Source organism: Camelus dromedarius, chromosome 31 (genome assembly GCF_036321535.1).
Source record: "Camelus dromedarius isolate mCamDro1 chromosome 31, mCamDro1.pat, whole genome shotgun sequence".
Classification (NCBI taxonomy): Eukaryota; Metazoa; Chordata; class Mammalia; order Artiodactyla; family Camelidae; genus Camelus; species Camelus dromedarius.
The window spans coordinates 5,609,686-5,751,000 of record NC_087466.1 but is presented as its reverse complement, the minus strand read 5'-3'; the positions used below and the strand labels follow the sequence as shown (position 1 = coordinate 5,751,000).

The window sequence follows — 141,315 nt, the reverse complement described above, 5'->3', positions numbered from 1 at the left end:
CGCCGCGCAGGCGCAAGCGCAGGCTGAAGCGCGCGACGCCCTCAAGTGCGACGTGACGTCGGCACTGCGCGAGATCCGCGCGCAGCTTGAAGGCCACACGGTGCAGAGCACGCTACAGTCCGAGGAGTGGTTCCGAGGTTCGCTGGAGCGCGGGGTTAGGGAGGGTGGGGCGCCCCTGCTGGTCGAACAACGAGAGGCAGGGTGGTGTGAACTAGGGTGGTGGTGGGCGCTGCATAGAGGTGGCTGGGTTGAATGGTGTCCTGCTCAGCTTCCCCTTGCAAGATGCATGCCCCTTAACAGTTTCACTCTGAGTTGTAGGATACCCAGCCCCCGGCCTTATCCACAACTCTGGGTTCTCCTTTTGCCTCCTCCAGGGTCCCTTTATCTGTCCTTCAACTACGGGTCCGCTCTGCTCCTTCTCCCAAGGTTAGGTAACCCCACTCTGAGGCCCCTCTCCATCAGGTTCTCTCTACAGCTTCAAAGCAGTGCCGTCTTCTAGTCACAGGCACTGGAAGCTCTTTGCCCTTCAAAGTAACATGCCTTCCCTGTCCGACGCTGCCCATCCCCCTTTCCTGCACACTGCAGGGGGCCCATTCACCTGACACCTATTAGGCTCCTCCCCACGACAGTCCGGGAGGGGTGGGTCACCCTCACATTCTTTCTCCCCAGGGGGACCATCGCCACAACCAATTGGTGCCTGAGGCTGAGGTGGCCAGTGGGCCCTTTAATGTCCCCTCTTCCCAGAAGAAAAGCTGGGAGCCTCCCAAATCCGCCGCTCCCCCAACTCCAAGCCACCCTGAGTCAGCTAGATTGAGCTGTCGCAGCTCTGAGCCCAGCTCCTATAGGGTGACTTTGACCAACACTTGCCCTCTCTGGTTTTCATTTCCTTTGGGATTGAAAGAGTGGTGGACTAACTGGGCTTCTTACTCTGGGAAGCTCCATGATTATTTCCAAAAGTGGCTGTAAAACTTCTGCATTGTTCTTGGGAGAGGGGATGGAGGCTTCAGTGATTTTCATACAGGTTTGTGATCCACAGTGGGTAAGAATCCTCACCCACTTGGATGGTGTCCAAGTCTTGGCTAGCATTAGCAGAGAAAACCAGAAAAGCTAGGATTTGGATACATGGCTTTTCCAGTTCCTTCCTCTCCTCTGCAGTGGCAGAACCATCTCCTCCCCCATTTCTGCAGCAAGGCTTATCCCATAGCAAACCTCTCTGCTGTCTTGGGCTTTGCCCTTCACACAGGCATCCGGGGACTTCCGGACCACCTAGCTGGCATCTCTTCTTCCCACCTTCCCAAGACTTAGGTCCTGAATGTCATTATCTCAGGATTCAGGATGTTCACTTTCAGGAGATTCAGACTAGTTTCCAGACCCCTACTGGCCCCCGGAAAATCTTCTAGAAACTAGCTACCCGTTGCTCACAGGGGCTGGGGTGTGGCTGCCATTGGTGCAGGGGCTCCTGTGCTAGAGAATGCGCAGCTTGGTGGAGGAAGGGACAGAGGAGCTGGCACACAGGTCAGAAGTGACCTTGGGCTCTGCACAGCAGAAACCTACAAGGAAGGGGCTATGGCTACACGGTGGCTCATAGCGCCCTCGATGCCTCTAAAGGTCACAGGCTCATTAACTTGTTCAACCACAAGCTCACAGTTAAGCTCCGTGGGCCGAGTTTCTCATTTGAACCCCCAGCAGTGCCAGCCTTTGCTGGGGAGCTGAACCAGGATGCCCAGAAACGGGGGCTTCCTTTGCTCTGCAGAGTTTCCAGATTCTGAGTCTGGGGAGACAGAGTGTGATCTTTGGAGCCAGATAGACACTAAATTTGAAGCCCAGCTCTGCTGCTTGAACTGGTCTACTGGCCTTGGACAGTAGTCATTTGCCTGTCACAAAGGATAGGGTGAGTTAAGCATCCAAGATGGCACCCTGCATTCAATAGGTCCTCAACCCATGTGTGTCACCTTCCACATCTGGGCACTAGAATCCAAATCCAGTTGTGTCTAACCCTGTGTCCTGTCCTCTTCTCTCCCAGTGAGGCTGGACCGACTGTCAGAAGCAGCCAAGATGAACACAGACGCCATGCGCTCAGCACAGGAGGAGATAACTGAGTACCGGCGCCAGCTGCAGGCCAGGACCACAGAGCTGGAGACGCTCAAAAGCACCAAGGACTCGCTGGAGAGGCAGCGCTCTGAGCTGGAGGACCGTCATCAGGCTGACATCGCATCCTACCAGGTGAGCAGGGGTGGAGCAGAGAGAGCCAGAGACTGCCTCATCTGGCTGGGTGACCCTGGACAAGTCACTGCCCCTTTTTGAGTCAGACATACCAGAGAAATCAAGATGTCTTTCTAGCTGTGTGACCCCAGGAAAGTGTTCTGCTTCTCTGAATATGAATTCCCTCAATGTAATGAAAAAAAAAAAAGCCTCCTTTTCAGAGCTGTGAAGGTTCAAGAGAGATGAACTTTTCATGAGATGAGTGAGCATGCTCAGCAGGGCCTTGGTCATAGTGGGCCTTCAGTGAACAATAAGCAGTGTCCGTGACTGAGGGTAGCCTGGGGAAAACCTTGGCAGGTACCTCCCAATAAAGACAACAGCTGAAAGAAAATGGCACTTTTAAAGACCTTCTTATACAAGTAGTATGTGTTGACTGTAGATAAAGGAGGCAATAAAAATCTGCCATAATGGTTCACCTTAAGCAGTGGCTAAGTGGGCTTGGGGTTGGGGAGATGTTTCAGCTTGTATTTAACGTGCTTCTGTGCACTGTTTCAGTCCTCATCACCAGATGCCTCCCGAGCCTTTACTAGGTGGCAGGCACTTTGGAGCACTGGGGAAACAATCAGGAGCCAAAGCAGACAAGGCCCTGTTCCCACTGAGCCCTTTCTAAGCTTCAGATCTGTGAAAACTCACCCCTCGTCCCACTTACCTATGATAACCATTGTTGGTGTCGGGTGTGTTTCATCCCAGACCACTCCCCAGGCTGAGGTTATACACACAGCAGGACTTTTGTTCCTGGTGGTTTCCGTGCCCGTGGATGAGGCCCCGTAGCTTTCACAGGAAGGGGGTTGGCCTGGCTGGACAGGACTGCCTTGGGTTAGTCCAGCCCACCCCAACTTCTCCGGGGCTGAGGGCCAGGTGCGGACTGACGTGTGACGTGTGTGATTTCTCCTCCCCAGGAAGCCATCCAGCAGCTGGATGCTGAGCTGAGGAACACCAAGTGGGAGATGGCAGCCCAGCTCCGAGAGTACCAGGACCTGCTCAATGTCAAGATGGCTCTGGATATCGAGATTGCTGCTTACAGGTGAGGGGCCAGGGGGGTGGAGCGCCTTTGTGTTCTTAGGAGGAGAAGCCTTGGATTTCCAGCTCTCCAGTGAGGCAGCCTGCTCATAAAACTTACCATTTAACCATTTTTAAGTGTACAGTTTAGTGGCATTTAAACTGCTTGCATTGTTATACAGTCATCACCATCATCTATCTCCAGAACTTTTTCATCTTCCAGACTGAAATTCAGTGCTTACTAAATGGTAACTCCCCCCTCCCTCCCCCCACCAGCCCTGGCAATGACCATTCTACCTTCTGAGGGACAAGTATCTTGAGAGTGACTTAGTTTCATTCTGACAATGATTTAGAGGGTAAAAGCTCCTCACCCTCTTCCCAAATCCGCCAACCAGAGGCCTGCTTTGCAAGGATAGGAGGTAATTGTGTTGTCAGGGACCTTTACAACTCGGCCTCATAGAGTTTCTTAGCTCTCTAAGCATTAGTTTCCTGGGGAAGTAAAATGGGGGTTATAATAACAGTACCCACATCTCATGGGGTTGTTAGGATGAGGTGCTAATCTTGTTCCTGAGCTAATCCAGATGACGCAGGTGCCACTGGGCTGCCGCAGAGAAAGCCCTCAGTAAATGCAGCCATCAGAAAGCCACGAGACCTGGCTTGGCAGTGTCCTGCTCAGGAACAGGGCTGACCCCCTGAGGACCTGTCCCACTTGCTGGCTGGTCCCACCCTTCACTTCCCCTGTCTTGGCCCTGATCTCTAATCTTGCTTCTCAAAGCATTGGCCACAAACCAGCACAATCAACATTATCTGAAAGCTGGTCAGAAAGCCAGACTCTCGGGCCCCACCCTAGGCGTGCTGAATCATAATCTGCATTTTAATCAGACCCCTGGGTGATTTGTATGCTGTTACATTTGCAAAGCACTGGTCTGTATGGGTAACACCTACGTTTACTCTGAGGCAGGTATTGCCAGGTTCTTTTTATTCATTATTTCATTGAAACAACCCTCTGAAGTAGGGACTCCTTATGACCCTGCTTTTACTAGTGAGGAAACTGAGGCTTAAAGAGTTTGAGTGGCTTAGCTAAGGTCACACATCTAGTGAGTAAGAAAGAGTGGAAACTCTGCCACCATCTTATTCCTAAAATCCAGAGGATGAGAATATAAGATATCAAGAGACCTTTGAAATTCAAATGGGAACATTCTAAGACCTCTTAAACCCAGATTTATTAATGTGGAATTCTTTGCTCATACTCCCACCTTTCTCTTGAATAATGTTTTAGTTGAGGGACAGTAAGTGTAATTTTTATTAATAGAGGTGCTCTCTCAAGGGCCCTTTTTCAGGAACAAAAGGTTTTGTAAGCTGCAGCCTTAGCTGCATTAAACAAGAGCAGTGCCATCGGGGCACAGATTCTGGTGGTCCCTGGGATGATCTGCTAAGTGACCATTTCCTGTCTCAAAGCGCCCACCATTCACACTCCTTCCTCCACCAGAGTACTTATCGTTGGATGCTGTGACCCTTCAGAGTAACTCAGGAAGCCCGCAACTCATCAGCCTGCTTTGAGTTAATAGTAACATGTTCCATTTTCCATTCTGCAGAAAACTCCTGGAGGGCGAAGAGTGTCGGATTGGCTTTGGCCCAACTCCTTTCTCCCTTCCAGAAGTACTCCCCAAAATCGCCCCCATGACCACTCACATAAAGGTCAAAAGCGAAGAGAAAATCAAGGTGGTAGAAAAGTCAGAGAAGGAAACTGTGATTCTGGAGGAACAGACAGAGGAGGTCCGAGTGACCGAAGAAGTGACTGAAGAAGAGGAGAAAGAGGTGAAAGAGGAGGAAGCTAAGGAGGAGGAAGGAAGAGAAGAAGCAAAGTCTCCCCCAGCAGAAGAGGCCAAGTCCCCTGCCAAGGCCAAGTCCCCAGAAAAGGCTGAGTCCCCAGTGGAAGTGAAGTCACCAGAGAAGGCTAAATCTCCTGTGAAGGAAGAGGTCAAATCCCCAGAGAAACCCAAGTCCCCAGTGAAGGAAGAGGCCAAATCCCCAGAGAAGGCCAAATCCCCAGTGGAGGCCAAGTCCCCAGAGAAGGCCAAGTCCCCAGTGAAGGAAGAGGCCAAATCCCCAGAGAAGGCCAAATCCCCAGTGGAGGCCAAATCTCCAGAGAAGGCCAAGTCCCCAGTGAAGGAAGAGGCCAAATCTCCAGAGAAGGCCAAGTCCCCAGAGAAGGAAGAGGTCAAGTCCCCAGAGAAGGCCAAGTCCCCAGAGAAGGAAGAGGTCAAGTCCCCAGAGAAGGCCAAGTCCCCTGTGAAGGAAGAGGCCAAATCTCCAGAGAAGGCCAAGTCCCCCGTGAAGGAAGAGGCCAAATCTCCAGAGAAGGCCAAATCCCCAGAGAAGGCCAAGTCCCCTGTGAAGGAAGAGGCCAAATCTCCAGAGAAGGCCAAGTCCCCAGAGAAGGCCAAGTCCCCTGTGAAGGAAGAGGCCAAATCTCCAGAGAAGGCCAAGTCCCCTGTGAAGGAAGAGGCCAAATCTCCAGAGAAGGCCAAGTCCCCAGAGAAGGCCAAGTCCCCTGTGAAGGAAGAGGCCAAATCTCCAGAGAAGGCCAAGTCCCCAGAGAAGGCCAAGTCCCCTGTGAAGGAAGAGGCCAAATCTCCAGAGAAGGCCAAGTCCCCCGTGAAGGAAGAGGCCAAATCCCCAGAGAAAGCCAAATCCCCAGTGGAGGTCAAGTCCCCAGAGAAGGCCAAGTCCCCTGTGAAGGAAGAGGCCAAATCCCCAGAGAAGGCCAAGTCCCCTGTGAAGGAAGAGGCCAAATCTCCAGAGAAGGCCAAGTCCCCAGAGAAGGCCAAGTCCCCCGTGAAGGAAGAGGCCAAATCCCCAGAGAAGGCCAAGTCCCCTGTGAAGGAAGAGGCCAAGTCCCCAGAGAAGGCCAAGTCCCCTGAGAAGGCCAAGTCCCCCGTGAAGGAAGAGGCCAAGTCCCCAGAGAAGGCCAAGTCCCCTGTGAAGGAAGAGGCCAAATCCCCAGAGAAGGCCAAGTCTCCTGTGAAGGAGGACGCCAAGGCTCCTGAGAAGGAGGTCCCCAAGAAGGAAGAGGCAAAGTCCCCTGTGAAGGAGGAAGAGAAACCGCAGGAGGTAAAAGCCAAAGAGCCCCCAAAGAAGGTGGAGGAGAAAGCTCCAGCCACACCAAAAACTGAGAAGGACAGCAAGAAAGATGAGGTGCCCAAGAAAGAGGCTCCAAAGCCCGAGGTGCCGGAGAAGAAGGAGCCTGCTGTGGAGAAGCCCAAAGAACCCAAAGCTGAAACCAAGAAGGAAGAGGCTGAAGATAAGAAAAAAGCAACAACTCCAGAGAAGGAGGCTCCTGCCAAGGGGAAGGAAGAGGCCAAACCCAAAGAGAAGGCTGAGGTGGCCAAGAAGGAACCAGATGATGCCAAGGCCAAAGAACCCAGCAAAGCAGCAGAGAAGGAGCCAGAAAAGCCAAAGAAGGAAGAGACGCCAGCAGCACCTGAGAAAAAAGACGCCAAGGAGGGGAAGGCCACAGAGGCCAAGAAGCCTGAGGAGCCCAGCAAGGAGGCCTCCACACCCAGCAAAGCCAAGACGGAAAAGGCCGAGAAGTCCTCTAGCACAGACCAGAAAGATAGCAAGCCTCCAGAGAAGGCCACAGAAGAGAAGGCCACCAAGGGGGAGAAGTAAGGTAGGAAGAAAGGAACATCCAGAGCAGCCAAAGAAACTCAGGAGGGTCTGGGAACTCGAGGATCGGCATAACCAATTTTCACTTTTCCTCTCTTTTCTTTAAGAACAAACTCTGCTTAGACGATGGGCCCTCCTTCACCAAACAGGAATTTCTATTAGCAATATGTTAGCAAGAGAGGGCACTCCAAACCCCTGGTCCCACACCCCAAACCCTCCATAGGTGATGGACACTTATGTTATGATAGCTTATGTAGCCGAATGTGCTCTATGCCGAATGCCACACGTAAACACTTGACTATAAAAACTGCCCCCTCCTCTCCAAATAAGTGCATTTATTTCCTGTATGTGCAATTGACAGATGACCGCAATAATGAATGAGCAGTTAGAAACATATTATGCTTGAGATGTCTTAACCTATTCCTGAATGCCTTCTATTTTCCAAAGGAGTGGTCAAACCCTTGCCTCAAGCTCTCTATCCTGGAAGAGCTGGAGCAGGTGGGGCTGGGCACTGGCCACTGAACTATGCCGGGGCACACTTTTCCACTGGAGTCCACTTTCAATTGCTTCTGTGCAATAAAACCAAGTGCTTATAAAATGAAAATGCTGCTGTTGTTATTTATTCTTTCCCCCGGGGCAGGCTGGGGGATGGGCAGGGGAGGTCTTGATCTCACACTTAAGACTGCATAGTACTGAGGGGGACTCAGGTTTTGTGCAGGTCTGGGACCAACAGGGTCTCTGTTGGGATATTTCCTGGGCACAAACCATATGCCAGGCAACATGCTAGGTGCTTTATCTTTAAAACCTTGTAGGCAGGTGGCCCGGTGCATGGTTTCTCAGCAAGGTCCATGGACCACTTCCATTAGCATCATCTGGGAGCCATATGAAAATGCAGACTCCTTGATTCCACCCTAGACCACTGAAACAATCTGAGGCACAGGTCTGCTGAAGTGCGTGCTTCACCAACTCCCACCTGATCCTAATGCACACTGAAGCCTGGGAACAGGTGACGTCCTAAGGACATTGAGCAATCTATTCACAGAACCCTGCATATGTCCTCTTTTGTAAGGAGGGATGAGCTTTTGAATGAGGGGCCATACATGGCTAATTCATCTGTAGTGAAAACCGCAGTCAATATTTTTGGGAACAATTTGTCAACAGTCACTTAAATGGATTCCAACCTGCTTCTCTGAACACGATTTTGAAAGCTGTGGTGCTCCTGTGGATTTATGTGGGGTCTCTACTGTAAAATTCTTACGCGATTTCCAGCTTTAGGACTGTCATGACACCTTGTGGTGTTTGATTAGTGCCTCTGGTGGGAACTGCTTCTTTCCCAACCAGATGGTTCTCAGAGCCACTGTATTTTCTAACTTCCCTAAAACCACTGGTCATTGGTGACTGACTGGTCCAGTGATGGCCATCTGATCCCAGGTGAGCCAATCAGAGCTTTTCCCTGGGATTTTAAACTTGGGACAAGTGAGACTGGCTGGTAGTCTTATGGCTGTAGAAGGTGGGAGGATGAGGGAATCAGTAGCTATGGATGGCCATTTCCCCAGCCTTGTGGAAAAGCTAGTCTGTGAGAAAGGATGAGATAGATGGACAGAGAAGAGATACCTGGAGAGTCATAGACTTCAGGTCCCTGATTCTGATGTTCCTTTCTATGGCCTATTGGCCATTCTTTGAACCAATAAAGTCTTTTTGCCAAAGCTCATTTGGGATATGGCCCTGTCATTTCCAACTGGAAGAGCTCTGAATAATAATGAGTGACTAATAGAGCTGCTCAGAAAATTAATGCTCAGGTTTTCATATAGTCCTTGGACATGCTTGATACCTTGAAGAGCCAATCAAAACCATTTCTAAAATGGCATTTAAAGATCCCTTTGTTTAAATGTGACCTACCCCATCCCACCCTACTGTCTTGGCACTCTTTTGTGTTGTCGAAAATAGTTGTCGAAGGTGAGATGTGGACCCTGGGTTGAGGAGTTGACCTCGGGCAGAACTTTGAGGAGGCACTTGCTCATTCCCTAAGAGATCTTCATTTGGTTTCTAGCATAGAAACGTTGTGACCTGCTCTAAGGAGAAGCCCAAATAGCAAGGAACTGAAGGAGGCCAACAGCCAGTGAGGAACTGTGGTCCTCAGTACACATGGTTGAGCATGGAGGCAGATCCTCTCTAGCTGAGTCTTCAGATGAGACTGCAGCCCCAGACAACACTGACTGCAGCCTTGTGTGAGAACTTAAGGAAGAAGCACCCAGCTAAACTGCACCTGGATGATAGATGCTTGTTGTCTTAAGCCACTAAGTTTTGGGGTAATATGTTACACAGAAATGGATAACTAATATAGCTTCTCTCTCAGGAAGGGCTTCTTTTCATGGAGATCCTAAGTAGCTATGGGCTTGTACCCTTCCAGGTACAAATCAGGGAGAGAGACACTGTGTCTCTATCAGTTCAACCAAAGTCTGAGAATTGAGTCTCATTAGATGGTCGGGTAATGCGCCCATCTTGAGATTAATGGAACACACTAACTGGACCTGCTGGGTCACACACCAAACTCCAGATCCAGGGTGGAGCCAGCCATCTGAGTTACATAAACTGGACCTGACATTTCAGAACCCAGGGATAGAGAGGATTCTAAAATCTTCCAGAGGGAGAAAACAAAAACAAAAAACCAGGATCAGGAACAAGAGCGGCCCTAAACTTCTCAGCAGCAATGATGGAAAATGCCTAGAAGTCTATACTGACAAATTAGGTGTGAGGGTGGAAAGGGGGCAATTTAAAGCAATATAAAGTCTCAAAAAATTACTTCCCATAAATCCTTTCTCTGAAAATCATTAGGGGACATGCTCTAACAAAAGGAGACTATAAACCAAAAAACAGAAGATCTAAGAATACAGACAATAGGGACTATAACAAAGCAGAGACGAGAAGGGGATCCCCAGGATGATGACCACAAGTTGTTGAAGGACAACAGCTGTACAGCCCGATCCAGACTGCAGTGGGCCTGGGGGGAGAGGGGGACTGCCAAGAAAAAATTAAACTGATAAATTATTTGACACGATCCACCATGTATAGAATTGAAAGTCTTTTACTGAACTACAGGAGAGTGTGGGAAGATTTAGTCGATCAAAGAAAACAAAATAACTTCAAGAGAAACAAAATTATGTACAAGAGGAAGTATAATTATGACACTCTAGTCAATTCAACAGGCAACAATATTCGTATAAAAATAACAGATAACAAACTTTAAAAATAGAACCACCATATGATCCAGCAATCCCACTCCTGGGCATATATCTGGAAAAGATGAAAACTCTAATTCAAAAAGATACATGCACCCCCATTGTTCATAGCAGCACTATTTACAATAGCCAAGACATAGAAGCCACCTAAGTGTCCATCAATAAATGAGTGGATAGAGAAGACGTGATATATATACATATACACATATATACACACACACAAAGAAATATTACTCAGCCATAAAAAAGAATGAAATAATGCCATTTGCAGCAACATGGATGAATCTAGAGATTATCATATTAAGTGAAATAAGTCAGACAGAGAAGACAAATATTATATATCACTTACATATGGAATCTAAAAAAAAATGATACAAATGAAGTTATTTATAAAACAGAAATAGACTCACCAACATAGAAAGCAAACTTAAGGTTACCAAAAGGGAAAGGGGGGGATAAATTAGGAATTTGGGATTAACAGATACACACTACTATATATAAAATAGGTAAACAATAAAGACCTACTGTAGAGCACAGGGAACTATATTAAATATCTTATAATAACCTATAATGGAAAAGAATCTGAAAAAGAATATATATTATATATGTAAAACTGAATCACTTTGCTGTACACCCAAAACTAAGACAATATTGTAAATCAAACTATACTCAATAATAATAAAAGAAAACCCAGCATCTAGTCCAATTCCATTATACAGATGAGGAAACTGAGGCCAGAGAGGCAGGAACATGCCTAAGGCCCAACAGCCAGTTGGTAGCAGAGCTCTATTTTCCTGTTTGTTTTATAGAGAAAACATGAATTACATGGATATTAATTTTCTTAAGAATCTGATTTTTAGTAAGTTTCCCTCAGTGATCTGTACTTAGAAAATCTGTATTTACTCAGTTTTGAAATCACAGGGAAGATATGATCAGTATTAGAACTACAGGGACCCTTATGAATCATTGTCTCAGCCAATGCCCATGGAAAACAAGAAGGGACTTGTTCAGACTAGAATCCAGGTCATCAGTTTTGGCACTTCCATGGTTGCCACTTACTGAGCATCTCCCAAGGACTGGACCCTGGGCTACACGTTTTATGTCCACAGTAAACGGCTCAATGAAGTAAGCACTGTTGAACCTGCATTTCTCAGTTGAGAAAACTGAGGTTCAGAGAAGCAGACCTTGCCCAAAGTCCCAGAGCCAGGAAGAGGTGGAGTGTGGATTTAAATTTTGGCCTGTCTGACCACTGAGACCAGGCTTGTCCTTACTCTGCCTTCCAGCCTCTGCCCTCTCCAGAGACAAATCAAATGGCCACCCCTAAGCCAGATGCGGAAGGGATTTGGAATGCCAAAAGCCCCAGTCCTCCTTGCTGGTATCGTTGTCATGGTGGCCCCAAGTGGCACAGGCAGGGCAGAAGGATCTGACCAGGGTACCCCTCCTCTTTTGCCCTAAGTGGACATGCTCCCAGTGCTGTAGGCAGGATTAGCTGGCCAGATACCAACCAGACTGACTTTAACCATCTGCCAAACAAAATCATCCTCCCTCTGGAAAGATAACAAACCTTAGGAAAAACCAAGAGTCAATTTGCTACGGAATTGCTTGTCAGATGTCAGAAGCCTGGGGGACATGGATGAAACGTGGAAGGAGCTGACTGCTTTAGGATGTGCCTGTCCTGCTGGCTAGCTGTTGGCTCTGCAGATACAGCTGGGCTGATGAAAAACATCCTTCATTTTTCCCCATGGGGACTGTTTCAAAAAGGATAGGTTAGGTTCTGTCTGTAATAATAAAGAGCTACATCTCAGTGGCTTAACGCAAAAAAATCATCTTTTTCACTCATGCTATACATCTAGTGTGGGCTGGCAGAGGTCTCTGTTCTGAATGGTCACTCAAGGACCAAGCTAACAAGGGATCCATCTAGATCCAGGCTTCCAAGTTTACTGAGGCAGGGAAGAGAGAATGTGGCAAACCACGCACAGGTTCTTAAGGCTTCCACCTGGAAGTGATACAGGTTTCTTCTGGTAACATTTCATTGGCCAAAGCAATCTACGCAGTTATACCTAACAGCAGAGGGGATGCGCAGAGGTAGTCCTACCACGTGCCTGGAGGGAGGAGAGTGGGAGCTCTTAGGAGGCAGCACTGATAACTCCACGGCAATGTTCCAGAGAATTCTGACCTGGCAGCTCCTGAGGGGGACTCTATGGAGGTTTCCATGTTTGTCAGCATTATTTCTGTTGCAAGTGATCAAAACAGAATCAAACTAGTTTAAGTAAAATACTTGCTACTCTATTGATAATTAATAATAATAGACATAACATATTAGCTTACATAACCAAGGAGTTCAAGGAGGTTGATTTGCTTCAGACATAGCTAGATCCAGGGGAATTCTCAAATGATGCTCCCCAAGGTGCTGTCACTCATTTCTCCATCCCTTGGCTGTTTTTTTGTGTAGGCTTCATTCTCAGGCAGGACCTCTCTACACAGTCTCTAGAAGCTTCAGGCTTACGTCCCACAGTTTAGTAAACTCAGAGAGAAAAATGAACTCTTGTTCAATTTTCCAGGAAAAGTCCAGGGGTTGGTTTTCATTGGGCTGGTAAGGTCACCTGCTCCTCCCTCAGCCAATCCCTGTGGCTGGGGATGCCTGGGACACTGAAGAGCGGGGCAGTGGTCACGAGCCTATGCCTGGAGCTGGGGGAATACGTCAGGCCTCCCACAAACTGAAACTGAGAGTTTGGGAGGTGTGGTTCCCAAAGCACATTAGCAGACAGTTACTAGAAGAAAAAGGAGTGGACACTGGGCAGCAACAATGATAAATGTCCACAGTGGCTTGAGTGCCTGGAGCAGAAGATACAAACAAGCAATAATACCCAGTGTTTGTGGGTGTGCAGAGAAACCTGAACTTTGTGGAACTAATGGTTGGAATGAAAACTGACAAAACCTTCCTGGAAGGCAACCTAATGGGATATAGCAAAAGCCTTAAAAACTTAGATATTCTAACCAAATTATGCCACTTTCAGAAATGTATCCTAATAAATTATCAGGTCTGTATAGAAATATTCAAATACGAAATATGTTCACTTTGTTTATATTTTGGAAAAATGGAAAATACCTTGAATATATAATAATAGGAGACTGGCTAAATAAATTAAATTACCTCTATATTAGTAAACCTGTTGCAGTGAAAAAGAAAACAAGTTTTTAATTTTAAAAGTAATTTATAGCAATGAGACTTAACAGACATCTACAGAATGCTCCAAGCAGCAAGAGTAGAATACATACTTCTTCTTCAATGCACACGGAACATTCTCCAGGACAGATGATCTCTTAGGCCATAAACAAGCCTCAATCAATTTTAAAGAGCTGAAAATGGACAAAGTATGTTTTCCAATGACAGTGAAGTGAAACTAGAAATTAATAACAGAAATTGGGAAAGTCACAAATATGTGGAAATTAAACAACATACTCCTAAATAACCAAAGAAGAAACCACCAGGGAAATTAGAAAATACCTTGAGATGAATGAAAATGAAGACATAACGTATAGAAACTTATGGGATACAGCAAAGCAATGCTTAGAGGGAAACTTAAAGTTGTAAATGCCTACATCTAAAGAGAAGATCTCAAATCAATAACCTAATTTTCTACCTTCAGACAATGGAAAAAGAAGAGCAAGCTACTAAAACTGACTCAAGAAGACATAGAAAATCTGAATAGATCTACCCTACAAATAGAGATTAAATTAGTAAACTATAAAACTACTGACAGAGTAGTTTAGGCCCAGATGGCTTCACTGGGCCATTCTACCAAACACTTAGAGAAGAATTAACATCAATCCTTGTCAAACTTCCAAAATAGAAAAGCAGAGGGAACATTTTCTCAGTTATTCTTGGAGGTCTGCATTACCCTAATGCCAAAACCAGACAAAGAACCACAACAAAACCACAGACCAATATCCTCTATGAAAACCCATGCAAAAATTGTCAACAAAATACTCTGCAAATCCAACAGCATATTAAAAAGATAATACACCATGATCAACATAAGATCAATGTAATACATCACCCTAACAGAATGAAGGAAAAAGGCCACATGATCATCTCAACAGACACAGAGAAGCACTGACAAAATACAATACTTTTTCATGATAGAAACACTTAGAATACCAGGAATAGAAGAGAATTCCCTCAATGTGATAAAGAATAGTTACGAAAAACCAACAGCTAGCATCATACCCAATGTTGAAAAACTGAAAACTTTCCCCTTGAGATCGGGAACAAGACAAAGATGCCTGATTTCACCACTGCTACTCAACATAAAATACTGACAGTTCTAACCAGAGCAACTGAGTAAGAAAAGAAATAAAAGGCATATAAATTGGAATGGAAGAAGTAAAACTATTTCTATTTGCAGATGACATCCTCTTATATATAGAGTATCTCAAAGAATCCTCAAAATTTTTTTAAATTACTAGAGATAATAAACGAATTCAGCAAAGCTTCAGGATGCAAGATCAATACACAAAGAACAGTTGTGTTTCTGGTCACCAGGAAAAGGAAATTAAGGAAACAATTTTACTTATAATAGCATCAAAAAGAATAAAATACCTAGGAATAAACCAAGGAGGCAAAAGATTCACACATTAAAAACTACAAAATATCATTGAAAGAAGTTAAAGAAGACATAGACATACTGAAAGGCATCCTGTGTTCACAGACTGGAAGACTTAATATAGTTAAGATGGCAACACTACCCAAGGTGACTTACAGATTCAATGCACTCCCTATCGAAACTTAAATAACATTTTTCACAGAAATGAAAAAGCTAATCCTCAAGTTTATGTGGAATTGTCAGGGGCCCCAAATCACCAAAACAATATAAGAAAAGAAGAACAAAGTTGGAGGGCTCACATTTCCTGATTTAAGACTTACCACAAAGCTACAGTAATCAAAATAGTGTGGTACTGGCACATGGCTAAACACAGAATAGTGGAATAGAATTGAGATTCCAAAAATAAACCATACGTCTATGGTTAATTAATTTTCAGTAAGAGTGCCAAGACCATGCAATGGGGGAAAGGATAGTCTCTTCAACAAATGGTGCTGAGGCAACTGGATAGCCACATGAATAAAATCAAGCTGGATCCCTACTTCACACAACATACAAAAATTAACTCAAAATGGATCAACAACCTAAATATAAGAACTCAAACTCTTATAAGAAAACATGGGGTTAAAGTCTCATGATCTTGGATTTAGCAATGGATTCTTAGATATGGTACCAAAAGCACAAGCAACAGAAAAACATCAGTAAATTGGACTTCATGAAAATTAAAAACTTTGTGCACCAAAAGATACTGTCAATAAAGTGAAAAGACAATCTGTAAAATGGGAGAAGATATTTACTAATCATACATCTAATAAGGGTCAGGTGTCCAGAATATTTAAGAACTCCTGCAAATCAACAACAAAAAGACAAATAGCCCAACTTAAAAATGGGCAAAGACCTGAATAGACATTTCTGCCAGAAGATAAACCAACAGCCAACAAACACATGAAAAACTTGACTTTAGCCCAGTGAAACTGATTTTGTACTTCTGGCCTCCAAAATTGTAAGAGAATAAATTTGTGTTGTTTTAAGCATTTGTTTAAAAATTTGTTAAAAAAACTTGTTACAGCAGCCATAGAAACCTAATATAGGCCATGTGGTTTGAGTGACCCCATGTACCCAGGACCCAGAGATGCACACATGTTCCAGGCAATGCTGATCATATGCTACCCCCCACCCTTGGCCTCTGTGATTAGGTTGGAGACTCACATGTAATACAGGTTTATCCAACGAAAGCCAATTCTGATACCACTGTGGGAGCTGTTGCAGAGAATTTGATCCTATGGAATAAGAGAAGGAATAGCGTAATTTCAGAGTGTCTGCTGGCTCTCAGCATCACCAGGACAAGCACTTTAAATAGTTGCTCATCAAAACTATCACATATTTTAAATTTAACTCAGGATGTTGTTACATCCCAGCACACAGGCGAGTGGTTGGTTTTAGGTCCTTCATGTCGAACTCTACATTTCAATTTATTAGATTGGATTTATCTTTGAAATATTTCGGGACCCCCCCATCCATGAACTCATTCTGCAAATGTACTCTGAGGGTCCTTCTCCACCAGCCCTACTGTGGAGTGCTGGGGTTTCCTTTCCCATCTTAGGTCATCTGTGGAGGTGGAGGGGAAAAACAAATTAGAACAGGATGTATCGAGAGTCCAGGAAGTTAAGGTGACTCTCTGGTGGGGACCAGGACACAGGCTCACAGACAGGAGGGAACAGATGTGTGACTAGCGGGCTGGGGCTGACCTAATGTGAGTGATGGATACTGAGAACCAGGCTACAGCTGAGGGCAGAGCCCAGCTTAGCCAATGACTGGTGGACATGCTACTGGTAAGGAGGGACAGAGCCAGAGAGGGTAAGGCTTTTAGAGCCTGGGAGCCCTCGGCAGGAGAAAGGCCATCAGGCAGGGAAGGCCTTCCTCACTCAAGAGGTCCTTACCAGGTTGAAACCTGGGGGACAGGGACAAGACTCTCTCCTTGTGCTGAGCAGTGCAAGGTGTCAGGTCACGGTGCTGAGGGTTGATTCATCATCCCCACAGCCACCCAGTGAGAAAGGGGGACTGTCACTCCCACTTGCAGATGAGGACCTCTCGAGTGATGTACGCAGCCTGCCCAGGGTCACATGGCTGCTCAGGGGTGGGACAGGACCCTAAGCTGTAACTCTGGGCCACAGTAGTACTCCTGGTGTACCTGTGTTGCTGAAGTGAATAAATGGCCCAGCAAGAGCACTGGCCTGAAGCAACTCTTGTGGAAAGGAAAGCCTTGGAAGTAGACAGGCCCCACTGGGCTCGCACCCTGGGTGGGCAGCTCAAAATCCCTGTGAGCAACGGGGAAGTCATTTAACCCTCTGAGCCTCAGTTTCCTCAGCTATAAACAATGAAGGGAACATATACACTTGGTGGCCTGTTGTAATTAAAGAGGACAGTGAATGTTAAATCCTGACGAGCCCAGGGCCTGATCCAGAGTAGTTGCTTGACAACAGTTCTCAGCAGAAAGGCTGCTGAACACCACGGAAAGGACAGAGTCGGGGCTACACAGACAGGGAGAAAGTTCCTTTGGAAGCCTGGCAGCTCTGCTCCATCCCAAGGATAGGCCTTTTAGCTTTGTTTCCCTAGAGTGATCAGCAGGAATGCCCTTAAAATAAAAGGGGTCTTTGGATTAATTCGTAGAGAAAACAGGAGAGGGCAAGCTGGGAAAATGAGAAAGAGACTAGGAGATACAGAGAAATCAGGAATATGGATAGTAGCTTTAAAAAGGCAAGGAACTGGGGCTGAGTGCCTGGTGTGGGAGGCTGTGGTCTGGGATGTGCCCCAAGGAAGGCCAAGGCCAATTCTGCCCGAGGAGGAGCTTTGAGGTCCTCCCAAGCCAGGCCCCTTCCCCCTATTCAGCCCACTGGAGGCACAAATGGTCAGGTAAGTAGCTCAAAGGGGCTGGATTGTCTTGGGCTTCTCACTAGTTTTAAAACCCTGCTCCTTAAGGCCAAAGGATTCTTTTGTTCAGTTTGCTCCTTTGAAGAGGGAAAATCTCTTCTGGAGGGTGACAGGCTCTCACACCCTCTGCCCAGGAAGCAGAGCCTCCTCCCAGCCCTCACAAGCTGTCTTTGCAACCTTGTCCCAGCTCTCCGAGGCGAGCTATCGTGCTGAGTCAGTTTGGCCGCCTTCCAGGCAAGAACAGAGTGGAGGCTGCAATGCAGGGGCCATTTATGGAACTATTTTTAGTCTCCATTTCAATCTTATTCAGCACAGGCGGTGAGACTCAAGGCTTGAAGGTGGCCAGAGCAAGGGGCTGCCGGCAGAGACTGAGTCCCAGACAAGTAGGTCAGGGAAAAGACGAAGAAATCTCACAATGGGGGGAGAAGGAAGTGCCCACAGGTAGCACAAGACAGAAGAGGGGAGCTTTTCACAGAGAATTAGGCCCTCCTGCATTATTTGAGGAGTCACCAAGAAAAATGAGGAAAGAAAGTACAACAGCTTCCAAAAAGAGACTAGGGCAACGTGCACCTGGGGAGCTCGTTAAAAATACACTTCCCTGGCCTGTCTTAGGTCAGCTGAGTCCAAACATGAGCGTGGGGCGTGGGAACGTATTTCTGCTCTGCCCCCAGGATGGGTGACTCGCACACAATAAAGTTCAAGGACCTCTGGGCTGGAGAGTATCAACCTCTGGAATTCAAAGGAACAGTGTAGATGGAAAGGGAGAGGCACAGGTGGTGGTTATGTAAGAGCCGGGAGGTGGGGTGGGGACATTCTCCTTCCTCGGGTGGGGACATTCTCCTTCCTCGCTGGGCTCCGGCTTCCATCTAGAAAGGAAGTCTCCGAGCTCCGCCTCAGAAAATCCTTGTCACTGTGATGCTCAGTGATCAGCTGGGAGGACAGGAGGAAAGAGCTTTTATGTTATCTAAAAGTTAACACATGTATATTGGGAACCAAACTTCAAAGTGTTACGTGGGAGAGAAAAACCGATTGGGACTATCATAAAAAATTAAATTTATGTATGTTGAGAGAAGACCTTAAAAGTGCTTACCACCCCCGCCCCACACACGCCCCACCAAAAAGTATCTACGTGAGGTGATGGATGCGTTAACTAACTTCATTGTGGTAATCATTTCACAATGTATAGTATACCAAACCATCCTGCTGTAATGCCTTAAACTTACACAATGTTACATGTTAATTATATCTCAGTAAAGTTGAAACAATAAAACTGATTTCACTTTCAGTTAGCAAACTTTAGGTTTTGCTTGCAACCACGTAATAATTCTTCAATATTTTTACATCTTATTTCTTAAAATGAATCATGAGTTGAGTATTGGTTTTTCTGTGGGGCAGGGATGGGAGGGACAGAGTATAACTTTTCTAACAAAACTGTCCAAGAACACTTTACGCCATCCTCCATTTTGTTTGACTTTTACAGAATTTTAAAGGAGGTAATTCTGCAAACATTTTAGAGAGTGTTATCTATTTCCACAGGACTTCTCTTAATCCTTTGAGAGTCACACCATTGTTTTTTGAGGTACCTATCATGCCATCACCATGAAGAGTCTCCTCAGGTGTCAACTGGTCTCATTCTGCCAGAACATCACTAGACAGTAGTTCTGTGTGTGATTCTCCAACATCACTCTCATCACCTTCATGAAATCCTGCAAGATTTACAATTGTTCTTTGTGATATAAGATTTACAATTATTCTTTGTGATGGATTTGTTTTTGTTACATGGCCAGATGTTTATAACATTTACTAGTCAGAATTTTGGCCATGAGAGACACTGACAAGGTCTAGTGGAAAGAGTGAGGGGAAGGGGGAAAAAAAGAGCTTTTGCTTTTTGTGCTGTGCTGACTTTGGCTTCCCTTATTGCCTGCTAACAGCAGGGACTTAGGATAACAAATACCAAAAGAATGAAGACCTGCCAAAGTCAGGTGAGTGTAAACAAAAGGGCAGCATCTGCCTGCAGAAGCAGAATGTTTTCACCCTGCTTTTCTTGGCCCCAAAGGAAAGCGTATCCACAAATGTTCTTTCACACTGTGCCGTGGCTCCCACCTGCCCTTTCAGACTGCAAAGTCGCTCCCTCTTCCCCAAGGAGCCACAGACAAAGGTCACTTCGTCAGGTGACACTTTAATAGGCTAGAAATAGAAAACCTGTCTTTGGAGACTATCAAGAGCCACACGTGTGCCAGAGTAGGAAGCAGAGGCGCAGCACTTGGAGTCCGGGGGGAACAACAGCCTGAGTGGGAGGTCAGCGATGGCTGAAGAATCCTTGAGGATGGTTATATTTAAACGGCTTCATCCTGCTGGGACCCCTAGAGAAACAGGAGAAAGATCAGTTAATACCATATCCTTCGGACTGATAAATTACTATTCATCCACACAAGGGACTACTACGTAGCTGTTAAAAGAAAAAAAAAAGGAATGTTGTAAGAAAAGCAGACTGCAGAACGATACGAAAGGTGGGAGAGCATTTCTGAAAAAACACCTTTACGTGCTTGCAAAGGCATGAACACAAACCTGTAAGGGTCGCTGACAATGGGCAGCTTAGGGGCCAGGGCTTGGGCATCCTCATTTTGTAGTGTTTTTACACAACTTCATTGTTGTTTGTATGTTTAACAACAAACGTGTTTAATTTCCATGATTAAAAAAAAATTTTTTTTAAATCCTCTTTTGCAGGGAGATTCCCATGCAAGGAAGGAGCCTGGGTGTGAAGAGAAACTGCACTAAACGCCAGCTGAGGGCCGCGTGCTTTATACTCACTACTTCTTAGATGCTATTTCTGTCTCTGTATAGATTTTACACATGAAGGAACAGGCTCAGGAAGGTAAAGCGTCTGCCCAACATCATATGGTCAGAAAGCAGCACAGCCCAAATTCAAAACCAGGGCTGATGCCAAAGCCTGCTGGCCACAGGCAGCTGACAGTCACGGCCAAACCTGGGCCCCCGAAGCTGAGGTGCTTCAGCTGTAATCCTGGACCCCGAGCAAAACTTCACACAGGGTTGTCTTCCATACAAGTCCACAGAGAATGATGTCCAGCTAAGGGCCTCTTGGTTTGTCTGCCTATGACTGACATTCAATGGTAACAAGAAGGTGACAGCTTGGATCCTGGACTCAGGGAGGGAGGGAGGGAGGGAGGGAGGGAGGGAGGGAGTGTGTGTGTGTGTGTGTGTGTGTGTGTGTGTGTGTGTGTGTGTGTGTGTGTGTGTGTGTGTGTGTGTGTCTGTGTGTGTGTGTGTGTCTGTGTCTTGCACTGTGCTTGGCACTTTACATGCTCCACCAGGTTTAATTTCACCCTCCCAACAGCATCTGAGGTGGATGCTGTTCTACAGATGAGGAATCTGAAGCTCAGGGGTCTAAGTACAGACCCGAATCACACAGGTAGAAGCTGTGATTTGAACATATGCCTTTCTGGCCCTAAAGCCTTGGCTCACAACCATGATGCCATGTACCTCCCAACATCAGAAGGGTGCAGACTCATCCGGCTAAGTCTAGGGAGGCATACAGCTGATGGAGAACCCACAGCCTGAAGGTACCCAGCCACGGGCAGAGCCAGAGCCGATGTTTCCTGCTGCCTAGGCCAGCATTTGCAGCCTAGCCCCTGGCCTGATCCCAGTGGTCAGCTGGACTCCAAGCCAAGAACCTCATGTCCCACATCTCACCAGCCATGGAGTTAATTGGATCTGAGGAGCCAAAGGAGCACCTCCCCAAAATGCCCTGACAGAGGAGCTGAGCCTGGGCGACACACAAAGCACTTCAGGAAGGAGGTCCTTCGGGAACCATTAGGTAACAAAATAAACACTGGCTGTGTGAGAACTCCCACTTTGGAGATGTGCTGCAGCAGGCTTGGAGGGTGGGGAGGGCTGAGGTCTCACACAGACCCACCAGGGAGAGCGAGTCCTAGAAGGTACCAACATCCAGCCACCAGCTCTGCCCTCAGCAGCCACTGCGGGGCTGGAGGTGGTTATTATCAGACAGCAGGACAAACTAGGCCGGTGGAGGTGCCAGACAGAGACGGGAGGATGCCGGGACAGCTTCCAGAGGCTGGGCCCAGGTGTGTGAGGAGGTGAGGGGCACCTAAGGCACCTTTTGGACTGACAGGGAACATTCGCCCTGATTAGATAGATTACAGCCTTTCCCAGACACCAACCAAACCCAAGTCCTTGCCCGAAAGGGAAGCGATGCCTGAGCAGTGCGGACTGTTCTGAAACTGACTCTTTAAGAACAAGAACATGAGTTAAGGAATGAAAGAGAAAGAAAGGACTTGACACCAAGTGAAAGGAAAAGCAGCTCGAAGTGCTGTGCTCGCAGACACGCTGACTACCAAGCTGTCGGGACCTGCTGGTGTGTTCTGAGTCCCTGACTGTGCCAGGATCCTTTACATAAACCATCTCTAATTCATCACCAGTTAAACGTAACACTTCCATTTCAGCCTTTAGGAAAGGCTCAGCTGAGCTGGAGTGACTCTTCCAAAGTCACACAGCTGGTGAGCAGGGAAGCAGAGACCTGCACTTGTGTTCATGTTACTTCAGAGCTGGTTCCTTCTGGGACGCCCAACTGCCTGCAACTGCGATCTTCCCGGACGTGTGTGCCCCAGAAAGTAGAGCAGAGGCTGGGGACTGGGGGTGGTGTGTGTTGTTAGAAAAGCTTATTTGGACAATAAAATGAAAACCTATTGCTTTCTGTAGGAAGTAGAGAAAGAAAGTTCAGCCAAATCCTCTTGGTTCCTAGTCCAGTGCTGCCCACTCACTGGGCAGCCCACCGTGGGGGTGTTCATGAAGAATTGGACCAGGCCGGCAGGACGGGGGCCACAGGGGAAGTTTCAGGGAGAAGGGAGCAAGTTCTCCGCAGGAGCTCTGGCAGCAGGATTTTCATCTCCACTGTGAAAGGAGACAAGTGCACCCGGGAACATGTGTGCCCTCCATGCCAGGCTCACCTCTGCTCCAGGCCCTGTGAGAAGCAGGGCTGGAGGGCCCAGGCCCTGGTGCTCCCGACCCCCTCACCTAAAAAGCCGCAGACACATCTTTTCCTGGGGAAATTCCTTGGGCCCCTCCACACTGTCGTCGTGGCTCTCGGTCTCCAGGTAGACGTCCAGCAGCACGCACAGGCGCTGCAGCTGGTTGGTCAAGAGCTGGTGGCTGGGCCGGGGGCCGCACAGCTCCTTGTAGCACACGTTGACCTCGCTCTCCATGGCCTGCAGGGTGGGGAAGCCCAAAATTCAGCACCACCTTCAGACCAGCTGGCCTGGATGGTTTCACAAGAACTGCTCCTGGGCCTCTGCAGGAGTTGGGTCTCTGCAGATGGAGTCGGACTCGCTTGCCCTGAGGCTCTCTCTATCCTCAAGACAACAGGGTCTTCCGGATTCCGACCCAGAACTTTCCCTGCCCTGCATGCCCAAGCCAAAAGACGAAGAGAAGGAATCTTAAGATCCAAGTCAGGTGTTACGGTTAAAAACAAGGTTCCATGGCCACAAGGCAGCTTTGGAATCAAATCCACAGGCATGACGATACTTAACAGGAGCAATGAGCTCACACATCATCTCACTCCAGCACTTTCTGTGCATCTGAACTTATTCACATTTCCACAGAAGCCCAAGACAACCACCTTTCGAGGTAGGTTATTTATATTATTCTCAGTTTATAAATGGGGTGAACCTGTGGACCCCAAGCTAGGTGAGGGGTTGAGAAGATGAGTCTGGGCTCTTTCCTCCTCTACATCACGAAGCCTCCAGCAAATCCTACAGATTCCAGCAGGCCCCTCTGTCCCAGGAGTTGTGCCAGCGCCCAAGCCTTCAGCTGCAGCAGGCTCTGCCACTGTCCCCTCCCCAGGGAGGTTCTCCCTGCTCCTCCCATCACCCCCAGCAGGGCCTTACCCGAATGTTGTCATCATTGTTGTTGGTTTTCTCCCCTTTCCAGTTCAGACAGAGCTGGAAAATGGGTGGGATGGAGGAGTAGCCAGGGTTCAGCACCACAGCAGCCTGAAGTTTAGCTGGGAAGGGAGCGGAGAGGAGGAACACTCAGCTCTGAGACGCAGCCCGCCGGCCCGCGCCCCGCCACTGAACCTGAGCTCAGCTCTCATGTCTCATGTTAGTCCGAGGGCCGTACGGCACATTCCAGTACCGACTTTTACTTCTGTTCTAGAATCTCCAAAGTGGAATCACCCAGTTGCAGAACGTAAGGTCCTGTGACTCTGGTCCTCCAAGGACACAGAGGTATGTGGACTCCCCAGGGTCTGGTCCACTTTGGGTTTCCTAAGAGTTCTCTTTACTCCTCCAAACAGAAGTTTGTTTTAATTGGCACTTCTCTATTTGCCAGTAAGTTAAAAAGATTTTTTTCCATGTGAAGCCTTACTACCTATTTTTCCTCTTCAACAATATTGTGTATTAGCCGTTTCATCAGTCAAATACATTTCCTCCATTCTGTTCTTTACTTGTATGTTATGTGAAGCTTTTAAAGAGCCAACATTTATTGAGTACTTACTGTATTCCAAGCACTGTGTTAAGCCCTTTACATACATTTTATTTCGCCCTAATAATGATTCTGAGGGGGGATTGCATATTTTGCACCCTTTCAAAACAGTAAGTCTAACACATTATTATATATAAAATAGATAAACAAGGACCTATGGTATAGCACAGGGAGCTATATTCAGTTTTTTGTGATAACACATAATGGAAAAAGAATCTGAAAAGAAAAAATATATATGTATGTATGTGTATAACTGAATCACTTTGTTGTGTGCCTGAAACTAACATTGTAAACCAACTACACTTCAATTAAAAAAAACAAAAAACAGTGTGTCAATGTGGTTTAGGGATGAGATAGAAGTACTTTTTAAAGAGGGAGAGGATGGGAAGCAAATGCAAAATCCCAAACAGCAGTCACCTATCACGAGGGTGAGAATGAAGTGGGATCCAGGAGCCTCAAGTGTATCCTCAGAATACTTCTAAAAACACATGAAGAAAAAGAGAAGGGAAGACATCGAGGCAGAGAAACTCGAACATCAAAGAGTGCAACCTTCCCCAATGTGCCTCTCACTGTCTTAGAACCAGACAACTCCCTCTGTTCTGTGGCCTCAGCCTGAGCCCCTGGGCTGAGAGCCTGGGGTGGCGCCAGGCCTGCACAGCTGCACAGGCTGGGGCCCGACAATAGCGCCACGGGTGGCACTGGGGTGGCTCCAGCAGGAAGCCCCAGCCAATCAGATGCCAGGACAGCCGGGAGGAATCACCGCTTTCCAGGTCTCCCAAGTGAGGGCAGGAACTGCAGAGAGGGAGGAAGGTCCTGCACCCTGCACTTCACACCCCGAGAGCAAAAGCCCTTCTGTGATGAGGGGGAAGAGCAGGCGTCTAATTCTCCACAGAAGTAGAGCACAGGGGCTAAGAGCTCAGGCTCAGAGGGCAGACTGGGTTTGTGACTAAGCCCTAGCCTCCTCTCCACAAAATGGGACTGTCGCCACCTCCAGGGCTGCGGTGAGGACCAAATGAGATACAGCGGATATGACGGTGCTGCAGAGCAAGTCCTCACTGAGCGGTGCCTCTCACAACCGTGGCATTTGCTAAGTCCCCCGTGGCAGGATTCCAGGATCTTTTGCTTCCTTTGGGCAACTCCCAGGACTGTTTTACTCCCAGCGGCCCCCCTTCCCTAGAACCACTGTGATCAGCAGAGCAACTACCTGTGCCCCTTTCCACGAGTGCCATGTAGTAGAGGTTGGTGTCCCCAGCCAGTCCCGTCTCCACGATGTCTTTGGTGAAATGCAGCTCCTAGAAGTCGCCACAGACAAGGTGAACTTCTGGCTCCTCTGGTCACACCCACCACCCTTCTGGTGGAGGAGCAGGAGCTGAAAGGTGAGGTAGGCCAGCAGTCTGCAGGATAGCACCTGTGGCCTCTCACACCTCTACCTACCATGTAATCCTCATGGGCAATTGTCACCCACTTCACCAGGCGAGAGACCACCTTTGCAGGGAAGAGGTACTGGCAATCGCTGGTAACTGGCACAATGCCATGTTCTAGAAGAGAGCAGGACAGGTGGTGTCACAGGGAGAAATCAGGTGCCACAGCTGGGGAACTAGTATTCTCTGGAGGGCTCAGATGGCCCTGCCGGCTGTCCAGGGACACTTGGTACTCAGCAGGTGCCCAGGTCAACAGTGCCAGGAGTTAAGGCACACCAACCTGACCTTCACCCAGTGCTACATGCTTGTGGCCAGACGCAGCACGAGCATTCACAGTGCTTCATTCTTAATGCAAATGATGGCCAGAAAAACAAAAAACCCTTGCAGCCAAAACCTGTGATGGTGTCTCTGCAGCAGTGACTGTTAATTAGATCAAATAGCCGAGGGGGCTGTTCTCACAGCCGACCTTGATGCAGGAAAGACTGAGGTGTTCTGTGTCAGTTCCTCTAAGAGAGCCGAGCAGGAGGACTGCTCTGGGGTAAATTCCTGCTGGCATTTCAATAAGCAAATATGCCAACACAGTAAACACTGTCATCCAACCTTGAGACAAAACAAGCTCAAGAAAGCTGATGGGAAGCAAGCAGCGCTGCCCTGGAGAAACCAGGGTCCACCTGGAGCACAGGAACTGGCCCACAGGGGCGGGGCCTCCAGGTGGGTCCTGGGAACCCAAAGCCTTTCCTGTCAGTGACTCTTTTTAGGTCAGAAAGGTCTAAACCCTTACTCCCCACAAGCGCCTTGTACATGGTAGATGGTGAAAAGCATGTACTGAATGAATAAATGAAAAGAAGCCCCATATAGCCACCACCTTGGTCAAGGGCTCATGAGAATCACCTGGGAGCTTATGGCAAACACAGGGGCCCAGCCTCAGGGGAGGGATGTGGGGTGGATCCCCGGACAGCTGTACTCAGGTAAGCTGAGGGTACACTCCACAAAAGCAGGGCTCTGTTGTGCTCATGGCTCTTACCCCAGGACATACCGGCTGCCTGGCAAGAATTAGGCTCCTGTTAAATATCTGTCAAATGCACATCAAAGCCTGACCTGCACTGACTTAGGGTGAGTGCTCCTGGCCAATCTGCTAACCTGTGCCCCCAAAAGGCTTTGGGCCTCCTCTGGGCTGGGACAGCCCTGATGGCTCTGAGGGGAGCTCAGACCTCTGTTTGGAGGCCTGCAGTCTCCCCAGTGGCCCAGGTAACACCCCAGCTCAGCACGAGCCAGGAAGCCAGCCTGCTCTGATTTGTCATCAGGATTCAAGGACTCAGTGCAGGGCCCTGTTGTCTTTGCCCCGTGTTGTCTCAGCGGCTCTCAGCTCTAACGACACCAGCTTACCCAGGGAGGCAAACTGCTTGTGGAGGGCCAGGCGGGACTGCACCCTGGTCTTCAGCAGTTTCATGGTAGTCTCCATGTGGCTGGCACTCAGTGAGTGGTCAGCAATCACAGTGTGCTGTGGATGACAGCAAGCGGCACACAGGTGAATGCTCCCCATCCATTCCTCCCAGTACCTCCTCTTTCCAAGGACCTGCCTACCTGTGGCAGACTGAACCACCCAGGCCCTAAGATGGATGCCTTGTCCGAATGGCAGGGTTTCCCTGCTGTGACAGGCCAGAGGTTAAGTCCCAGTAGGAAAGATATAAGCTGCTGGGTTCTTAGGAGGCTGTGGAAAAGGCAGGCTTCTGCTGAGGTGCCAGATCCTCGGGGGTTCATTTCTGGTACCTTCGTACATAAGACTGGGGGGTAGCAGCACACGGAGCTGTGCTGTACACAGAGCAAGAGTCCAGGTTACTTTGATCTAGAGTGCTACCAGGCTCAGGGCAAAGGTTAAGAGGTACCTAAACACTTGTAGGCCTTGGACATCTTAGTATCCTGAGTGGAGGGAGGATGGATCATAGCCTAGAGGGATAGCATTCTGCTAATTTAAAGTCCCAAAGGCCATCAGAAGCCCTTCTGGATTCTGTAGAGGAGAGGAATAGAGCTCCTTAGCCAAGGGGACCAGATCAGCGTCCACACCTGGGGCTGCTCTTTGGGGAAGTGGAGGCCACCAAGCTTCTGCACCCACAGATAGGGGTGACCGAGGTCAAGTACATAGTCTCTCAAAGTCAGGATGCTGCAGAAAAGAACACAGAATGAAATGATTTTGTAAGTCCTTTCTGCAGTGGTCCCGGGATATGTCCCCCTCCCATCTCATCTCAACAGAGAGGTCTCACCGGCTCAGACTTGCTCACAGCCAGGCTGCCAGCAAAGCCTGTTAACTTCATCAATTCCCTACTGTGAATTTCATCTCTCCCATACTTTCTTTTCTCTTCTTTCCCTGGCAGCCTTCAACTCTTTAGTAAATCTCAGTAAAAAAGCAGTATATTTGATCTCTTCATCAGTTTACCCATTTGTAAAATATTTTTAAAATTTTAATCATCAGAACATTAAAATGTTAAACACTTCTATTATCAAGTTCCCAGAGTTCTGATCCTTCCACCCTTCCCCAGCCTCCACAGCCTTGTAAGCAGGAAAAGGCGTGCTCCCTTCTGGAAACAGAGCATTCCCTCCCGCCCTGCAGTCTCCCCTGCCCCCTGGAAGGCCTCTGGCCCTAACACGCCTCCAGCTTCGGGTTTGAGCCATTGGAGAAACTCAGAAGCAAAGGCTGGGAGAAAAGGAAATGCTGCTGACTCACCCAACTTTATCAAACTGATACTGATTGGCTGGATTTGGAGTTTTCTTTCCGTGATCCCCAGGATACAAACAGCTCAGTACTGAGTCAGGAGACAGCAAGTCACTGCAAGAGGGAAGAGACTGCAGTGAGAAGGTCGGCCAACCCCTTGTCTTGATGCAGACATGGGCATTTGGGAATGGTAACGCTGCCTCTCACTGATGATCAAAGCCACCATTTACTGAATGCTTCCTGTGGGCAACGCTTTATGTGCCTGAGGTCATCAGATCCTCACAACCCTACAAGGTTGGGAGAACTACCATTTCCATTCGACGGAGGGAAAATTCCAGGCTCTGAAAGATGCGGCTTGTCCAAGATCATGTTGCTAGTAAGCACTGGAGCCAGGATTTACACTGTACGATCAAAGACAGCAGTACTCTTAAACAACAGTTTTTTTTAGAAACCTATCCCTTCAAGAGTCATACGGTGACCAGAGCCTTTCCTCAGAGGGGCAAAGCCCTGTGACACCAGAAATAGGGAAAACCAGAGTTTTCATAGAAGCAAAACAGACTCCCTTCTTCCCTAGAGAGAACCACTATGCAGCTTTGATGCTGTGTCCATCTTACATTTTACCAAATCTCATGCTCTCACAGAAACAGGCCCCTTTAATATTCCTAGAAAAAGATATATCACACAGACTGGAGACAAGGTGACCTAGTGCTATAAGTAGAGTGAGACAGTGATGCCACCGCCACCCACTCGGAACACTTAGGCACAGCCTGTAATTCAATGTGACAATCAGAGAAGAGACAGGCAGGGGGAGAATGGAGTAATTTAATCACAATGAGGCCCATTCCTTCCTTTTACCAGCGGGGGCTCTGCTTCACCTTCAGGGAGAGCATCAGGCGGAGGCCGATCCCACTGCTCTGAGCCCCGCAGGCCTCCAGGGACTGAGCCCCAGGAGAGTGGCAGCTTCTGGCTCTTCCCTGTCCCCTGTCTTGCCCAGAGTGTCTCCCCCAACACGCTCCCCCCACCACCGGTCTCTGTCCCCTTCACTGCCTCACAGACAACTGGCTGGAAAATGAATAAGAACTGTCAGTCTTTAAGCCAATGTTTAGTGACTGTTACTAATACACTGAATCAACCAAATTAAAACAGGACAGCTAAACCTGCACAAGATTAACATTTTAAACGGACAAAATCTGAGAGCTGAATCAAATCTTCTTGACAAATTTACATCTGCAATATGTGGCTCAGGGCAACTGAATTTGGTTAAAAAAAAAAAAGGACATTGAAGAGGAGGCTATATATAATCATAAAAATGTAACTACTCAAAAAACTATTCAGTCAAATCTTATAAAATTTTAAAAGAGATTTTAAAAAATCTAAGTAAAATAAAAATAGGAAATAATTAAAAATAACTTCATACCTTAATGAAAAATTGATTAATGAATTAAAATGGCAGAATGGAAATCATCCTGGAAAACAATTTCTTGAGAAAAATTCAGCAAGGTTGATATAATTCTGACTAAAATGTTTATAATAAAAATATGAATTTCCTAATGAATTAGAGATCCTGGCAGCAGCTGTCAGTGCTGCTAACATCTCAAAAACAAGAGTCAGCCTGCGCGCCCTGATGAAAGCACGCAACATCTATGACACAGTCCTGCACACCCTTCCTCCCCGACAAAACCTGGAATCTGATCAAGCCTCTAACCCCAACTCCAATTTACAGGAAATACAGGGAGCAGGAATAACACGTTAAACAGTACAGCACGGACGCAATCATCAAAATCCAGCCTAGGGGAAACCTACACAGCAAACCACCTACTTTCCTCAACAAATAGAAAGACAGTGGAACATTCAGATGGAAAGCTACTTGAGAGGAGCCTCCTCTGACCGCAACATGTGGACCTTATAAAGACCCAGATTCCAACCCAAACCGTAACAGCAAAACAAAACTAACAAAAAACACTCATGAGAAAATCAAGGAAATCTGAGCTCCGACTGGATATTGGATGATCTTAAGGAATCAGTGTGATACTCTGATTATATTAAAAAGTTTTTAAAAAAGATCCCTATGTCTGAGTAGATAAGTAAATAAAACCATATACCAGGCTGGTGTCTCCATGGGGCCAAAGCAGCCTGTACTTAGGCAAAGGCTTCTGGGCTGGGAGTCTGAAGTCTAGGCCCAGGGCTTCAATAACTGGACATTTGCCCCTGAACCTCAGTTTCTCCATCTGTAAAATAGGAGGATGAGCTAGACAACACCTGGAGGCCCTTGAAGAGCTAATCCTGGCTTGAGGGTGGTGTTTCCTTTTGGGCCTCCTCCCTCTTTGGGGCACAGGGTGATGACAGTAGTGTAGTACGGTGGTACCCAGGCCTGGCCAGTTTCTAATCATCACTCTCCACTCACTATCTGTGACCTTGGGGCACTCCTTAATTCTGTAGAGCTTCGGTTTCCTCACCTTGTAGAGCTACTGTCAGTTAGATAATTTGATGATGACAAACACGGCTGTCATTTACCAAGTACCTCACTTATACTAAGCATTTGACCTGACTCCCACAGGCACCCTGGGAGGGGATATTATAACTAATGCCCATCCTGCAGTCCTGCCCCCATCACTGCATGTGCAGAGCCTAGCAAGGAGCTGGACTTCAGTATGCAATGAAGCCAGCCTGCAGCCCTGTGATTTAGCAGGGAGGACAGCTGGGAAGTGAGCAGGCAGAATGCTCACGACGAGGAGCTCCACTGTGGTCAGGGCCCTCACTGGGCCCTTGAGCGGCTCACTGGCCCAGGAGTGCTGGCTGAGCAGTGCAACTGGGTGCTCTGAAGAAGCAAGCCCCGAGCTCCCTCTGCTGGGGTGAGGTGGAAACAGGGTCAATTTCAACCAGAGTGCTCGGGGTGGTCCAGCAACACTCAAGCACAGGGACCAAGGATGCAGCCTGAATGGGGCATGGACTATTAGTGCAGGGTCGAAACTCAGGGAACACACCATCAGGCAGCCATGGGAGGAGCCCCACCCCACCAGGCACCAGCCCTGTGCCTCCCTCACTGGTCTTCCTACAGCTGACGTGAGGACTCAGTTGAAGCAGGTGGGGCAGGGCTGGGAGAGGTGCCAGGCCAGGTGACCCTATCTCACCCCTCGGCCCTCCTCCTTTCTTCCCACACTGGCTGTGGAACAAGTGGCCACAGTCAGGTCTTTCTGGGGAAGCTCCGCCCGTGGCTGTCATTACTGTGCCTCTACTCACCCTCCTCAAGCCCCCCACAGGGACCCACCAGTCCTCCTCCCACAGCCCAAGTGAGGACAACCCTGGACTGAGCTGAGCTGCAGAGAAACCCCAGCACCTTAAGACAGAAACAGAAAAAAGTGGCCTAAGTTTGTCAACCTGATAAGGCCTGCCAAATCTCACTCTCACACTCTTTCCACTGGTGTAGAACGCTGGTGCTCTGCTCTGCCCCGCCCACTCAATTTCCAGTAGGCCGCAGTCACTTCTATCATCTACTGTGTAGTAAGAGGACTTCACCAATTCAAGTCAGTGAGTGCCTTTTAAATACCCGAGATGTACAAGGCTGTGTGGACATGACAACAAAGGTCATGTGGCTGTGAATCTTCTTAGAGCCAGATGAGGGAGAAACCAAGAGCAGCTCAGCCCTGAGGCTCTCACTCCCGCCCCAAGTCCCACCCCCGCAGCACCTGCCCAGTACCCTGCACTGATGGGGGTGATCAGCTCCGTGGCGGTTGTCACTTTGGCTTTTACTGTCATGATGTTGAGGTTCATGAGGTAGTAGAAAGTCAGGTGCAGTACACTGTCATCTGGAGGAAAGGAGGAAAAGGAGACTTCATGTATGAGTGAAACATTAGAAGAGAGTCAACAGAATTATAGAAAGGGAAGTCAACAAGACTTTTAAGATCTTCTACTATGAAAGCAATTCAATGGCAATTTAATGTTGATTAAAAAAAGCAAAGAGTCACTACAATTTCTTTGCTACTCCTTCCTCCAAGAGGTGGAGCTTCATTTCCCTCCCAGAGTGTGGACTGGATTTAGAGACTCTGCTTCTAATTAATGCAACACAGTGAGGAAGCCATCAAGTGATGACCAAGTGGTCCAGGTTAACATCACCAGTAATAAGACACAGCAATACCACGGACCCCAGATAAGACTTGATGGTGAACACCACCATCTGTTGTACTCTTTCCCCCAAATTCATAACCTCAGTCCAAGCAGGAGAAAACATCACACAAGCCCAAACTGAGAGTCTTTCTACATAATACATAAACCTCATCTTCCAAAGTGTCTAGGTCATGAAAGACAAGCAAAGACTGGAGGAGACTGAGGGGCATGATGACTAACTGCAACGTGAGATCCTGGGTTTGGATCCTGGAACAGAAAAAGGACACTAGTGGAAAAACCAGGGAAATCTGAATAAGCTCTGTAGTTAATAGTATTGTACCAATGAAATTAACATTGCTTTTGATAACTGTACTGTGATTAAGTAAGATGTTGGCATCAGGGGTGAAGAGCATGTGAGAATTCTCTGTATCATCACTGAAACTCTTCTGAGCCTAAAATGATCTCACAACTAAAAAAATCTTTTATAAAAAGGCAAAAAGAGGACCAGACTGTAGACTGTTTCCATTTGTGTAAAAAATAAAAGGGGAAGGGGATAAGTACACATTTGTATAAAAGCATCTAATTGTATAGGACTATTTCTTAAAAATACGTAAGAAACCATCAGAGTGGCTGTCCTTGGAGGTTAAGACCCAGGACCTGGGTCTGGGAGTCTGGGGTAAGAAGGAAACTTGTATCTGACTGTTACCTCTTATCCTGGTGGAATACTTTACTATGTGCTCCTTTACCCATACAAAGCCAGTTTTAAAATCTATATTCTTTGCAAAATACAAAGTTCTACTTATATTTATTAAATTAAGCAGGTTGGTCATATTACTGAACACCTGCATACGCTTGTTAACTTGTTCTGTGTATCTGACTTGTCAAATTCAAAAAGAGGTGTAGTTTTATCAAGCATTGCTTGCATGTCTAGTGTTGTTGCTATGCTGTTAGGGTTGTGACTGGAGGTGGTGGGGAATCAAACAAACTCCATGTAGAACAATGAAGAAAAACAGAAATATGAACCCAGAATCTTTGGCTTAGAAAGGGAGGCCTCAGCTTGCTGGGCTGCATGCAGCTGCAGCGGGCTGCACTCTTTGGGTGCTACGAGACCCCCAGCCCAAGGGGAGCCAGACCTTTGCACTTCAGGTCCAGCATGACGGATAGCGGGTGCCTCTTCAGCATCTCCTTGCGCTTGTCGTCCAGCTGAACTCCCAGTGTGGGTCGCCGGCGCTTCTAGACAAAAGAGAGAGTCAAGCCAGTGAGCACCGGTCACAGGCATCTCCCTCTTCCCTCCCCTTGCTGGCCAGGGCCTCTGCCCTGGGACTCGTGCCTCAGCACTCCGGCTGCCAGGATCCCAGCCGCCCCTTCTTTCAAACCTTTCTTCTGCTTCTAGGGAGGAGGGCATCTGCCTACTGGAAGGCCCCAGGGCAGCTGCTTGGCACCCCCATGGGAGGAAGTAGTGCTCACCGTGGTCTGCTCCTCCTCAGCATCCGAGTCGCTCTCGTCATCTGCAGCAACAGAGAGAAGGCGGCCAGATGTGAGGGACTCCCAAGGCTCCCTGGAGCACCTCGACCCAGGGGGCATAGAAGGGCCCAGACTTTTGTAAATGGGTTTCTTTAGAATAAATAATAAATTAATTTGCTGCTTCTTATTCAGTGTAGAAAACACCATGAAAAAAAAAAAGTGACCTACAACCCCATCACCCCTGTTTTTTTTACAGCACATTTTACTGTCATCCACAAGCTCCTGCAGTGGTGGTGGTGGTGGTGGTAACAACAGTAACATCAACAACAGCAGCAGCAGCAGCTCATACAATCTGAGGGGTCGCTACGTGCTGAGGACGATGCTCTGCATGCAGGACCTCATTTAATCCACATAATAACTCTACAGGAGGTATTACTCTCTTGTGACAGGTGAGTAAACTAAGGCTCCAACATGTTAAAAGCTCCCCCAGGATCAGTGAGCTAGGGAGTGGCAGGGCTGAAACCGAATGGCAGTACTTTCTACTGGCTACCCCAAGCACTGAGACAGTAAAGCCAAGCTCCCTGCTACATGGAACCAGTACAGCTAATTTCCAAAGCACCAGCACTGCCCTGGGTTGTGACTGGAGGTGGTGGGGATGTCCTTTGAACTAGCTATAGAAGACGTGGGGGAGAATCCTGACCACCACGTTACCTTGGGAGTCCTCGGGAGGCTTGAACAGAGCCTTGGCTTCATCCACACTGCCTTCGATTGCCACAGACAACGTCTTATCTGGGAGCAAGAAAGAGCTTCCTGTGAAAGCTGCTGAGGGAAGGAGCTAAGCTACATAAGCCCTGGGGCTGCATTTCCTCCGCTTCTGTCATAGCTCATTACTGACCAAGGCTGGAGGGCACAAGCCCTTTCTCCAGATGACAAGGAGCAAGGTAGGAAACCTAAGTCTTCTACAGTTTGTACCTGCTAATCCCAATCTCCCAACTTATCCCTCCCCATCACCTTTCCCCTTCGTAACCAGTTTGTTTTCTATGTCTGTGAGTCTCCTTCTGTTTTGTAAGTAAGTTCATTTGTGTCATTTCTTTTAAGATACCACACATAAGTGACATCATGTAGTATTTGTCTTTGTCTGATTTACTTCACTTAGTATGATAATTTCTAGGTCCATCTATGTTGCTGCAAACAGCATTATTTCACTCTTTTTATGGCTGAGTAGTATTCCATTGTGTATAAATACCACAACTTCTTTATCCAGTCATCTGTCGATGGACTTTTAGGTTGCTTCCATGTCTTGGCTATTGTAATGAACATTCTATTCGAATTAGAGTTTCCTCTGGATATATGCCCAGGGGTGGGATCGCTGAGTAAGTCTACTTTCAGTTTTTTAAGGAATCTCCATACTGTTTTCCATAATGGCTGTACCAAACTACATTCCTACCAAGAGTGTAGGAGGGTTCCTTTTTCTCTTGTTTGTGGACTTTTTGATGATGGCCAGTCTGATCGGTGTGAGATGATACCTCATCGTACTTTTGATTTGCATTTCTCTGATAAAATTAGCGATATTGAACATCTTTTCACGTGCCTATTAGCCATCTGTATGTCTTCACTGGAGAAATGTCTGTTTAGGTCTTCCACCCATTTTTTGATTGGGTTGTTTGTTTTTAACCTAAGTCTTTTTTCCATCATTTACTGAGAATAGAAAACCCAAAGTGCAGATTCCTGGCCAAGCATCACTTAAGACTAGTGCTGAAAGCCTCTCTTTTCAGGTTTACACCAAAGAACAGAAACCAAAACCGATGGCCTAAAGCTACATGGCACAATTCTGCCAACTGTCTTAAAGGTTCTCATCCAGAAGCCTGTAACTGTCCACACCCTAGAAACGATAGCTCTCCCCTCAGTTTTCTCTATTCTGCACTATACCAAGCACCTGGCACCTGGCTGGCACTGTCACATTTAACTGGGAGGCAGTAGGACAGTGGGTAGGAACCTGGAAACTGCAGTCCAGTCCCAGACCTGAGTTCCTGCCCAAGCAACTCCCAAACTCACAACCTGGAAAGTTATGTTACTGCTCTGAGCCTCAGTTTCTGCATCTATGAAATGGGGACTTGACAAATGGCAGCTGCCTGGTTGGGAGATGAGGACTGAATGAGCTAATGCTTATCATTTTAATTATAAAATTACTTTTAAAAATTAATTTCAATCCTCACAATAACGCTATAGAAGTAATACTATTACTCTAGCCATTTATAGATGAAAAAATTAAGGCTTAAAGAAGTTAGATACAACACCTAAGAAGTTGATAAGCTAGGATTCAAGACCAAGTCTACTCAACTTGAACTGAGAGTCTCAAGCACAAAGCTAAGTGGCCTGTTCTCTGCACCAGGCCTGACACCTCACTAAGTGATGCCTGGGCCAGAATTTGTGCAACTCCATGGGTCTAGTGCTGGGAAGTCAGACAGGCCATCAACCTTCCTGCTCCATTCAAAAGGGCATACAGACACGCAGACAGTCACAGAAGCCTGAGTCTGCCCAGGTGCATAAAGAAGGATGGTGAACTTCCCCCAGTGGCAGGCCACTGCTGATCTCTCACAAGCCTGCATGAACCATCATACCTCAGCCCAAACAAGCTGACCACCCCCAACAGACACTGGCAAATGCCAGCCTGTTTTTTGACTAGTTTAATCCTCAAATTCTACAGTAAAATGGAAATGAGAACAGGCTGAAACACAAAAGAAAAGAAAATTACTCACCCTGTCTAGGGGGCTGGGAGGATTTCATATGAGCTGATGATGAAAACAGGAGGGAGAACAAAGTGGAGGGAGAGGACCAAAAGGACCAGGAAGACACAAGAAGAGAGACAGTAATGTGTCGGTGCCCACGGCTGGGAGGAGAGCATGCACTGGTGCGTTATGTGTCTGTCTGAGGCGCTGGGTGAAAGCTGCAGTAGGGTAAGAGGTAGGGTCTCCAAAAACTTCTCAAAATCCTAGTGCAGTCACAGGCTGCCTTCAAGCTTAATGAGGACGCCTCACCCTCAGTAATTCACTGTAACCACATGCAGCCTGTTCCAGGGTGTGGGGAAGCCTGGGAGAGCTGGCTGGGACCTATTTCACCAAGACCTCTCTCTGAAGCGAGCAAGAGGCACCGATCCACCTGCCAAGCGTGCCTTAATGGGGTGAGTGCTTGGGAGCCCAGACAGACTGCCTGGGCACTGAACCCCACAGCCGACCAGCCAGGCTCGTCAAAGATTCAAAGCCATCAGGTTAGTCCAGGTTAGACCAGGCCAGCTGGTCAAAGCAGCCATGCTGGGTGGTGCAGAGGGGAGGCAGCGTCTGTCACCTGAGGGCTTCTGAGCAGGGCCAGGGAGCTTTCCTCAGCAGGTGGTGCTTCCAAATGACTCAACTGGCCTCGGCTGCTGCTCCCAGAGCCCCTCTTCCTTGCCCGGCCCCCATACTCACCACAGGCCTGCCCATATGCAGTGGCCTGGACAAAGAGGACATAGAGGGGAGGTGGCAGGTGTCTGGCTGTCTCATATTGCTTGTGAGCCTGGTCGAAGGGCATAAACAGGTACTCCTGCACCGGGAGAGAAGCCTGAAAGCAACAGAAGAAGGGTTTTAGTTTCTGCTTTATCGGCAGCCCACATAGGGGCATGTGGGTGCTCAGTTACTGTATACAGGTTTTATTTATGAAAGTGATACAGGATAAGCTAACAGAATCAACTGGTGGATAAAAGGGCAACATGAAAAACAATAATACTTTACACCAGCAACAAACAGGAAGAAAATGAGCTTTAAAAAGAGATACCATTTCTTCTAATATCACAGAAACATCAAATATCTAAATGCCAAGTGTGTAAGCCTCAACGAAAACACCTGAGAAATGAAAGATCTAAATGAATGGAGATAATATGCCATGTTAATGGCCTACAAGGCTCAACATGGCCCAGATGTCAATTCTCCCCAAAGTGATCTATGGATTCTATGCAACCCAATCTAAATCCCAGCAGGTGAAAACAGATCAGCTAATTCTAAAACTCATATGTAAATACAAAAGGCCAAGAATAACAAAGACAACCCTGAAAATTAAGTTGGAGGACTTACATTACTGAGCATCAAGACTTCTGATAAAGCTGAATAAAGTAGTCAGTGTGACACTGTGCAGATAGACAAATGGATCACACACCTACACCCACACACACACACAGACCCACACATACACAGATGACAAAAATGACACTGGAGAACAGTGAGAAAAGAATGGTTGTCTCAATAAATGAGTCAGCTGAAAACCTATGCCAAAAAAAAAAAAGGGAATCTGATCTTTACCTCATGTTATATACAAAAGTCATGTCCAGGAAGACTATAGATCTGAATGTGAAAGGTAGACAATAGAGCTTCCATAAGAAAACAAGAGAATATCTCCATGTTCTTGGGACAGAGAAAGAAGAAGACTGATAACTAGATCATATTAAAATTAAGAACATCTACTCATTAAAAGATACTATTATGAAAGTGAAAAGGAAAGTCACGAATGAGAAAAATATCTGCAAAAGACACATGTCCTGAAAATATAAAGAATTCCAGGCAACTTAACAGAAAAATGAGCAGAATGCTTTAATGGGCCCTTCACAAAAGAGGTAATCCAAAAGCCAATAAGCATAAAAAAGGTGCTGTGCTCAATGTCACTGGTCCCCAGGGAAACGGAAATTAAAACCATGAGATACCTCCAGAATAGCTAAAATCAAGAAAAATGACAACATCAAGTGTTAGCGAGGATGTGGAGCATTAGAACTTTCACAAGGTCCTGGGAGGAATATCATAAATCAGGACAGTCACTTTAGAAAACTGTTTCAGTGAATACCAAAGCTAAATACAAGCACAGCATACTCTATGACCCAACGATTCCACTCCTGGGTATATATTCAAAAGAAATGTGTACACATGACCACCAAAGGACATATATAAGGCTCCTAGAAGCATTATTCACAGTATCTCCAAACTGAAAACATCCAAAAATCAAATACGAAACCATCAATGAAAATGAATGATCTCCTGGTACTCACAACAACATAGATGACTCTCATAAATGCACTGTTGAGCAAAAGCAGCCAGACATAGAACAGTAGATACTATATAATTCCATTTGTGTAAGTTTAAAAACAGCCCAAGCTAACCTATGACATTAGAAGTGAAGACAATGGTTACCGGGGGGTGGGAAAAGACAGTGACTGGGAGGGGAATAAAGTAACTTCTGGAAAACTGGTAATGTTCTTCTTGATTTGGGTGCTGATTACACGGATGCGTTCACAGAGATGTGCCCACAGGTGTGTAGGTACACTGAGCTCTATGTATACTTATGAGTTGTATTCTTCTTTTTATGTAAAATTTATGTACATAAAATTATGTACATTGCTTTAAAAAGTTGTATTCAAGTTTATAAGGCAAAACTCCCCAGTTCCCAATCACCAAAAGTAACAATGATTTGGTAAATGCAGGTTTTTCTAAGCATATATATGACTTACACATACACAAGTCCATTCAGATACTTTGTAAATTAAGGTACACAAATGGGACTACATTTTGTGTTCTACAACTTGCTTCTGTTTAACAACAGATCTTTCTGTCCACTCAGTAACGGAATGAGCCACACTTCATCGTAGCTGTAAGGCTGTACCAAACAAGAATTTATTTAACCTCTACCCTGTTTAGGAGCATTTAGAGTGCTTCCAATTAACAGGAAAAATTAAGTACAATCAAAACTTTTAGTTTCTGATTTCTTTTTATCCTATAGGAAGTGCTACTGGGCCTATTTGTTAACTCTAATTCTATGCCTCCAGGCATACATTTGGCAAGAAATGTAGATCTCGTCAAATCCGACAAAAGTGAATTTATAATGTCTCTAGGGTTCTTTTACAAAGTTCCTCCATATTAACCATTTACTCTGCTTTATAAAACTGTAAGGATTTAGATCAAATCCGGCTTCACAAAGCAAACAAAAATCAGGTCACCTATATAGAGAGACATCACATTTTACAAGTAAAGTGGGGCCTTTTCCTCCTAAGGTACCTAATGGCTTTCAAATGACTGCAGTTCTTTTCAGAGCAAGCAGATCCGCTGAGCAGTTGGCCCCTGAGGTGCAGTCAGGGGATCTAACAGATATCCCCGGAACCATGCTCAGGTACCTGGAGACTGCGAGCTGGTAAAAATCATGCAGGGAGTAAACTAAACTTATAGTCTGTGAAAGAGTTTTAGCCAGAAGCAGCTCTAGGTAAAGAGAAAACGCCCGGGGTGAATGTGTGTGTGTTCCTGAGCCCACCCTGCCAGCACTCCTTCCACACAGGACACGACCTCACCGCACCCGCTGCAGGACTTGCGCTGTGCTCTAACAATGATTAGGGTAACAGAGCCAACAAAACCCACAGTGCAATGTGGCTTCTGGTGGCCTCAGGTCAGCCATGTGTCACTGGGTGGTGAAGGCAAAGCAAAAGCCTAGGAGGAGGTGGGTGGGGAGACCCTCACCTGCATGATGCTGTTGAGACGAGGCTGGAGGCTGCTCAGGTACTCCTTCTTCACCTCGATCTCCTTGAGGATCTTCTCCTTGTTGGACAGGCTCTCTCGGTATTTCTCTGCCAGCCTGTTGGGGGAGGACAGAGCATATGATGCTCCCAAGGGGCACCTCAACCCACCTGTTCACCCTTAGAATCTACCTAATGACAGCAGGCATGATTAACAGCTAATGATTACCCAGCACTCACTATGTGCACAGGCACTTTGGAGAACTCTTTCCAGGCATTATGGCGTTTAACCCCTATAGAAACCCTGGAAGACAGGGACTTTTCTTATCCCCAAAGGAGGAAACGAAGGCCCAGGCAGGTAGGTAACTTGCCCGAGGTCATCCAGCTAAGAGCAAGCACAGAGCTGGCCTCTGATCCACGCCAGTCTGCTTCAGAGGCCACGCCCAGGGCCACTAGGGATTACCCCGGTGTCACCTCCTGCTCTGTTTCCTGCCTCAGAGGCTAGACCCAGAACTTTCACAAACACATGGACTCAGCAGCTATGGGATCCAAACGAGGCCCAGAGACTGCCCTGATTGGCGCAGGGTGGGGATGGATTCCAGACCAGAGCCATAGGACTGGAACACTCATGGCTTAGCCAAGGGCAAATGGTGAACTGGACAGGGGTGTGACAGCCCAGCCGATCTGCTAAAAAACTGATACCAATTCTGTAAGAATCAGACTCAGTACTTATTAAATTTATAATGTTGACCAAAGGCACAAAATACACTCAGTAACAGAAAAAGGTGAGGGATTAAAAACAGTGGCTTCTCGGACAGAAAATGAAAGTAAATGTGCCAATCAAAAGCCCTAGAATTCATGCACAAACATGAAAGGAAAAAAAAGTCACCATGATGGTAAGGATGCAATCATAAAAAGTCCAGAATGAAAAAAACAAAACAAAACAAAACCCCCCACCATATTCTAAGAAAGATCTAGATTATACAGTAGACATTCTATTTACAGTTAATAAATAAAACCTCTTTATCAGTACAGAAAGTTTTATACGTAAAGGTGTGCCTTAAAGAATTACTGTTGTTAGCAAAAAGTGCGAACAACCTAAAAGTCCAATTCAATATGGGAACAATTATGTGACTTACAGTTTACACTGGAATGTTGTACAACCTTCTAAAATAATGTTTGCAAAGCTCTGTAATACCACAGGAATATGCTGATAGGTGGGGGGAAAGATTAAAAAAATAGATTTATGGTATAAAAGGTATGTAGATCGTAGGTATTAAAATTTTAAAGGAAAGGTTACTCCAACTTTCTTAGCAGCCTCAAGCAATTCCAACTCCACTTATGATGCAGTAGGTCAAGCCTGAATCACTAAGTGTCAATTAATCACAAAATGGGATTTGGTCTTAGAAGACTATTCTGCTGGTTCTACAGGGCTTTGGCTTTGCTGTCTGATCCTGGGTCATGACAAAGCACTGTCCCTCAAGGATAAAGGTCCATGTCTGCACAAGTTAACAAGGTTAGGAAGGAGGAAACACTACCTTTTCCGCTGCTCCAGCTCCCAGTCCAGACGTGCAAGGGTTTGCTGGTGAGGGTCTCCCATGGTGACTTCCGCCTTGCTGATATCTGGAGGAGCCTCCTTATAAAACTCCTCCAAGCTGACCAGATCAATTTCTTCGTGCTTTGACCTGCCGGCAAAAACTAGATGTCAAGGTCTGTCTCCGAAACCCAAACCATGGCGCAAGCAGACCCACAATGCTCCCTGTGTACGTCCACTTAGCCCTAGTCTACAGCCACTGGAAACCTGAAATCCAGTCTTCTCAGCAAACGCTCATTAGTAGAAGTTTCAGTGTGAAAAGTGCCGGTGGCAACATGTCACAGGATCCTTATCCCTGCTGCCCAAACTTCTCATCCACGACTTAGTGAAAAGACCTAGAAAGTATGCTTATCAAATGTACAGACCTCTCCACACTGTGCAAGAGAGCTAAGAACTTAAAAGAGGCAAAAACACTGTCGTCTAGACCTAGACTGTCAGATTGAAACCAAGAAATGCCCTTTAACAGGAATAAACCTAAGAGTCTATGCTGAAGTTCAAAATGTTAACTGTCTAACCATAGCATGGGGGAAGGTCCAACATGGTATGACCCGGTGGGCAAAGATCTAGCAGCTTTAACTGTTGCACGTATAGCGACACACGTGCAGGAAAGGAAAGAAATCCAATATTCTTTGCCGCATTAACACAGCAGTGCCAGGTGGTAGACAGATGAAAGTAGTAATAGGAGCTGCCATGTATTAAGCACCCAGTATGCCATTCTCACCTCACTTAATTCTTACAATAACTTTATGAGATGGGGACTTTTATCTCCATTTTTCAAATGAGACAGAGGCTTCCATCTGTAAGCAGGCTGCCCAAGGCGACACAGTCAGGAGGTGGCAGAGCTGGAATATGAACCCAGGCCATGTGATTTCAGGGCCCAGGATCCTTCCACGTGGTCCCCTGCCTCCGCACAGGCCCAAGTTCTGCTGTATTCTGCGACTGTTGGCTTTCATCTGAACAATGGTTACAGGTGTGGCATCATATTCTTACGTTTTTATACCTTTAAAAATTTTTAAATAGTGCTATTTTTGAAACTTCTTTTGAGTTGTACACTGAAGTTTATTTCTTCCGTGTACCTTTCTCCCAGGTTCCCCTAATGATAATATCTTCTGTAACCACTAATACATTACCAAACCGAGAAAAGTGACAATTGTACAATACTATTAACTCAGGTACTTGATGTGAATTTCACCTCCATTACTATGTAGCTATCATTACATGGATGAATTTGTGGAGCAGATACACATCCCTCAAAAATCACTGTCATTATTATTAAAAATACACCAGATACTATGTCTAATATGGCTCCTCTTATCCCAAGTTTATTACGAAAAAAAAAAAAAAACCGACTCCCTTCAGTTTGCACAAATAGGTCTGATCAAGCAAGAACACATTCTCTTCTCTTGTTCTGTCTACTCCTCTTTCACATCTCTCAGCTTGGATTTGCCGAGAGGCATCACAGCTGAAGGACACCGACAAACTATATAGTTTGTTCACCTAAATGCAGTCACTTAGCAAGAAGTTCAGGTTTCAAAGAATGAAATCCATCTGCAAAAATGAACTGTTAGAACTTCAGACAGGAAAGCTGGGCCAAGAGGTTAAAAGGATGTAATGAGAAGTGAGCTGGCCCCATACAAAGTGCTTGGGAATCAAACCAGTAATGCAAAGGCTCTCCCTGCTGGCGAGAGATGACTACTTTTCACCAGATTCAGAGCTCAAAACTCAAAAGGGTCAGACAGACTTCTGAGATTCTTTGTGCAGCCTGAAACTACTGCTTCCAATTCTCCCACTCCAAGTGATCCAGTCACCCTTCTCCCAGGTCCTGTGGTCTCCAAGCTCATCTGACTTCTTTTTAAAGAGACTGGCTCACAGTGAGCTATGCAGGAAAAAGCAATTACCAACAGACCATCTTGCCAAAGCCCATAGCTCCAAAACTCACTTAAACTCCAGACATTTGGTGATCTCCTTCTGCAGGTGCATCACCTCATACAGCAGGTTCTGGAGCTGCAGATGATAGGCGTCCACTTTCTGCTTGGCCTGAAGGGAGGACAAGGTCAGAGGTGAGTGGGGCACGTCAGGGTGGGGTGGGGCAAAGCAGAGCAGCAGCAAACTCAGATAAGGGGTAAAGGGGATCAGGGAGGGGGTGGGGAGGAGGAAGGAGAAGGGCTAAACCTCTCATCTCCTACCTCATGGGTCTGATCTCTTCCTTTCTTCAACCTGATGTGGGCTAAGCGGTTAAGCTTCTTTAGAGTCATAAAATGCACACAGCTCCGGATCCTCCGTTCTTCAATCTCAACTGCCTGCAGGCAAAGAAAACTGATAAAGACCTTGACAACAGGTGCTGGCTCAGCTTCCTTCAGCCCTTCACTGCTGACCCAGCCTTATCCAGGGTCAAAAACAAACACTGGAAGGAGCTCAGAACCATAAGAAGTGTCAGAGGGAAATGGAAGGATGATGGTATTAGGGAAATGCTTAGGGTTCCCAGGCAAAAAAAAAAAAACAATTTCTGCCTGGACCAAAGTAACAGGAATTCAAGATAGAGCAAGTGCAGCCAATACACAATTAATAGCTGTCCTTACACATCTCACACAAAGATCCAAATGATAGCAACGTCACGCCATACAATTTGACCCCTGTAAATAACATTACAGAACAAATGAAAATAGAATTATAGCTGTAAAGCCTGACTGCAGTAAACTAGATAGGATGTAATAATCTTAACAATATTTCCCAGTATAAGCACAAACAAGTGAGATTCCTGGAAAAATATGGATTATTTTGCTTTGAACTTATCCATCTAGTTTTCAGTCACACTGTTTCGTTTCTTTGCCCTGAAGCCTCATTTATTTATTTATTTAATATTAACAATTTAGCTTTTGGTTTCTATGGTTTACTTGTACATATCTATCTTTGTACAGTAAGGGTGACTGACATGGACTATTATCTCTCCATACCCAGTAAAATGCCCAGCACTTAACAAATATTATTTGGGTGAATTATCAAATTACAGTTGTGAAAAAAATTCATTATCCTGTACTTTCATGACTGTAATTGGTGATTGGGTGGAGATGTTATAATAAATTAATAGGCAGGTGTCTGGAGCCCCTAGACTTCAGCCACCTGATCATGGCAGGACATAAGACTGATATCAGGAAAGGCTCTGATAGGTGTGAAACAGGTCCCTCCATGCAGACTCACCAGGTCCATGTCCACCTGGTCCCACTCCTTACCGCATCCTTGCCTCCCCTGCTCTTCAGGTCCTGGATCTCAGCCATGAGCCTCTGCAACTCCTGGCACGTGTACTTGTACAGCTCGTAGTCTCTGCTGGGGTCCCGCAGGTCCACCTCAGCCTCCTCGCTGTAGTATTTACCTTCCTGTGGAGGCAAGGATTCAGGCCTTGGGTGGGGGGTAAAAGTCTCCCTGTTGGAACCAGGGACTCTTGGCTGAGATCAGTAACAATGAAGCCTCAAATCAGGTCTCTAAAGAATCTGGTCCTCAAATCAAATGTTCTTCTTCTTTTCAAAATGAAAAATAATTCCTCTTTTCCTCTTTCTGATTATAAAGCAATATGTGCTTGGTGTCAGAGATTCAGAACATAGTGAGGAGTGTCAAAAACAAAATGAAAAATTGCCTATAATCTCACCTCCCAGCCTGAAATAAATTCATTATTAATACAGCAGATAAATACGAATTTTATTTTTAAATAAAATGGTATCACATTGTTCATGCTATTTAGTGTAATTTCCCATCCCAATACAGATCTCCATCAAAATGGTTACATATAGATGAACCAGAATTCATCAGATGTAGATGGTCAAATCAAGCTTTTGTAGAAACTAAATATCCTTTTGTAGAAACTACTAAAACATCCTAACTGGTCTCCCAGCCTTTGGAGTAAACAGAACACATCTCTTTAAGAGAGAGTCAGTTACAGTTAGTAATACTGTACTGTATATTTGAAAGTTGCTAAGAGAGTAGATCTTAAAGTTTTCATCACAAGAAAAAAAATTCTGTAACTATGTAATGTAACGGATGTTAACTACGGTGATCACAAAATAAATATCAATGATTATGTTGTACGCCTGAAATTAATATAATGTTATATGTCAATTATACCTCAATTTAACAACAAAAAAGAGAGTGAATCAGAATCAATGGTCCCCCAAAGGATAAGGTTCTTTATTAATCTTAATTTCCTAAATCTGAGGAAAGCATTCTCTTCTATTTAAATTTAAGCTGGTGTGTTGCTCTATTCTCATTTAAAAAACAAACAAAAAATATAACCAACCAATCAATCAAACTGTTACATCATAAATTAGCTTGACAAATTCCAGGACAGAGAAACAACAAAAGGAAAAGAACCTGCTGACCACGAACACTCAGGCCATACAAGAGGTTCTCTGGGTACATGGTTCTGGTACTGTCTCAGCAGCATCCCAGGGATGCCACATCCCCAGAGCTCTAGTGGCATGCTGCAGATGGACTGCATTTTTCTGACCATCAGGAGAACTAGAGACACACATTATACTAGAAGACATTCTTTGTTCAGGCACTAATCATGCCTAATATAGGCTTGGTGCTTCTTGGGATGCTGCAGCTAAATGTAACATGGATACTCAGGTTTCAAACAGGCAAGGGAATTCCAGGCATCTGGTCAAGCAGAGGCCACCTGGGAGGTTGTGAATGTGACCCTCAGCTACTGCAAACCCACAGTCAGGTACTCGGCCATGAGCGGCAATTTCTCAGTAGCACGGCAGCCCTGGCTGATCTCACCTGTTCAGTTTCAGAACGATTACGCTTCCCTTCAGATGGAGCTCCATCACTTCGGATCACTTTGGGCTTCCGTTTTTTGCTCGATTCTGATGACATGGCTGTTTGGTGAATTCAGGAGGAAACAGCAGAGACCTGTTCGAAGGAGAAAACATCTGAGCTTTTCCAGAGTTGGAACTGAAGATTTCCCTGGAGTCAGGATAACTGAAGTCTAACTAGCAGTTCTGGCCGCTTATACTCTCAGCAACTCAAGAAAAGTCACTCAATCTTTCAAAGCCTGTTTAATCCTCTGGAAAAAGGGGGATCATCTCTCAGCCTGTCCAAAATGAACTCATCTTCTCCAACTCCATCTCCTTTAAGGGCACCAATACCACCCCAGTGACCAAACTTCTCAGTCAGGCATGTAAGCCGCAATACTACTGATTGATCGTTGTGTGCTGGACCTCGATTTAAGCACTTCATGGGTATATTCTCATTTGGTCCTTATAACAGGGATGCTCTCAGATACAAACAAGTACCATTTTACAGATGAGAACACTGAGGGTCAGGAAGGTGAATGACTTGCCCAAGGTCACATGGCTAGTACGCTAAAGCCATGCCACATCAGTGCTCTTGACAACTACATTACTGTGTCTTATGGTTTTGCCACCATGTTATCTGGTGATGCCATCAACTCCCTGGTTGACCCCAAAATTTAAAAGAACAGAACCTAATTTCATGGGGCTCTAGGGTCACAAAGCAGCCTCCATCTGTCACTTCTACTGATTGTGACCAGAGGCCCCAGAAGTGGGCAGCACTCTCCCCCTCTCCTAGTGAATGTCACCAACACTTACTGAGGGAGTCAGGACCTCATCAGAGTAGACTCAGAGAAGCCCTGTCTTGGAGTCTCTGCCCCTTGAGCCCTGGGACAAGTCCCTTCACTTTTCTCTGGGTCTGTTTCCTCACAGATCAGAACAGCCATCTCTACCAGGGGTTGTTGTGGACATGAACACAGGAGGCACTCCACTGGGGAAGGTGAGGAAGAGGACGTGGGAGTGGGGCTTTTAATGACACATGGGTGACTGACATTGCTCAACACCTAAGGAGAAAGTCAGTCCCTTTCCATTGTTTTTAGAAACTTCTGATTGTCTCAAGAACGTCTCATTTATCGAATCTGCCTTTAACATCTACGAATGCCAATGCTCCTTTGTTAACAAAAGGACTGTCTCAGAGCCTTTGACAATGAAATCTAGCCACAATTATTAACAAGGACCTGTTTTCATATTAAATACATTAAAATTTTATCATTACCTTCGGAATAGAACAAGTGAAAGAAGCTTTCCATTTATGGTAAAGACTTAAACTTTTCTTTTAAATCAATTTAAATTTAAAAAGTGACTCGGTTAAAAACCTTTAGTAAACAGCCGTACGCGGTAAGTTGCTTTCGCAAAACCCATAAAGATGGGACCAGAAAGGCGTGAAGTGTGGGAAAACCTGACTTAAGCATCACAGTAAATAGTGCCTGGCGCACATACACGCACAGTAAACGTGAGCTGCTATCGCCACTGTCACCGTCGTCGAGGTCATTTAGAGGCTGCACTGTGGGGCCTGACGAGGCTGCAGCCAACATTTTCCACAGGACGAAACTGAGAGCGCGGCGGTGAGCAGCCAGGGTCCTCGCGGAATGAGGACGGAGAATTGGGTCGGACTCCAGCCCGGCGACGCCCTCAGGGGGTCCGCACCTCAGTCCCGGCGCGCCCCTCCCTGTCCCGCCCCGCTCTGCAGCGCGGCCCCGCCACCCCGGCCCCCTCCTACCTCACGGCTCCTAGAACCTGTCCCGGGGAACGAGCCGCTTCCGGCGTCACGGACTCTGCAGCCCGCGCACCATAGAGAAGCGGAAGGAAGGAGCGGCCGACCGGAAGTGGGGCGCGGAGGCCGGAAGCAACCGCGGAGGGTCCCAACCCACCGGCAAGGGGTGCAGGCAGCGGCTGGGCGGCCGAGGGGAAAGGGGGAGGTCAGTACGTGGATTGTCAGGCCGTTTCCCAGCCGGCCAGTAGCCTCACGCTGCGCTCTGAAACCCAGGAATCAAGGCTGGAGGGGCGAAGATTCTTATGTGCCTCGCTCATTCTTTCTTCAACTAGTAGACCCTCAGCCAAGTACTTGTTGAATGAGTTTGTCGCACGCCCAGGACAACACAGGAGCGTGGTAGTGACAAGATTTGGACCCCTGTGGATTTGCTTCCATAACCTGGATTCTAAACCGTCATTTCCACCCTAACATCCCACACTAGTGAGGGCAGCAAGTCAGGGAGAGCATTAATTCCACCTTACACTTATTTTTATCCCCACAGGTGCATTAGTGATGTCCCCCTTTGGGGCCTGATTTATTCAAGGCAGAGTCACAACTCTAATAGTGTTTTCTGCCCCTGGTATGAATAGTACACGAAAGGTTCAGGGCTTTTGGTGTAAACCCTACTTACCTGGAGGTAGAAAAACAGATGCCCTGAATCCCTGGTTATGCAGTGCATTTCCTTCTGCCATAGCGGGAGGCCCTCCCTGCCAGCTCAGGAAACACGAACCCTCCAGTGGGGCAGACCAGCCAGGTGGGCCTGGGAAACTGGCCCTGCCTCAGGCACCTGCCAAATTTCCTTGCAAATGAAGAAAAGACACCGTGCTTTATAGTAAATATTTAATTGGTTCCATCAGCGACTCCAGCACAAATTTTCCTGAAAGGGAGGCAGAATCAAGCTACCCAGAGGTTCATGAGGTGTGAGGGTCACTGAAGAAGCTCCCCTACAAAGTCATTGACCCCACTCCACATATCCTATGGCCCAGGAGAATGAGGGTTGGGCTGATAAAATGTGAAGAGGGAGTAAAGGAATGCGGTGTGAGGGAAATACAGGACATAGCCCATAGCTTTGCCTGCAGGAAGGAAGTAGGGAGGGCCGGACACACTCCCTGCACAAAAGGGCTGGAATGACTCAAGTTCTCAACCTCATTACATGGGGAGAAAGAGATGGGCCTCTCTACAAGTATCTTGTATTAGGAATTCCTTCCCAAGTGGTCTTTTGTCACCCCTATTCTATCTTCCCAATTCTGTTGTCCAGATTCTACAGTTGAAACCCAAGTTCTGAGTTCTAAGTTCTACATTCTTGGTTCTTGTTCTGTTTCCCTCCCCAGATCCTTCCCAGCTCCCATTCCTTTTCCCAGCCTTTCTGGGTGGAATATATAGAGGTCCTGATGACTTTGCTAACTTGACAGTTTTCCCTTTTGTTTCTTGAGGCAGTTCTAGGCTTTTCTCCAGCTGGAGGGTCTTGGCTCAGACTGTCCAGCAAGTGCGTAGCCCAGTGGAGACCAGGGAATTCCTGAGAGCCTGGCCTGGTCTGATCTCCTCCCTTCCCACCCCACCTCTAGCCACTGGACACACAACCCTTTGTGCAATTAAAGCTAAACTGAGGATTTCCAGGATGATGACAGTAGACTGGTGGCCTTAAGATGAAGAATCTTAGGGGGGAATGTGAAAAGATATAAAAGGTTACTATTCTTCATTCAGAGAAATTAAAAACTGCTTCTAAAACAACAACAACAACAACAAAAAGCAACAACAACAACAACAAAAACCCTGCTTCTAGCACAGGGGAAGGGGTGGGCGGGGAAGATGGGCAGGGTCTGGGCAGACTGCAAGTCCTCAGAAACCCATTATCCTTCAGCTCCCTCTTGTCCGAGCTGAGCACTACCCCCCAGAGTCCACAGGATCCGAGAGAAAACCGAAACAGCAGGACCGGGAACTCCTCTGTCTGTGGCTACCCTGAGGGAGGGGAGAGAAGGAGGTGGAGGCAGGAGCAGCATCACTGGAGAGGCGAGATCTTCAAAGGGATCATGATCCGAGACTCCATGTGTCGCACCAGGGGGACTGCAGAGAGAGAGGCAGAGGTCAAGGAGGGGGCTGAGGTGAGCCAACACCCCAAACTGGCCTTTGAAGGAGGAGGCCTGGGATGCTGAGACAGGGAGAATCCCACTGCTCTCCCAGAATGACCCATGGAGAGCACCAGGTCTCCCAAATCGTGGGCTATGAGGGGTCTTAGGTTGTGATGAAATGTGACTTAAAATTTGTTCATAATTATACATTTGTTTCCCTGTGTATGTGAAAAAATAACTAGCATAGTTAAGAAGTGATTTCACATGTATTACTGCGTAAGACAAAGCTAAGTGAAGATCAAAGTAGGGAGATTCAAAGAAAAATATCTGGAAAATAATTGTAGCAGAAGTAAACTGGAAGGGTGTCCTTAAGGGGCTAAGGTTTGAAAAACACCAATTTAGTTGAACTGACTCATTTTACAGATGGGGACGCTGCAGTCCAGAGGGGGTCAGCCCAAGGTCACCAAGTAGGTCAGACCCCCCCCCCCCCCCCCTGCTCAGAGCTGTTAAACTTTACCATGTTTACAAATTACCTACAGTCCCTGTTCAAGTGCAGATTTTGATTTACTGGGATGAGTGAGGGGGTTGAGATTCGGCATCTCTAACAAGCTCCCAGGGGATGCTGACACTGTCACCATGCTTTGAAGAGCGAGGCTCCTGCTGGCTCCTTCAGGAGACGCATTCTCCCGCACACCAGTTGGTAAGTGTGGAAACTCAGCTATAAGTTCCTTAAGGGCGGGGATAGGTTCCTGTTCATCCTTCACATCCCAACCCCACCACCCATGACTGTCCCCGGCACACACTGAGGGCTCTATCAGCACCTACTGACTCCAGGTGGTTCTCAGGGATCCCAGCAAAGCGGTGAACACTAAGCAAAAAACTTGCTTGAAAAAAACCCATTGTGTGCTTTCTCTGGGCCAGAGTCTGAGCAAAGCACTTGTCATCAATTAGCTCCTGGAACCCTCCCTCCAGCCCTCTGTGGAGCACCATCACCACCACCATCTTACAGATGGAAAACAGCATCAGTGAGGCTAAGAACCACGCCCAAGGTGACACTGTGTGCTCAAGGATGACACTTCTGAGGCAGGGACTGCCTGGCTGTGTTACTGACCCTGAGAGCTCACCTAGGATGGCCTGCATCATGTGGAATATGCCACCAAGATAGGAACCTAGTAACTCATTGTCTTGAAAGTGAGTTCCCCATCACTGGAGGTAGTCAAGGGAGGCTAGATCTCCTTGCAGAGGGGATTCCATCCTCAGATGGGGCTCCTGGCAGATGACCTCCAAGAACCCAGCTGACCTCACCTGTGTAGTAGACATTTTCATCCCAGCCCCTCTTCCTCCAGGCAGCGTTTCTGGTCTCCTCCCGGGACTGCAGGTCTTTATAGGCTGTGGGGAAGGCATAGACTCATTCCTTGGGCACAGAGGATCTGATCCTGTACCCAGCACGAGGCCCTCCTTCCACTGCTCCGAACACTGCCCTGCAGTCTCTTCCTCCCCGGATACCTCCAGATGTTAGCAAACACTGCCTGCTTTGACAATTTCATCCAATTAGTACACTTGTTGACAACTCCCAAATGTCTATTTCCAGCCCAGAACTCTTCCTTGGGCTCTAGACTCGTATATCTGATGTCCACTTGGCATATCCACTCAGATGTGTCAGCGTCTCAAATATAACACTTCCAAGGACCAAAATTATACTCCTGACCTCTCCAACCTGCTCCTTCAAGGGTCTCAGCACGCGATACACAGCTGCTCAAGCAGGATCCTGTCTGGGAGTTCTGGAGTCCTCGCTCCCTCCCTCGCCCCACACAGATAATTCACTCACCAGTCCCACTGGTTCCACCTCCAGACCAATGAATCTGTGGGTTTCTTGGCATCCTCACAGCCACCACCTTAGGCCAGGCCACCATCCTCTCCCACCTGAACTAGTATAACCATCTCCTGATGCCCCACTCCCTCTCTTGCTCCCCTACAAAGTGCTCTCAACAAAGCAAACAGCAGCCAGAGGAATCATATTAGGACACAAATCAGGTCACGTCATGCTGCTTAAAAGGCTGCAGCAGTCTCTTGTTGCCTTTAGAATAAATCTCAACTCAACCCAATGGCCTTCAAGGCCCAGCCTAATCTAGCCCACCCCTACCTCCCCACCCTCTTCTCTACCCTCTCCACACCAGCCTCCTTAGCACTCCTCAAAACCCTGAAGGCCCTTCCCTACCACAGGGCCTTTGCACATGTTGTTCCTGCTACTTGGAACACCCTTCGCTGGCAACTCACATCGGACTCCTCATCCTTTAGCTGGGTTTACATTTTACCTCCTAAGAGAGGGCTTCTTCGTCTATCCAAGCCAATGAAGGTACCCATGTTTTTCTTCATTATTTCTCCCTGTCTCTTCAGTATTTGTAACAATCTGAAATTATCATTTTTGTTAGTTTATGTTGGAGGTAGTGTCTCCCTCTCCTAGGACATAAACTCCATAAGAGCACTGATGTATTCACTGTCGATGTAGAGTGACAGTGGAGAAAGGGGACCACAGAGGGCTCCTGGAGGGTCCCCCACCTACCCCAGAGATGGTGCACCACGTAGAGCTCTCCTATCTGCGAGAAGAAGCCGCCCACTGCCTCCTGGTTCTCCTGTCGGTACTTGATGGCCCGAGCCCTAGGGATGGCAGAAGAGTGTGGGGCAGAGGCCAGGGCCAGTGCAGAGGGCCCTGTGAGGTGTCCCCAGGCTGGTTTCTCAGTTGCACATCAAGGGAGAAGCCTGAGGTTGGGCCCTCAGCTCTCAGCAGTGATTGGGTAACAGGGGGATGGAGGTGCAGCCACTGCCTAGGTGTGCAACCACCATCCTCTAGAGGGTCCCCACCCCCTGGCTGGACCATCACCTTCTCCTGGATCCATGAGGCGCAGAGAATGCCAGGTTCCCTGCCAGAGTACCCTGGGGAAGGTGACCCACCAGGGGCCTTGGAGGGACAGGTGGGCAGGGTCCCCCACCCCCACTCCTGGCACTGCCACTCACCAGTTATTCCCCCACTCGATCATGGTTCCTGGCTGAAAGAGAACCAGAGGAGAAGGTGGGAATGAGCCCCACCTGGGATTTCAAGCATCACTATTGGGTGAAGATGGGAAACTGTCACGTCTCCCCAGCCCCAGGGGCTGCTTTGCCTCATTCAGGGGCCCTGACTCGCACCCAGGTGCACATGTATGCACACACCTGTGTTCTGAGCCCGGAAGGAGGGATAGGCCAGAAGCCCCAGTCTAGGTGCTGGGGCACAAGGCCTGCTCACCTCCAGGTACCTGGAAAGCAGCACTGCTGCAAGGAAGGTGGGAGGCAGGTGGGGACCTGGAGGGGGAGGCACCTTGAGCTTGTACGTCCTCAGCTCATAGATGTTTGGGCCGGCTCTAGGCTGTGGCTCGTTCCAGAAGCTGAACTCAAGGAGCAACTGGTTTCTCCTGGACAGCAGCATCTGGCTCCGCTCCTTTCGGAACTCCAGGTACTCCTGTGGGCACAGCGGTTTGGGTACAGCGGCTGGGAAGTGCCCCAACCCTGGAAGTGTGTCCCACGCGGTGGCGGAGGCAGCCCCTAGCACAGGGCTGAGCCAGAACCGGTACCCAGAGAGGTTTGCCGCATGGGTGCCGACGTACCTTGTTGTTTTTGAGCTTGTTCATGCAGTCCATGAGGGCTGGGTAGCCGCCTGAGAACCGCCACAAGTGCACTGTTAAGGGTGGGAGGAAGGTACGGGTCAGGGGGCTGCGGGACCCTGCCCTGCTTACCCCAAAGCTGGCTAGGTGTGTATGTAACGGGGGGAAGTCTGCGGCCTGGAACTGAGGCCTGGGCATCGCGGGCAGGAGGAAGGCTTACTTTTCATGGAAGACTGTTTGTACCATTCACATTTTTTATCACAGCCTCTGTACTGGGTTAAAGAGTGTCCCCACCCCACCCCCAAGTACATACCTGCCCCAAACCTCAGAATGTGACTTTATTTGGAAGTAGGGTCTTTGCAGATATAATCGAGCTAAGGCGAGGTCACATTGGGTGGGCCCTAATGACTGATGTCCTTACAAGAAGCGGGAGATTGGGACCCAGACACAGAGGGCAACACCATGTGAAGACAGACACCCAGGGAGAACACCATGTGACTAAGGAGGCAGAGATTGGAGCAATGCATCCATGAGCCAAGGAATGCCATGGATTTCCAGCAACCACCAGAAGCTGGAAGAGGGAAGAAAAGATTCTCCCTTAGAGCCCGAGGGAGCATGGCGCTGCCAACACCTTGATTTCAGACTTCTGGGCTCTAGAACATGAGAGAATAGAGTTCTGTTGCTTTAAGCCCCCTGGTAACTGGTACTTTGTTATGGCAGTGCTAGGAAAGCCCTAATACACCTTCCAATAATAAAGAAACCTCGTTAGTGTGGAAGAGAAGAAAGAAACAGTCTTGTGCTTGGGAGCCAAGGGAGGAAGGTCCCCAAAGGGTCAGGCAGGCAGGCCCAATCCCAGCCCCTAGACAAATACGAAGGATCTGAGCTATTGAAGGGTGAGACAGGTTGGCTTATGAGGGAGTGAGCTCCTGGCTTCTGGGAGTGTTCAAGAGACGCGTAGAGGACCCCCTATCCAGGCTGCTCCAGAGGACCTCCCTCTGCTGTGTGCAGTCTAATCAGCACTGTCCAAAGTGACTTTCTACTATGGTGGTAATGTTCCACAGCTAAGCAGTCCAAGATGGCAGCCACGAGCCTCCTGTTTCTTTTAGTGGGCACTTGAAATGTGGCTGGTGTGACTGAGGAACTGAACTTTTCATTTTATTTAACTTTACCCAATTTAAATTTAAATAGCTATATATTTGACTACTGGCATATGTAACTACTGGCTAGCTTCCTGGACCGTGCAGATCAAAATGCCAAGGTCCATCTGAGTGGCTGGGATGCTGTGAGTGATCCAGTTCATGTGTGGGTCCTCACAGCTGGTGCCAGCTGAAGTGGACATGTTGGGGTGGGATGGGGCGTGCTGGGGGCAGCCCTGGGAAGCTGTAAGGAGCCAGCTCACACCAGAATCCCTGTTTATTCCACAAATATGTGCTGCACAGTGGGGATTCAGGGGTGAAGAAAGACAGGTAGGGGCCCCACCCTCCTAGAACTTACCACCTACATGGGGAGACTGACAGAACAGGACACATGATCAGGGCTGTGAAGAGGCAAGTCCTGGGGACTGTGGGGCAAGAACAGGTGCCTCACCCAGCGTGGGTGGAGGAAATCAGAGGAAGCCTCCAGGAGGAGGTGATGTCTATACCAGAATAAAAGATGAGTAGTGGAGTGAGCCAGGAAAAGCAGGCAAGGCAGAAAGAATGCTTCAGGCTAACGAAGACGGCATGAACAGCCTGGAACCAGATGGAAAAAGCTGTCCTTCTAGAAAACGGAAAGTTCCAGGTGGGATGGCTCGGCCAGCAGGAGGACCTGGTGAGATGAGGCCAGAGGCCGGGCAAGGAAGAACTCAAGAGCCTCGTGGGCCACCCCGAGGTCAGAGACCCCCAGACGGCTGAGCAGGGCAGTGAAGACTGCATTTAGGAAGACCTCTCTGGGAGCCACTGTGCAGAGAGAGAGGGTGGCAGTGGCGCTGGGGAGGTGGGCAGCTCACCTGCCTGGTCCTGCTCCCCGTACCATGTGTTCCAGTTGCCCACGAGCGAGCAGGGGTAGTCCTCATCCAGGTGCAGCTTGGGCAGCACAGCCTCCCTGAGAGGGGAGGAGGGCACAGAGATGCAGCAGGCTCACACCCGCCACCAGACCCCTGAGATAAAGCTTCCAACTCAGGCTCTCTGGGCTGGGCCTCAGGCTCCCCATGTCTAAGCAGCAGAGGCCGCACAAGATGTCCTTAGGACTTATGGCTCTGCAATCTCCGCCCCTTGGATCTCTGCAAGGACAACAGGGCTGGGCTAGAGTCCCCCACCCGAGCAGGGGCTGGGGCTGGAGGATGCTCACGTCAGGCTGTTGTAGTCGTCCAGACACTCGGGCTTCACACTGTGAACTGCAACAGAGGATAGAGAGCGGGAGGTGAAGTGGGGAGGGGGATGGGGGAGCCACACAGGGCCTGGGCTCCTAGAGGCCCCAGGATGGTGGGCTAGCCAGCTCAGCAGCCACTCACACTGGATCTTGTAGAGGTTGCTGGTCTCCTTCTTGGACAGCAGGGTGGAGTGGGCATCCTTCCGGGGATCCACCTTGTGGACGAAGAGGGAGCGGAACCAGCTACCTTCATTGTCCTTGGAATAGAAGCTGCAGGACAGAGGAGTTCAGGGGGACATGCTTCCATCTGCTGAGGCGCTTGATCCCCCAGGCTGGTGACCCACATTTCTGGGAATGGGGCCACAGAATCTCATGGCAGCTCCAGAAGATTCCATGTCATTGGAGCCAGCTGAGCAGACCTGGTTCCTTCTACAGAGATCCTGGCTGCCCAGTTCGCTTCTTGAAGCTCTGCAGAGCCTGAGGAGGCCAGGAGAGGCAGCCCCACCTCCCACCTCTCTCTCCAGCCTCCCTGCCTCCACTTCACCCCTTTCCAAGGGGTCCTCCACTTAGACCACACAACTGCAGCTCCTTGCCAAGAGGATCAACCCCAATCCCCTCCCTGCTTGATGTCCAAGGCCCTTGATGGCTCAACCTACCTTGTCAGCCTCCCCTCCCCTCCTGTCCCCCCGGACCTGTGTATCCCGCGCTCCAGGTATGCCTCTCCCGGAACACACCAGGCTCTTTCACTCCGTGCTTCCTTTGCAATTTCTGTCCCTTCTGACGAGAAGGCTGCACTCACCGTCCTCCCCAGCGTTCACACTACACCTGGCCTGGGACCGATCCCAGCTCCCGCAAATGGAGAGCCCAAGACAAATATGCTTTGTCCTTGAGGAGGTCACAAAAGAAGTGGACCTTGGAACACAGTCACAGCCAGAGGTCTCTGGGAGAGCCCAGCTGAGTGAGCCTGAACTTGACCCCTGGAAGTCTGGGCAGGCTCTACCGAGGAGGAGATCTGGCCAGTCTCCAAATCTCCAGGGCAAATGTGGCAGATAAAGGCAGATAGAAGGGGGGAGGGTACAGCTCAGTGGTAGAGCGCATGCTTACCATGCACGAGGTCTTAGGTTCAATGCCCAGTATAGCTGCCCTGTGTACCTCAGCTAGGTTGTTGTGAGAATGAATGAATGAATGATGTGCCTTGTTCAGAGCAGGGGGACCAACCACCAGGTCCTGTCAGATCATAACTGCCCTACCCAAACAAAGCCCCAGCAGGAGTAGGGATTATTTTCAGGCTGACAGAGGTAGTAAATCTTCTTCTTCTTTTTTTTTTCTTTAATGGAGGTACTAGGGATTGAACCCAGGACCCTGTGCACGCTAAGCATGCAGTCTACCACTGAGCTATACACCTCCAGCCCTGAAGGAGGTGTTTTTAACAAAGTCACTGGCAGAGGGACCTGACCTTTGGTTTGAATGCAGAGAGGCGGCTTCCCCCGGGAAGGGTGGTGACAGGGAGTGCAGCAACTCCTACTATTTGTCCACCAAGACCTTTGCTCCAGGACTGGGTTTTGAGTAATTTATTAACATCAAAACTGACCAAGATAAATAGCCTGAAGAGAGAGCATGGGACCTGGGGAGCTGGGGAGTGAGCTGGGGTCCAGGAGCTCCGAGGGGCTCCCGTGTCTTCGCACCACTCTCTAATCTCTCCCGCCTACGGGTCTCAGCTTTTCCAGGTGTCAAAAGAGCAGCCTATCTCTAAAGATCTTTTCTACAAGTCCCAGGAAGATCCCACAGCAGGCTCTGAACTTGAAGCTAACATCCGTACGTTCACCTTTTCCAGAGTTCCAATTGCACTTTCTCAGTGAGATTACATCATTCTGTCCATGAACTCCCCAACCCTTCTCAGCCTGCACTCTCTTTTCTCATAGCTCCTTCTAACACATGATAGAATTTTTTGTTTATTATGTGCCTTGTTTATGGTCCCCCACTGGAAACAGCCCCAGGAGGACAGGGGTCTAGCCTGGCCTGTGTATCCCTGCTGTATCCCAGAGCCTGGAACAGATGAAATCTGGGAGGTGGTAAGAAAGGAAAGAAAAGGTAGGCCTTGGCTCAGAGTGTGGACTCAGGACTCAGGGGCCCTTTCCATCCTCACCACTACCAGGAGAATTAGTGCTTACAAGCAAAGACAAATCCAGGACTAATCCCAGCTCAGCTTCATCTCTCTGAGCCTCATTTTCCTTACCTGTAAAATACGGGCATTAGGATAGGCCTGTTAGAGAGAGGCGTGGCTAATACCACTGTTCCTACCTAACTTCCTAATAGATTCCTAATGGATCTCCTGGCTCCCACTCTCTCACTCTTTTTCCTAACCTGCCCATCAGTTTTGTAAAGCATCACTTTTGTGATGCTATTCCTCCACTCAAAAGTCTTCTATGGCTCCCTATTGCCTATAAAACCAGGGCTGGATGTCTCCACTTGGGAATAGAGCTCTAATCTGTTTTGCCAAGCTTTCCAGGGGCAATTCTCTTTTAAATCTGGTGACCGTAGAGCCAAGATTCTCTAGCGTTAGCATCACCTGAGAATTTGTTAGAACATCTCAGGTCCCATCCCAGACACACTGCAACAGAACCTCTGGGGGTAGGCCTGGAAATCTGGGTTTTGACAAGCTCACCAAGGGATTTGGAGGCATACTCAAGTTTGAGAGTCACTGCTCTAAAACAGTCCCAATTTCTTTTTCTTTTTTTAAAAATGTAATCTCAGTAAATCATCTGAGAAACACCAAACATTCTGGTATTTAAACTATATTAAGAATGCCTCTTAGGCCTAGGAAAACCAGTTCATCTCCTTCCATAAAAACTCCTCTCCTATTTCCCCCTCAGTTTCTTCATCATTTTCATGTGAATGTGTCTTGTCTCTCCAGCCACATGGGAAGCCATGTCCTTCCATCCCCCAGGGTACCTAGCACAAAGCTCTTGGTATAGACGTTGCTCAATAAATATTTGTCCCAGACAAGAACTTTAGAGACACATTTGCACTGCCATAAGGGATCAGCAGACTGGTGCCTCCCTACACGAAACTGATTCAGAATGTTCTAGATTTATGCACTAAGAAGCTTGGCTCCATGCACGTTCGGAAACACTCCACTGAATTTAGTTGGCTGACTTTAGAAAAGGGGCCACGTTTCTGCTTACTGTTCTAGAACTGTGTCTTCAGAAGAAACACAAGAACTACAAAGTTCTGTTAACAACAGGGTTACTGATGAAGCAGTAACAGCTGCTGTCTGTTGAGCACTAGCTACGTGCTAAGAACTAATCCTCACAATATGTTTTTGAGAAAAATGAGGCTCAGAGATGCCTCATTCCAGGGCAATCATCAATGGCCATGAAGATTCAATCCAGGGCCATCTGATGTCAAAGCCCATACTGTGTACACCCCAGTAGCCCCCAAAGCTCAGAGGCCAGAGGGGCTGCTGCTGGCCCCTTCCGTGATGCCAGAGACATATGGGGCAGAGTGAAGGTTGGCAGAAGAGGATGTTCCAGGTATCCAAGGTGAGACCAGAGCATAAGTAACTTCAAAGCAGCAAGTCCTTGAGGGACTTGATTAAGTATTAATCCAAGTCCCTTCACAGCAATCCTGCAAATAATCCCGGCAGGGATCACCATCTCCACTTTACAGAGAAGGAAACCAAGGATCACAGAGGTTCGGTGCCTTATTCAAGGCCATGGAGCAGGTAAGTGAGGAGCAGTCTGCCTCTACGCCCCAGGCTCCTTTTCTGGTCTCTGGACAGTCATCACACAAAGCGCTCTACCACCAACCAATTCTGTAACCCTGGGGAAGGAAGGTCCCGCCCCCAGCCTCAATTTCCTCATCTGGAAAACAAGAGGCTCACAGAAGATGACCTCCCCAAAGCTCTTTTAGCTCTGACATTACGAAGGGCTCGCAAAGAAACTGCTCAAGACACGGGCTAGGTCTAAGAGAAGTCTGCCCCTTCACACCTGGGCTGCTGGGCAGACCCCTGCTTCCTTTCCACAGGTGGGGGGACAGGTGCCCTCACTTTAGCAAATGTTCTTATGCATATGCTGTCCTGAGCCCTGTGCCAGGGGCTGGGGAAACAGAAAAATGAGGTGATGGTCTAGTGGGAGAGGCAGGCCAGTGTGTACAGGGTGGTTAAGGGCAGAGATGGGGGAAGTACAGGGCTCGCTGGAGACCCAGGAGGGACCCCCCGCCCTGCCTCAGGCCAGAGCAGGGATCAAACAAAAGCCCAGGCTCAGCCCACGGCCCAGCCAGCCTCCCTCTGCCAGGAGGCCACCAGTTGTGCAAAGAGCACAGGGGTGTCAGGAGACCTGGGTTCACACCCTGCGCTGCCACGGGGCTGCTGGAGGAGTGACCTTGGGCAACTCCCATCCCTTTTTAGGCCTCCTTTGCCCCACTTGTAACGTTCAGGGTTGGGGAGCAAAGGATCTGTGAAGCCATGGCCCTTGGGGATCTCCCACTGTTCCCTGTATCTCTTCCCCCGAGAACTTCCCAGGGGAGGGGCTGGCCCTCCTAGAAGCCCCCAGCGGGTGCTGTTTCACAATTTACCGCAAAGGTCTGGAAAGCGTCCACTCCTCCTGCCTCTGTCTGCTCCCACTCTCCAGGACCCAGGACCTGCCCCTCGCATTCACCCCATCTTTCATTCTCTGTCCAGAGCCACCCACTAAGACAAAGCCCCTGCGCATGCCTCTCCCACCTCCCCCATTCTTGGCCCAGAGCTCTTCCCCAGGCCTAGATTTTGCCCCCGCCTCTAACCCCTAGATAACAAGCCCGAGTCTCTGCCCATCCCCCAAGGCCCAGATCATGGCCCCCACCTCTGCCCCGCTCCCACGCGCCGCCCCAGCCCGGCCCGGCTCGTACCGCGCCGCAGCCACAGCCGCAACATCCCGGGCACGGGGCCCTGGGCCCCCCAGCAGCCGCCGTGCCGCCGCAGAGATGCTGCACAGACGCGGAGCCATGTTGGAGCCGAGCAGGTTGGAGGAAGGCCCCGCCCCCGAACCCGGCAGCGGAGGCGGGACGTGAGTAAGCCCCGCCCCGCCGGCTCGCCCGGCTCGCCCGCCTCCCTCTGCACCCGGGCAGGTGGGCGTTGTCTCCGTGCATCCCCCAAACGCAGATGCCGGGCAGAGGTCAGGGCGCTTGTTCTCTGAGCCCCTGCAGCTCTGCTACTGCCTTGCTCTGTAACCATGAGCAAACCGTTTGCCCGCTCTGGGCCTTAGTTTCCACCTCGGTAAAATGGGAGCATTGAACAATGATCAGGGGTTCTTAACAGGGTATTCAAGGATGAGGGGCAGAGGGTCAGTAAGACCCCTGAAATCCTATTCAGGTATGTGCACCTGTGTGTTTTCCTGCGGAGGTGGGGGGGAAGTCCACATGTAGCATTTGTCACATTATCAAAGGAACAAACTGCTAACAATTTAAGACAGATGGACAAGGCTCCGGGTTGCAGGGATGCTTTCTCTCCATCACCTCGTTTTCCCTTTCCATCCCTACTACTACCTCTGCCTGGCCTTCTGGGGCCCCATGCCCTTCTGCTCTAACTAGCTCTTTTGCCTAACTTCCAGAAGACTCCCTTTTCAGCCTGCAATCCCCCAAGTCACAGACCTTAGCAGGAGCAAAGAACCTGCAGACCCCACGAGCCTAAGAGCTTCCAGAAAGACTGGATATGTGCGTACACCACCCCTCCCCAAAAGAATGTCCACCACAGATGCCTACGCTGTTGGTAGTCCCCTCCAGGTGGACTTGGGGTGGAGGAGTTAGGGCAGGCTTTAATTCTATAATCCCTTCAGCAAATATTGAAGCCACCTGGCTAGGCCCTGTGCTAAGCTATGGGACACCAAAGGTGGCCAAAACAACACACCCCTAGCCCTCTTGGGTTTTAAGGCTTGGCGGGGGAGATAAAATCAAATTGGTACTGACCTCCAGGGCAGAGGCCTTAGGCCTACCCCTCCCATCCCCTCTCCTGCCTGACATATGAAATATTAACTGGAGGAGTGAAAAATATATACAAAAATATTCTTGCCAATTACAATACAGGCTATAAAGAAGTATGGGGAGCTATGAGGACTTAAGGCGGGGAGAAGGGAAGAGAAAAAGCAAGGTCCTATATAGACTTTGAGGGTCAATGATAACCTCTATAAGGAAGTGAGGCATGAACTACGATTTTTTTTCTTGTGTTTTCTAAAGTTGCTACAATGAACATGTATTCTTTGCATGATTTATTTAAAAAGGAAACTGTGTATCATCGTGATAAATGAAAAACCCAAATCATCTATCATACCCAGGCAGAACCATCAAAATAAATGCAATGAGGGTAACAGTATGGCTGGTGCCTTGTGGCCAAGGCAGAAGGCTCTGAGCCTGAGGCCTGCTCCCTGTGTTAGCAAAGAAGAGTCCCAAGAGGGGTTAGAGACACAGCCGAGCCCAGCTGCCCCTTGGGTTCATCAGAGGGACTAAAAGGGAGTGGGCTCCTCATTCTGGGGTCAGCATGATTGGAGGGTTCCTGGATGCAGCCACTTAGGAAAAGCCCAGACAGGTAGATGGATGTGTAGCAAGTAAGATGTCACTGGTGTCATGCGGTGGAGGAACAAAGTGTGGCAGGCGTGGAGGTGGGTGTGACCATCTCCACCCGGCCTCACAGGCGGCCTGACTTTGTACCTAAGCTTTAAAGGCTGAGCAGGGAGAGTTTGCCAGAAGGGAGCAAGGCAAGGAGAGCCTCAGGCAGAGGAAGCAATGTGTACATAGTATGTGAAAGGGCCCCCGAGGAGAAATGGGTTCGAATTATCAAATATCATCAGAGGGTGGAGATGACGTGGACGCATCTTCTCTTTCAGTACAAGGAATACTTGTCTAACAATGGAGGGGGCCGCCTTGGTGACCTGTCACTGAATTACTTGAACAGAGGCTGCAGAGCAACTAATCGGTGGCATGGTAGAGGGTGTTTGGCAATCAAGCCACAGGAAGCCAGGACCCCTGGACGGGGAAGGGCTGGCCCTCCTGGTCTAGGGTGGGAGTCCTCCCCAAATCTTTGGTGTTTCTGGCCACTTTTAGAAAATGAGGAAGGGCTGAGCTGCAGCCTCCTTTTGTGGGTCTAGGCATTTCCAAGAGGCTTTTCCATCACTAGGTGACTCCAGGAGCATGCTCTCACCCCTGACTGGGAGAGATGGGAGATGAATGTCCCCCCCCCCCCGGCTATGAGAATCAGTGCGGCAACTCACTGGGAATGCAGCTTCAAGACCCCCCACCCCAGCTAAGGTGACCAGCTCATTCCCGTTTACTCCAGACTTTCCCAGTTTGGGCACTGAAGGTCCCCTGACTGGGATGGTTGGTCATCCTAATCGTCGCCCTTTCCCTCTCTCCAGGACACACACCCACTCCATTCCAGTTCCTTGCTTAACTAACCCCATTTGCCCTGCTTGAAGTAGTAAGGCAGGAGGCTGTCGGTGGCACTCAGGGACATGCAATGCCAGTTAACTGAGCACCTGGTTTGAATCCTGCCCCATGGACCATGTAGTCTAGGCAGCAAACCAAATGGATATTGGGCAACAATTCCACAAATAAGGAGTTACATCATTAGACTGCTTCCAATTACTATGGAATAAATTACCCCCAAATTTAGCAGCTTGAAACAATAAACATTTATTGGCTCACATGGTTCCAAATGGGTCAGGAATTCAGGACCAAGTGGTTGGCGGGGTTGGTTCTGGCTCAGGGTCTCCAACAGCACTGCAGTCAAGATGGTGGCTTGGACTGTGGTCACCTGACGGCCTGACAGAGCCTGTAGGATCTGCTTCCAAGGTGGGTCACTCACATACCTGGCAAGTCAGCGCTGGCTGTTGGCTGGGGGCCTCAGTTCCTTGCCATGTGAGCTTCTCAGGCTCTGCTCTGCGTGTCTGTGTCTACATCACACGGCAGGTGGCCTCCCCCAGAGCAAGTGATCCGAGAGAGTGTATGGTGCAACCTTCAAGGACTTTTATGAATTAGCCTTGGAAGTCACACTCTGTCATTTCTGCATAGCCCATTGTTTCCACAAGTCAGCCCTGCTCAGTGTGGGAGGGAGCATTTCAAGGGTGTGAACACCAACATGCGAGCGCCTTGGAGGCTGGCTACCATGACTAGGTTTTGCGCTAGACCCAACTTAATTATTGGGATTGGACTCAGCCATCTTCTGTGAGCAGGCCTCCCCAGCATCACTGTCTTCTGTCCTAGGATCTCTCCCTGCCCCTCCTCTCTGAGGTCCCTTCTTACCCACCCACCACTGAGTCTGTGACATCTCTTTCTCCTGAACCTGACATCTCTTTCTCCTCCCCTCTCTGCAGGGAGCTGACCCACTTCTTCTCCTTCCTTCCTCCTTTCCCAAAGCTTCCCTCATGGAATCCACCTTCAGAACTCGTTGCTAAAACCTACTGCCCAATCTGTGAAATGAAATGAGAGGCCGGGGACAAAGACAGATGGGTAGAGCCAGGCGAAGAGGAGCAGGCAGGTTCATAAGTGTGAAATATGGACAAACCTGCCATCATCTATTCCCTGGGACAAATAGATCATCACCGGATGGGCTGCAGAAGGGCAAAGAGACAAATTACCCAGCTGTGGAAGTGTCACCCGCTCCTTATTGATGGGTTTTCATGCTCGGGCCCAACTGCTCTCGGAGAATTACATCCTCCAGGTCCTGTGAGACCCCAAACAGGAGCGACAGGGACAAGAAAGCTTTAGGTCTCAGCTGGGGCGTGAACCACACTGCCAAGCCCCAGCCTTCCTGTAGTACGCATCATATACAGATAGGAGTTATGTGACTTTGACACAATGCCACATACAAACATTACAAAGTGCCACTCCATGTAGAAATTGGAAATCATACAAATGCCAGAAAAAGAAAACTTGTTTTGTTTTGGTTTTGTTTGAAGAAAACATCTTAATTAAAAAGAAAACAACAAAGATTTTAACTCGTTAAATATTTTGTGGGGGAGGGTGGGGAGGTAATTAGGTGTATTTATTGAATTTCTTTTAAATGGAGGTACTGGGGATTGAAATCAGGACCTCATGCGTGTTAAGCATGTGCTCTACCACTGAGCTAATCCCCCTGCCCTTTAACTCACTAAATATTGAACAATTTCAAAGCCATTGGGATGGAATGAATTTTAAGTTGTGTTTATGCTGCTGCCACAAGGAGGCACCACTACAGCTGGGAAATGACCACATTTTGCATCATCAAGCAAATCAATGTTGTTAGTGTGCTTTGGATTCTAGCAACTGCTTTTTGTTGAGTCACTGTTATTATAAATCACTTAAAAAAGCTGAGGGGTGGGAGGTATAGTTCAGTGGGAGAGCATGTGCTTGACATGCATGAAGTCCTGGGTTCAATCCCCAGTGCCTCGGTTAAGAGAAGAAAGAAAGAAAGAAAGAAAGAAAGAAAGAAAGAAAGAAAGAAAGAAAGAAAGAAAGAAAGAAAGAAAGAAAGAAAGAAAGAAAGAAAGAAAGGAAGGAAGGAAGGAAGGAAGGAAGGAAGGAAGGAAGAAAAGAAAAGAAAGAAAGAAAGAAAGAAAGAAAGAAAGAAAGAAAGAAAGAAAGAAAGAAAGAAAAGAAAAGAAAAGAAAGAAAAGAAAGAAAGAAAGAAAGGAAGAAAGAAAGAAAGAAAGAAAGAAAGAAAGAAAAGCTATAACATCTACTTACAAAATAGAGATACTAAAATCTCACAAAATAGAGATACTGAAAACCACACCCCCAAATCAATACTTTGGGATGGATATTGGACATGATAAAACACCACAAAAAAGACAAACACGTCTGTGACAATGGTGCTGTAAATTTAAGGGAATGCCGCCGGATAGAGATAACACTGCAAAGATACAAAGCAACCTCAAAAGCAAAAATATGGTAAGATGGTTACAGATTTATGGGCTGTGTGAGTGCATTTCATTGCCGACTTCACATTCATTCCTATGGGCAAAAATGGATCACGGAACACAAAGTTTTGAATCATGTGAAGTTTACAGAAGGCATCCTTCCTGAAAAATGTGACTTCCCTGGACCTCCCCAGCTACTCTGGCATAAATATGGTCCCTGGAGCCCACTCCTGGGAGGGGGATGTTATGGGTTGAACTGTGTCCTGTGAAATAATAAAAAATATTTATTTAGTCTCTGCCCCCAGTTCCTGTCACAGAGCTCCTAAAACTCTTGGAATTTCCTAAGTGATAAAAGCACCAGGACCCCTTTTTGTTCAAATATTTGGTCTTTGCCCCTGGTTCCTGACACAGAGCTCCTAAATCCCTTGGAATTTCCTGGGTGATGGGGACATCTTTTGCTCTAATGAGGCATGCTTGATGGGCTTCTGGATGGGGGCTGGTTACCAGAAAGATTAAGCCATCCTTAGGAGCTTGGCTCTTTTAGCCCCATTCCCCATCCTCCTGGAAGGGGAGAGAGGCTGGAGATTGAGTTTATGGTGGGTGATGTCTACATGAAGAGGCCTCCATAAAAACCCCAAAAGTATGGGGTTCAGAGAGCTTCCAGGCTGGTGAACACATCCACATGCTTGGAAAGCGGTGTATCCCAATGCTGTAGGAGCAGACACTCCTGCTCCCTGGACCATCCCAGACCTCATCCTCTGTATCTCTGCATCTGGCTGTTCCTTTGTATCCTTTAGTAAATTAAAAACTGTTTAATCTAAGTGTTGCCTTGAGTTCTGTGAGCCATTCTAGCAAATTATCAAACCCAAGGAGGTCATAGGACCCCTGGTTAATAACCAGTCTAGAGGTTCAGATTACAACCTGGACTTCCAATTGGGGTCTGAAGCCCATGGCGAGGGTTGGGGCAGTCCTGTGGGACTGAGCCCTTAACCTGTAGGGTCTGCACTAACTCTAGTAGGTGTCAGACTTGAACTACTATAGGACATGCAGCTGGTGTCCCAGCGAATTGCTTGGTGTAGAAAACCACACGTTACATGTCCGAAGTACTGTGAGTGTGAGAGTAAAGGCGAAACACAGGAATGTTTTCCCCACGTGTCCCCTAAAAAAGATACTGAGGTCCTAAGCCCGGCACCTGAGAATGTGACCTTATTTGGAAATAGGGTCTTTACAGAGGTGATCAAGTTAAAATGAGGTCGTTAGGGTGGGATTGGTGTGCTTATGAAAAGAGGAAACTCGGACACAGACAGACAAGCACAGAGGGAAGAGGATGTGAAAAGATGCAGGGAGAACGCCAGGGGAGGGTTAGAGGGATGCAGCTGCAAGCCAAGGAACACCTGGGGATTCCAGAAGCTGCACAAGGCATGGAAAGGTCCTCCCCTACGGGTCACAGAGGCAGCAGGGCCCTGCTGACACCTTGATCTCGGACCTCCAGCCTCCCAAGCTGTGAGACAATATATTTCTGCTGTTCTGAGCCACCCAGTTTGTGTAATTTTGTTACTGCAGCCTTGGAAACTAATCCAGGATGTCAGCTTGAGACTCAAAAGTATCTACCGTGGTAAGGAGCACAGAAACTGCAGAAAATTGCCAATTAGGCATAAGCATGAATTTTAGGCCAGAAAACAGTCATTTTTCAGGGCCTGCAGTAGACAAGTCCCCTTAGAAGTCGCAACATGCTGTCCTTGGAAGACCAGGGCCCAGAGCTAGAGACCTGGGTTAGGATCCAGGTTCTGTCTCTATTAGGCTGTGTGGTTGCTGGCCAGTCACTTAGCTTTGGGTACCTCAGTTTTCTTAACTGTTAAATGGGCATTATAACCTACTGAATTGCTGGAGTCCTGCTCCAGAAGGTCCAGGGAAACCCCAGGGAGAAACGGCGTCAGTGGGGAAATAAGAGAACCAGCCAAGTTCTGTCAGTCTGTAGGCGGCTCTACATGGCCTTTTTTTTTTTATTGCGGTATATATACAATCAGTTTTAGACAGGTGATTATACATTGTGGCCAAGTTGACTCTTACACTTTCATTGTTTACATTGTTGACCTTTTTCCATACCCGGATGTGGTCATGGGCCTTTTTCGACTTGGCTGAACGTCATCACCTTTATGATTTCTTAAATTTTCCTCTTAGCCTTTTACTTAGTTAATCATTACCTTTTAATTTATCTGATTATAAATCCTAACTGAAGACTATTTCATAAAAATAAGCACAAGAAGAAAAGGTCATAAAGGTCCCAGCCAATTGGCGCCTGGAACCCAAACAGTGGGCTGATTATTGTTTCTACTACCTACAAGGAGAGCAGTCTATCCTAAAGATATCTATCTTATGTTTCTTACAGAGCTAGCGGCACACATTGTCTTTCAGGGCTTGAGGCATAACATACCATGGGGGCCTAGATCTTCCGATCTGTTTCCAAGTACTTAATGAATTTTTGAGAACTTTCCGCCCTTTAACAGTTACCCATGTCCATCCATCATTGTCTATGACTCCTGTGTAAGGCAGTATTGTTGTTGTGGGCATAGTAGTAGTGGTGGGTAGCAATTGCATAAATCTACAACCTAATGGAGAATACCACCATCTATTCCCGAACTTCACTGGGTGCCTAATCCATTTTCCTGCTAAATATGTTAAACGAGGTAAAGGAATAATATTATGATGAGAAGGCAACTTTGGCTTGGGCCGGAAGGCTAACTGAATATCTCTCTGGATCCTACTGGGGCAAGATTGCCATAAGACACATCTTATCTCTGCTTTCTTTATAGATCTTAGTGGTTGTGGAACTGACTTGAGTTCTGGGACTGGCCTTTAAGGGGGTATACGTGGTACTATCCTCCGAAGGGGTATTTGTGATTAATTCATTGAAATTTCCATTGCTTGAATTGTCCTGCACAGTCATCATCATAGCCCCTATTATTTCCCCAGATGGGGAGTCATCCTGTACAATTTTTTTTTAAAAGCCCATGTATCCCCAAAATATCCCCAATCCAATTATAGGCACTATAAACAACAGAAGGAAATGCCAGTATTTTCCAGAGTGACGACTGCTTTGCAATCCGCATGGCCATTTTGCCCCGACTTTGTCAAGGGGCATCGACATTGATGGAATGGCTCCCGGCACTGGATCACACACACACACACACACACACACACACATGCACAAAGAAAACCAACCTACCTAATCATGAGAATTAAATGAGAATGCAAGTGTATGAAAATGAGCACTTAGTTAAAGCTCCATTCCTGTGTGCTCTTAGGCTTTGCTATTTGCAATCCCATTTCTTAGTCTTTCCATTTTGGGGGGGGGTGTAATTTGGTTTGTTTGTTTATTTATTTATTTATATGGAGGTACTGGGAATTGAACCCAGGACCTCATGCATGCTAAGCATATGCTCTACCACTGAGCTATATGCCATCTGTGTCTCCTCATTTTAAGTGATGATGATATGGAGGTCCAGAGATGGTAAAAACCTTTTCAAGGTTACACAGCACCTTAGACATAGAAGGTGCTCAATAAATATTCATTCCTTTTTAAGAGGGGCTCTTCCACCTGTCATATCATGTATTATTATGCCCACTTTTACAAAAGAGGTAACTGAGGCTCAGGGAAGATGCTAAGTTATGCCCAAAGTCACAGAAAAGTCGAAATTCCTACTCAGCTCTGCCTGCCTCCAACACTGCAAGTGACAGTCTGGGGCAAGTTCAAAGACCTTCAGTCCCCGGCCTGAAGGGAAGAGGGCAGGTACCAGTGATTCCTAAAGCCGTGTGGGTTCTACCTCACTGTTATTCAGGTAGCAGCTGTTACCTGCAGTTCTTTCATCCAGGCTGTGTTTAAGTTGCGCCTTGGAGAATCCTGGCCATGGCCTCAGAAGTCTTAGGTCCCAGGTCGCCTGGGTCAGATGATGTTTAATGAGTCAAGTCACCTCCCCGAGCCTCAGGCTGCAGACAGGCCAGAACCTCTGTTTGTTGATTTCCATCTTCACTATATTTCAAAAACAATGTGGTGCAGCTTACAAAAACACATCTAGAGCATCAGTCCAATCATGAGGAAACAGAAGACAAATCTGAATTGAGAGACATTCGGCAGATACTTGGCCATACTTCTTTCTAAGTGTCAAGGCCATAAAACACAAGGGGAGACTGAGAAACCAGGACAGACTGCAGGAGACTAAAGAGAAATAATGAAATGTCATGTGCGGTCCTGGATAGGATCTTGGAACAGAGAAAGGACATTCATGGAAAAACTGGTGAAATTTGAATAAGATCTTTAGTTAACAGTAGTGTATCAATGTTAATCTTTTTTAAAAATATATTTTTATTGAAGTATATATATTCAGCTTACAATGTTAGATTCAATGTTACTTTCTTAACTGATAATTCTACAAAGATTAAGTAAGATGCTAACATTAGGGGAAGCTGGGTGAGGGACATACAGAGACTATTATCTTTTGCAACCTTTAAGTCTAATGCTAGCTAAAATAAAAAATTAAAATATTGTGTGTGTAAAAAATCACTTTGTTATATAAACTGATCTAAGAAAAAAAAAACAAACAAAAACTTTTAAGTAAAGGGTCCAGAACTGTGTAAAAAGAAACACAGCTAGTGCAACAAATAGTGAGTGGGGAAAAAGTTACTGTGAAGTGAGGAATAAAAGTAGGAAAAGTAAGGTGGAAGGTATAGCTCAGTGGTAGAGCACATGTTTAGCAGGCATGAGGTCCTGGGTTCAATCCCCAGTATTCTCATTAAAAAAAAAAGCAAACTTCTTTTTTAAAGAGAAGGAAAAATAAGATCAAGCCAAAGATAAGGCAAAGCCTGGGACAATTTCTAGAGGCCGAATTCATACTTGGCTCTGAGCTTCCGAACAGCAAACTCCAAAAAAGAAACAACATTAGTTACATGATCCACAACGTGTGTTTTAGGTACTCAACAGCTGAGTTACAGGGACTGAGAGTAAAACGCCCATGAATGCTGTGCTCCACCCCCTTCTTCACAACACACTTAACTGGTCTGATACAACTCTCTTCATACACAGCAAGCAACAGCACCCAACACAAGCCTGAGAAGAAATGCTGCCGTGTAAATGCTGCAACTATTCCTGAAAAAAGAATTATGGGATATATGCTCCAAAGCTGCCCATTCCCATAGTTTGTATTGCATAGGTCACACAATCACACACACATATATATACACGTCTGTGTGTATATATATATATATATATGCACATGCAAAGAATATATTAAGATGACAATGAAGTCTAGTCACAGAGCAATTTACAGGCTCAGTATATTTTTTACACTTTGCTTGAAAGAAAATTTCAATATTTTACAGTCTTAAAAAAAATTGGGGGGGAGGTAATTATGTTTATTTATGTATGTATTTATTTTAATTTTTTAAACAGAGGTACTGGTGTTTAACAGCATCCTTGACCTTCACCCATCAAGGAGACAAGGGCACCCCCTGGTTGTGACAAGCAAAAAAAAAAAAATCTGTAGACACTGCCAAATGCCCTCCTGGAGGGAAGGGAGCTTACTTTGAGAACCACTGATCTTCTGGAAGAATGAAGGAATGAAATATAAGTCAGGCAAGATCTGGACTAAAACAGTCCTGGACACAAACTGCAACTTTGCCAATTATGATGTAGGGTACATTACCTAATTTCAGCCTTATCCAGTTTCCCCATGTATATGGATATATATCGACCAAATAGGGTTTTGATAAAGATGAAAAGAAGTAAAGCTTGCAAAACACTTTGCAGAGTACCTTAGATGGTCAGCACTTATTATATGGTAGTTACCAACACTGTTCTCATAGTTGAGACTCTAAGTATTTCCTCAAGTCCTTCATTTATTCATGCAACAAATATTTATTAACTGGTGTCTGTGTGCCGGGTCTTTCTTAATGAGATCTACCTAAATTTTTCCTTCTCAAACCCGTATCTGGTACATACTATCAACTCCTCTATTCATCCTTTGTGAATGGCACTTTTAATGCCAGCATAATGTTCCATTGCATCTATTTTGATGCCTGGCCCAGGCCTCCCTTCTGAGATCCAGATCCATACATCTACCTGGATGTCCCCCTAGGAAAGCTAAATTCAGCATGTTTGGCCAGTTAGCCTAGTGCCAAACACCTACTGTAAGCCTTCCATAAAAAGGAGCTATTACTGGCCATCAGTGTCATTTTTAGTGCCTGCTGTCTGAACTACCTCCTTTTGCGACTCAGTGGGTTCCCAGAGTCACTTTCTATCAGCGGTCCGGGCCCTGGGTTAAAGCCTTGATTTGTTGTCCCTGTGGGGAGCCCATAGGAGAATCTAGCCTGGTTTTCCCACCTGCAGGGAAGAACTGAAGCAACAGAAACAAAGACACTCCCACGCTAAGCCCACAGTGCCCTATACCATCATTTTGGTGAGGAGAATCTGCCAGCAAAAGGCAGGACGTAAAAGTTCCCCCACGGCGGCCTGGCAGCCTCGCTGAGTGTGCCATCAAATGATTCTTGGGGCCTGGCTGGTGTTTCTCCAGCTCCGCAGGGGCCCACGGGGAAGAGCTAATTTATGCGATTAGTACAGTTATAGCAACAGTGTCTGCTGAGCGCTCCAGAACTGTAGTTCAGGGACTTGGGCTGTAAGAGGGCGGAGCAATTTAGAAACCACCACCAGGGAAGCAGAGCAGAGTCGGGGTAATAGCAGCAGCCTTTCTTTGGGTGGGACAGACCTGGGTCGAGTTCCAGCTTTGCCTCTAACTAGGTGTGTGATGTCCAGCAAGTTGCTCCCTCCGGCTGAACTTCTGTTTCTGCATCTGTAGAGTGGGGCTGATGCTAATGATAGTCAACACTTGTGGAAAATTTCTTGTTCAACTTGTTCTTATATGCTCAATAATTAAGTTATTTAAAAAAAAATACACAAAATTATACTCCTCCACCTCACAGACACCCATTATAACCCTCGATGACACTAAAAAAATAAATACACTCTTATGACCCGAAATTAGAAATCACACATAAAATACAAAATGAAAAATGCTTTCATTTTCCAGTTTTTTCAATCCACAAAAAGAGCAATTTCAACCTAGTATCTGCCAGCCACCGTTCTAAAGTTTTACAAGTATTAACTCGCTTAAATTCCTCAACAACCCCATGAGGTAAGTACAAATATTACTCCCATCCCCTCGGTAATAATTAGAATTTCTCCTAAAGATAAGCAGAAGTACTTGGGGGAGAATGCCGCTTACCTAAGCGGCCGCCACAAGTGGTTGGAAAGTTTGAGACACAAAGTACACGTAAGTAATTAAGTGTTGAACAGAATTATCCGTCAGGTGTCCGAAACACAATCCCCAAGGGCGACACACTCGGTGCGGACTTGGTCCGAAGGGTAGTCCTTCGTTGTACCGGGACCAGCCTCTCTACGTGTTTTCCCGGGAAAGGCGCGCCGGGCTCCGCCATGTCAACCAGTCTTGCTAGGGTAGGCGTACCCCTACAAACAAAAGCATTCAGAGTGACTGCCAGCTCAGCCACTCAACGCCGAGCCAAGTCCCGCGCCTCCAATTAGATCTAAACTTCCAATTGGTGAAGTGATTCTGAAGAAGGTGGGACAGATTGGGGAAAGTCCCGTCTCCCTCGGAGTTCTCAGCCAATTGCGGGGTCTGGGCGGCAGCTGCCGGGTTCGGTTGCGCCGTGTGTAGTGATCGAGGGGCCTGAGGGCGGGGCGGGGAGCAGGCCGGGGGCTGCGGGGAGGGCACGCTTCCCGTGGGCGCGCGGAGCGAGGACGGTGACAGCCACGCGCGCACGTGCGCGCCCGGCTGCAGCGCAGCCCCGAGACCTCCGTCGGCAGCTGAGAGGCAAGCGGGGTCTGGGCCGCCGCCGTCTAGGGGCCCCGTCCCCGGGTGTCCCCGGCGTGCCCGGCCCGAGTCCCGGAGAGCCGGGCCGTGCCCGCCCCGTCGGGCCCCGATCGCAATCGCTTCCCGCGGCCGTCAGGGCGCGCCCCCCAACTACCCTTTCCGTTCCCAGGGCAGGGTCCTCGCGGCCCATGCTGGCCGCTGGGGGCCCGCGCCGCTCAGACAGCTCCAGGGCCGGCCGGCCGGCCACCATGGTGGCCCTGAGGCCTGTGCGGCTTCTCCAGGGAGGCTAAAAGGTCCAGAACGCAGGCCTCGGGGCGCGAGGGTCCCGGGCCTGAGCCCCGCGCCGCGACATGGCCGGGGCCATCGCTTCCCGAATGAGCTTCAGCTCGCTCAAAAGGAAGCAGCCTAAGACGTTCACCGTGCGGATTGTCACCATGGACGCGGAGATGGAGTTCAATTGCGAGGTAACCGGCCGGCGGCCCCGACGGGCTGCGGCGAAGGGGAGCCCGGCGGGATCGACCCCTGGTGCGGGTCCCGCACCCACTCGGCGCCCTTGCCGCGGTGACAGTCGAGGTGGAAGCTTCGGGATTCTGTTTATATCATGTGTCGGCCAAGATAGAGACGGCCAGAACCAGAAGGGGCCATCTAGGCCCAGATCCTCATGTTAAGGACCGTCTCTGCTTTTTAAAACAGGGCTTTTGGGTTTGGAAGCTCTTCCTGAAGGTTTTCATTCATTGTTACTGCAAGAGACCGAAAGCATCTGTGGTAGCGAATTCTAGTTTTCAGTGTCAAGCTTAAACTCCAGCTCTGTAGAGTTTTAACTTTATTAGGTAATATTATGTATCCCAGGTATTAAAAGTTTGCATCTCGGTTTGTTGGAAAGGCTGTGGTACTTGTTCCCCTTTTTTACAGCTTATATTTTCTGGGAAAAGTTCTTTGAGGAGAGATGGTGTCTCAAACTTTCTATACAGTTTTTATCATGATGATAACAGTTATCATTTATTGAATAATTCCTTAGTGTCAGACATTCATACATGTAATTCTCAGAACAGCTCAAGGAGGGAGGGAGGTACCCCAAACTATATATCTAGTAAGTGGTGAAGGTATGTTTGTTTTTTCCTAAGTGGAGGTACTGGGGATTGAACCCAGCACCTCCTGCATGCTAAGCATGTGCTCTACCACTGAGCTGTGCCCACCCCCTATGGAAGAAGGGTTTTGATTCCAGATCTTGGATGATACAATACTGCCTCCCAAGTAATTTAAGTCTTTTCTACTTAAAGTGTGGCCTGTGGACCAGTAGCATTCGCAGTGTTACCTAAGTCAGGAGTTGCCAAACTTTCTCTGTAAAGGGCCACATAGTAAATATTTTCAGCTTTGCAGGCCTTAGGGTCTCAGTTGCAGCTACTGGACTTTCAGCTCTACGCTGAAGCACAAAAACAGCCTTAGACAGTATCAACTTCCGGCATGACAGGGTGAGGAACTCCACTAATCTGGTCCCCTGTAAACTGGTAAAACTTATTTAAAAAACAAAACAAAACAATTTAAACCCTCTGGAAATAGTCCTATGGGCAAACAAACATCAAGAAACATGTACCAAAAAAAAAAAAAAAACAACTATAAAAATTGGTAAGAAAGGCGAGAGTTTGTAGTATTTGAACCAAGACCAATACCACCCTACCTGCTCTCAGCTCTGCAAGGTGGAGGTTCTGCTCTGGACAGCTGTAACCAAGTACACAGGGCTTCCTCTCCCCCAAGCTCCCAGTCAGACTGCTTCCCGGGAGGAGCATGACTTGAGGGCTTTTCCTGCCCAAGGCTACTTGCTGTTGAGGCTAAATCCTGGGTGAGTGAAACTGAAAGATGGGGCTTCCTTCTTCCACCCAACTTCGGCTTATGGAATAGGAGCTGTACTCTGGGCATGGCTCACCAAGAGTACTGGGGTCCCAATTGCTTTATCTCCACCCTCAGTTTGTGAGATCGTGTTTCTAGCTAGAAGAAACAAACTGAGAAGACCTTAGGCTAGTGTGTCTCCCCCTCCCCCACTTCTACCCAGGGTTCAGAGATTTTGCCTGGAGGGAGAAGCAGGCTTTAAAACCCTTAGCTCCTAATCTCTTCGCAAAAGCAGTGACTTCATTTGCAAGAATGTGAAGAACTTTATGCCTAAGGGTACTCTCAAGGAAGGTGGAGGTTTTGGTGAAAGGCAGTTGTGTGGAGGTTTGTGGATTTAATGAAGATACGGTTTAGACTGCAGGGAGAGAGTCTGGGAACAAGACAGCTGGGAAGAGCCCTCCTGGGGTCAGAACAAGTACCAAACATTGATCTCAGAAACTGTTCCCCTCAAAAGAGCCACTTTTGAGTGGATTACTTTGTAGAGCAAGTTATACCCCAGGGCATTGTAGAAAATAATAGGTAGAGTTTAACTGTTGGGTGTGATCAGGGAAAGAGAGGAAGAGTCCCACTGAGACTATTGTCATCCAGGGTGGCTGTGGGCAAACCCAAAGACTCCCTGAGGAACATAATAGGCCTTAACCCTATGTGAGGGAAATAGATTTCACTAAAACAATCCAGCCACTAAACAAGCAAATAACAATAACAAATAAGCCTTGGAAGGCAGGATGGGGACCAGTCCCTAGAGTTGCTATAAATATGTTCACAGAACTTAAGGAGAGCATGATTACATCGTTTTTAAATTAATCTCTTCTTTTTTGCAGAGGGGAGGTAATTTGGTTTATTTATTTACTTATTTGGTTTTTCAATGGAGGTACTGGGGATTGAATCCAGGTCCTCATGCATGCCAAGCATGCGCTCTACCACTTGAGCTATGCCCTCCTCAAGAGCATGATTAAAGAAGTAAAGGAAGGTATAATGATATTTTTGCATCAACTGGAGAATATCAATAAATAGGACTTATAAAAAAGAAGCAAATTAAAATTCTGGAGTTGGAAAATACAATAACTGATATAAAAAGTTCACTAGAGGGGTTCAAGGTGGATTCCAACTGGCAGAAGAAAGAATTAGTGTACTTAAAGATAGACTGTTAAGAGATTATGCAAGCTAAAGACGAGAGAGAAAAAGAATGAAGAATTAAGAAAAATATACAGAGCCTCAGAGAAGTGAGGATCATTCAGTGTACCAATGTATGTGTAATGGGACTACTAGAAGGAGAGGAGAGAGAGAAAATGTTTTTTTAAAAAAATGACTGAAGCTTCCTAGATTAATCAGAAACAGTAACCTGTATATCCAAGAAGCTCAATGAATTCCAAGGAAGATAAACACAAAGAGATTCACAAGCAGACACATCATACTGAAAATGCTGAAAGTCAGACAAGGAGAAAATCTTGAAAGCAGCAAGGGAAAAATGACTTGGCACTTACAAGGGAACCCCAGTAAGATTAACGGCTAACTTCTCAGAAGAAACTGTGGAGGCCAGAGCCTGAGGGATAACATTGCAAGTGCTCAAAGGAAAAACTTGTCAACTAAGAATCCTGTATCCAACACAGGTGGATATAAGTGAAAAGGACATTTCAAAAATAAAGTTGAAATAAGGACTTTACCAGATAAACAAAAGCAGAGAATTTGTTGTTTAAAGACCCACTTTACAAGAAATACTAAAGGAAGTTCTTTAGGCTTAAAGAAGCAAGTGACCCCAGATAATAATTCAAATCCCCATTAAAAAAACCAAAGAGCAACAGTATTTATACATTTATACTGTCTTTTATTATTATATATTTTCCTCCTTTCTTCTTTTAACTGAGTTAAAATGCAATTATATAAAATAATATGTATGTAATATACTGTTGGGCCTATACCATCAGGATGTAATATATGCGTAATATACTTGCCAATATCAGCACAAGGGAAATGGGTGAGAACAAAGCTGTAATGCGCTAAGGAAATGACTTCGGATGGTAAAGTAATAACTATAACAATGCATTGTTTGGTGTGTAACTTTAATCGATGTAATATATAATAACTATAATACTACAAGAAAAGGGAAGGAATAGAGCTATATTAAGAATAACATTTTTATATATTACTTGAATTAAGCTAGCATAAATCTAAAGCTGATTCTGATAAGTCAGGATTACATGGTAGACTCTAGAGTAACCACTTTAAAAAGAATCTTTAATAATATGGTGGAAAAAAATCATTAAAGAAATTTAAATGCTTCATTAGAAAATACTCAATGCAAATTAAATACTGAAGGGGGACTAAAGAAATAAAAAAGTCATGAAATACATAGAAAACAAAAAATAAAATGGCAGTTGTATACCAAATAATTAGATAACTTAAATGAAATGGACAAATTCCTAGAAAGACACCAACTACCAAAATTGACTCAAGAAGAAAGAGACGATCTGAATAGACATATAATAAGTGAAGAGAGTAAATTTGCAATAAAAATACTACCCACAGTGAAAAACCCAGGTTCCACTTGCTAGAAGCCTAGATGGTTTCACTACTGAATTCTATCAAATATGTCAAGAGCAATAAATACTAATTCTTCACAAACTTTTCCAAAAAAAATAGAAGAGGAAGGACTACTTCCCAACTCAATTTTATGAGGCCATCCTTACACTGGTACCAAAACAAGACAAAGATAACACAAGAAAACAGAGACCAGTATCTCTTATGAATATGAAAGCAAAAATCCTTTAAAATGTTAGGAATCCGCAACATATAAAAAAGAAAAAACAAACCGTACACCATAACCAATTGGGATTTATTCCAGGAATTCAAGGGTGGTTTTAACATCCAAAAATCAATATAATACATCAATAGAATAAAAAGCAAAAATTACATGATCATCTCAATTGATGCAGAAAAAACACTTGACAAAATCCAACAGCATTTCATGAAAAAAACCCTCAAAAAAAAAAAATAGAAGGGAACTTCTTCAACCTGATAAAGAGCATCTGCGAAAAGCCCAATATCACAGTTAATGGTGAAAGACTGGATGTTTACCTTCTAAGATCAGGAACAAGACAAGGATGTCCGCTCTCACCATTTCTACTCAACACTGTGCTGGAGGTTCTAGCCAGGACAATTAGACAAGAAATGAAGGCATCTATGTTAGAAAGGAAGATGTAAAACTACCTCTCTTTACACATAATATGATCTTGTAGACAGATTTTAAAGAATCTGCTAAACTGTTAGAACTAATAAACGAGTTTAGCAAGGTTGCAGGATATAAGATCAATATTCAAAAATTAATTGTCATTCTATATGCCTGCAATGAACAGTCTGAAAATGAAATTAAGTTAATTCTAGTTACAATAGCATCAAAAGTACAAAATACTTAGGAGTAAATTTAACAAAAGAAGTGCAAAACTTAGACTCTGGAAAATTATAAAACATTTTTGAAAGATACTAAAGATGATCTAAATAAATGGAAAAACATTCCTTGTTCATGGATCATAAGACTTAACATTGTTAAGAAACAGTATTCCCCAAATAAATCTATACATCCAATGCAATCCGTATCAGAATCCCAGTTTACTTCTTTGTAGATATGGACAAGCTGATTCTAAAATTCACATGGAGTATCAAGGGGACCAGAATAGCTGAAACAATCTTGAAAAAGAAGAAAAAAGTGGGACGATTCATACTTCTGACTTCAAAAGTTACTACAAAACAACCATAATCATGACTGTGTAGCACTGGCATAAAAATAGAAATATAGATCAATGGAATAAAGTTGAGAGTCCAGAAATAAACCTATACATCTTTGATTAACTGATTTTTGACAAGGGTATCAAGACTGCTCACTGGGGGAATGAATAGTCTTTTCAACAAATGGTGTTGAGACAACTGGACAGCCACATGCAAGAGAATGAAGTTGAATCCTCAGTTTACACCATCTACAAAAATTAACTCAAAATGGGTTAAAGAATCAAATGTAAGAACTAAAACTATAGCACTCTCAGAAGGAAACAGGAATGAATCATCGTGACTTTGGATTTGGCATAGGATTGTTAGATATGATACCAAAAGCATGAGCAACAAAAGAAAAATATATATAAACTGGACTTCATCAAGGTTACAAACTTATGTGTGGTGGGGGTCGGGTATAGCTGAGCAGTAGAGCGCGTGCCTAGCATGCACAGGGCCTGGGTTCAATCCCCAGCACCTCTGTTAAATAAATAAATAAACCTATTTAGCCCCCTCCCCCAAAACAAACAAAAATATAATGAAGTAAAAAAAAAGAGTATGCGTTTTGAAGGACATCAAGAAAGTGAAAAGAAAAAAATGTTGGCAAATCATGTATCTGATAAGACTCTTATATCTAATATGTATATAGAACTCATAGCTCGGTAATAAACAGGTAAAAAACCCAATTAAAGAATGAACAAAGGACCTGTGTAGACATTTCTCTAAGGAAGATACAGAAATGGCCAGTAAGTACATGCAGAGCTGCTCAACATCATTAGTCATCAAGGAAATGCAAATCAAAATGACAACAAAATACCTGACCATAACGCGAGCCAACTAGCTGTATGACTAGACTCAAAAAGGCATAGAGGCGGAGAGTATAGTTCAAGTGGTAGAGCATATGCTACTCACGCACAAGGTCCTGGGTTCAAGTCCCAGTACCTCCATTAAAAAACTAATTAGATAAATAAACTTAATTACTCCCCACCAAAAGAAAAAAGGAGGGAGCATAGAATAAGTATATGGAGAAATTGGAATCTGTATGCTGCTGGTGGTAATATAAAATGGTGCAGCGACTTTGGCCGTTTTCCTTAGACAGTTAAAGGTAGAGTTACCATGTGACCCAGCAGTTCTTGCACATGTCTGCCCAAGAGAAGTGAAAACATGTCTGCAGAGAAATTTGTCCATGGACGGTTAGCGTTATTATGCATAAAAGCCAAGGGTGGGAACTACCCAGATGTCCATCAGCTGATGAGTGGATCAAGAAAAGGTGATATATCCATACCATGGGATGTTTTTAGCAATAAAAAGGAACAACATGGATGAACCTTGAAAACATAAGTAAAAGAAGCCAGTCACAAAATACCATATATGATTTGTGATTGCTTAGGGCTGGGAAAGGGGCTTGACAGCTAAAAAATACAAGGTTTCTTTTTGAGGTGATGGAAAAAGTTCTAAACTTGACACTGGTGATGGTTGCACGACTCAGTGAATATGCTAAAAACCATTTAACTGTACACTTTAAATAGGTGAATTTTAAGGTATGTGAATTATATCTCTATGAAGCTGTTTTTTAAAAAGTAGCCTTTTGTAAAATTAAAAATAATAGACATGACTTTGTTCCAAGAAAACTTTCTTTCTGGACAATGAAATTGGAATTTCATATAATCCTCACAAGTGAGGAAATGTTATTGAAATTTTTTCAGTCATTTAAAAATGTAAAACTCATTCTTAGCTGGTTAACTGCACAAAAACAGGCAGTGGGTTGGATTTGTCCTGCGAGCCATACTTTGCTGACCCCGATGGAAGTTACTATTTGATAAATGTTGTGAGAGATTGTGAGAGACTGACCCTAGGGAAAGGAATTTTCAGTGACATTTCTTCAGCCGTAATTTTGCCATGAAAAACTCTTATTTTTTCTTCGTTAAACAGACCCCAGAGGATGGGCAATATTATCAGCAGTATCAGGGTTTCTCAACCTTGGCACTTTTGACGTTTTGGCTGGAGACTTTGTGGTGTGGACTGTCCTGTGCATTGTAGGATGTTAGCAGCTCCCTGGCTTCTACCCACCAGATGACAGACACACCCCACACCTCGCCCCAGTGCGACAATCAACAATGTCTTCAGACACTGTCAAGTGTCCCTGAAGGGGAAACACCCTCCCTACCCCTGCTTTGAGAACCACTGATTTATAGAAAGGAATCACAGTAGTGATATTCAGAGAGACAGAATGTTATAGTACACAGCTGTCAAACCTTAATGTACACGTAAATGAACTGAGGATCTTGGTAAAATGCAGATTCTGATTCTGTAGTTCCGCAGTTGACTGAGAATTCTCCATGTCTAACAGATTCTCAGGTGAGGCCAATGCTATTGCTCCAGGGACCACACTAAGTAGCAAAGTAGTAGTAAGTGCCTAAGCTTTGAAATAAGACAGATCCAGGCTTTAAGTCCAGTAAACTACTTAAAACTTGGATAGGATACTTAAGTTCTCTGAACCTCAGTTTGCATGTCAGTAAAATGGAACTAATATCACTGACCCTGTGTGGTTGTTATCAGGACTTGTGGAATGCCTGGTGCTGGGCAGAAAGGGACAGACTATAGTCTGCCTAAAGTAGGAGGCTTGGGTCACCTTGCGTACTGCCTGCCCTGTTGTGATTTGTCAAGCCATTCCATCTCATTGAGCCTCAAATTTCCAGTGAAAGTACCTGTTTGTAAATCACGTTGAAATATTCTGTTGAAAGTAACAGTAATTTGATTGATGGTGATGGAGAAAACTCTTGAGAAGCAATTAGTCTTCCCCTCCTCCTCTGTTTTTATGTTGTATATTACCTGAGCAAGATGCTAATGCAAGAAGGTGTTCGGTGCATTTTGAAAAAATGAGAGATGGCACTTGAGGAATTCATGAGGTCAAATGTAGGTGGCTTTCTAAGAAGGACTGAATTTCAGAACCAGTGGTAGTTAACATATGAATGGTATTACCTTATGCTAGTAAGCTCAGATTTTTTTGCTGCAGAGACAGGGAGAGAAACCTCTTTCTTGCACTACTTGCTGCATTGCACAATTGGCTTGATGCTTTGGAGGATTTTTCCACTTGAAAGATTTGATATTTGTCATTTTGAGAAAGTGGGTGCTGAACGTAATTTGCCAGGAGGCTTAAACGGTTATGTTTTTTCTTATCTAGGATGGAATTTTACTCTAACAATTCAATCTATCAGTAAGAAGAGCCAAACATGAAAAATTTCTCAAAATTGAGTCGTGAGAGATCCTAATGTTAAGAACAAAGCTTCCTTCTCCTGTTGGTTGGCATGCCAAACATTTTCATGTACCCGGGTAGAATTATGATTGGATTAATTACCAACATTACAGATCATTCCAACGTGCAAGCGGACTTAAAGTAGAAGGAACTTTGGAAAGGGGAATACAGAAAGAACAACTCTGGTGATTTCAGTTAAGATGTTCAATCCTTGACACCTCAAGACTTGGGCAAATGACTCCCTTCCAGGATGTAAACTCTGGGAGGGAATTCACATTGGTGTTTGAACCCTGGCTTCCCAGTGGAGCTCCTCTGTGTGACCTTGGGCACATCTCTTTTTCCTCCCAGGCCTCAGTTCTTCAACTGAAAAACGAGGGGGAAGAGCCTGATTTCAGAGGCCCCCTGCTTTGACATCCTGTTTTAGGTGATCTGGGCAGAAGCAACTCATTGCACAACTTTCTCTTTCATATTTCCTTCTTAGGTAGGGAGTCACCTCAGAATCTGAGCATGTAGGTGTGAGCGATATCTGCTAGAGACGGGACAAACACTGCTTAAGGAAGAGAGCTGGCATCCTCATAGAAGGGTTGAGTTGGCTGGAGGGAAAGCCCTACCACTGCCACGTGCTCCCTAGGTGATCTTGGACTTACGTCTCTAAACCTCAGTTGCCACACCTGTAAAATGAGAATAATAGTCATTTTCTTAGAGGATTGTTTTAAGGCATGAATGAGACGGACCTTAGGCACTTACACCCAGGGCCTGACCATAAAGCACTTGGTAAACATTAGCTTCTTATGTTATCATGAGTTGGGAGAGGGATAAAGAGAAAAGGTCTCATGCTAGAGGCACTGTGAATATTCTCCTTTAATCGCCTTCATTTTCTGTGAATCTTCTTCAGGTTGTCCCTGCCTTCGTAATTGAAGACCCTCTAGACTCTACAGTTAGTCTAAGTATGATGAGCTTTACCTTATGCCTTATTTTAAGGAACTTCTTTTTCGTAATGTGGTCTGTACTTGATTTCTATTTAGCTTGATGTCCACTATGATAGCAGGATTCTTTTCTGGTTTCTGCCATACTTAGTTATTCTCCATTCCTGTGTCCCCAATGTGTCATTTTGAAATTTTTCTCTTTTGTTTTTGATGACTTCTCCAATTACTCATGCTAGTTTTGCATTCTTGTCCAAGAACATTTTGGGTGCTTGTTTATTATTAATTTAAGAAGCTAAAGCATTTGAGGTCTTAAAACCCCAGAACTGAGTTTTCTCAGAGCTGCTACTCTTTTCAGCCAGCTGGTGACCAGGCCTCTCTGGTCTGTCACAGGAGGATGTCTTCCTGTCTGTGCTTTGTCTGATTTAGATTCAAAATCCACATGTTTTAGTACATTTTTAGCAAGCCAAGATTTATTACCAAATTAGTGCTGACCTTAGGGGAAAAAAATTCTTTAATCAAATCTTCAGTTACCTGTGCTGAGAGAGTCAAGGCGCCTGTCTTTGGAGTGCTTGCTTGTTTAGGAATCACTCCAGCACCACTAGGTGGGGTCAGAGCACATCATTTCTACAGGAAACGGGCCTTTTTCCTCTCCCAACTCTCATTACTATTTTTGCTTCTTTGCCAAATTTGGACCTAGCTTGGATAATTCACAACAGTGTTCTGTTAGTGAGTTGCATCACTTACAGCCGTCCCGTCCACCTTGCCTGTTTTAGTCTCCTAGTTTTAGAGGTTTTGATAATTTGACTTTTCAGGTAAAACTTAAAACTGGAACCTGGAGTCATTCCTAGACTTATCAGAACTGATCTGTGGTTTTTAAAATCACCCACTGTGTATGTATCTAGTATCCTACTCACATTGATTTGAGATGAAATCAGTCTCATAAATGTGTTTAAAAAGTCTTCAGCCTTAGGCAGTGCTCATCCATCAGCAGAGTTTTTTTTTTAAACAGTTGTACCTACTTATACCTGTGCCTTCCAAGGTTGTTAAAGTCAGCGTCACTCCCACTGATGATTGTCAAACTCAATTAAAAAATCAGGTCAGAAACAAAATGCTTGAAAGTTCTTTCCAGGCTAGAGTCCTGGGCCCCCATGAGCTGGTTTGCATGAACGGATTATGCTTTAGTTCTGTTGTGCTGGGAGTTTTTTTTTTTCAAGGAGCGCACTTTTAAATGTAAACTATAATTTTTGCAGAGTCTAGGGCAGGAGGAGTCAATCAGTTGGATAACACTTAGTCATGGGTGGTGTTTCATAGTCTGTTCATTTCACCTCATGTTTAGGCATTTGAAATTTAGCTTTGTGTCTGCCTGCACTGAATTCACTATTGTTTCCTATTCATAGCTCTCTGCAGAATTTTTAGTCTCATTCTTTAAAACATTTGTAATCATTGATAATTGCTAAATAGCAACAGTATGCTTGGTGCCAGAAAACTTCTATTTTTTATTGGCGTTATCATGACCGCTTTTGTTACATTAGAGAGTTGATGATTGCAAGTCAACTCTTGATTATTAGGACTGAGGAACACGATAGCAGTGGCAGAAGCTGAGAAAGGGAAAGGAATGTAGGAAAGCACACATAAATTAAGTGTTAAGTGTCGTTTACATCCCTGAAGATGATTTTAAGGTCTAGAATTGGGTGTTAAAGGATTAAAAGAAAAAGCTATTATAGCATCGAAAAAAGTGCTCCACGGCTTACACAAAACCATCTCAGGTTCATAGACTCAGAGGGTGTTAATCCTGAAAGACCCCTTGGTGATTGTGAAAGCTGAGACCCAAAGAGGTTAACTGACTTTCCCAACCCAGCAGGTTTGGGTGTTTTATGACTGTTTGACAAGGCTGTGATTGCTCTCACGTTGTGAGCTAAGTCCCATGCTTTGGGGGGATTGTATTGCTTTTATAGCATCATAACTAGTATTTCTTTTTGCTTCGTCATCTGTCAGCTGACTTCGAAGCGCCTCATCTTTTTTCCATGGCGTCATAAAATCTGGGCACTGCATGGGGCCCAAGAGATTGACAGATGAAGAAACCGAGGCCCTGTTGAGCTGCGTGGCTCACCCAAGGCTGTGTGTGGTAGAGAGAGGGGGCTTAGGATGCAGACCCCCATCTCTGGACTCACTGCTGCTGCTGTAACCTGTCGCTGCTGCTGTAACCTGTCGCTGCTGCAGCAGGGAACATGCCAGATGCTGCAAACATAAGGACTTTCTTCCCCCACTGAAAACTATAATTCATTTTGTTTTGAAAGACTTATAAGTCAAACCTCTATTTTGTAGCTTCCCAAGGTGCTGTGATCTGTTTCTTACTGGTCTCTTTTGTCCTGTGGATATTTTTCTTGGTTGGTTCTTTGAGATTTCGATTTCCTTGCCAAGGTATTTTTAGAGAGAGGAAATCAGAATGTGTCATCAAAGACGGGGAATATATACCTTCAGGCCCAATTATGCAATTAGAATTTTAATAAGGAGTGTCATCAATTCTTGCTTCGTTGCAGTCATTACCTAGAAGACTGTTCTGCTCAGAAGCCTCATCGAGGTGTCATTGTCATCAACATCATTAGCCAATCACAAGCATTTATGGAGTGGCCCCAGATTAGGCAGCGCTTGTTTGGGCCCTGGGAGACTTAAAAAGAGAGAGAGAGAGAGGGAGTGTGTATGTGTGTGTGTGTGTTAGTGTTAGCCCTGGCCTTCAAGGAGTTTATGATCTGCAGAATTGCAGGCAAGACTGGAATCTTGGGGAAAGACAGGCACTCCGTTTTTCCTCGAATGTAAAGTACAAACTAACTCACGGATCTGGTATTGTACGGTGGGGCCGGAGGGGGATGGTGGTGAGATGAAGAAGCAGATGTTAGAAGGGTCCAGTTACAGGTAAATGGACGCTCATAGGTTTGCTGACTTGGGAACAAGGCAGGGCAGTTGGAGGAGAGAGGAAGTAACTGGTGGAGGTTCTTGAAACCAAAAATTTAAATAGATTCAGCATACTAACAGATGATTGGAGGACCAGGAGAGGAGAATGACTTGCTGTGGTTGATTGTGGTAGAAACTGACATGGTGGAATTAGTGCTGGGATTTTTTTTTTTTTTTTTTTTTTTTTTTTGCCAAAATCCTATTTCTATTTGGAGGGCCTCCTTTTCCCTCAGCAATAGTGGCTGATTGGGAGTGGTGTGTCCTTTAACCCTGACAGGAGACTCAGACATGAGACCCAGGACCTGGTTCTGTGGTTTGGTGCTACCACACCCTGGGTCCGGGGTGTTGGTTTTAGACCCCCATTATCCTCTTTGATTAACCAGAACAGATTTTAATGGAACTCATTCTTCACTCACTGCACCGCAAAATCATTTTCATAACTCTTTCCATTTGTTTATCTCATAAGTTGAGATATTTGGTGCCTATTTTTTCAAACGGACAAATAAAAGTTGTCTTTAGGTGTGGCTCTGGTACATCAGCATCTTAAATGCTCAAGTCTTCCATGAATCGGTTCTTGTCAGGCACCCACGACTACAAAAGCCAGTTAGGAATTAACACGGAGGGGAGATGACAGTCCTCCTTGCTCTTCTGTTCCTGAAATAATCATAAACACGCAGCACATGTCCTGAGCCCGGGGAGGCATGGTTCCTTCTGTTGCTCTGTCTGTACGGGACCTAACCTTTTGACAGTTTTTATGGCAAATGCTGGGGCAGCTTGTGAGCTAATTAGAAGAAACCCTGATAAGTGAAGGCTGGGTTCGTTGGTTCCCTTTCTGTGGAACAGACAGCCAGTTAAATAGCATTCCTTGCGTGGCTGATAATCCTGTCCTCCAGACAGCTCTGAAATGGAATGTCGCTTCTCTGCTGGCTTTTTCTGGGCTTGAGTCTTCTCTGTGAAGTTTCTCTGTGGGTTCTAATTCTTAGGCATTTCACACATGGCAGCCAATCTCAGTTCTCTTTCTTCAAGAAAGTTGTCCTTAGAAAATAAAAAAAGAAAAGAAAAAAAAATAACAAACAAACAAACAAAAAGAAAGTTTTCCTTTCCTAGCTGTGGCCTTTTCCCATGATGCGGCTGGTTTTCCACTCACCCTACATGGTTGTGTCAGCGAGCACCAGGGATTCAGCTGGTGGTGGCTGCACGGCCCACGGACAGCAGTGGGAGAAATGCAGTGTGAAAGCTGCCAAAGCCAAAAAGACAAACGGTAGTTTTAGGGTTGTGAGTCTGAAACTGGCCCGTTGTAAGAGGAGTGCCATGGACATTATTCATAATGCTTCCCTGGTTAATAGACCCTGATCAGCCCTGAAGGTTATTGGTGCCAGTTGCTTTCCTACAACAGAAAAGTGCTGCATTCTAGCTACGTTCCTGCGGCGGAGTTTAAGTGCTTAGTGCTATTTACTTAAAACATTCTAGGTTGATAAATTACAAGCACTTCACTCTGGGTAAAGCTCATAAATTCAGCCCCTACAAAAAATAACAAACTGACAGCACTTAGTCCTGTTTATAAAGTTCATGCACATCTATCTTTGATAGAGGCACAAGCATATATCTATGGAATAGCACTGCAGCCTGTTCGAGTTACGCAGGACACCGAGCTTCCAGGCTCACTGCCATTGGCCCCTGTGCTGAAGGGCATCTCGGGGACAGGGCCTGCAGAGCGTGGCGTCCAGGTCTGCACGCCTCCCTGCAAATCCCCCCTCTCACTCCCTCCGCTGCGCCTTTTCTGTCTGCGGAATGAGCGCCTGCCTCTGCCTGGTAGCCTCCTGCTTCTTCACTGGGCTGAGGCGAGGCAGGGAGGGGTGGCGGGGTCCATGGAGCAGTTGAGCACTTCAGCCAACGGGCAAGAGATGGGTTTCAGTGAATGTTTTGGTTTTCTTTCAATATTGATTTGTTTGTTTGTTTATGGGTAGTGGTGATTAGGTTTGCTTATTTATTTATTTTATATTTTTATTTTTAATGGAGGTACTGAGGATTGAACCCAGGACCTTGTGCATGCTAAGCACATGCTCTACCACTGAGCTGTCTCTTCCCCCCATAAGTGAACGTCTAATCAGAACGGGGGCTGTTTTGTTTTTGGCAGTCTGTTTAGGAAAAATGACAAACTCTACAAAAAAGGCCTGTGAGTAGCCTTAAGCGCAAAGCCTGAAAAGCTTATGTGCTAAGAGGTGTCAGAAGAAGAAATGTTTTAATAAAAAAATACACGAGACTCATCTCACTGGTCCTGGCTTCTTAGAGACGGGGCAGCAGGTATCGCTGTGGGATGCCTGGCCGCTCAGAACCAGAGACTGAAGAACCCAGCTCCTGATGAGCCGTGGAGGGCGTGAGCTGTCACTCGCATCGGGCTGGAGCTGCGTATTCAGTACTTCACTGAACATTCAGTACTGCAGATAGGATAATTACGCTGCTTGTCAGATACTAGAAAAGTACAAAAAACATTCCTTCTCTTTGCAACAGCTTGGACCCCAGTGGCAGACATGCTGTTCCCTCCGGCTGGTGTGACCTCCCTTCCCTCAGCCCCTTCGCCAGAGGGCCAGCTAACTGCCTGGCTTTCAAGACCCTGCTCGGACAGCGTCTCCTCAGGGAAGCCCCTTGCCCCGCAGACCCCCAGCCCCGAGCCGGGTTCCCACAGCCCTCTGTTCTGTGAGCATCTTCCAGGTTGCACTTTCCTCATCCATTTACCTGTCTCCTGTGTCAGCCATGAATAGGGACAGCGTCTTACCCCGGATTCATCATTTATCTCTTGTGCCAAGCACAGTGACTAGGACGTAGTGCTTGCTCAATAAATGTTTGTCACATGAATGATGGCCTGGTTAGCACCGTGAGGATTGATGAAGCCCTTTCTGATCTGCCATCCATCACACATGGAGTGGAACAGGACTGGAGGCTTTAAACGATGCCACTCAGGAATGTAAGGGGTGGAAGTGGGGTTAGAATGAGTAATCACCCACCTTTATTGAGTATTTACTGCGGCATCTTCTGAGGCTTTTTAAATGTATCAGTGCACTTAATCCTGAGATCAGTCTGCTAAGACAGGTTCTGTTCATTATCCCCGTTGCAGAGCACAAGGAAGTTCAATAACTTGCCCAAGGTCACGTGGTGGCAGCGCTGAGGTTCACATTGTTGTTAGATAACCATTGTTTCTCTCTGCCTTTCCGACTGATTTCTGGGAAGAATTAAGCCCTAATCTCCTGAGGCTTCCATCTTGTGTAATAATTTACCTTCTTTACTGTACGTCTTGAATGGTACTAGTTGTGTTCCATCCTTGGTGAAAAGGTAAAAACACTCAGATAACTTTCTGCGTTCCGTGGTTCACACAAGAGAGGCAGAGTCAGGCAACAGAGAATTGGTTTTAGGTGGTGGCTGGAAGCACAGCAGATGTCCCCCAGTCTCTGTTCTCTGGCCAAACTGAACTACAATACTTTGATTTCCTGCAAGGACCGTCTAAGCTTTTTTGCCTCTAGACCTTCGCATATGCTCTTCCCTCTGCCTGTAACACAGTTCTCCGCTCACTCCTCCTTCCCCAAGCCCAGTCTTCACTTGGCTCCTCTTTCCCACCAGTTCAGATGCCATTTCCCACCCTCCAAGATAGAGGATCCCTTCCCGGGGTCCCCTCCAGCCCTGATGTCCCCGCTGTGGCACTCAGTGCTGTAGTGCTGAAACCACACCTGGAGTTGATTTGAGGTGGGGGTGAGGGGAGAGATTGTTCCCACAGATTGTTCTCATGCCCTGTGTTCTATTAGAGCAGAGACTGTCTCTTTTGTCCCCCTTTTATCCCCTGCATCTCGGGAGAGGGGGTTCGGACACAATGTCTGTTCCCTGAATGTTTTTGGAAGGGGTTGGATGAATGGGGATTAATTTTGCTTTAGGGTTTTGAGCCTTGGCTTTTTGAATTGATCAAGTGTATTCCATTGGACAGCCGCCGTTGGCCATGTCTTGTGTGTACACACTTGGCTGGGCGCAGTGGGGAGTAGAGAGATGACTAATGTTGAGGTGCCTACAATCTAGGGAGATGTTCACATGGTCACATCACTTCCCCCCATCAGCACCAGTGCGTGGACCAGTGATGAAACTGAAGACAATCGGTCAGCACCAATGAATCCCCCTCACAGCCCAAGACCTCCCTTCTGCATGGTGTCCTGAGAACCACCAGCAAGTGTGGCTCTTGTTTGTAAAGTAGAAACCCAAGTTAGGAAGACTAAGCAAGCCTCAGACACGTGGGGAAGACACGTCACCTACCTCCTGTAGGTAACGGCCCGGCTTGGCACCGCGGAGGTTAGATTTATTTAACCCAAGAGAAAAATTTCTTAATGACTTAAAAATAGAATGCGTTGTTTTGTAAATAGAGCTGAGACTTAGCATCGAATGTATTTAGGACATCTCTACCTGGTTTCCTCAGGCATCTTAACTTTCTTTGTCTAAAACTTAATTACTCATCTGTTCCCCTCGAAACTTGCTGCTCCTGCTTCTCCTGTACCCTGTCCCTCCTTTACTGGAACCGCCTGATGCTCGAGCCAGAAATTCAGGCGTCCCTCTTGGTCCTTTTCCATCAGCCCCCTCAGGCATTCAGATGCCAGTTCTGGGGCTCTGCCTCCTTCCAGTTCTCAGGCTTTCTCCTTCCCACTGGGCCTCCGTCATGGCAGGAGTTGGCCTGCCTTTGGCCCTTCTTGGCTCCAGGCTCCCTTCCTCCAACCCATTCTCCACCCTGTTGCCTGCGCACATTCCAGAATGCAAGTCTGATCTCATCCTTACTCTGCCCAAGGGTCCTCAGGTGGTGAGCCACCTGGGTCATGTCACGCCCATCCCCTCCCCACGTCCTCTGAGTTCAGGCTGTTTCACCTCTGCCGGATGCCGCGCAGGTCCCTGTAGAGGTCATGATTTATGTTTGTTTCTTTGTAGACTTACTTCCTTTCCTCCTTTATCTAATTCCCCCTTGTTCTTTCAAGCCTTTTCCAACCTGGGTCCTCGCTTGAGTCTCCTGCGGGGAACATGCTTCTGCTGTTTTGCATCCTCAGGGTCTAACACGGCTCGGTGCGCAGGATGAGCTCTGTACCGCTGGCCACAAGAGTAAATGAGAGGCAGCTGAGGCTTTCATTCACCCTGCGCTGTAGAGGAGTGAGATCTGGCTGTTCTGAGAACCAGTGTTGTTTTAGGGTGGAAGATGTTAAGACACTGGTTACCTACTGGAAAAGGTGGCTGGGGAGTGGCAGCAGGGAGCAAGCCGAGAGGAACCCCACAGAGCAGGCAAAGAGGAGATGGAACTGGCGGGGTGGCCTACCAAGAAAGGGCCTACGTCTGCTGTAGCTGTCAATGAATCTGTGGCTCCGTTTCCTTATTTACACCAGAAAGGGACGGGTGTACCATAGGTAATCAATTACTCAGGCTCATTTTTCCAATTTGACATCCTTCAATTTTTAGGGTCAAAGTTGAAAATCCAAGCCAGGCATCCTGAATCAGCGTGAGAATTTTTCCCCTCTCTTCACTTCATTGCAAACTCCATGGGAGCATTCAACAGAGATAGTCTTGCGTCTTAGAAACAAAGACAAGGAAAGGAACACAGGAAAATTGCATTACTACAATATTATGTTTGAGAATTGAAGCTCCCAGGTCAGGAGACCCACTCAGCATTCTCTCGGTCGCTTTCCTTGAGATGCTCCGCACACCCACTTGCTGACAGCCCCTTGGCGCCAGAGCCCGCTGGCCATGGCCGTGAGTTATGGCAGACTGGAGATTGTTACCTTGATCTTCTCGGCCCTTGGGTGTTTAACTTCTCCAAGTTAATGTCTGCTTCTAAGTGTTACATTACCTTGTAGCCCGGTAATCATTTATAATTCATATACTATGTGCTGGCTTAAAATACAGACAGGAGGATAATCAGCATCCTGAAGCTTCTGGTTCTACAAAGTAACATTTCTTCAGTGTAGTCTGTCCGTAGGAATGAAAACCTGCTGCCACGAATTAAAAACCCTTTGTCCTGTTGTCAGACTGGGAGACAGGTGTGCCAGCAAGCACTGTTAAGCCTTCCAAAAGGGGAAAGAGATTGTCTTTTTAAAATGAAACATGTCATTTCATTCTGTTCTACTCAAAATAATTCCTAAGGACCTCAACCTTTGTAGGGTTCCAGGAACCCCACTAAAGTCACACGGAGGGGACAAGGCAGAGCTAGAGGGGCTTTTGGAGAAATGGCCCCAGGGAAGGACAAAAGCTGGTCTATTTCTCCACTCCCTCGTCTGCTTTGGGTTTGCTGTCCTTCCATTGAGGGCTCTCGACTTTGACTTTGCTCTTTGACTGACTGTAAACACAGAGAAAGGCAGGGCTTTCCTGTTGAGTACCTCGTGGAGAACACACTGTCCATTCACATTTGTTAAAAATAGAAGGCCTGCTTGAAAAATCCTCTGTAGAAAGAGGTTTCAGCAGAAACCAATCACATATTAGAGGTCTAACTTATGTTTTCTTTCTTGCTTTTATAAGAAGTCTCTAAACCCTAAAAACTCCCCCAATTCCTTTTCGTTATGCATCTTCAGTGTGCCAGGACAGTGGGTGGAGAGTTCTAGTTTTTCTTTCTTTTTTTTTTTCCCCGTTAACGGAGGCACTGGGGATTGAACCCAGGACCTCATGCACGCCCAGCACATGCTCCACCCCTGAGCTCCACCCCCACGCCTGTGGGTGGACATTTCCAAGGGCAGGCGGGCAGACGCTTCTGCAGTTGGGTGGTCCTGCTCGTCTGGAGACCTTGTATTTGAATCCCAAGATTATTCCACTACCACCACGGTCTCTGTGGTGCGTCTTGTGTTCACCCCTGTAGCCGGTGTACGCTTGAATGTCCACCTGATACTTGGGGACCACTGGGGTCGGGACACGTGGCAGCTATGGGGTAGTATTGGGAACATCCTGGCTGATTTAACTTCAAAGCCACAAGGTGGCAACGTTTACTAAGCTGCTGGGTGTTTCCTTCCCCTGTTAAGATGATGAACCTGCTTTTCCAGCCACAAGATTGAAGAGCTGAGAAAAGGGTTTAGCAGCCTTTGCTTCAGGTCCTTTTGAAAGTGAGGCTGTAGGATTAGTGCACAACAGTGTACAGTGTCTGTCTGTCCCCTGGCTGTTCACACAAGAGTCTGAAATTGCTCTGTGTGACTGTGGGTGAGACGCCTCCCCTGTGACCCCGGTCAGACATGATTATATACGTACATATTATATACATGGTTATGTATGATTGGACAGATTGGTCCCTAATGGTTTTTTTTCTCCATGATTTGTGACTTTGGTTACAACTTCCTCCCCTATATTGCTTTAAAAAAAAATCTGGTAAAACTAGTCTTTAAATTTTAAACAGCTAGCATTTTATCAAAGGGCAGAGTCATGATTAAAAAGAAAATCAACAACAGAATCTCAAGGAAATTGATGTCCCTAGAAGCTAACCCTGGGTTAACTGGAGAGGCTCGGCTCTCGTAAATGCGGAAGCTATTTACCAGCTTTCCTAAATTAGCAGCTTTGGGGATATTAAGATCTGTAAGGAACTGTCCAAGGGAGGTATTGTGTATGCTTTGCCGTGATTAAGCCATTAAGCTCTAATTGGTATTTTCCCACTCACGGTTTTGTGCAGGAGGCTTTACAATTATTTAGGAATTCTGTGCTCATCAGCCACCCTCGTGTCTGTCGGCCCCACGTTTTGGAACCTGAGAGTAGGGGGTGCACAGAAAGGTTTTCGTGAGAGCGGATTGTGACTTGGCCTCACGCTGTCCTTCCCCATTGGTTTGTTACGTTGCAGATGAAGTGGAAGGGGAAGGACCTCTTTGACTTGGTGTGCCGGACCCTGGGGCTTCGGGAAACCTGGTTCTTTGGACTGCAGTACACGATCAAGGACACCGTGGCCTGGCTCAAGATGGACAAGAAGGTGGGACTGGACCCTAATGAAATCAGTGGGGCTGGCGTGGGCTCTGGTTTTTCCCTGAGTGCTTCTCTGGCTTGTTGCTCATCATGGGGCTTTGTGGATGCACAGTGGAGATGGGACAAGTCACTCGGAACACGGGTCTGGAGGTGCCCAGCCTCTCTGCTCCCCGCAGACTCCCCTGGGCCCTCTGGGCCAGCAGCACCCAGGACCGACCTGCTGCCATCCCTGTCTCCTTCACTTGTTGTCACTGGGCTGACTGCATCAGCCTTTATGCTGTTCAGTTGACTGGGCCACGAGTCATCCTTTATGAATAAAAATTACTATTCTATTGCCTTTTTTCTTTTTTTAAATAATTTACGTCTTTGAAAGATTTTTCTTGAGGCTCATGCTCTTTAGGGAATTTTTTAGAGTCTTTCTGAGAAACACCATGGCCCAACCTAATTTACTCATTAACATGATCTAAAGAATAAAGAGTGCCCTGGTCCCTGCGGGAAAGGCAGGGCGTCTGTTTTGTTCTCACGGTTTTCTGGGGCTTCTGAGTCTTGGTGGACAAGTCTGGACTCCCAGCAGTTCTAATGTGGTTTAGAAAGGATGTTGCCTCGGGGAACTGCCCTCTGCACGGGTTTGTACGTGCACAGAAAGACACTCCCCTGCTTACCTGCCTACCTAGCTGTGAAGACGCTGAGATCAGGGCCATTTTTTTTGGTCAGTAACTCCTAACAGACTCCTGAATCTCAGAGTAAGTGTATAATTCTTACCCCACATTACCTCCTACAATTGCCTACCTGATTTTATTATCTACTACTTGGCATGGTAGACAGTGAATGCCCCTTGTCTTTTACCAATTTGACTCTACACTCAAGTGTTCACATTGTGTTTACATATATACACAATCATCTGAATCTTCACGTTGAGAACCATTCTGGTTATAAATTTCACATGGTAATTCCCAACGATCATAAACGTCCAAGTGCCTCTGTGTGCCAGTGTCAGCAAGAGTGTCCTCAGTCAGGTTTATTTTGAATCTCTTGGGTGCTGTGACCTGGAATTTGAGCAGGAGCCTGGACAGTTATCTACCAAAGGCAGCAAAACCTTCTGTGTCTATTTTTTGGAACAAACTTTTATTATGTGTGCTGGTCTGGTCGGTCATGGCCACAAAAACCTTCTGTGTCTTTTTATGATTCTCAGCAAAGTGAATTTTACACCGTACCTGAGCGTTGGCCAAATGGATATTAGATTGGGGGCATCAGGAGCTGTGGAGCCTGCTGCTCAAAGGAAATAAATTATGACACATGTTAATGGATCCTTGTAGCCTGTCACATGGCATGTTTATGTCCTGAGATGGAATTCATTCTGGAGAGCAGATGGTTCAAGCTTTCCAGTGGGTGGATGAAATTGTTAGAAGATTAAAGGCAGTGTGGTTTACTGGCTGTGCTCAAGGATTTTGTGGAGCATTTCTAGAGGTTCCTTGAAACAAAAGTTTGCCATGATGGACACGTTTCATGTCTGTTGATTGGTTAATATTTAAGTGATTTCACAAAGATCTAGTTCATCCTCTCTAAGCTCCATTCCAACATGGACCTACATGTTGGAGGGAGGCAGCAAGACAAAGGAATAAAGGAAGATGCCACTACTTGAGAAAATTAAAAAACCTTCAGCCTGCCGTAGAGTGCCCAAGACCTTTGAGCTGTAAATTTCTCGTTTTTAGCTATCTCTGTGGTCTTGAAAACATTTGCACCTCAATAATCTGAGCTCCACTCACCACTTGGGGATATTGATTAATTTGGTTCAGAAACACCATGTGACGTGAACGTTGCCTCTTGTTAGAGATGGCTTTGTGAATGCCTCAAACTGTAGAATCACAACCTTTGGGAAATGTGCTGAATTTAGAAGGGAGAAAAATACTGAGACACTCCCTGCAGAAGGTTCTTTGATGGTGGCCTGGGAGGAACAGGTGCCAACCCAGCTAATTTCCTTCTGCTCTGTGGTTCTGCAGGTGCTGGATCATGACGTTTCCAAGGACGAGCCGGTCACCTTTCTCTTCCTGGCCAAATTTTATCCCGAGAATGCCGAGGAGGAGCTGGTTCAGGAGATCACGCAGCATTTATTCTTCTTGCAGGTACACCTTTCCACACTGCTCCCCCCACCCCCTATCCTGAGAGCACTGTCCCAGGCATGGCGGCAGGGGCAGCCCTCGGTGTCACCACCAAGGCCTCCACCTTGTGAAAACGTTCTCCCTCTGGAAAGCCAGCCCCTTTGGTTCTGTCCTGGAAAGCAGTCTTCAGAACAGGACTGTACTTGAGTGAGGAGAATTGGTATCAGATGAAATTGCAGAAGTGTGATGGCACCAGGATGGATACAAGTAGCTCTCTAACTAGAAACCTCTTTGAAGACGAATCCTGTTTTCTCCCCGCTAACTTGAAAGCACTCAGTAGTTGCACAGGAAGTCTAAGAAGAGAGTCTTACAAAGAGTAGCTCTTCCAAAAGTTCAGAATCTGCTCTCATTAATCAAGGCAGGACTTCAGAACTCCACTGACACTTGGTAAATCCCACACATGGTACTTCAAACGACACACTTCGTGCTACTCTGTCTGTAATTGTCTTATTTTCCACTTACTCCCTTGCTAGTTTGTAAGCCCCTTTAAGGCAAGGCTCATTGAGTGCATAGGGGCATCCCACCGAATTGAAGAAATTAGGAGCTCCATAATTATAGGTTCAAAGACAGCCAGTGGACCGTCCGGGGGTTCAGCCAGGCGCATTGGTGTGATGATGAGTTTTGCTGGTGTTCCTACTGCTTGGTCAGAGTGCTTCCCTGGTTTCATGGTTACTTTATGGTGTTCAGGGCGGGGACAGCTGGTATGTCTGCCATCAGTAACAGAAAGAGACCACAGCTGGGGCGTTAATTACATGATTTCCCAGAAGTAGGTATATAGGCTGTCACCTAGTCCTCCTATAATTAGTTGGAGCCTCAGATTATTGCAGTCAGTAAATATTAAGTTAAATGTAATAACCCCCCCCCATAATTTCTCTTAAAAAGTATGTATGTTTTTTTAAAAAGTGTGTATATATATTTTTTGCAAACTATTTTTGTAAGAGAAGTTATATTTATATGATACATCTCCCCTCTCTAAAATTGTCATGTCAAAAGCAAGCTCTTTCAGTTTTTCTGGAGTGTGGCTTAAAAAAAACCCAAAGGCTTAGAAAGGATTGCACTGCTTTGAATGAAACCACATAATGACCACCTAGGCCCCAGAATGTCCTGGAGTTACAGAGCTGGCTTTCTTGTAAGTGCTTGGAAGAAGGGCCTGTTCCCCATTTAATTTTGGCTTAATTTTTCCCTCGTACTGAAATGTTGGAGCGCTGTCACGGCTGAGCGAGGCAAAATTGACTACTTTTATGAATCTGGTGACTGTTGAGGTCTGTGAAGAGGGAGCTAGCCTTCCCGGTGCGTTTATGTCAGCGTGCCCCCACTTCAGGAGGCTCTCTTGCCTCTGTGTCTGAAACTTCACCCACTGCACCATTCTAAGAAATTAAATGCAATGAGATATGTTAATTCAACATTACAGCTTAAGAATTATATTTCCCAGACCTCACGTGGACTTAAAGGTTTAATCGATCAAACTTTATTGCTTCCTTTTTTCCTTAGAGCAGGCATATCGAAAGTGATGGTTTTTTTCCTGCAGTCATAACTCAGTGGCCTCGCTGACTTGTGTCTTGTGTTAAGACTTAAAAGCAGACTCCATCTCCTCCAGTGCTGCGTGTGCTCAGCAGGGGCCGAGGCTGCAGTCACTGCCGGAGCTGCTCCTGACGGCTCCTGAGTTCACAGCTCGCTGCTGTCACAGCCCAGGTGTCAGGCTCTGTCGTAACCACAAAGATTGTTTTTCCCCTTCAGCATTTGATCACGAACTAAAGAGATAAGGGTTGTTTTTTTTTTTTTAAGTGCATAGCCATCTTACCAGTAATTTCTCAGGGACTGAACTCCCAACTTGTCAGCAGCAATTAAAAAAACTGTCCCCTTTGTCAGAAAATCATTACGGGGCTGGGTTGGCGGGCCTCGGGGAACACCCCACAGCCGTCTGCTGTGACCACCCACACGGCTCCCTTCCACGCACACGGTGTCATGTCTCCCTTGTTGCCCCTTTCAGGTTAAGAAGCAGATTTTAGATGAAAAGATCTACTGCCCTCCGGAGGCTTCCGTGCTCCTGGCTTCATACGCTGTCCAGGCCAAGGTAGGTGCTGGGGGGGAAATGCATTCTTCCTGGGCACAAATGCACAGCACGGGATCACTCGTCATCGATTTCTTTGGATTTTCTAGGCTCCAGATGCTATGGGACTTGTGGACTTGGGGGGCCACTCTCACTGCCCTACTTCTGTATAATCTTGTGAGATAGAGTGTGTATACAGAAAAGTACAGTCTGATGGATTTCCTGTGTAATCCCATTATGCACATGTGGTTAAGTACATTCACTGGACCAACCTCTTTTTATTAACCGGGAGAAATGAGTATTGTTTCCAGTTTGGGCCAAACCTTTAGGCCTTTAGGTCAGAAAGTCCCAGGTCTTCATTGCAAACTCATCTTCTGAGGACTAGCGGCCTGTGTGTCGGGACCACATTGCACCCTGGAGAAGGTCCTGCATTGTACACCCTGATGGCCGTGCTGGCTGTGCTTACGGTCGGGCACTGCAGGTCCTCGGGCCCACCGAGCCCAGCTGAGCTGTCCAGAGGCCTGCGAGTCTTTAACAGGGAGACCACCGCAGACTGGGGCTGGTGGGAGAGGGAGGTCCTGTGTTCTTGTCCTCTCTGTTTTTATAAGACCAACTACAGGGTCTGCCCAGGGCACTCTGCAATCACATGCCACTTTTTTTTTTTAACATCTCTTTTTTAATTGAAGTATAGTTGATTTATAATGTTGTATTAGTTTCTGGTGTACAGCATAGTGATTCAGTTATACACACATTTTTCGTAACAGTATATATAACATTAATAAACCATTGAATGTAGTTCCCTGTGCTACACAGTGGGACCTTGTTTTTTAATCTGTTCTGTACATAGTAGTTTGTATCTGCCAATCCCAAACTCCCAATGTATCCCGCCCTTCCCTCTTTATCCCCCGGTAACCATAAGTTTGTTTTCTGTGACTGTAAGACATGCCACTTTCTCTTGGCCCCTCTGTTGACTGCCTGTCACTACAGCATAAGAAGATACCCTCAGAATTGGGACACCTTGATTACTTTTATGATTTTTCATAGTCTTTTCCGTAATTATTTTCCTTTTTAGTTAGTGGAGTCCTTAAAGCCGTTTTCCAGTAATGTTACAGAGATGAATAAGCCCCTCTTAACTTCTTAGCCCCCTTTTTGGAGTAGCTTAATATAATTTCAGGTCAAAGCCAGGAAGTAACAGGCCTATTATTTGGAGGAAAAGGGGTCTGTACCTGCTCTGTCAGATTAACAGAAGCACCAGGGCTATTTGAAGACTTGTCTAATATTTGCTGAGTACTCACGGGCCTGAGGGGAGCTTGTGGACTCTCACCGATACAGACGCCAAAGCCAGCATCTGCCCTCAGCGATTTGCCCAAGGTCATTCGGGCAACCTTGGGTAAAGCTAAGGGCAGAATTCACGGCTTTGGTATTTTGTGCCTCCCCTCTTCCACTGCCCTGACAAATGAGTCATTGAGAAAACAGAAAATGGGCCTTGATTCAACTAAAACATATGCTTCCTTTTATGCTTTGATTAAGAATTATTAATAACAGGAAAAAATGTGTCCTTTCAATCAGTATCGCCCTGACAGTGATGAAGTAGTCGTTGTCACTTTCATTAAATCTGAGCACTTCCTGGCCCAAAACCGAGTTCCTTTCTGGCACGCCTTCTCCCCAGCTGAGAGGAGGCCCGGGCTCTCACGGATACTGCCTCTCTCCGAAGGGCTTTCGTCTCAGAGGCTACATCTTCTTTGCATAAATTTGGGGCCACAAATTCAAAGGCCACCTGTGGGAAAAAATAACTTTTCAGGGAACCAGCAGATGTTTGCTTAAGCAGATTTCACTGTAGGAAAACCCGACTAATTTGGATGCTACTAATTTAGAGATGAAAGTGATTCACAGACAGCATATGTGGTTCATACGGAAGAGGGTGTTCTGTTTTTCCCAGTGTAAATCGTCAGGATTGTACAAATAAAGGTAATCTATGGCTTCAAGCCTGCAGTTGAGAAACTAAGGATTATTATAACACGCTTCAGGCTTCTAGGACTACTGGTTAATGTTAATAGGGTGTCTCTGATTACAATGTTAATCAGGTCTTACGCACCTGTAGCGTTTTACAGTTTCACAAAGTGTGATTAACATGAATACTTTTTGTGAGACTCAGTGTAGTCTTCCGTGAGCCAAGGAATTTAAGGCTCAGAGAGGATTAATAATTTGTCTAAGGTCACAATACTTTATGTTAATTCTTTTTTTGTCTTTAGAACATTTATTTTTGTACAATTTATTTAATTTATTTATTTTGGGGGAGGTAATTAGGTCCCCCGATGTTAGTTCTTTTTTTAAATGGAATTTGTAGCCTACTTCTTGATGGGTATTAGGATTGCTGAAACTTTGCTCTTACCTTCAGCATCCAGCCTGTGAGGGAGGGCTCTGCGTAGCACGCCCTGCCTTTCACATCAGTCCAAACTTTTCAGTACATCACACTGTTTCCTTCCATTGTATTCCATTTGTTTTCTTCTACAACCTTTCTGAAACAGAAAGGAACCGTAAAAGTGTGCTGGGAAAAGCAAATTGAGCTCATTAACACATGGGATGTAATTATGCACAAATGTATTCATTACAGTATTTCAGCTGTTCCAATGATACAGACACAGTTCAGTCCAAAGCATCAAGAAACAATTACCTTCAAAGCATAAATACAAATATTAATCACATGGTTCAGTTAACAAGAACCGTCTTTCTTGGTTGGAGTTCAAGTCATATTTGAGTCAAAAATATGGGCTAGTTTTGTTGTTGCTGTTTTTGGCTCAGTTACATGATACACTAAACCATCTTGCAATGTTTTAAGCCACCTGTTGGATTTCACATTGACAATTTGGTGTTTGAAATGTGTTCTTATTAAAAATTACTTAGGGAGAGAATGGCATGAAATTCCCCAGCCTTGCAGAGCTGGCCAACAGATTTCTAGTGTTCAGAAAGAGAAAAGGCTGGTGGGAGAGGAGGCTCTTTGATGCTAATTAGGGACTGAGTGTAAAAGGCAAATAGGAAGTTGGGTATATGTAAGTGTAGGTCGAGTGGTGAGGGTTGAGGCTGGAGAGGTCTGCAGGGGGCTAGATCATGAAGGGTCTTAACTTTATCCTGTGAGTGATACAGAGCCAACAGAGGGTTTGTATTTGAGACAGATCCCTTTGGTGGCTGCGTGAAGGACAGATTGGAGTAAGACCAGTTTGAAAACAGAAGACCCGTCTCACTAGTAATCGAGAAAAAGAAGACTTAAAGCAACAATAAACATTTCAAGCCACAAGATTGACAAGGATTAATAAATCAAATTGAAGCCCATTTCCTTGCAGGGAGGGACTGTGAATTGGCATAAGCTCCACAGAGCAATGGGTGTGGAAGGGGCCAGTTGGTGAGGAGACCCCCTCCCCAGAGCCCAGGAAACCCCACTCCTAGGCGGCCACTCCCCAGGAACTCCTGCACAGCATGCCCTTTTCACATAAAACTGTCAGAACAGAGTTCTTAAACTGCTCAGTTTTTTAAAATATTAAACATATTTCATAGAAAGGAGGGACCATGGATTATTTAAGTATCTCTTTGTTGATAGATATTTAGGTTTGTTTTTCTTTCTTTTATTTTTCTATTTAGATGCATGCAGGGCTCATCCTTGAGTGTGCCTGTTTGGGCACGTGGGAACAACATTTCTCTGTGCCAGATACCAAAAATGGCATAAATAGGTGGAAGGATAGGAACATTTAAATTATGCCAAGTGAAAGGAGCGGACGCAGGAGGCTGCATATTGCGTGCTTCCATTCGTATGAAATATCCAGCCTGGGCAACTTCATAGAGACGGAAGGTGGATGGAGCAGTTGCCAGGGGACAGGAGGAGGAGGAAGTTAGGAGTTGCTGCTATGGGATGAGGGGTTTCTTTTGGGGGTGATGGAAATATCCTGGAATTAGATAGTGGTGATGGCTGTACAGCATTCTGAATGTCCTAAAACCTGCTGAATTGGATGCTTAAAATTGTGAATTTGGTGTGTAAATTTTATCTCAAAAAAAAATTTACATAGATACGGCCAAACTGCTCTCCAAAAGTGTCCCAATTGAACTTCTACCAACAGTGGTGAGAATATCTCTTTTTCCAAATCCTCATCAACAGTGGATGTTATCAGCCTTTTAAATTTTTGCTAATCTGACAGAAAAATAGATTTTTAAAAAAGTTTTCATTTCCTTGATTACCCCTGGGGCTGAGCATCTTTTTCATAGATTTATTGGCCATTTGTATTTCTTTCCTCTGTGAATCAAGTGTTCATGACTTGCCCGCTTTTCCACTGTATTATCTTTTTCTAATTGATTTGTAGGAGCACCATGTATTTTGGATCTTAATTTGCTTTGGATCGTTTATCTTTTTTTTACATGTCAGACTTGTCAATCCTTTTTATGTCTTGAGTGACTTTTGGAATGACTTCACCTTTATTTTACACATGTTCTTCTATATGTTGTTCTGGTATTTTTATGGATTTTCATTTATAGGTTTAAGTCTTTAATCTATCTGGAATTTGGCAACGTGTGTGGTAGGGATCTAACTCTTTATTCTGTATATATATTGATCAGGTCTTTATGTCTTGTGAAATCCCTGTTCAGAGCATTTGGTCTAATTTTTCATACAATAAGCAGAGGAAAGTGTTTAATATCTGGAAGAAGCCTCTGTTTAACCTCAGAATTGACTCCAAGAGTCCTTTAAATGTGAACTCCCTTCTCGAATTTAGATTTAATTGGTTTATATCCAGAGTGGATCCAGATTTTGTGGGGCCTGAAGTTTATATAATGTAGGGGATTCTTTTTAATGCAAGAATACCAAATTATGAATATAAGATTAGGTACAGGCCCCTGCAGGGGGCAGAGACCTGAGACCCAGACTTCATCAGCTCTCTGGCCAACTTGCTCCTGGTATGTTATCCGGCTGCTTCTGAACATGAAGGCGGAGGAACGGCCATCTCCAGCCATGGAGGGGTGTGACCACCTTTTATATTCACCAGCTGCCACCATCAAGGATTTTCTTCTTTTTTTTAGAGAGACATTTAAGAGCAGACACAGACCTCAAGGTGGCTTTTATGTTATAAGTGGAGTCAGTTCAGTGCAGAAGTTCCTTCAGCAGGGCCCTTGCTGCCTCTACCCTGCTCAGATGTAACATTTGATCAGTGGAGTAGCTGGGAGCACAGTATGATAATTTGGATCATTAATCTTGCAAACATTTGGAAGCTGAATTTACAGCTGTACCTTTGCATATCTGCTTACTTGTACATTAGAGTTTGTGGAGGGGTTTGCAAATGTAACTAACAGGGCTTTCTTTACCATCCTCCACCTTCACAAATCCGAGAGGCAAAGAGTAACCAGTGTCACTATAAATAACGCAGAGGACGACAATAATAACCTGACTCATGATGAGCCGGGCACCACGCAGAATGCTTACCTGGACTGTTTTCATCCTCATCACCCCTGGGAGGCAGGCACCGTTCTGACCTGTGCGTTCCAGATGAGGAAGCTGAGGTTAACAGAGAGGGTGCCTCACTCCAGAGCATCCCTTCACAATCCTCTAAGGCCAGTGCTCTCATTTGACAAATTAGAGAACAGATCTGGAGAGGTGATGTGGCCTGAATTTTTATTTATCTTTTGCTATCAGGCTGTATTGAGTGCTGTGTGTTAATCATATTTTTAAAAAATTTAATGGATATTTCATTTAATCCCTACAACAGTCCTATAAGAGAAATACTGTTACTGCCCCCATTTTACAGATGAGAAAACTGAGACAAAAATTTCCAGGGTCACAGCTAAGAAATGAAAGGGCTGAGATTGAACCTTAAGCAGCCTGTCTCCTGTCCCCCTCCACCCCAGGCCAGGCTCTTACCTGTGGTCTCCCCAGAGTGTGCTTTTCAAGCTCATACAGTTCCTGACTTAATATACTCCCAGGCTTTTAAAAGATCCAGAGAAACCAGTTTCCTTCAAGTTTTTTCAATGAAGAAATGCATTGACAGGATTACCAAAACTTAGAAAGAAATTTAAGTATTTGAGTTTGACATACTAATTTTTTAAAATGAAAAAACAATGTAATAGAATTCTGCTATTCACAAGATAATTATGAGATCTGTGAGAAATACTATTTCTTGGGGCTTTTATAGCAGTGTGGTATGGGAATAAGGCATGATTTAAAGTTGATGCCGAAGATCTCTATCCAATCCCATGAGTGTCTGTTGGAAAAAACATCAAAAATCTAACTTGAGATTCTCTGGGAATGAGAAGGTGGGCCACACTGTCCTGACCTGATCTGGTGGGATGCAGAGCCGACAGCCTTGTGCCTGACCTTTCTTTTGTTTTCCAACGTTGGTGGTGAAAAGCATAAATGTTTATAGTAATTTTCTGTCCTAAAATACTGAGCTTTGTTTTGGGCCAAAAGAAAAGCCACTGAATGCTGATTGACAAGAGACAGGCTTTGATTTTATATTCTATACCTCTTATGGTCAACTTATTTTTAAAAATTCCTTTTTTTTTTTTTTATTATTTCCTGGTCAGACTTAAGTTATCTAGGAAACAAAGGGATATCTTTTTTTCTGAGGTCAGAAAATAAATTTCCAAGTTATTGTTGCCAATGAGTGCATTAAAATGCAGGGCCCGGCTCTGGCCCTCCTAGTGATCTGCTCTGGAGCCTCAGGAAGATCAGTTAGTCTTTGACTCGTCTCTTTGTCGGTACAATAGGAACAACAGTGTTGACATCAGATTTTTTCCGAAGCGTTTTTCAGAGCCTTGAATGAAAGGTATTAAAAATATTGCCAGCATTATCCCTAGCTCCCACCTAGCAGTTGGCTCCCTTTGGTGGCTTCTTAGAAGCAAGTGCAGGGAGAAATCGTATCACGTGCTGCTAACACAACTCCCAGTTGTGTTTTGTTGTCTCTTTTCAAAAGCTAATGTCTCAGTAGTGACTGCTTCCTTCCCGAGTCGGAAAACTCAGCCACATTTCTCTGCACATGTATTATTAGCACATCACCCATCCATCCCTGAGGGGATTCTGGGCCTCTGTTCGTAGATATAATCAGCTTTGTGTTTTCATTCAAGGATAACAAACTAGCAAGGTTGAAACCCTGACTTGTCATCGTTATGGGAGTTGAGTTGCTCCTGGGAGCTGGGAGGGACAGAGGCTGAGTCGACCCCATCCAGGTTCAGAAATGGCAGGTGGGCCCGAGACTCAACCCCTTGCTGTCCCTTTCCTCTCCTTCCAGTACGGCGACTACGACCCCTCTGTGCACAAGCGGGGATTTTTGGCCCAAGAGGAATTGCTTCCAAAAAGGGTAAGAAATCAAAGTCCCTGATTGGTAAGACGTAGCCGAAGGACTGAGAGGAATGTTGGGCGGACATGGCAAGAAAATTTCTATAGACGTTTTGTCATCAATCTTGAGTAAAGATCTCTGTTAAGAATATTAAAAAGCAAAGGTTCATGGGATTCATTTGGGGTTGCCAGGACAGCCCTGGCCTGCGGATGGTCGTTTCTTTAAAGGTGGGTGAACGTCAGTGATTCCCGGGAGGGGCGGGGAGCAGCTGGAATTCAGCCTGGGGAGGCGAGCTGTTTGCAGCCTCACAGAGGAGGCAGGCACGGGGCCCGGCAGACGGGATGCAGCTGGGGGTGGGCGTTGTGGCTTTTCATCTTTGGTGTTGTTCGTCTTCATTAGCCATGGAAGCGGGCCCTCCCTCCTTTTCACAGTTTCTGATTTTATAGCTGCACTCACCTGTCATGTGTGATGAAGGCCTGCCCCTCAGCTTCCCTGACTCCACCTGCTCCTTTGATGGCTTCTGTAGAGGCAGAGGCAGCAGCGCCTGAAGCCTGGCCCTCCCGCGGCCCAGGATTAGTGAGCTCTGCCCCTGACCAAGGTCCCCCCTCTGGAGGCTGAGGCAAGAGGGGCCGCTGGCAGGCGAGGGGCACACCTCAGCCTGAGTAATGGTGTGACTTTCCGAGTTGTGGCTCAAACCAAACGGTGCCCATTTACACGCCCACCTCTGCGTGTGACCGGCTCCCTGTGTGTGGCTTTTTACAAAGTTTTGCTCTTTGGTAAAAATGATGCATAATTATAAAAATGGCAAACAGTACCAAAACTGTCTTTGCACGTGGGTTTTTTATTTTGCTCTCTTTTTTGGTAGGTAATAAATCTGTATCAGATGACTCCAGAAATGTGGGAGGAGAGAATCACAGCCTGGTACGCGGAGCACCGGGGCCGAGCCAGGTGAGGCTGCTTCACTGCTGGTCTGCATGTCCTCAGGGGCCGGGCTTTTTTTCTTTTTTAAGGAACTCCCAAACTAGGACATGCTTGTTGAACAAAACACGGTACCAAAGTGTGTAAAAGAAAAAGGCAGAGCTGGCAGCAGTGCTGGTCTTCAGGGCCTTGTGTGTCCTTTTTCCAGTGCGTCGGGCGTGGGGACTCACTGCCTGTTGGGATGTCCAGACCTTCTGCGGCCAGTGCTAATTTAGGTTCATTTCAGGACTTCTGTTGTCCGGGTAGCCCACAGCTTTTGCGGCCGTCCCGCTGCTGACGGTATTTGCAGTAGCTGTAGATCTTTCAGTTTCACACAGTGTTCTGCAGTGTGCAGCCTTGTGTCCCTGTATAATTGCAGGAGTAGTTCTGAGGATGGATTCTCTACAAAAGTTGCTGAGTCAAAGGATGTGAGCATTTTGGGGCTTGACAGATGCTGCTAAATTAGCCTTTACATTTTTTCCCTTCTTCAAATCAACTTCCTATCTTATGCTTTTTTTTTTTTTAACTTTTTTTAAAAAAGTATACCAAAAAGTGGACAAATCTTAAATATACCAGTTGGTGGATTATCACAAAGTGAGGCCAGCAGGTGACACCAGGTGACAAGAAAGCACCCCAGCATCACTCCTCCTCCTTCCTCCCCAAAGGGGACCACTCTCCTGACTTCAACTCCGTGGATTAGTGTTGCCTGTTTTAAACATTCTGTAAATGCAATCAGATAGTTTCTCTTTTTTGTGTGTACCTCATTTCTTTCATTCAGCATCACATCATGAGAGTTGGGTTTGTGGTTTCTAGCGGTAGTTCTTTCATTTTCATTGCTATGTAGAATTCTACTGTATTAATAAACCACACATTATTTATGCATTCCACGATTAATGGACATTTAGGTTGTCAACTGGTTTTGGCTTTTACAAATAACGTCTCACAGTTTTCCAAAGCAATTGTGGAGATTTACATCAGCAACCTGTGTGATTTCAATTCATTTGAGACCATTTTGAGATCGGAGAGAGAGAAGAAGGCAAGGTCGTGGGGAGACTTGGGTTAAAATATTTCAATACTGTACCTGTTTGTGAGTTTTTTGCAAGTCATTGTTACTTCAAGGGCTTCCTTTGAGTCTGACTCACAACTTGGAAGTAGGTGACCTGGCTTGGGTTTTACAGCCCTGATAGCTCTTGGCCCTAACCTCCAACAACAGCCAAAGAAATAAAATCTGGAAGGTAGCTTGAGGAGAGAGATGTGTCATTACCAAAACCCTCTGGGTGAAGAAAGTCCCCGATGAGACAAAGCAACAGCTTAAATAAAATTTGAACATCCATATCCATTTGAGGGAGCAGACATACCACGTGCTTGTCTTGAATTACTGGAGACGGGTGTCACTATTTACCAAGGGCAAAGCGTGAAATTGTAGCCAAGAGATGCTGTAATGAATCTGTTCTCTTGTTTTCACGGGGATGGGAAATTCTGCTTGACCTCGGCGTAGTTAATCGACTCAGGGCTGGGAAGAGCTTGGCGGGTACCTGCCTGGCTCGAGGTTTCCAGCAGTTCCAAAGCTCAGCTTGGCATGCGCCTGCCCTCCAATTTTGTCCCTTAGCACAGTGACAGTGTCTTTCATTCTCCTCACAGGGACGAAGCTGAGATGGAGTATTTGAAGATTGCTCAGGACCTGGAGATGTACGGTGTGAACTACTTTACAATCCGGGTGTGTGGAAGCCCCTCCGAGTTCCCTGTGTGTAGATGGAGACTGAATCGGGGGCAGATGGCTAAAATGGGTCCTTCCCCACCCCAGGGTGGTGGACGCTTTAACAGTTCAGTGGTGAACAAGGGAAGAGGAAGGGAGAGGGTCTTAGAGCCTCATTTTCTATTTCTGGACTTTAATTAGATTCTAGGTAATTAAGTGTCAGTTGCGCCTGGGGGGACCTGGTCCCCCGCTCGGCAGAAACCTGCCTGAATGCTCTGGTGTAACATTTGATTATTTCTGGCTCTGTGAGATCTCGGCCCACAGGGAGCACCTGTAAACACTTTCTTTACCCCAAGGCACAAGGAGAGTGAAGCTGCTTTTATAGATGACTGATTTGTTTGGGTGGGACTCTCACTGGCAGGCTAATTGGTTTTTAACTCAGACCGTTAATAGTCCGCTGTCCTCCGGGACCCCACTGCTTCTGCACCAGAGAAGCGTTTGTTCTCAGCCCCTGTCTGGCCTTCCGAGCATCTTTCTCCCCAGGTTCTGCTGCTGGACGCAGCTCCTTCCAAAGGAATTCATGTGATTTGCTGAAGTATTTCATTGCTGATTCCAAACTGTAGTTAAGTAGACATTAAAACAACCATCCACAGTGGTCCATTTTTATTCTCATAGTTAAAGTTTGCTTTCTTCTGGGGGATTCGTATACATATTGTACTAAGTTTAGGTAAATTGAAGCACGTTTTAAATATCCTAAGGGTAGCTTTCTACTTTATTTTTCTAAATATGTGTATGTGTAACTTTTAATGGATTACTTTGCATAAAATAAATCCTACTAATAAATTATGTCATTTCGTATAATATGCAAATGCCTAAAAGATTTCCCACGATAATGCAGAAGGTTTTCCAAAGTTTTGTTAATTTGTATTTGCTAATTGTTTGGTCAGACTAATGTGACACATTCCTGTGGTTTTGTCAATATAAACCCCACCACCTACATTCTAGAAAACTAGTGTTTTATGATCCTTAAAAAACAGCTTCTTACTAGGGAATACTTCTAGCAGTCAGACTAAATTATACTGTTGTGTGTGTGTGTGTGTGTGTGTGTGTGTGTGTGTGTGTGTGTGTGTGTGTGTGTGTGTTACATAGTAGATAAGGCTAATGGATATTTTAGTGTCTTTTGTTAAAGTTCTTGAAATTTCACCATCAGCTAAGGAAGATCTGTGCTTAAAACAATTTAAAAGGGGCTGCTTGAGTCCCTACCTCTCTGTGTTTATTTGCGAGGAGTGTTGCAGTCAGAATGATAGGAGGCAGAGGGTGGAATCCTGTTTTAAAAAAAAAAAAATTGGAACTAGAAACGTAATGAAGTGTCTTGTTTTCCAAAGCGTCCTGTAGACGTTTAAAGCACAGAGCCTCACTAGTGTTAAGACAGTGGTTTTAAGAGCTTTGCAGATGAGCCGGGGACCCTGCCTCGTGGATTGGTGATTGAGCCTGGCTTCAGGGCGTTAGGTGGAGTAAGAAGAGTTACCTGTGGGAGCCCGCTTCGCGGTCGTCTGAGACCTGCTGTTAGCCTGCTACTTCTCATCATGGTCCAGCCCCTTCTCAGTCTGCAGGCCTGCTTTCCTGCTCTTGAGTCTCAGTTCCATTTCCTTGTTGTCAGCAAGGGGTCAGGGCTTTAGGTCCTTGTGCAGGGAGTATCCCTCCACCACCACGCGAGGGCCAGACCGCAGCACGGATGAACGGGCCCACAGCCCAGGGAGGCAGCCTCCAGGTCCACACTGGTCAGTGACATGGGGGCCCAGGGTGCTTGCCCTCTGGTTCCTCTGGGCGCTGGCTGGACTGCTGTCAGAGGCAGAGCATGCGTACAGTCAATCCATTAAAATTTGAAACAGCTTTATTGAGGTGCAATTTATATACAATTCTTTTTTTAAATTGAAGTATAGTTGATTTGCAGTGTGTTAATTTCAGGTGTACAGCAAAGTGATTCAGCTTTTCATTTATATATATATATGCATACACACATATCTATTCTTTTTCAGATTCTTTTTCATTATAGGTTATATGCAATTCATTTTTATATATTTTTTCTAACATTTTATTACAAAAGTTTCAAACATACAGGAAAGTTGAAAGAATTTTACAGCAAGTACTTATATATACACCCACTGTCTGGATTCTACAGTTAACACTTTACTTGCTTTATCACACTGAAACTGCATTAACATAAAATAAGGCCACCTGATCCCAGCACTTAGAATTTTCTTTCTGGTAGTGCGGCAACCTTTCTTTTTAACGTAGGAGATATTTAATCCTACAGGTTTTTATTCTACATCTGTGATAAGCTGGTGACATAATTAGCAGTAACAACACTGCGATTACCCCTATGTTAGCCATTGAGCCAGTGACTGAAGCCCCCGGTGGTCCCTCCCTAGGACACATGAATCACAAGAATGGCATCATTTTGCCTCTGCCTGCCCTGATTCAGGCAGCTGGAGGCCCCCTGGGTTCTAAGACAGCTGTGACTTCTGATGGTACCTGTCGAAACTTGTCACATGTCACAGTGTGAACAGGTTCTTTGGGGAATTGAATAAAATCTCGAGCCTCAGCTGGAGCTAACGGTGGCTGTTCTCTGTCAAATCCGCAGAATAAAAAGGGCACGGAGCTGCTGCTTGGAGTGGATGCTTTGGGGCTTCACATTTATGACCCTGAGAACAGGCTGACCCCCAAGATCTCCTTCCCGTGGAACGAAATCCGAAACATCTCCTACAGCGACAAGGAGGTAGGACTCGTCTGCTCTGCAGCTGCCCCGCTGGCCCAGCGGCCCCTTCCCATCTCCTCCTTCCGGAGCGTCCCAAGCCAGACTGCTACTTCTTATCAGTGAAGTCCTTTGTTCCCAGGCTTCGGTTCTTTGGTGGTTGATTTTTATGTTATCTTCAGAATGTGCTGGTATCCTGTTTTCAAATAGCACCACTAAAGCCCCCTGCTGACTAACAAGAGGCTGGGAAGCTCAACTTGTCAGGACTAAACCCCAAAGAACAGTAAACAAACCAGCAAGTAACCCTTTCTTACTACTCAGCTTTCTACTTCTGGTGAGAATTCTCTTTGTATTTTAAGTGGGGTTTATATTAAATCCCCTCTGTGACCAGTGCTTGATTCAAGTGATGGGGTATATACAGATATACCTCCATACGTGTGTATATGAATGTGTGTCTGTGTACATTATATATACATTTAATATATAATATATACATATCAGCAGTGATATAAATGAGGATATCAGGCTAACTTGTTTTCAAGAATTAAAGAATAATTAAGTTGGAAAAACTTAGATGAACACTCTTAAGTTAGGATTCAAAGATTTCTAGACAGGATGGTGACTTTTCCCAAACGCTGTAATCTGTTCATTTATTCATTCATTCATTGTTCATTTTAAAGGAATGATTGAGCATCTGCTCTGTGTTAGGTTTTATGGGGGAAACAAAGATGTAGAGATCCCAGCCTCAGCCCTCAAGGAAGTTATAGAAAAGTCACGACTTGACTGCTGTGATAACGTAACTGTGGTGAGAGGGGCTGGTGATGAGGACGGTGATGATGCGGTGCTTTTCCGCCCCGACTCTGGTTCAGCCCCGGCAGGAACACTGGTCAGCTCTGTGTCACTGAGTCATGTTGGGAAGCAGGGACGCAGAGGGGCCAGGTGACCTATGTTGGGTGAGGGGAATAGTAGGGGCCGGGCTCCAGGCCCCCTGAAGGAAGCTGCATCCCCTGAGTTTCCAGGAGGCACAGAGGACAAGCCCTGAGACGCAGGGCACCGGGTGGAGGAATGCAGGCCCGGGCAGCGCTGGGCGATGTGCTGGTGGCCGCACAGCCAGGCCCAGGTGTGGAGTGAGTAACAGGGACGGCTCACGTTGCCTGCAGGGCCCCCACCCCGAGCACACTTCCTGTTTTCTCTTTCCTCATAGCATCTTGAGGAGGGGAACATCAGGCCCCCGGTTGCCAATACGTGGTTGAGATCTACCCCGCCACGCTTGGTGAGAGAGATTGAGCTTGATTCAAAACATTCTGGCTTTCAGATTTTTGTAAGTAGCCCAGGAGATGAGCGTTTAGGTACTGCATTTTTAAAGCACTTAAATTGAAAGCTCCACATGACTTAAAGCAGGAGGTGTGCCACAGTATGTGGTTTTTCATCTCAGATTTCACGAAGTCCATTGACTGCACATCCACCAATTTGTGCGCTGAAGGTTCCCAAAACACTCGTCCCTCACAGAACCCAAGGATAGAAGTCTCCCCTTCAGAGGGCCCCGGCCGACTCGACTGAGCGATGAGAAGTAGTCGTGGTCCTGATGCTCGACAGCCGTGCTCTCAGAGCAGAATGCCTGTTTATTTTCAGTGATCCATTGATTGTGTGTGCCCAGCGTGGCGCAGAGCCCGTGGCTTCCCCACTACCTGAGGTTTCCCACTGGCAGCTCCGGGGTTTGATAGCAAGGCCAAAAGTAAGCTCATGAAATTCATAAACAGCAGCCTACCCACGAGCAGTACTGCTTCTGAGTGAGCTCCCCTGAAATCTAAGTAAAGGATTGATTTCTGTCCTCATGTGCTAACCCCTTGTTGGACAAGGTAGCATGTGAAAAAATACCCAAGGGTATATCTTCCCAAGTGTATTTATGTGCTTAGCTGGTCTTTGTTGAAAGTGGATATTCATGGTTTTAGCACATCTGTGAAATCTGGATCTGCTTGGTCCCTCAGGAATGAGCAAGAACGCAGGTGTCCTTTGTTCTTTATAAGCATCCCTGCCTGGCACTCAGGCCCCGGGGTCTCCTCTTAGGCTACCACCCTGCCCTTGTCATTCACCTTTCTCTCCCCTTTGATTTCAAGGACTGCGTTTTCCTTTTCTACTACAGCCCATCCTTCGTCACACTTTACTGTATTCCTTCTGTTAGCGACTTTCATCGAACCACCCCATGTTTAAGAATCTGGGGTGACTCCTGTATGTTGTCACATCAAACCTAAGCCCTTCTGGTCCATCCCCAGCCCACGTCACCACCCCCACGCCTCCCTGCCTCCCAGGCTAAGCCCATGGTTTCATCTTAGTCATCAAAGAGCTTGTAATATCAAGCACACACTCACGCACACACATATATGTACACACGCACAGTTCTCAATTCCCCACCTCTGCCTTCTGGCTATTACTTGTCCTGTCCAGGATGCCCCTCCAGCCCACCTTTTAGCTTCTCTGCCATATTCTTCACCTGAGACCAGCTTACATCCCCTCCTACTCTGAGAATTTGTGATTTGTTCCACCCAGCAAGGCATTAATGGACGATATCATCTCTCGAGTATTTGACGTTGTGGGTCTGGTTCCAGCCAGGTGGTGGGCCTTAGACTTTGCGGCCACCCTCCCAGTGCTGGGCCTATCAAGGGTTTATATCTCGGGTTCTGAATTTAAGACGGCACGGAGAGCACACCTGCCAGGATCCTGACCCTCCCAGGCACTGGTGTCTGCAGGGTGGTTGCCGCTGTGGTGGAATTTTCCAGTTGCCGAGGACGTCCTAGGCTGCCAGACTGACGCTCTTTTCTGCTTCTTCCTTTCAGTTTACTATTAAGCCATTGGATAAGAAAATTGATGTCTTCAAATTTAACTCCTCGAAGCTGCGTGTTAATAAGCTGGTAAGTTTGAGATCCTGGTGTTTATTACTGACTGGTTTTTCTGTGAAATTGAAAAGTCCTTTTTGAAACAGTAGCAGAGTGACATCTCGTGAGATGTAGAATGGTACCTCGCATACTTTTCTGATAAGCCTTGAAAAACTTCTCTTTAGCTTACCTAAGGAGTCAAAACATAAATTTTATGATGAGGAAAAGCTATTTTTATTAAAGTGCTTCATACATATGAAAGGACAAGTATAATGTATATATGGGGTATGAAGAATGACAAATAAATAGCTACTTACCCACCACCCAGCTTTTAGAAGTGGACCCCTCACATCTGACCTTGCAGTCTGCCCTCCTCCCAAGGGCGACCTCCTCTCAGCTGTGTGCTTACCATCCCCCGCTTTCCATCAGAACTTTATTTCATACACGGCACGAGTAAACTAGCAGGTCTTATGTTTCTGAAATTTACATATGTGCTGTCAACTGTATCCGCTCACTTGCCTTTTTTACACATTATTTTTTGAGATTTATCTATGTTGACACTTAAAGATGTGGTCCCTTCATTTCACTGTTGTATGGTATTCTGTTATAGATTCTGTAAAAAAAAAAAATGTATTTTTTTTCTTCCATTCTCCTATTAATGGACAATTAAATGCTTCTGCTTCTGAGCCATGTTTACAAAGCTGTTCCAAACATTTCCTGTATCTGCCCGCTGGTGAGCATGGGCAACAGTCTCCTTAGAGTCTGGAGGATGTTCTCGTACAGCCCTCAGGGCTGTGGTGTATATCCAAATTCAAGATTATGTCCCGTTGTTTTCCAAAGAGAGTGAATTAACTTACAGTAATTGTGTTACTAGCCTTTAAAATTTTTTTCCAAATCTTGCATACATAAAATGGTATCTCATTGTCATATTAATTTGTATCTTTATGTTTACTAATGGAGTTGAATATCTTTTTGCATACTATTTGGCCAGTCTTATTGTCTCTTCTGGCAAATACTTGTTTCATGTCTGTTGGCTGTTTCTCTTGGATCGTTCGTTTTCAGTATCGTTTATCTCTTCTCCTGGGCTGTGTCTTATTTTTCCTCTTTTTTTAATAATGTCTTAACAAACAAAAAAATTTAATGTAGACACACATACGTCTTTTCCTTAATCATTTGTGCTTTTTTGTGTCTTGCTTGACATCTTTCCTTATCCTACGACCATCAAGATATTCTTTTATGTTCTCTTCTAAGAGTTTCCAGGGCATAATCCGTGGCATAATATTTGCACTCAAGGCTTTAGTTCTTCTGGAGTTGAGTTTGGCACTGGGGGCTGAGAGGATCCAGCTGGGTTTTTTCTGCATGGATAACCTGTCGTCCCAGCCCGCCTACTGGCCAGCTTTCCCTTCCTCCCTGGCCTATAGCGTGAGGTGCATCAGAAGATGTGCTTAGACATCACCCTTCCTCTCTTGGCTGTGATCTTCACCCAGGCGCCCTGACTTTGCATCCAGAGCCGAGGCCTGGAGGCCACTGGGAGGGCACTGGTATTTTCCTCCATACTTTCTCTCCAGGTTTCCCTGCTCACAAGAGCCCTGAGGCCCAGATGCCATGGGCCGCTGAGCTGCAGCAGTGAAGTACACGTGTGGGTGTAATGTTTCTCCTGCTTTCGTGGCCACAGATTCTCCAGCTGTGTATCGGGAACCATGACCTCTTCATGCGGAGAAGGAAGGCCGATTCTTTGGAAGTTCAGCAGATGAAAGCCCAGGCCAGGGAGGAGAAGGCGCGAAAGCAGGTGAGCAGGACCTTGTTCGAACCGCCGCTGTCGCCATGCAGTGGTCTCAGCGGGAGGTGAGGAGCGGTTGTGGGCCGACAGGAGTCCTTTGGCCATGGCCATGCCTACTCTCATTTCATCCCTGTTGGAGCTTTACTGGCTGATGAATAAATGATGGTGGGACATCAGCTCTGGAAATGAGGAATAAACTCCAGCAGCACATCTCAAAGACAGGTCCCCAGTTATTTCTCCATTTAAGCGAAGTAAGTGAATTGTGATTAATGCAGGCTTGGGCAGCAATAGCCAAGCCCACGTGTATCCATCCATCCATCCATCCATCCATCCATCTCTCTCTTGTCCGTGTAGCTAAGCTTTCATTCTTTCTGCCTGCCTGTCTCCCGTGCCCAGGCTTCTTTTCTAATTAGATGGTGATGGGATGCACAGCAGCATCTCGGAGCCGCTGCTGGAATGCTAATTAGACTCTGGCTGCACATCCCCACTGCAGGGCAGCCCGGGCGGCACATCCCCGCAGCGGGAGGTGCCGGGAGCGCGTATCAGCAGGCTGGACGGTCTGCACCATTGTGTTCCTCTCATAGACCTCTTTGACTCACCGAAATCCACACAACTAACCTGAGCCTCGCTGCTGAGAATATCAATCGTGGTTTTGGACGAACTACTAGACAGAGTAGCAGCAGCTGCATTCGGCTGCCCATAGGACTTGCAGGCTTACAGGGGTGATAATTAGTCTGTGTGCTGCTCTCTAATTTGGGTCCTCCGACGAGGCTGGCTCCCGGCCCTGAGATTTAGAATGAAACACCAGTTTGATCCATTGGGCTTTCTGCAGTCCGTCTCTGCTTCTTGAGACGGCGGGCCACAGACGTTCTCTTTGGGATGCTGTGAGGGTAGTGGAATGGGTTTTGTTGGACAAAGAAATGCTCCTGGGCCAGCACAGGGTCGTAGTGGCAACTTCGAGAAGAGCCCTCTCTGACCCCTTTATCAGCAGAGCAAAGCTTAGAAGTGAGACATCTGAACACGGCAAGGAGCGTGAAAACCTCCAGGCTGTGCAGAGAATAGCTTGAACACACCCCGGCCTGCACTGCCTGCAGCACGGCGAACACACATCCCTGGCATCCGGCAACCACAGGTCAGGGGCTCCCCGGCCCCATAGTACAGACACGGACCTTGGAGCCAGATGTGAAACTTAGCATGTGACACTAGTGAATGAGTTAACTTTCCAGACCTCAGTTTTCTCACCTGTCAAGTGGAACTAAGAATCTCTCTTCTAGATCTTAGATCAAAGGACCCACTGTACCTGAACACATTTGTAAGCTGAAACCGCTTTTCAAACAGGAGGTCCCTTATTATTGGGGCAGAGGTCTCAGGGGATGTGCAGTGCTGGGAGTGGAAGGGGACTGTGGGCTTTTGTCAAATGGAGGATAATGGGGGTGTCGTCATCCACCTAATGGAAATCGTAATATGATAGAAATTAGAGAACAAATTGGCCAAGCTTCTCGTTGACCTGCAGGAGGAAAATTGGAGGGGAATTTACAGTATTTGACTGCTTGTCTTTGCATTATTCCTTTGAGGCCCCATGCATTTTTTTTTTTTGGCTTAGTATTGAGAAAATGCAGCAACGGTAGAAATCTTGCGTTTGGGAGAAGATGGAAGGAAAAAGTGACTAATTAAATGTGCTTTAATTATTTAAGGAAGAAAATTGTGTGGTGGTCACTTCTGGCTTCTGCTTTCTGAACTCAGTCAGGGCCCGAGGATCACAGAGAGCAGCACTTGTCCTGTGCCTGTTCCTCTTATTAAGCTCGGCATGTGGCCCAATTAATACTGTGATCCAGAAGGCAAGGGAGGCAGCGGTGGCTCTGTGCCCTGTGCCCTGCTAGGCGCCCTCCTGTTGCAGACCTGGCTCAGAAGCTGCCTCGGCGGCGTGCCTACCCCTGTGAAATACACCATGTGCACTACTGATGCAGCACACAGAACAACTCCATCTCTCCGGGGGTCAGAGGCAGGAGAGGAGCTATTGATGAGATTAGACGTGTGGGAGGGGTCCATCTGGGTGAGAACGTAGTTGATCCCTGGAGCCACACCTCTAGCAGGGGAGGAGCCTGCATTATGTCCCAGCTGCAGGCAGAGCCACTGAGGTCCCCCAGCACAAAGGCTCATGGTCAGGGTAGCCGTTTGAGCATTCAGTGTGTAAGAACCCGCACTTCCGTCCGTTTGAAGAGTGGGCTCACTTTTCTGCTGTTTGATCAATTGTTTGTTCATTTACCATTAGGTGTTTTTTCAAGGGGCAGGACTTTCAACTCTACCACTGGTTTAGAAGGACGGAGGGTGGTAGGCGATGAGAGTGACACTGGCACCTAAAGTACGGGGAAGAAAAGGGCCCTCAAAGGGGAGATTCCAGGCACTGGGCATCCCTGGCTCGGTGCCACCACAGGTCGTGGCCCTGTGACCAGACAGCTCCTGTTTCCCCCAGATGGAGCGGCAGCGCCTCGCTCGTGAGAAGCAGATGAGGGAGGAGGCTGAGCGCACCAGGGACGAGCTGGAGAGGAGGCTCCTGCAGATGAAGGAAGAGGCGACGATGGCCAACGAAGCCCTGGTGACTCCCAAGGGTCTGGGAGGCTACACGGAAACTTCCCCGGGCACTGGAGTTAGAGCCCTGAGGACCACAGATGAGCGACATTTGCTTTGACATTTTAGCTTAAAAAAAAATCGTCTTTCTTTCCACCCGTGTTTCCAGGAGCAGATTTAGCTTGAGTTCAACCTCCAAGTGCAGCCAAACTGCACTCTCATGTGGGCTACCTTTTCCACAGGGCTTCTCAGCCTTGCACGCCCTGTGATGGGGGCTGTCCTGTGCGTTGAGGGCTGGTTAGCTGTGTCCCTGGCCTCCGCCCACTAGATGCCAGAGGCGCCACCTCACGCTCATTTGTGACAGTCAAAAGTGTCTCCAGACATTGGGACATGTCCTCAGCAGGCAAATAAGTGAACCACTTATTTACAGAGAAAGAAGGACAGAGTTACATTGGTTTTCATAAAGCGTAATCCTCAGCTCAAGTGGGTCTCCTCTGAAAAGTTGAAGGGTGTGGCCTAGGGACGCTCAGTGGCGGGGCCGCCAGGAGTCCGAGGCTCTGGTTCTTGTAGGCTTGAGTGTCTGGGATCCATCTGGGTGATGCAGCATGCCAGCCCCATTCCTGCTGACCGCGCCCTTCTCTCCAGATGCGATCTGAGGAGACGGCCGACCTGTTGGCCGAAAAGGCCCAAATCACCGAGGAGGAGGCGAAGCTCCTGGCGCAGAAGGCGGCAGAGGCGGAACAGGAGATGCAGCGCATCAAGGCCACGGCCATCCGGACGGAGGAGGAGAAGCGCCTGATGGAGCAGAAGGTGCTGGAGGCTGAGGTGCTGGCGCTGAAGATGGCTGAGGAGTCAGAGAGGAGGTCAGAGTCGGGGGACCCTGCACCGGGCAGAGCTGGATGGCAACTGTCTTCTGGGGCTTGTTGGTCTCCTGGGCAGGGCAGAGGCTCCTTCCTGGACCGGCCAGGGTGGGGTTGGGGCTGGATGGGGCAGGAACACAGTCTCTTGTCTGGTGGACTCCGGTCAGGCGGTGCCTTTGAGATGAGCCCCGTCCCTCTGACAGTTGTGTCTGCAGGAAAACCATCGAGCTGGTCCTCAGGCTGCCTCTAGCTGAGATGTGAGGAGGCTCTTCTTACACTTACAAGCATGGCTCTTTTCCCTTTTTATTTGGAGGCATGTGAGGGGATGCTTCCCTGCAGGAGGCAGGGGCGGGGTAGGCTGCCCCGGGGCTGAAGGATGGACCTGTATAGTCTGCTTTGTGAAGGTGATTCGGGGCTACAGGTTGTCCTGGTCCTGCAGCCATAAGATAAACGTGAGCTCACCCCTCATGGCACTTGGTCTGTGGATTCAGAACCCCTAAATTTGGCTGCTCACTAACTGCCAAGGCGCCGTAGCTACAGTTTTCTCCCGCTTTTTGCGTATCCTTCTGGAGATACAGTTCCATGCTTCCTGTCCCGGCCTGGGCTCCTTTCTTTCCGTGTGTGGTCACTCCCTGTGAGTGATGTGTGTTGTTCCGGGTCCCTGGGTCCTGTGTCCTGACAAGGCATGAGGCCCTTGGCCACATGCTCATTTTCCTGCCTGAGGAGGTGGTTTCACTTGGGGGCCATGAAGAACCAGTTCTTTCACTCCTGCCCTTTGTGATCCAATATAAGTCCTTTGCCCAACCCCCTCTCACCCAGAAAGAAGCAAAGGAAGCTTCTAGCCCCTCCCCCAAGGGGCTGATTTCATGTGAATGCCCCCCATCCTCTGCCCTGCACCAGGCTTGTTGGCCCGGTCTGGTGCCATCCGCAGGGTTGGCCCAGCTCCCTCCTCTCCCTTGAGGGAGGAGAAGAGGAGCCTCTGTTCTCCTCTTGTCGTCTTCTGGGGCGCTGATGGCGCCTCTGTTCCTTGCAGGGCCAAGGAGGCAGATCAGCTGAAGCAGGACCTGCAGGAAGCCCGCGAGGCAGAGCGAAGAGCCAAGCAGAAGCTCCTGGAAATCACCACCAAGTCCACGTACCCGGTGAGCCTGGGGTCGCCGGCCCCGCCACTTCTCACCCCGTGGCCGTCCCTCCCCTCCCGGCCCTTTGGGTCCCCCAGCACCCACTTCAGGGTGACTGTTGAGCAACACAGGGCAGAGCGAGCGGTGCAGGGAGCCTGCAGTCTGGGATGGGGCAGGTGTCTGGTCCGCCACTTGGCCTTGGGCTGGTTAGTCAGCTCTCTGGTGGCCCTGAGAACAGGCAACGGGGTCTTTTCCAGCTCTGAAATTATTTTCTTATTCTAAGAAATGTACTCCCAGATTGTGCTCAAGAGAACTTGCTCTCTAGCCTCTTACTGCCAAGCTGAAAGTAATCTTCAGCTACTGTGTGTACCAGATGTCATGTTGTGGTTCTGGGCAGGGATGCCCCAGGTATCTCAGAGGGAGCTACTGCCCTATGAGAACCAGCTTCCAGACTTGATTTGGGGACAAGGAGGCAGACTCCATTTAAACAGGTCACCAGATGAACAGAGAAGCCTCGTTCCTTCCTCTTTGCTGTGCACTCAGTTCAGCAAACTTTCGCATACCTATTCTGTTCCACATAATACAAGACAGGTGCGGGGTCTGTGTACAGACAGGGCGTGCGGGTGCCCAGAGGAGAGCTCAGCCCTGCCAGGAGGGTCAGAGGTAGCTCAGGAAGTGCCTGGGCTGACTCTTGAAGGGTCAGGAACCCGCCAGTAGGGAGGAGGCGATAGGGTGTTCCCGGCAAGTGCACAGACACACGCGCAGTGAAGAGGTGCGCGGGTCACAGAGGCCAAGCTGCCCGGGGTTTGAGGTGGGGAAATGTGAGCAGTTGCTTTTGTTACCTGTCTGGTCATCCATTACTGGGGACGGGCCAACCCATGCCGCCACGTAGCCCAAAGAAACTGTTTGTTCTCTCTCATGGCCGATGTTTCCCTCCTCGGGATCTGGAGGGGGCTGGTGGCCGGCAGATGGCAGCAGGGACTGGAGTTGTCTGAGGGCTCAACCAGGTGGGACACTCGAGATGTGCATGTGTTTAAAACTCACATTGGAGCAAACTTTATGCACTGTTCTAACAGCCAGTCAATCACTCAGTCCTGGAGGAGATGGTCCATGTCAGCTTTTTAATCACGTTTCATTGTATGGATGGATTGTAATTAATTAGTCCCCTGTGGGTGGGTATTTAGTCTGTTTTCTTTTGCAATTATGAACAAATCTGCACTGATCATCCCCGAACGCAAACCTTTGCACGTGCACGTGGACATATCAGCAGACTAAGCTCTCATAAATAGAACAGTGGGGTCAGGTTTTCCATTTCGCTGCCCCCACAGAGGTTGTCCCAGTGTGTGCTCTCACCAGGGGTGCAGCTCCCAGGACTCCGCTTTTCAGAAATGTGTACGAAGTATAACGTGCTTACAGAGAAGTGTCCAGATTATAAATGTACAGCCTGATGAAATTTCACAAATTCCACACACCCATGTACCCAGCCCTTAGATCAGGAACCAGAATGTTCTAGTGCCCCAGGAGCCCTGGTCAGCACCACCTCCGATACCCACGCGAACAGTCTGCCTGAGGCCTTGGCATCGCCTCAGGTGGGTGTTCCTGCCGCTGCTCTTTCCCAGACCCTGTCCTGGACTCAGTAAAATGTCCAAGGGTGAAAAGAGGCAGATCCTGCCCTCAGGAAACTAGCCAACAGTAGAAAGAGGAAGACAGACAAAAGGGGCTCTTCCACAGGGTGAGATTAGAGAAGGGCCCTGACAGAACCAGGAACACAGGGTCAACGCCCAGCAGAGAGGAGTTCTTGCCTGGCCCCGAGAGAGCTAGAAAGGCTTTGGTGAGAAATGGGAGTGTTGGAGGAGGGCCTTGGAAGAGAGATGGAGCGTATGGAGGAGACATGGTTTAAGCATGGGAACGGAAGCAGGAAGCAGGGTGGTCCAAGGGCTAATCATCGGTACCGTTTGTGATTTTGTCAGGCAGCCGGTGGGAGCAGTCGACTGGGGCCGGGTCTTGGATGCCCTTTGGTCTGGGAGGAGGAAGCCCTCCACACAAGTCTAACTGCTGCCCCCTCTGCCTTGGATGTGGGCAGAAGAACGCCAAGCCCCACTGTGGCCTGCAGAGGGTCGCTGGTTAACACAGCAGTGCCCTCTTTTCTTGTGGCACTGAGCCCCCTAATCAGAGATTTCTCTCCACAGCCCATGAACCCCATCCCAGCACCACTGCCTCCCGACATACCAAGCTTCAACCTCATTGGCGACAGCCTGTCTTTTGACTTCAAGGATACTGACATGAAGCGGCTCTCCATGGAGATAGAGAAAGAAAAGTACGTGGCTCCCCTCCCTCCCCCGGGCCCCGCGTGGGCAGCTGGGCCTGGGGAGCATGGAGGGCTGCTGCAGCTGCCTTCGCTAACGCCTACAGAAGTGTAGGCCCTGTTCCCACCCACCGAAAGCACAATGCACTGATCAGAAAGGAAGGGCAACAGACCAGCATTCAGTCTTCCAGGATAAAAATGATACTTGATTGGTGACTGGAGTTCACAGTGCCTCCAGAGCTCACCTGAGCGTAGGACTGGCTGTTGGTCTCCAGGATCGCCAGACTGCCGTCCACGTGGTGGTAGTGTTCTAACCAGGGATGGAACACGTTTCCTAGTTGTGTTCTCTGGTGGCCAAGCTCTGCTCTGGGTCCCATGTCTAGAACAAGGGCGAGAGAGAAGGCTTTCAGGCTCAAGGCCGGGACCACAGCCAGGTTGAGCCAGCCCTGCTGCATGGAGCCATACAGCTGAGCCCAGCACGCCCTGAGCTGTCCTCTTCCTTCATGTGATGGCCGGGGAAGTGGATCTGAGATGGAAAGGAGCCCCCTGTAGAGGACACCTAGCCGAGGTCCCCTGATCAGAGCCGTAGGTCAGTTGGCCAGCTGTGCCACACCTGGCCAGGGACCCGTCACAGTAGCTGCTGGGCACTGGGTGACAAGGTTCTTTAGCTCCTACCTCATTTCATTCCCCGCAACTGACATCAAAGATGGGTTTAGTGTTCCCATTTATAAATTGGAACATTGAAGGAACTCAGCTAGCACCCCACAGCTGATGGGGGCAGATCTGGGATTCAGCCACCCCCCTGCCTGTCTCTGCAGCCGACATACTTTCACCTGGTGTGGTGCCCTCGGATAATCCTCCTGGTGCCCAGCACGGGCAGCCACGGGCTGAGCAGCGTGTCTCTCTGGGCTCTCGTACTGAGGATGGGGGAACCAGAGTCCCTGTCTGTGCACCCGCGATCTGAGTTCCCCTCCAGCCCTTCATCGATTTCCAGGCGTGCTCAGCATTACGTGGATGTGATCAGGGTGCATCTGCGTCCTGTTCCATGTCCTGCTTTTTTACAGTTCGTATTTTCTTATTTGTGACCCATGCACACGTGGGCAGAGTCCATAACCAGCCATGGGAATCTCCACAGAATGTCCCTTGTGCCTGAGTTGCATGGTTTGCCTGGCCGTGCCCGGGTACTTAGACACCCTGAGGATGGCTTCCAGGTGTTCACCATCCCAGACACAGGGGGCCTGCTTGCAGGTGATGGTGGCTGTCTTTCTCTTCATGGTGTTGGCTGAGTGAGCTTCTGTCATCTTTAGGAGATGACATCCCAAAACAAGTAGGGATGTGGCCATGGCCTATCAGAAGAGGACACCAGTGTGGAATTCATTCTCTGAGAAGGGTTAAGGAGATTGTTTTGGATGCCAGGAGGCTTGTTTCTTGTGGTTTTTGTACAGAACTAAAATCTGTTTGGCGGGGGGCAGGCATAGCTCAGTGGCAGAGCACATGCCTAGCATGCATAAGATCCTGGGTTCAATCCCCAGTACCACCATCAAAAATTAAATGAATAAATAAACCTGATTACCATCCCCCACCAAAAATAAATAAATAATATTTTAAAATGAAATGAAATTTTTAAAAAAAGCTATCTGTTATCCTTTACAGCTGGCGTGAGAGCTTACCAGAGCTCTCCCACACTTCCTTCTATTTAATCCTGACCACAGCCCCAGATCGTTAGCCCTGTTTTCTGGCTGAGGAAACGGATGCCAGGCAGTGGAGTGATTGGCCCAAGCTCCCACGGTCCATGAGTGGCCGAGCAGAGACGTGACACCCGCGCCCCCTCCTCCCCCCGCCCAGGCTTCAGACCCCAGATCCCAGGCCGGGCAGCCTGTGGGTCTGGAGCCTCCGCTGCGGCGGGCCTCCCCGTGTGCCAGAGCCGTGACACACTGTCCTCTTGCCGGCAGAGTGGAGTATATGGAGAAGAGCAAGCACCTGCAGGAGCAGCTCAACGAGCTCAAGACGGAGATCGAGGCCTTGAAGCTCAAAGAGCGGGAGACGGCCTTGGACATTCTGCACAACGAGAACTCCGACCGGGGCGGCACCAGCAGCAAGCACAACACCATCAGAAAGGTACCGGCCTCCTGCCTTCTGCTGATCACGACAGTCATTAATGCCCCGTGAGGGTGGCATCTGCTTTCCTCCATAGCCGTCGTTAGACTGTTGTCATTTTTCACGTGTACGTATTAGTTGAGGAAATTTTTTGACTCACGCCAGAAAGGGAACTTAATCTGCCAATAGCTGTGAACCCATTGGCTCGATGGAAGAGGAGCTTGTGTTAAAAGCCCTGGTGGAATGAATCACTGTTACAGGATGGGTTTTGATCCATCATTTAGCAATAAAGCAATTCTGTCTTTTAAGCTGAGGGGAGTTCTGCCCGGGGAGCTGCCTTGCTTAATGAGAAAGCTAAATGAAAGAGAGGCTGTTGAGAATGGATCCCCCTCTAGTCTTTTTGTGTTTTTTAAGTGGCAAGGACTATAAAATCCTGTTCTTGATGTAGAGACCAAATTCTGCATTTTTAACTTTTTTCATACTTAAAAGGAAGTATCTAGAAGAACCTTAATGTTTTAAAAGATGAGACCTCATTTATGTTGCTAACAGTTTCATATCTTTCTCCACTGATATTTTCAGCTTTCAGCATTTTAGAGGAAGTTAAATTCCATGCTATCCATCAGCCCAAGAGTATACCTCTCTTACGCTGGGCAAAGCAGAGAGGTCCTCTCTTGCCAGTTGATGTCTGCTCATTTCTCATACCCCAGGACCAGGTTAACACCTGCAAAGTGGGGGTCGATGAGACAAGACTGTTCATTGAGTTTAGATAATGATATTTAGATATGTCTAATTTTTTTACCCTTTACCTTGGTCTTTAAAATGCTCTCCCATTTTGAGGACTATCTATTTGCAGTGGTAGGCTGAATCTGAAAACTCTGAGATCCGTGCCATGGTTGAGGGGTAAAGTCAGGAGCCCCGAATCTTCCCTCTTGGCTTCAGTTAGTATTGGCAGCGAGTAGAGAATTCCCTTTAATAGTGTGACCCGGAAGGAGAGAACTTTCCATGTTCCACGTTCTTTTTTCCTCTGACTTCTATAACTTAACTGAGTTTCCCTTTCAAACCAAATTATGAAACAGCAAAGGGGAGCTGGGGTGTGGCCTCAGCCAGTGAGCGGAGGGGCAGAAGGATGACCGGGCCAGCGAGCCCATCGGCCCTCGAAGAAGCTGCCGCGGACCCTCCCTGCCCAGCTCGCTCCTCTGGGCGCTGGGCAGGCTCGTCTTAGCTGCGGCTGCGGTGAGCCGGGCCCTCAGCCACGGGGCCCTGGCGTGCTGAAAGCTGGAGAGACCTGTTTCCAAGCCATAAAAACAAACAAATGAAGTCACTTGTCACAGTTTCAGGCCTGTCTGAGCATTTTGCAAATGGCACATGTGGCATTGTTGATATCACAGGGTGTGTTTTTGTTTCTCTTCGTTTTATTTTGCTGGTTTAGCCTCAAGCCCAAGGCAGAAGACCTATCTGCATTTGAGCCCTCAAAGTAGGTTATTCCCAGGTACTCTGTATGTGGTGACGGGACTGCCCTCTGTGATACTAACCCCTGCATGAGCTTGCCTGTCTCTGTCCGCCGGCCCCGCTGAGCCCCGCCGCAGCAGGTGGCGCCTGGGGACTGGCTGCAGCATGCTTGAGTCTGAGAGCAGGCGTCCGCCCTGTGTGGCCAGACCAGCCTCCAGGGGCCAGAAGCCTGCCTCGTTCTGGAGAGCATGTTGCGGGGCTGTAGGACCAGCCATCCTTCACATCCTGTGTCATTGTCGGGCTGGGGAAGGTCATGGCTTCTTGTCCAGCCAGGTCTGTCTCAAGTCCTTTGTTTTGGTGGCATACTCCTTAGATAAATAACCCTAGCATGGAAACGGGGTAAATCTGGGTGCTCTTAAGACTGGTGTCTTTAACTCAAGATCAAGACCTTTCACGGGGTGACAGCCTCTGAAGATCCCTGGTCCCACCTGGCAGCTTCTGGTCACAGATTGAAGGGGCTGCCCACACTCCCCCATTTTCCTCCCTTTCTCTACACGTCCACCCTCTTTTCAAGTAAAGCAAACCAACGGCACAGGGGTCTGATTTGTAGTCAGTCTAAGTGGACCGTCTTCCGTCAGCGCTAACGGCCGTCTCTGCTTCAGCTCCTCCATGGCCTGCGGCGCGGTCGTGGTCGGCGTGAACTCACGTCAGGACGTTGCCATCATGGGCACCCAGCAGACGGGCAGTCAGTGCTTGTTGAGTGAATTAACTGAATGGTTGCTGCTTCCCTTCTGCCACAGTTCATTATTCTCCCAACATGCAGAGGCACTGGAGAGCATTTATTATGCTCAATAATAAAATAACATCCTGCCTCTGCTCCTGCCTGACCCCCAGTGGTACCCACACCAGTGAGCCTACCAACACCCGACGGTCTCATGGGATGTGACCTTTGGGGGCCTTACTGTGGTTTCTGCTCCTAGAATAAAATCAGCCCATTGGACTCCTTATACCAAAAAAGTGTGATCTGGCATCAGATAGATCCTATTTATGGTCACTATCCAAGCAAGAGAGGTTAGCTATTAAAGTCCCAGATGGATCTCATTATAAGATGGATTCGATCTGTCAGTGGTTCCAAGAACCCATGGCGTGAACTGCAATTTGTGTGTGACACTTTTATTTAGCGGACTCCTATTTCTTTAGCTTTCTTACCAACACCAAACAGTATGTGCTGGGTGCCAGGCAGTTGGGACGAGCACCGGAACAGACGGGCCAGGCGGACCATCTGCCCAAGTACTGACCCCGGACACCCAAGGACCCCGGGGTAGAGCCACTGAGGCATCCTGAACCCCGTGGCCGGCACAGGGACATGCAGAAAATCCATTTTTGTTACAGTCTGTGCTGTTGGATATTCCCTACATGTGACCGTACTGTTCTACCTGGATATGATTTCATCTCTCTTCTTTCTGTAATGATTCAGAACATTTAAATTCTTCAGGGACCTGGTTTTGACCGTCAGTTCTCACTGAGCTGTTATTATAGACAAATGAGGTTTGATTTGTAGTCAAGCTTTTGCTGCTCCTGGGACATGCACAGAGCCTTTTTTTTTTTTCATTTTAATGTCTTGATGTGAACTTGTTTGCAAAATAGGCTGCCAGGCTCCTGTTCATCAAGAATTCTGATTAAACAAGGGTTAATAAAATGGAGTTGGCTTTTAATGCAGCTGGAGTTACCTCAGCATCATCAGATTAATTAGTGGTAGCTTTTGCTACATATGAAGTCTGATGTACTTTTCACTTTCTAGACGTTAGTGGTCCCTTTGGCCAGTGACCAAGACTGACGGCCAGCCACCTGCTGTGCTGAGGCGGCTCTGGCCTTGTGTCAGCTGCAGTCTGGGCCAAAGTGAGCCTCACTGAGAGAAGTGTGGGCATCTAGATTGTCAAGGGCAGAGCTCCATCTAGAAAGTCTGGGATGAGAAATGCAGACTGGTGGTGGACTGGAGAGTTCTGGTGTCCTGAATCTTGTCATTAGTCTTGGTTCACACCAGCCCGCATTGATTTTTGTTTTTCATGCGTTTTGATCATAGATTTCTTCAAGGAAAGAATGGTTCTACCTCCCGAGATCCAGGTGTACCCCTCCCCCTTGCTGTCAGTCCTCTCCTGCCTCCCAGAGAGGCCTCAGTGTCTAACCCTCTGGTCTCATCATGCTTAAGCTAATTCCAAGGGTTTACCCATGGGTCAGTGCCGTGAGGGAGTCCGGTCTGCTGTGCCGGGTTGCTGCTGCACCGCCACTTACTTTCTCTAAGGCTTCTCCTAAGGCTCAGTGTCCTTACCTGTAAAAAGGAAATAAGACAGCACGGACCCCCCAGGACTGTTACGAGGATTAAATGAGGTAATGCGCAGGAAACAGTTTACCCTACAAGCCCAGTGGGGGGCTTAAAATTACATAAAGAAACAAATCTGCCTGTGAGCCTGGGGCAGGACACAGCACACTTATTCATATGCACGACTCGTTACCCACATACCCACTTATTGTTTTCGTTTCCCTGTGTTTGGAGGTAAAATCTTTTAAAAAGCCAGAATTAACTCCACTTATTCTACTATCTGATTTGGGTTTGCAAGGGTATATTTTTCTCCTCCTGCTAATCTCCACTCAGCACGTTGCCATTTTCTCCCAGTTGATCATTAGTGCAACTAACTGGTTTGGCATTTGCATGTGAGTCTGAGAGGCACTGATGATCCAAAGCTGCCCAGAACCTAGATTCATGTTATTCTCGGCGGGGAGAATGTGTCTCTGGACTCTGAGTCTTTTGAGGGAGGGAGTGACGTCTGGCTGTGAGGCTGGGGAGGCTGGGCGGAGGGGGACGCGGGTGTCCTGGGCTCGAGCCTCTTGCCTTCAGAGCCACCCTGCTGATGAGGTGGGTGCTGGCCAGATGCGACTTACCTACACAACACAGTGTGGAGGTGAACACGCAGTCACACCCTTTATCCCCTCTCAGGGGACTGTTCCATTCCTGGATCCTGGGCTGGTCTGAGTGCCAGCAAACTTGTCATCATTTCTGTGTCCATGGTCTCCAAGGAAGCACGGGACTTCAAAGGAAATCTACAGATGAGAGATCCTGGGGGTCGCAGCACTTAGAAAGCTTATTAGTAAGTGGTTTGGACCATCCAGGTCCAGCTGTGGTTTCCCTGGTGCAGGAGCGGGAATGAGGAGCCTTGACATTAATCTGACGCTCCAGCCACCTCCCTGGGATCAGGAAGACATAAAGTCCAATGTCATCTTCAATTTGCATAGACTACCCTTGGAGATGCAGGGCTGGCCAAGTGAAGGAGAGCACTTAAAACACCCAGGGAAGTAATAAATCAGGGAGTGAGATTGAATATGCGTGAAAGGCGTCTCCCATCACTAAAGCAAATGGCTGGGCCTCCCTCATGACCTCTGGTCAGTCGGCATCACCTGCCTGGAGAGGGCAGCCAAGCAGTCTATGCCACGCATGTGGTTAATACATTCAGTCGCCCAGACCCCACTCAGGGCCAAGTGGGTCTGCCTACTTTTGACAACCCCTCTCAATTGTCTGGTGGAGCGCCCTCTGACGTGAAAGGCAGTGCCCTGGTTCCAGATGTTCCTTTGTTGTGAGAACAGAGCAGGGGTGGGAGGGAGGAGGAGAAGGGGGTGTGGGAGTCGGTGGGGATCCTGGGGCAGCGCAGAGCTGCAGAGGCACTGGATATGGACGCAGAACTCACAGGAGAGGGGGCAGTGGCTCTGTGGGAAGCACAGGGGAGGCACCCTGGATCGGGGCTAGTCTCAGGAAGTGCCCTCCTCCTGGACATGTTGCCTGGGCTCATCCCCAAAGGCGCCTCCTATCTCATACGCAGACTGAACATCCATGTGCCTCTTAACTGTCCATGGCTTCCAGTTTTCTTGCTTATTCCTGGTTGTGCCCTGGGTAGAAGACTCTACCAGACTCTTCCACAAGACCACGATCCAGTCCCTCCCTTTGGTGGGTAGACTCTACCTGGTCACGCAGTTGCCCTTGGGAGGCAGTGAGGAGCCCACCAAGGCTGCCTTGCCCTGCTAGGCTATTTGCCCACCACTTGGAAGCACCTGCGGACATTAGTGGGCCTTGTCTGATGCAGTAAAACATCTCATTTGGTCCCTCAGCACCAAAGATACGTTTCAGTGCCGCTTTCCTCCAGCACCTGATTTGTCTCTGCAACGGCAGGAGGGAGGAGTCGGGATGAAAACTCATTCTGAAGCCCCAAGGTTCTGTTCTTAGGATCCTTGCCGTGATATCCCCCCCTGATACTGGCAATTTGAAATGACATCGGTCTGTCTGTACTGTTTCCCTAAGGTGCTCGTTCGGAGGGCTCTGTGCCCATCAGCTAGCCTCCCCCTGCCCAGTGAGGTGAATCAGGCTGAAAAGTCCATTTTCCAGGTGGCAGAAGGGACCGGCCCCATCAGCATCATACAGGCAGCTTGAGACACAGGCAGACGCCGGTTTCCAGGCATCGTTCTGCTGCTTTAGGTCCCTAAAGGATTAATAAACCAAAGGCACCCTCTGGGTTTTCCCTGGGCAGATTTCTCTCTTGATCAGATAAAGTAGCTGATTCCAAATTGGATTTGTTCATTGCCGTGAACTCAGGCCCTTCATCCCACCTCTGTTTAGGGATAAGTGTGTGGACAGCTCTCTCCCAGTGCACATCCCCAGATGGCATTTGGGTGCAAGCTGTCAACTAACAAGACAGCAGAATAGCTTAATCTGGCCCGTGTACAGCAGCCACCCCCCTTCGCCGGCCCTGGCCCCTCAGCTTCGGTGTGGAAGGAGAATGTTTATCACACCCCAAACCAGAGATTATGTTGCAATTTGCTGCTGCTGGATTCGGCTGTCACCTTCCTGCTCCTGGTGGAGAATCTGCGTGTCCTTTTGTATCTTCGCCCTCCCCCGCACCTTCATTTTCAATATGTAGTGGCGGAGAGGAAGTGTAACGTGATATGAGGGCTTGCATTTCAATTCCACTGCGTTTTTATGGGACACGCAGAGTCTCAGCGCCTAGAGTTAGTAGGTTAGGGTCTAAAATGGGTTCAGCGTTGTGGGTCTTACTGTTTAAGATGAATTAGACACTTCCCCCCACCCCAAGCCCTACCTTCCTCGCTCCTCCCCTGGGATGAGCAGATTGAGGCGAGGCCCCCTGAGACTAGTTGGAGGAATCCTGGCGCTCTGATTAGTTTTGTTCGCCACCCCACCACCCCCCGCTTGATTGTAGAGCTTCTTCTCTCTTGTCATCGATAGCCAAAGTGGCTCTGTGTCCTGCCCACCCCCACGCCACCCCCTTTTGCTTTAGGAACAAGATTATCACAATGCGGCCTTGTGAATCAGTTTTCTCCATGTGCTGATGAAAGTGTAATTCATTCTTAATCAAGCAGTCTTGCTGCCGCTGGCTCCGTGCTGGAATCCATTTTGTTACTGTCCCTTCACTTTGGGAAACAATTCCCCAAAAGGACTTTTGGAGGAAAGCTGGAAGGAGAGAGCTGGCAGCCAGCCAGGGGCTGTGTTTTTCCAGCAGGGGGCACACTTGGGAATGATGCTGGAGTCGCTCTGTAGCTGGAAGCCTTCATCGCAGGGCAGTGAGGAGGGAGGGTGAGCCTGGTGCTTGTCACGGTGCCTTCGAGGCTTGTGGTCTCAAGACCCTGGGGCCATCTCTCAGGCTTGGGCCAGGCCAGATCTTTGTATCTCGATGAGCTGCCAGAAATCCTCGGCCAGCAGGAGCCCTTGAGTCTGCACACTGCATGCATGCCTGGGTTCTGGAGAGGCTGCTGCGTACAAGGTCCTCCCTAGGGTTGAGGGGAGCCAGCCTCCTGTTTTTAAGAAGACAGATGTGTCTCCTGAATCTGAACTGGTTTAGTTGGGTGGAGGTGTCTGTGTGGTCACACCGCACATAGCTCAGGTGGCATGGAGAGGCCTTGCTCTGCCAAGTGGCTCCCTGTCCTGGCCTTTCATAGCCTGGTGGCTGTCACAAACAACTGGCAGTATGATGGGAAGCCGGCAGGAGGAGGAGTGACTCTGCCAGGCTTGCGTCTGTCAAGGCTGGGCAGGAGGAAGGGGCCAGGCCAGGCCAGCGGTAGAGCAGAGCCCCCCGAAGAGGGAAACCAAGCTGTACAGATCTGCAGCTGGGAAAGGGAAGGAAGTTTGTCTCCTGAGAATGGAGTTGGATTCATGACAGACTTGAACGGCCGGTTCAGTCAAGAGAGAACTCAGTTCCTCCGGTATTGTTCACACGGCTGATTTTAATCAGATGTGAGGAGACAGCTGGAAGAGAGAAGTGGTCAGCCCCGTGCCTAGTGAGGAAACTCCGTGTTCCCTTGTCATCTTTCAGGAACCGGCAAGAGGGCTGTGGGGAGGCTTCGTGCAGGGCCGAGGGGGTGCAGAGCCCCGGAGGAGCTGGGTGTGAGCCCAGGACTCCGTGGCCCGGCCTCCCCGTCTGGATTCGGTGGGAGTCCTGGCCAGCGCAGGGCAGACCTGATCACCGGTCACATGCGGGCAGAACTCTACCTGCTTATCCCCAGAAGCATTCAGAGAAGGCCGACCAGACTCGCAGATTCCAGAATGATGCCACCGCTGCCCTGCTTGTCTGCATCCTGATGCTTTTGTGTTTCACCATCTACAGCACGATCGTAGAGCCGTGTCCGTGCACTCAGGGTGTCCCCCCAGTCCTGGAGGCGTGGCCCCCGAGCTGTCAGGCTGGGTGGACGGGAGTTGCTGGCCACCAGAGGGGATGCAGGGTGGTGGGTGCGACTCACGAGGCCGGCTTGGCTCTCACCGCAGGAGGCAAGGCCTCAGTCGCATCATCTTGTGGTACCTTTGCCATGCTGTACAGAGAGCCAGGCCTGTTACTGAGCAAGAAGGTGGACCGGACACTGACCTGGCTCGTACACCTGGAATGGGAGAGGGTAGCAGGGGCCGATTTCCATGGTTGCACAAAGAAGTCCTGCGGGGGCAGCTCCCTTTCTGAAGGCCTAGCTTCGTACGTTTCCTCTGAGCCTTGCCCTCCTCGTTTTCAAATGCCTCCTGCCTGTAGCTGCACTAGACACAGGACAGTCAGTGAGCTGTCTAGAAACAGCAGGGGTGAGGGATCCCATAGGAAGGGGAGTCTGCCCAGTTGAGTTGTGGCTGAGAACTCAACTGCCAGCAGTGCCCCAAGGGGGGCCTCCCTGTCCTGGGTGTCTGAGTCCCCGCCTGGAGGAAAGAAGCCCACGCTTATCCACAGACCCTCACTGCCTGCCTCCCCCACCTGCTCTCCAGCACAGGAGACGCCTGAGATAAAGGATGCTGCTGAGGTGGGAGCGGACAGAGGCCGGGGTGGCGCCTGGCAGGGTTCCAGCAGTGCCAGTTGGCTCACGCGAGAATTTTCTCTGACAACGGGTTTCCTAATGGAATTGGGACCACCACGCAGCCAGTGCCCTGGGTGTCAGCAGCCACGTTAGCCACCTCTATCCTGTGGCTCTGCTGGTCCCTCCAGCAGCCTCATGCTTACAGAAGAACATGGTCTCTGTCTTCTTGCAAGATATGAGGTCAGGCCAAGCTGCTGCCATGCCATTTGGGGTGGGATCCAGGCAGTGTGCTGCCCACCCGAAGAGGGCTTCGTCTCCCAACCAGCACATGCTCGAGTAATTGGAGTCTGGCGCTACCAGAGCTGCCAGAAGCCTCCCTGGCACCTCGAGGGGACAGCCAGCACGCAGCTTGGGTAGAGGATCCAGGAATTCTTGGAGCCAATGTTGTACAAATGGGCAGGAGGCCCTCGGAGGCCCCCACAGCCCAGGCTCCCTGCCTGGGGAAGTGGCCAGGCCACTGGAGGCATCTGCTTACCCCGCCTCAGAGGCCTTGGAGGCCAGCACAGCACATCACCCTGCCCTCGACGGCCCCCTCTCTACCCGCACTCTGCCCCGCAACCCCTGGAAGGAGAGGAGCCAAAGCCCAGGAGGAGCGGACAGCGACAAATGCGACGCTGCTTTTAGTAATAACAGCTTTTGAGTTTCATGGTGCCCAGGCGAGGCGCTGAGCTCTTCACAGCACATCTTTCCCTCCACACGTCACCCTGAGGAGGGGGCTGCCACCACCCCTGCTTCGTGGTAGGGAACTGAGGCCAGAGGGAGTCAGCGACCGGCCCAGACGGGCTTGGGTCAGGCAGTCTGGCTGTGCCTGTGTGTGACTCAGTGTGTGGAGGGAAGGACTGCAGCCTGGCCCTGTGTCCCGCAAGTCCCCTGTCCCCTGAGGGGCCGGCCTGAGGCCTCCCCAGGAGCGTGGGAGGAAACCGAGTAGAGACAGGGGGGATCGCACCTTTTGATTCACACTCTTCCCTAAGAGGATTTATGCCCCCGTGGCTCTCTGGTTCTCTTTCTTCTTTCTTCCCCAGTGACCATCCTGGTTCCTGTTACTACAGAGCACACAACTCCTGGCCCTTCTCCTCTGGTTGTATTCAGGGAGAAGTACATCCTTCTAGAGGGAATTCTGTTTCAGCAAAGAAATGAAAGCTCCCTCCATTCCCATTAGAGCTGGCTTTCCAAAGGGCTTCTGAAATTGGTTCCACTGAAGAAAACAGCTCAGATGCCTCCCTGCATCTAGCTTGTTAGTCGGGAACTTCAAGGCCAAAAGATTTGGCAGGATTTAAAGAGCTGGCTCTCAAGCTGTCTCATTTTTGAGTGCACTGATGCCACGTGTCTTTGGTGAAGTGGTTGGTTTGGAGTCTTCCTCCCCCGCCCTTTGGAGAGCCAAGGATGGTACCGGGCTCTCTTCAGATTCAGAGACTGCTAGAGGTCAAGGGAATGGACCAGACTGTCTAAATGGCCCCCACCATTTAACTCCAGAGGAAAGCAGCTCAGAGAGGTCAAGAGTGTCCACTGAGGTCGGAGAATTAACGCTGGGCTTTCCCAGCACCGCCATTTGGAGCTCTCCTTTCCCCCTGGCATCTCACCATTTTGTTATCATAATCGCCTACTTCTTATTCACTCAGCAAACTGAGCTCCTACTAGGTGCAAAGTAAGCTAAGCGGTTTGGGGTATGAGGAGGAATAGTACATACTCCGTGTCCCCCTCCCTGAAAACCCTCCTTTGCGAAGTCCCAGCGCTGGGGGTGGAGCACACAGCCTGGCCCGGGTGGTTATCTCAGGAGCAGAGCAGGGAGCAGAGCACTGGGAGGGGCCCCCGCCAGATGCTGCTGCTGGGGGAGCTTCTGGGAAGTGGCCTGTGGAGTCGGGGAATTGGGATTTGGAGCCGCCTCCCTTCTGCATCTTCCCGGCCCGGTTCTTCTCAGGGCAGTGATCCTGGGAGGGGCTCGCCATTTCTGCCCAGAGCACTGGCCCACGCGCAGCCCCACCTAGAAAGCCTGTTGCCTCCAAGTTTGTGGATGGAAACACCCTCTCAGCTGCCAGCTCATGGGCAAGTCTGCTTTGGGGCCACGTGGGGAGTGGAAGGGACAAGCTCGTCCTCACCCGACACGGGCCTGCCCTACCTGAGGCCAGGTCACATTGCCCCAGCAGTGTCCCAGGGCGTGAGGACCTAGATGCTTGCACTGCCGAGCTGGTCCTCGACCCTGGAGAAGAGGGGCCCCCAGGCTGGCACCAGCGCAGGCAGCACACACACAGGCATCTTAGAGACTCCTCTGTGGACAGGAATGTGAGAATCTGTTAAATGCCTAGGGGTCTGCTGCCCTCTGTGAAAAGGCGACATTGGTGTCATTTTCTTGCTGACGTGCTTCTGCCCACCAGCCATCCCTCCTGGCATGTCCTCATTTGTCACCTCCTAATTTGAGCTCTTGGACAAATCTGGAAACTCACTTGGGACTGCCCACCAGCTTCTTGAACATCTCCTTGAGCCATCTTCCCTGTCACTCCACACCACCTTTGAGTTTAGTCCCCAAGACAGGATGGCGTCCTGTTGTGACAGTGGAGATCTAGTCCCTCTTTCAATGTCTTCTCTGCTTCCTTGCAGCTGACCTTGCAGAGCGCCAAGTCTCGAGTGGCCTTCTTTGAAGAGCTCTAGCAGGTGACCCAGCCACTCCAGCATCGGCCACTTCTGCTCCCGGCACCGACAGGACGGATCGGACACCGTGGGAGCGTCCGAAGGTGGGCTGGCGGGGAGCTTCCGTGGGAGCTCTGGAACTTTTCCCAGCTGAGCAGAGAGCCTAGCCCCCTTCATGTGCAATTGCCTTGAACTAGGACCCTGCAGAGAGTTCTCTCATTGGGTTCTAGTTCTCCTGACCTGAGTCTTTAAGTTTTGTAAGTGTTTGTCTTCCCTCGTCTGATGTGGGGTCCCAAGCTTCCTGCGTCCAAACCCCCCTGGGGTGTGTCTTACTGTCCAGCACTGACCACCCCCTCCACCTTGCCCCTAGCCCAGGCTGGGAGGTAGCTGAAGGGAGTGTAGGGCACAGGCTTCCCGGAGACCAGAAGGCTGGTGCCATCCCCCCTTCCCCCGGGTTCCAGAACATTCATCTCCTTCCCTGATGAGGAACTGGCATGGCCCACCTGAGCCCAGGCCCAGAGCAGCCTGCCATCTTCATGTCATGGGACAGCTTGCCCTAGGTTCATGGCAGGCCAGGTGCTGGGTCCTCGGCCCGGGCACCCCAGAGGCAGGGCTCTGGCTGCCCACTGGTGGAGAACGGGAAAGGCATCTGTGCCCAAGGGAGGACTAGGCAGAAGCTGCGATGGAGGGCTGGTGGCCAGCAGAGGGCCCGGGAGGCCAGCAGAGCCACGGGAGAGCCTGCACCACAGATCACGCACTGCCAGCCGGCTGCCACCCCGACCCGGGTCTGAGAACCAGGCATGGCCCTGGGTCTTTCCCAGCCCCCTCCAGCTGTGGTGGGTCTTTACCAGCCCCCTCTGGCTGTGGCCTCTGTTGCACGTGGCAGGCAGGGGACGCCCCATCACTCTGGTCATCACCTGGTAGCCCAGCCATGATGGGGGGTCTCTGTAGGGCTCTGGGGCCCCGACACCCAGCTCCCCCAGCCCCAGGCTGCATTGTTGACCTGAATCCTCTTTCCTCCTGGCTACACGCCAGCAAGGTCCTCCCAACCAATCCCTGTACCTGGGCCTCCTTGGCCGTTGTCCTCGTCTCTTTGAGGGCCGTGCAGGGTCCCTCTGTGCCCCACCCAGTGCCAGCCGGATGCAGCTGACCCCTCACAGTCAGTGCCCTGCACCTGCTGGCATGTGAGCCCCTCCATGCCGGGCGGCAGCAGGTCACAGAGCCACCCCACGGCCAACACCCACTCCTTAATTTAGGGCCACTTTCCTGCCCTTTTTTCCCTCTGCAGCTGGTGTGCTGCTGTGACCTGCTGGGCTGTTCACATCCTTCCATGGGGGCTGCTGTGCAGAGCTGGGGATGAGTCTTAGCCAGTGAAAAGACGCTTATTGAATGAAGACGTGAGGGCCCAGAGATACCCTGTGAGCAGAGGTGGTGTCTGGCAATCCCGTGGTTTTGAGAAACTGAGAAGCTCACAGATACCCTGCCTTTTTCCAGTAGTCAAGCTGACCAAGCAGTGTCCTGGGCTGGCCTCTGCCTTCTTGGGCCACCTTGCCCAGAGGAAGCCAGCCCTGTGTGTCACCCCAGTCCCTTAGGACATGCAGGGTGGAACCCCAAATCTGGACACTAAGCCTGAACGGCTGTGGCTAGAAGGTTCCCTCGTGTCTCCCTGTCTCTCCAAGGCCTCTTCCTCAGACACGGTCCCAGCAGGGGTCCTCAGGCATTTGTAAGGGAAGGTCTGGCGGTTGTGAGGCTGCCTCCTCAGGCTCAGCACCCACCCCTGACCTGTAAATTCAGTCTGTGACAGTGGCAGTGGGCACAGTGTGGTGGCTGTTTATAAAAACGTTGTCAGCCTTTGCTGTTTTGTTATTTAACTGCTGTGTGGGAAATGCCAAGCCAGGCAGCCACGGGGGAGCTGATGGGCATCTGAGCCATGGAGAGACCATCCTGTGGCCCGGAGCAGACCCGGTAGGGCCGTCTCAGCCCTCCTGGGGGACAAGAGCTGGCCTGTCCTCCCGAAGATGGATAAGTGAAGAGCATGGTGGCCCTCAGAAAGGTCTCGGGCCCAGCAGAAGAAGGAGTGAGTGAGGAGCTGGGTTTCCAGAGACTTGTGCCAGTGGCCGAGGTGACTGAGTTCTCAGTGAACAATTTTAGGGCCTAGGAGCTTATTGAGTAAGGAAGCCTCTGACCTCCACTGAGAGCAGGGCCCTGGCCGTGATGTTTCAGTCCAAGTGCTTCCTACGGTCCTCAGTTAGAAACACGGTGCTGGCGACACTCGGCTGTTCCACACAGGCCACCTCATTGACCCCAATCGCGGCCCCACCTCAGCCGCAGTGGCTCTGACCCTTGCCGTGCCCACCGGGCCCTGCTCCACAGCACCCCACGGCATCATGTAACACTTCTTGAGTGACTGCACTTTGTAGTCTTGGGGACAGCTTTCTCTCTCCCTCTCTTTTCTCTTTCAAATCAAAACAGCAAGTCCTGAGGCTGACATCTGGCAGCCTGACCCGGTATTGCTTGCTGGCAGGGCTGGGGCCTGGGGAGATGCCCTCTCCCAGCTGCCCAGGGGCCAGGCCGACCCCTCTGGGCTTCCGGGGAAGCTCTTGTCAAAGACGGCAAACCACACTTCTTCCTGTGGGGCCCGAGTCCCGCCTCCTGTCAGGGCCAGACCAGGGAAGGCTCTTTTCTGTTCTGGGGGATTGTTATAATTTAAATGATTTGTTTTAATAAAAATTATAAGCTGTAAAAAATTCATCTTGAGCCTCCTCAGTTGCTTGTTGCTCCAGCCATTGGGGTGGCAAAACTGGGGCTGGGTGGCAGGGCCCCCTTTGTGGGCTCCCCCGACGTCCAGGACCTCAACGCCAGCCCCACGTCTTGGTAGTGAAAGGGCTGCCTTTTCTGGGCTGACGACAGCACCCCTGCAGGCACCTTCACCTGAGAATCCCCTCCTGTGTCCTGTGGAGCAGGCCGGGTTGTGGAAAGGGCTCTGGACGGGGTCCCAGTCCCTCTGCGTCCTTGCCACACCTCCTACCCACCCTCGATTCCAGACCTGAAAACTAGGGCTCCAGCCTGGCGATCTCTCCAGGCCCTTCTGCTTCTGGGTTCCCCATTCTGGGCTCCGGAGGAGGAGTGTGCAGGAGGCGGGGTGCACACAGAGCCCCTGGGGGCCCGGGCCCTCCTGCTGGACGGACAAGGCCCAGCTGTTGTCACAGCTGTTGCCACTCACACTTGAAGTTGGTTTTGTTTGCCTGTTTCTATTCTTCTGGTCAACAAAAGTCCTTTATTAAGACCAAAACTACTATAGGGTAATTCTATCCCAAATCACACAACCTGAAACAGAGACTCGGGGCAAGCCGTGTTCTCAGGACTTCTGAGGGACCACGGTGCTGCCTGCCACGCGTCAAAGCGCAGTCCACTGTGCCAGCCCATGAGGAAAATAACCTCTCAAAGTACACAAAGATTTCCAAGAGTTTGAATTAAATATAACTAGCTTTTTATGTATTTTGGAAAGATATGTATGAAGTTGTAAAACTAGAGAGTTAGACAAGTTTTAACCAATAGTGTGTTTGTTAGTTTTAAATGTATAGAATTAGCAACTAATTCAACTATTTTTGTTAGTTAAGTAACATGAAGCTGCTGCGTTTCTTCAGTGTAGGTTATGTTATTTTCAATGATTTTGTCCAAGCTAGAGAAAGTACTTCATGAATACTGGTCATTTGAAACTGTCTAGACAATATTTTTACCTGAATTTCTTTTTTTTAAAAGCCAACCTCTGATCTGTAAAGATGATAATATGCTCTCACAGATCCTGGGGTCTCCATTCAGTGGGGTTAGAATTAATAATACTGCCTGATACTTTGGTATTGGAGAGACCAATTGAATTCTCTGCTTTTGGTGTGGGGGTGTTGTTTGGTTTTTTGTTTTAGTTTGTTTTGACCATGCTGTAAACCCAGAGCTGCTGGTCAGACAGTGTTTAATTGTGGTGTTTGCAACCCAGTCCCTGGGGATCCCTGAGTGGCTCCTTCTGGCATCCCTGCCAGCCCTTCATCCTTTTCTGTGGTCCTCGCCTGCGCTGAGCGCTGGCAGCTGTTCCCAGGGCAGCCCACCCCAGAAGCTTTTGCTTTGGAGGAGCGGGTCGCGAGCCACCCACGGATAACGGCGAGCTGGCAGCAGG

General features: G+C 47.6%; 4 protein-coding genes across 7 annotated transcripts in view; 2 read left to right on the top strand and 2 right to left on the bottom strand.

The window, feature by feature from the left end:
• The window catches only part of NEFH (neurofilament heavy chain), an 8,317-nt gene extending 793 nt beyond the window's left edge, over positions 1 to 7,524 (top strand). The window contains exons 1-4 of the mRNA XM_010992299.3: positions 1 to 137; positions 2,024 to 2,223; positions 3,162 to 3,286; positions 4,857 to 7,524. The exon at positions 1 to 137 is cut by the window's left edge and continues 793 nt beyond it. Of these exons, the coding sequence (XP_010990601.3) occupies positions 1 to 137; positions 2,024 to 2,223; positions 3,162 to 3,286; positions 4,857 to 6,933 (2,539 nt within the window). The 3' untranslated portion in view covers positions 6,934 to 7,524. The remainder of the gene's footprint in view (positions 138 to 2,023; positions 2,224 to 3,161; positions 3,287 to 4,856) is intronic.
• A 12,339-nt stretch (positions 7,525 to 19,863) lies between these two features.
• THOC5 (THO complex subunit 5) lies at positions 19,864 to 48,668 on the bottom strand. Of its 2 annotated transcripts, XM_031443022.2 has the most exons (21): positions 48,598 to 48,668; positions 46,807 to 46,938; positions 45,264 to 45,407; positions 44,220 to 44,333; positions 43,973 to 44,070; positions 41,978 to 42,124; positions 40,444 to 40,558; positions 37,384 to 37,516; positions 36,679 to 36,711; positions 34,631 to 34,708; positions 33,923 to 33,963; positions 33,589 to 33,688; positions 32,049 to 32,157; positions 28,364 to 28,465; positions 27,706 to 27,802; positions 27,028 to 27,142; positions 25,655 to 25,758; positions 25,425 to 25,512; positions 23,626 to 23,741; positions 22,757 to 22,947; positions 19,864 to 20,067 (listed from the first exon to the last, which is right to left on the bottom strand). In XM_031443022.2, the coding sequence occupies exons 2-21, from the start codon at positions 46,900 to 46,902 to the stop codon at positions 20,004 to 20,006; spliced, it is 2,085 nt and encodes a 694-aa protein (XP_031298882.1). In that variant the 5' UTR covers positions 46,903 to 46,938; positions 48,598 to 48,668; the 3' UTR covers positions 19,864 to 20,003. The 2 variants fall into 2 exon arrangements, with proteins under 2 accessions (XP_031298882.1, XP_031298883.1); XM_031443023.2 differs by lacking the exon at positions 36,679 to 36,711.
• A 788-nt stretch (positions 48,669 to 49,456) lies between these two features.
• NIPSNAP1 (nipsnap homolog 1) lies at positions 49,457 to 61,700 on the bottom strand. The gene is made up of 10 exons (XM_031443024.2): positions 61,574 to 61,700; positions 56,829 to 56,956; positions 56,666 to 56,711; positions 56,325 to 56,419; positions 54,341 to 54,411; positions 54,055 to 54,195; positions 53,715 to 53,746; positions 53,263 to 53,357; positions 52,005 to 52,088; positions 49,457 to 50,694 (listed from the first exon to the last, which is right to left on the bottom strand). The coding sequence occupies exons 1-10, from the start codon at positions 61,669 to 61,671 to the stop codon at positions 50,630 to 50,632; spliced, it is 855 nt and encodes a 284-aa protein (XP_031298884.1). The 5' UTR covers positions 61,672 to 61,700; the 3' UTR covers positions 49,457 to 50,629.
• A 12,579-nt stretch (positions 61,701 to 74,279) lies between these two features.
• Positions 74,280 to 139,895, top strand: NF2 (NF2, moesin-ezrin-radixin like (MERLIN) tumor suppressor). Of its 3 annotated transcripts, XM_010992295.3 has the most exons (17): positions 74,280 to 74,896; positions 95,038 to 95,163; positions 97,157 to 97,279; positions 99,306 to 99,389; positions 106,628 to 106,696; positions 107,541 to 107,623; positions 109,274 to 109,349; positions 111,973 to 112,107; positions 114,918 to 114,992; positions 116,632 to 116,745; positions 119,210 to 119,332; positions 119,950 to 120,167; positions 121,198 to 121,303; positions 123,472 to 123,599; positions 125,540 to 125,705; positions 127,114 to 127,158; positions 137,115 to 139,895. In XM_010992295.3, exons 1-16 carry the CDS (start codon positions 74,783 to 74,785, stop codon positions 127,147 to 127,149), a joined length of 1,776 nt encoding a protein of 591 aa, XP_010990597.2. In that variant the 5' UTR covers positions 74,280 to 74,782; the 3' UTR covers positions 127,150 to 127,158; positions 137,115 to 139,895. The 3 variants fall into 3 exon arrangements, with proteins under 3 accessions (XP_010990597.2, XP_031298887.1, XP_031298885.1); XM_031443027.2 differs by lacking the exon at positions 137,115 to 139,895 and having other exon boundaries at positions 127,116 to 127,241; XM_031443025.2 differs by lacking the exon at positions 127,114 to 127,158 and having other exon boundaries at positions 74,281 to 74,896.
• Positions 139,896 to 141,315: the final 1,420 nt, after the last annotated feature.

Coding starts and splice junctions, on each gene's coding strand:
- THOC5 (XM_031443022.2), bottom strand. CDS start 46,902: ATGTCATCAGAATCGAGCAAAAAACGGAAGCCCAAAGTGATCCGAAGT. Junction 32,158..33,588: donor GCTGGACCTGAAGTGCAAAG/GTCTGGCTCCCC, acceptor CCTTTCCTCCAG/ATGACAGTGTACTGCACCTG. Junction 25,759..27,027: donor CAAGCAGTTTGCCTCCCTGG/GTAAGCTGGTGT, acceptor GCTCTCTTCTAG/AACATGGCATTGTGCCAGTT.
- NF2 (XM_031443027.2), top strand. CDS start 74,783: ATGGCCGGGGCCATCGCTTCCCGAATGAGCTTCAGCTCGCTCAAAAGG. Junction 107,624..109,273: donor GAGCACCGGGGCCGAGCCAG/GTGAGGCTGCTT, acceptor TTCTCCTCACAG/GGACGAAGCTGAGATGGAGT. Junction 109,350..111,972: donor TGAACTACTTTACAATCCGG/GTGTGTGGAAGC, acceptor TCAAATCCGCAG/AATAAAAAGGGCACGGAGCT.
- NIPSNAP1 (XM_031443024.2), bottom strand. CDS start 61,671: ATGGCTCCGCGTCTGTGCAGCATCTCTGCGGCGGCACGGCGGCTGCTG. Junction 56,957..61,573: donor GCGGCTGTGGCTGCGGCGCG/GTACGAGCCGGG, acceptor TCTGTCCTGCAG/CTTCTATTCCAAGGACAATG. Junction 52,089..53,262: donor CGTGGTGCACCATCTCTGGG/GTAGGTGGGGGA, acceptor CCTTCCCCACAG/CCTATAAAGACCTGCAGTCC.